The sequence below is a fragment of the Calonectris borealis genome, chromosome 1, assembly GCF_964195595.1.
Source record: "Calonectris borealis chromosome 1, bCalBor7.hap1.2, whole genome shotgun sequence".
Lineage (NCBI taxonomy): Eukaryota > Metazoa > Chordata > Aves > Procellariiformes > Procellariidae > Calonectris > Calonectris borealis.
The window spans coordinates 138,647,588-138,769,483 of NC_134312.1; the positions used below are offsets into that span (position 1 = coordinate 138,647,588).

Sequence of the window (121,896 nt, forward strand, 5' to 3'; positions counted from 1 at the left end):
ACCACACGTGCTCATGGGGTGAGCACAGAGGAGGTAACAGGGCTGGCCGGGAGCGCAGGCAAAGGGAGGCACGGGGGGACATGGGGCGCATCCCGGGAGCTGATAACCAACCATCAGGGCTTCCCCACCCTTCGGCGACAGCCTGACTCCCTCTTCTCCTTTTCTCCTCCCGGGAGGCCCCGGCCCCTGGGTCACCACGCTTCTCTTCCCCCCCGGGGCGAACCCACCGAGGGAGCGCACTTCGTCCCGGCGTCCCGCTCCCCGCTCCTTCCCGGGACGACTCTCCCTTTTGAAGCCAGTTCCTTTCGGTATGAAATATTGTGTGTCTGGTCTCCATTCGAGTTTTCTTGGAAAGTCTGAGCAAACTTAGTTCAGCTGCTGAGTTATGTCAGAAAGGGAAGGGGAAAAAAAAAAATCCCAGCTCTTTCCCCGCGAGCTCCAAGTGGAATTTTTACACTCACATAACTCAAAATCGGCTCGGTATAAAAAAATGCTAAACTCACTTCTCTGTTTCCAGCAAGTCTTAAAGGTCCCTCCAATAAATTCAGTTGTTAGTGTTGATGCTGGGGCTGTGGAAAAAGCAGGAGGGAAGCATCGCTGGCTCTGGAACATCCATCTACATTTTTCAAACTGAGCTGAAACATCTTTATTAAAGGACGTCCCTCTGCTAACAGCCCATCAGCTTGGGCAGATGAGTCCCGTGGGCCTGCATCAATCCCGCACACCCTTGCTTCGCAAAGGAAACAAGATTTGATTAGATAAAATTCAGAAACGCTTTAGCATCTGGGGTAAGAAACTGAACTTCAGAAGACAGGACAGACTGGAAATCAGGCTACCAGTGTAGCAGCATGTATAGTTTCTATTCTTGATTTCCCTCTAGTCCCCTTCCTCACAAAAAAGAGGGGGAATTTCCCTCTGGAGCAGCTGTTTTTACTGCCACAGAGCTCGAAGCCGGGGCTGAAGGATCAGGGGTGCTGTACAGTTTTCCTCTCTGTGCCATACACGGTCGAGCTTTGCAGCACCAGGTTTGGGTTTCCAGCGCTGCTCTTTGTCTCCTCACTCAGAAAATGATAGGATTAAGGGGGGGGGAAATACGGTTCTTGGACTGCAAAAAAGACAAATAAATTCAGAGAGAACAGAGTTGCACTGTCAGAAGGGAAATGGTACATAGTTACTCCTAAAAAGCTCTCCCCTTAAATGGGGTGGTCAATGGCATTAAACGCACCTCTCGCTGAAAATCTTTTTAAGCCTTCAGCTTGAAATAAAGCTGATAAACCTGCAGCAGAAAAGCCATTCATCTGTTCTACTGTGTCACTTCTCGTGATTTGAGTGGAGGCAGTGAGTCATTTTCACGCAGACGGAGGGTAATGCTTTCCTGTTCACAGGGCACCGGTCGTTACTGCTGCCTTTGATGCCGACGGGCTGCGCAGTTACAGACGAGTCACTTCATACCACCGAGAGGAAGCTCCCCCACCTGCAAGACGGGGAAACCTTTTCCTTGGGGTGATGTTTGAGAGCAACATGCTAAAGTGTTTTAGGAATAGCAGCCTACCATAACCCTGCTAGAGTTTCTCTTTTGGCATTAACAATCGTGTGTGATTTTTTTGGTTCTGCAGGACTAGAGATGAAGAAAACTGAGAAAACGTGATACTTAGTGTGCATGTATGCACACACACACACACAAATTAGACTCCTACTCTACAACCTGATTCCGTTTCACTAAATGGAAAAATCAACACACACACCCCCCCTTGGGCACCCTGCAAGCTGCAGCCTGATGGCAAAAGCAAACAGGAAAAGGACTGGTACCTACGGGCACTACATCGCTGTTTGAGGGTCGTGCACCATGCCGAGCTGAGAGCCGGTCAGTCCTGAGAGAGGCTCACGCGACGCAACGCTGACCACCAACACGCACGAGATGGTCCTGAACCGCGGGTGAGGTGGGGGGATGGGAGCCTCCCCCTTCCCCCTGCACGAGCGCTGGGCTACAGTCATGATCCCGCACGCTTTCCCCTCCAGCCCAACAAACAACAGCTTCATGAAGAAGCAGCTCCCAGACCGGGGAGGTTTGTGGCGCTCCAGAGAGCCCATTCACCCCAGGCAGACAGGAGGGACCCAATCCCAGGGCAAACGCTCCTCCCCAACACCATCCCCTTCTCCTCCTCCAGTCCTTCTTTAAAAGCCACCAGCCACTACCTTGGAAAAGGTACTACCTTTACAAGGCAGGCCCCAATGTGTGCAGGGGCCGGGCACCCGTGCAGCCACGTGTTGGAACCAGGGTACGGCACCCCAGTGCTGCCGGGCAGAGAGCCCTTCAGCTGGGGGTGTTTCCAGGGTCCACCCTTTTATACTAAATAACTGTTAAAGGACTTCAGTCCTTAATTTCTGAGTTGCTCCAGCATACATTTAAGGCTGGCACCTTGTCTTTTGTTGCACGAAAGACGCCTGTATCAAACTGGGAGACCAGGAGAACCACCGCCCCGCACATATTTCTGTAGGGCATTCAAGTATGATCCGGGGAGAGGGGGAAACCCATTGCGCTTGTGAAACCCGCGTCTGGCAGCCCTGCTGCGCACTTCGGGTGGGCAAAGAGCCAAGCCTCGCTGCGCCTGCTGAGCCAGAGCACGGCTCGACTCGCGCCCAGTGCTGGGGAGAATCGACCCAGCCTCAGCTTCAGAAGGAGTCAAGAGAACAATCCCAGCACGGGCGCCGTCAGGATGCAACCCCCCTGCCACCTCATACGGTGCCAGGTTTGTATTTCTGTCGCTTTTGAGGCTCAGTCTCGGGGGGGGGAAAAAAAAACAACAGAGGTTCTGTTGGAGAAAAATAAAATTGAATTTATTTTTCTTTTCAGTTTTGAAGAACCATTGTCCTTTCTTCCTTCATTTCAATAATTCATTCTATACCTTCCCTCCCCCTGCCTTATTTTCTGATGCCGACACTGCTGCATACCTGATCGCTGGAAAGCAGAATTCATATTTTACTAGGACGTACAACCTCCCTCAGCACAGGACATCCAAAATCTCCCCCAGGAGTGTATGGGTGAGCACACAGAGACCCTAGGCCTGCCAAATTTTCAGATTTTTCCAATAGTGGGAAAAATTTATTTGAACAAAGAACGGGATTTTCAAGAATAAGAAAACTTCCTGCAGACTAGGAGTGAAAAGCCACCTGACCCTCTGCCTGATGAAGCTGCGGCTGAGTCATTCTCTGTTCTCTGGCAAAGGCACAGAATTATTCATCAGAATTCTTAAAAAGACAAAAAAAGAGAAGGTATACTTTTATTTTTCTGACTAGTATAAGCTCAAAAATTAATTTAGCTTCTTGCATTCTAACATCTGTATTAGAATAACTTCAAAAAGTAATAAAATATTTTTAAAACCCTAAAATGTATTAAAAAAGCAATACAGAAAAAACCCACCAGAGAAGAGTCACCATTTTTTCTCCACAAATATATGTCTTCATATATTTGTATGGAGTGCATAATTAAACACCCACACCGGGAAAAGAAAACAGACTCTGGACTTTGCTTATGTAAATACCAACAGTCCAAAAAAGCAGTAGCGTGGATTTTTCAGCCTTTCGGTGATTGGCATTTTGTGTAAGAAGTAGAAATCTGCTTGTCATCTTGTATGTGCATTCTGGAAAATAATTTTTTATGCTTATGTTGGGCGACAAGCAAAACCTACCTTACACTACAGCAAATTACACAGGAAACCTGCCAGACTAGGTACTTTCAAACCACGTCAACAAAAATTAACAAGAAAGGAAAAGCCTCTTTCCCCAAATGCATCTGCTAACCCCCTAAGCAAGCTAATCCTCATTCCTTTATAAGCTCAGACACATCTAGCTGTACAACAACAACTTCCTTTAGGCATCCAGGAAAAAAAAAGGCAGGGAATGCAAGCAACACAGTATTGCTGCTCTCTCTCCGCACGACTGGATGATGATGGCTGCTCACGTAAATACAGAATTCAGCAGACACCCGAAGGAGCCATAGGAAAATACAGGGACAAAGGGCCTTCTTCAGCTTTAAAGCTCCATCTGGCAGCATTTCTACTGGAGATGGCAGCCGGGAGATCAGCGCAGAGCCAGCAGGCAGCCTCTGCACCTGCAAACCCTCTGCTTGCAGGGAAACTGCGCCGCTTTATTTTCCAGCAGAAACTCTGCCCGACAGAGCTGGAGCTCTAGGACGGCAGCACGAGAGCAACTGGCAAATCAATTTTTCGAAGAATTACGTTGCTTACCTGCAATGCAACATCATTTAGCCCAGTCCCAAAGATTTTAATAGCATCCTTTCCTGGGTGGTATGGCTGCAAAAGCAGTGATGTCATGGGGAGGAAGCAGTAACAATCATGTGACTGCATCCTCCTTCTATAGGATATCTGATAGGAGACGGAGCCAGAGGGAGACGGACCAGTCTGTAATCCCACAGGATTAAACTGCAAGCCTCTTTACCCTGCCCTACCGATTCGGTCACCATTAGAACATGTGCTGCTTTCCGCCCCCCCTAACCTAAGCTAATTATTTTTAAAAGGGTTTGTGGATTTTTTTACAACAGCAACAACGATCACATTTTTCACGAGGAAAAAGCGTAGTTAAGTATGCTGCGTGCAAACCACGAAGTATTCCTGTTGACTCTGCAGCAACGCCCAGGTGTCATATTTTCTTTCATCTCTATGAAATATGTAATCACAGCAGCTTGGAAATGAGACAAACCACACAAGTTCACCATCCCTTGCATTTTTCCTTCTCCCGGTGCTCCATTTCAAGCTTATCCAGACTGACTTCCCTCCACCTTCTGTGTCATATTCAAGCTTTGCAAAGCTTACCTCAAAGGTTTCATCCCTGTTACCTTCGTTTCTTCGTTCTCCCCACCATCCATCCATCCATCCACCACTCCACTTGCAGCCTTCTGCCTTTTCTTCAGTGCAACTGTCACTGCTTGAAAGATCCTCTCCTATACACCAGCCCACTTTTCCTTTTCAAAACTTCTGCTTAAGTTTTCCCATCAAATATTTAAAAACCAGAACATCCTAAAATGTTTTTGGTTTTTTTTTTTTAAAAAAAAAAAAAAGCCATTAGCCTGACTTTCACATTTTGGTTAGCTGAGTATTACATCTCAGAACCATATTTTTGGGGGATTTTAGGGGAGTTTTGGTTTTCTCTTTTCTTTTTTTTTTTTTTTTTTTTTTTTTTTTTAAAGAATTTTATTATACTCTACAATGTATTTGAGTTCCACAACAAAATAATGATTTCCAAAGTTCTGATTCTACAAATTTTGTACAAACCACTAGGATCACGTTCCGCAAGGCAGAGGTTGTAACTGTTCTTTGTGACGATCGCGTACGTGTTTGTACATGTGCAATGCGTTTTATTTCAGGACATTCACCTTACTGCTCATTTTCTCGTATTTGAATATTGTGCAGACTGGTTTTACCCCTAAGGGTATCCAGGCATGTGCTTTGTATTACACCAAGCAGATGCAACCGCTAGGTAGAGGGAGATCTTGCACACGCACACACGAAAACATCCGCGGTGACTTCCACTCACTTCAAAGGCTAAGGAACGCAGTTCTGGAAGACCTTTTGTCCCAGTGTGTTCGAGCAGGTATTTAAGGATGCACTAAGCAGGCAGCCCAGCCCAGCAAAGCAAGCCAGTTGATACAGGGTGTACAAAACCTTTTCTCAGAATGGCTCCACAACTCCTCCAAATCGTCTGTAAGCTGAAGAAAGTTCCTGTACTCCTTATTTCTGATATGGACTCCCCATACAGAAGCCACAGATTTTGTATTTTATTATGAAATTTGAACACTTAGCTGGCTTCACCTGAAGTTCCCACACCTTTCTGGAGCGAGAAGCATGCCTTTAGAGAAGAGATTTGATTATGCCTTTCATTACACAGCCCTGCAGATGACAGTTCTCCACCATTCATAGATCAGCAACAGCCCCAGGCCTACTATAATCATGTCAATGAAGTGTGGAAAAGTGACGGAAGTCCTAACTTCCTGCCAGTGTCTGCTCTTTGCGCCCACTAAAATCAGTATTAATAGGCCAGGTGAATTCTGTGGAGGAAGTTAACACTGAGCACTTAATTTATTTTCTTGATAACATTATCTGCAATGTTCCTTAATCGGTTTATGAGAGGGAAATATGGAAAACAGCAAGCAGCATTCAGTTGGTCAGACACAAACATCTATATCTGGGAACTTCTGTGCCACAAGCCACACTCTGTAACACAAACACAATGTCCTGGACACAGAACAGTCATTTTGTGCACTAACTAAATGAGCGCAAGGGTCTCAATCTCCCATTTTTTCCTGAACAGATTTTCCTAAATTCAGTTCCTAATTTTCTCTTCTCTATTATCACGGCTGAACTCATCGAGTCTCTGCTGAACATGTATTTTTAGTTGGATGGTCTAACTGCAAACAAACTAAAGGAACAGAATACCTAATTCTCAATAGAAAATGTGATCTATAACCTAGATATGTATGTACAAATTTAAGAGATTATTAGAAATCATAAGAAGGCAGAAACAGCTCCTAAGAAGCTTTTCACTCCAAGAATACTGAGGTTTTCCAAAGTACAAGCAAATCACTTAATTGACATTTACAGATTCCAGCAAGAAATCAACTTTACTCTTTGGTATTTTCTTCCAGTGATACTTAGTCAATTGAGTGATCGCAGGAAAAAGAAAATACTCTTCACATCATGTTTTGGAAAACATTGTTCTTGCTTTTGCTAGCCTGCAATTTCTCAAGTCTCTCTGCAAATACATTTTTCCTCCTCTCAAAGATATATGACTCTATAGTTAAAAAGGAGACTGGATGCAAAACAAGCTGTAAAGTGCCCTCTTCCCTAAAAATTCAAACTTCAGTTTTACATCTGCTGACAGCAAGACACATAACTCATCTAATTCCTAAAAAAAAAATATTTGCTTTTTTTATACAGCACTTACCTTTAAGTCTTGCAAAGTCCTTACAAGAACTGCAGCAAGAAATACATATAAGACTTCATTCTTATAAGAGAAAACCCATACCGACATACCCATTATAGCTTTTGTTGTTGATCCTGATAGCAGTGAGACAGAGACGGTTGGTATTCCAAATGACTATTTCTAGCGGACTGTTTAAAAATAGCCTAAACTTTGTCATACCCTTAACGCCTTACAAATACCGGATAGAGACAGGAGTCATATGTCAGTACCATGATTTTGCCTGTGCTCCTGCAGCTTAGGGTTGCAGAGGGAAACTGAGAAATGGCCTTTCTGCAATTATGCAGGTTTAACGTTTCCTTTGTGAAAGCAGCAGTAAAGTTCAGCCTAAAAAAGTTAACTCGTATTCTTTTGAGTGGCTTCCACCTTGGAATTAGTCATAAGTAAGATATTACAGAACTAATGATGTCAACTTACTTCCAGTACAAATCTACAAAGTACAAACTTATGTTAAAAAAAAGGCTGTTCAATGTGTTGTAAGTGGAGCTACCCATGAATTCCGGGAATATTCAACTATGAGCCTCCAATACAGCTGTCAGCTTATCGTGAGCAATAAGCACATGGGAGAACATACCTGCCATTCCTCACACTCTGCACCCCTTTCAAGTCTTCAGTGTAACCCCTCTAGGATCTCTGATTTCACAGATTTCGTCTCTTACTTTTATTTGAAAATCCGTTACATTCACCTAAATGACAGTATTATTCAAAATACAAAATTTCTTTAGGAAAGCATCATGAACGTGGCAAATATAAACCATTCAAAAAATGTCTTATACATGGACATACAAGAAAACTCTATTTCTGTTTATGGCAAATTATTTTATTTTGTAGAAGAAATACTTTCAAATAATACAAAAATGACAAAATCATACAGAACTGTGACAAAAACAAGAGAGATGAATACTGAATATGATAACTCATTACCACATCAAGACAGAACTCATTACAGCCGTCAGAATCACAGACCCACAAGATACGCCGACAATGTCTCACAGCGGTCACTATTTAAAAACACCAGCTGAACAGAGAAGCCACCAGACATTGCCCATTTGTTATACAGTCACAGAACAATTTAGGGTGGAAGGGAGGTCCCTACGCCAACCCCTGCTCAAAGCAGGCCTAATGTGACCAGGATGCTCCGGGCTACGTCCAGTCAAGTCCTCAACCCCTCCATGGAGAGAGAGCTCCACCTCTCTGGGCAACCTCTTCCAGGATCTGACCACCCTCATGGGAACATGGTGTTGTCTGGTCTTACTATACTGCAAGTGGTGTCACTGCATGGTAACTTTTGATAAACACTACTACGTAAGGGCCTCCACTGAAAATGAAACGTGAAATTCTGACTAACTGGTCTTTTCAAGTAATGAGCACTGAAGAGCTTGCTGTCCCTAGACTTTCACCCAAACACTAAAAATTTCTCACGTGATTTGGTTTTTATCTGCACAGTTTCTGAATATGTCTAGTTGCGCACAAGGAACCCAATATACACCCCCCAAAGCTTACTGGCAAAACCAGACTTCAGGGTGGTTAGCATGATAAATGCTAAACATACTTTAATTTCACATACATTGCTATACGATCGAATCACTTGATGCCTGTAATGATTATAGGCCATACTAGGAAACAGGGAATACTACTTTAAAATTAAATGTCTGCATTAATCATCCTCATTGATCAATCATTTAGGTTTACAATCTTTTTTCCCATTACTTTTTGCCTCAGCTTGGACAAGTAAAAGCAATTCAGTTTCACTTCCAGGTTTTCCTGATCTTTGACAAGGTAACAGAGTATAAGCTCTTGAAACTCACATAGAACACTTACTTACAAAATATTTTAAAATATTCTGATTGGTTCTGATAAGTCCGTTTAGTTTTTGGCTGTTGTTTTGATTTCCTGACACATAAAAATCTGGAACCAATTTGACCTTTACTTTAATTAAGAGACAGCATGATCTTCCTTCTAGGAGATTCCAGCAATTTTTGAAGTCAGTCTTGTGTTGGGCACCTCTCTTTGTAGGTAATGTATAATTAGAAAAATACGAGAAACTCTATTATAGTAGCTTAGTAAAGAAGTATTTTTACATACTTGCAGGATGCAAGGACACAAAACTGGCATTCTCGGGAATTTAGGGTGACAGTCTTTCATGAAAACGAATGGTCACAAGTAAAATTATTTCTTACCAGATTTTGGCTGGTCCAACTAGCAATCAAGTGAGCTGTACCTTCCAGAATTATACACCTTCCTCCTGGAAAGTGTCACTGTTGAACAGAACTTGCATGCAGTAACCTCAAAGCACATCCTTTAGGATGAACATGTGTTTAAGCACCCTTACTTAACGCAGCTGCTTTCCAAAATCAGCACATATGTACTTTCCTGAATCAGATCAGAATCTTTAAAACTGTAGAAATTACTATAATACTGCGATCTTCCCACACAACTAGCTCACATTGCTCTTTTAACTCCCTTTTCATCAAACAGCAAAATAAAGACCTGTCACCCTTTTCCTTCCTCCGTTTAAACTGAGAATCTAGTTAGGAATATAAAGATACTTTAGACACAACTGAAATGAAAACAATCTATTAGTGCACAGTAAGAACATGCAAATGAATTCTGCAATGTTTAACATACTTCTAATGAGTGTTAAACACATTGCAGGTGATAATATTTTGCTATAACACAGACAGTGCTAAAGGATACAATGTACATATTAAGCTACAGATAATAAAGCTGAAAAAAGTGACAATTTTAGAACATAGTATTTTCATTTCAGGTATCAGAAACAAAACCAGCTCAATGGTTCCATTCTACTGTATGACAAATACTGAAGAACAAAATTTCAGTCTTAAAATACATCTTAAAGTAGGTATTTTCCTTCAAGGAAAAAAGGCACTATAAATAAATTACACTACAGTGAATTTGCCTGAACTCACTTTGTTTCTGTCTTCCAGCCTTTAAGTCAAATAAAACAGCATAAAAACTGTACACGCTCTTAACAGGATAGTCGATCTTTTATAAAATAAGTTGTCTTCAGAGATGTCAGTTTCACAACAAGGAAAAACCAAGCCTTGTTGCAGTCGCTATTATAAAATATATATGTATATATATTTATATATATGTTTTTGTTTACTTTTACTTTTTTTACTTTTTTTATTTTTTACAAAACGTGTATATTAGCTTTTGCACAATTTTTTTTAAAGAAACTTGGCTAATCTAATAACTTCGTTAAAATAAAAGCGATAAATACTTCATGTTTACAATGCAACAAGTCATACATCATCAGCTGGCAGAGGAGGTATGTTAATCCTTGGTCTTGTAAAAAAAGCTATCTTCTCTCTGTGATCAAAACAAGATAAAAAGGAAGTCAAATATATGCCTGCTTTTTTTTTTTCCCCCAAGAACACGGTTCCTTTACTCTGGTTAGTGGTTAGTATTTGTTACTTACATACTGAACTGATGGTTTATTTGAGTACAAGAAACTTACAAAAACTATTAAACCTCAGGGTATACTTTTGGCAACATTCCATTGAACACAATAACTATTTTTGAAAATTTAGGTGGAAGCTTTATACAACTCATTGAACATCAGTCATAGTTGACTGTAAAAAGGTTTCACAGGACAAGCCCTGCATAAGCCCCTTCTGCAATGCAAAGTTCACCCTTGTACATTTTGCAATAATACCTACAAAAAAAAGGAAAAAAAAAGATGGCAGAGTCATCTTTTTGCTGCTTTATTGAACAAACAGTACATGCTGTAAAGTAAGTGTCGTAAGAAATGAATGTGCGCATAAAAAGGGCAAGAATTTAAACAAGACAGCTTTTGCTTCATTTTCTACATCTCATTTTATTCAATTCCCTATATCTTTTTATATCTCAGTAGACAAAGCATAAAAACCCCTCTCTCATTACCAGAAAGACAAGATGTAAAACCACCCTAAAATTTCTACTCCTCTTACTTCCTCCCCACCTTTATGAGAAAGACCTTTCCAATATAATTCAAGCAAAAAAATTACATTAAAGGACAGACAGCTTTTCTATTTCACTTAAGTATTCCCTGCAAAAAAGTTCTAAAAATCTAAACACTGGACGAAATAGCATAACGAAACATTGTAGCTGAGCTGTCCTCCACATCTATGCTGCACTAGCATTTTCTTACTCTTGCTGTTACTCTCCCAATAAAAATTATAAAAACTTTAATGCTGAAGTAATAGAGTCCTCCTGTGAAATGCACACTGTTTATCAAATGCCACTTGTACACAACATAAACTGTCAGGAAAAAAATAAAGCTAAGCGAGGATACATGCCATGTGAACACAGATGAAATAGGAAAAAAAGTCCAAAGAAAAGGCTTCTTGAGAGAAAGCTGGAACATTATTGAGTAATTTTTAGGGAGAGAGTGTTACTAGTAATGTATATGTATTACATTAAACAAACTATTTATGCTCACAGGCTTGCACTGAAGAACTGACAAATCATTTGAACTTGATAGTGACTAGGCTAAGTTGAAAGAATCACCTAAGCTATGTTTGCACTTGAAGACTTTTTGTTTTGTTTTGTTTTTTTAAATTTCATATGTTTTAGAATTGTAACACTGCAATTTTACCTTAGCTTTGGCTCTTTGCACTACAAGTAATTCAAAGGAAACTCGTGTCCAAATCAATATACAGTTAAAAATTACTAGCTATATAGAAGACACACAGAATTTAAGCTCAATGCTTCAGAGAGCTTTAACTTCTCTAATGAACTGTTGCTATGCTTTTTCAGTACACATTACTACTTACCTGAAAGTCTGCACCTGAATAGGCTCCTTCTGATTTTGCCCACGCAACTGGTATATTTCTTTTGATGCTTTCTTTAGCATCTTTTCAGCTGCTTGCTCTTGGTGATGTTCAAATTTGGTCTGTCTGGTCTGAAAACAAGAATATAATGCTTAAAACGGTCATGTGAATAAATAAAACAGAAGAATACCCAGGTTAAAATAATGGATTTTTTCCCCACTCATCACAGTAAAAGCATGCAAGTACACTGTCTGAAATAGCTCATCATTTAAGAACTATAAAATTCGAAAGACTGATAGTGTTGTTTCATTTCTTAATGCTCTTCAGACAGATATATATTAAATTAATGAAATTTACTGCACATAGATCTGTCAAACAAGACCTTAAAATAAATTTAGGCTCACTCTTCGTCTCTGATAGTCCAATGACAATTTTGTTTGTAGCGCAGTTTTTGCCACTTTTTGCCTATAACTTCCTTCTCCAAGAAAAAGGAAAAGATCACATACTTAGGGAACATTCCAAACACTTGTAAAAATTGAAATATCAAATCAGCAAAATTTCTTTCAAAGATCAGAAGTAAGGAAATTATTAAAGTTCCAATAATAAATATCCAAAACAAAAAAACCCCAAACCAAAACAAAAAAGTGCCATTGGCAAATAGTGCCATTCTCCAGTAATTGTCCTCAAATAAACAGGCAGTTTAGTAATAATCAATGCAATAATTTTTATTGTGCTAACTTCAAGAATATAGAAGCAACATTCATTGTTTTAAGTTCTGTAAAAACAGCCCTTCAGACATCTTGTCACGATCAAGAAATTTTGAAACCAGAAGTTCCTGAACATGTTGAGTGCTCATCTCATGTTCCGTACCTGCCTTTCTGCTTCCTTCAACAAGTTTCGGAATCGCTCATCCCGAAGGACCCAGTGGGGTAGATCTGTCTGACCTCTGAGTTGGGCATCTTCCAGACGCTGTCTCAACTCTCTTAAAACACATATCTCCTCGTTCAGCTGTCTCTGTCTAGTTCTGGATGCCTGGAGATCCAGCTCCAGGTCTAAGGACGTCCTTGCCATAAGCTCAGCCAAAGATGATCTGCAGGACTGCTGAGTTATTAGGATTCAAATAAAATGCACAATATATTACTCTCAACATGGTATACTGGTCTATCTTTAGCTATATAGAGCATACATTTTCTGTACTTACTTCACACACACAGTCTTTCTGACAAAAAGTTTTGGAAAGATTATTTATATCCCACAGTGAAAGGCTAACTAGCTGTAGGGGTTTTTTGTACCATACACAAACTTTTTCAATTAATGCTTTCTAATACCTCCTTTTACAGTCTCCTTTTGGCTTATAAATATTTAATTAATTTAAGTTAATGGACTAAACTTTCACGTTATGATGATAATAAAAGGGATGCAACATGAAAAACTGAGCCATGACGTCAGAAAATATGGTACTGAGCAAGATTCCCCTTAAAGGGCTTTATACAATACTGGTTTTAAGATACATTCTGAATCAAAATGGTAGGCGTGACTGTCTACTTGCCTACACCAGCAAGAAATTGACTTCTGTTGACCAGGCTAACTGTATGCAATTTATATACAAGGCATTAACGCCATACCTGCCCTTCTCTGCCCACTTGTTCGGCAGTGCGTGGGGTGGCATGGGGGCGAAAGGAGAGCTTAGCCTATTCGTTCCTGAATACTTGGGCCTCAAATACTACGGTTTGCTAGGCTGCACGGGAGGGGAGCTGGATGATTTACTGTCATATTCACACACACTTCTCTGGGCCTGCACCCTGCATCATAAACCAGATTTTAAAGATTTACCAAAGTTTACATCTAAATCAATACAAATTCAGTCCCCATTAAAGTAATTTTTGTCTGCCACACTTCTTTTTTTCTCCTCAATAATTGTTCACAACTATATTTCACTTCTCTACGTCTACCTTTTAGCTTAAAAAAACCAAACCAAGCCCAGAACACGCACCCCTCTCCCAATGACATTACAGAAGCTTTATACATTTCCTAAAAACATCAGAATGTACCTGTAGACATCTAAAGCTTAGGTGTAAAAGTACCAGTGTTCTAGCAACTTAGTGAAACGTAAAAACCAGTTTCCTAGGTATACCTGCTTATACCGTAGAGTACGCCTCTCCAATGTATTCCGGACAAAAGGGGACTTTCTTGGCAGAGTTGAACTGTCACTGTCACTGCGATACAGCTGATTAGAAAAGATATTGAAAATACAGGTTGCTTATAAGGTCGTCTACATTAAGAAATCTGGATTTTTTTTTTTTTTGCTTTTGAGATTTACTTTTAAAAATGCACTGAACCTGTATTGTTCTAAGCAACTGATTTTTTTCAGCTTTAGTTAGTTATAAAAATTTATACATTATAGTGCTTATACTGTATAGTTACAATAATTCAAGAAAACTTCAAAACCATCAATGTTTTACAGCTAAGTTTCATCAAGCATTCCACTAAATATCCAACACAATGTAACCTAAAAAAAGGGGGAGGGGAGAGTTAAAGGCAATAACATGTCTTCCTAAAGCATTTACTGTCATGGGCACAAACAATACAGTCTCCCGCTTTTTTCCCCTCTATTTTTTTTAAGAAAATGCAGATTAAGAGAGGGTATTTAACAATAGTTTCCTTTTTGCACTATCTTTGTTCTGGTGGGTGAGGGTGTTTTACTCACATTCCCTATATCATAAACAGGTACAGAATTAAGAAATCAAACTGAAGAATTTGAAGGGGGTCTATAGCTGCACTGCATGCAATGTAAACAAGAGAGCAAAAACCAGGAGATCCTTGGTTTAGGAAAAAGCATAAAAGTTAAAAATCATCACTGCATTTTCAAACTCAAACTCTCAAAAGCTTGTGAAAGAGTACAATTAAAGCTATGTGCATCCCACCAATATTGCAAAATCAATACCCATGTATTGATCTACGATACTGTAAGCCAACTGCTTATAAGCCTTTGCCATTGAACATTGCAACCAGCTAACATGAGCTTGAAAACGGTTGTGCCGATCCTCAATTGCTTGCACCAGTGCACTCAGGAATCCTAGGTCCCACTGTAACAGGCATCCTATGACTGACATTCATGAGAGCAACCAGAGTCGTAGGGTTATTGCATAAATATTCTTAAGATTATGCATTCAGCCCCCTTTCCCAAACTTTTAGGTACCTGAAAGTTAAACATGGCTTCTAACTAACTGGTTATAGACCTCATTGGACAGCATGGTACCTCTGTAAAATCAATCACCCCAGCCTAACATCTAAGGTTGCCAGGGAAAAGAGCTTAACATCTAATTTGTCATAGATTCTTAAATTTTAAATGAAATAAATTCAGGGTTAACTCTTAAAAAGAACCAGGGGACCAATTCCCCACTGCAATGTTTAAATTCAATGAAAGATTATTAATTAGTATTAAAAAGTAGCATATGTTTCTTATAAATGTAATTAAGTCTTAAGAAGAAATTATCAAAAACGTACAAAATACTTGTGTGGAGGCCCTTCCTCCCCCCCTTCTTTTTAAGCCTTACTCACTCTGCAAACATATTGACTTCGTGCTCCAGGCGAGAAGGTCTGGGAACGAACAATAGTGCTACTGCGAACAAAAGCAGAACCCCGTGGCCTGCGGCTAGTTCTCTCTTTTGGAAGAATAGCAACTTCTTCAGGAAACAGATCCTCAGTGTTAGTTTCCTTATCCACCTACAATTTCAATGAGGGAAATTTTTTTTTTTCTCATTTTCTCTCTCTCACAGAAAACAATCAGACATTTCAACAATATCAAAAGTAAACAATTTGCCCTGCTAGCTAGGTTCAAGTTTTAATGAACACTGAGAGCAGAGGATGAATCACCTCATTTTTTTAAAAAAGTTTCAAAACTAGGTCATTCGAAATTATAAGATTACCTTTCAGAAGCCTCTGCTGGAACAGTAACAATTATGAGATGCAGTTATAACGTGAATCATAGCTGCAGAGCACACAGACGGCATTCAGCATTGGCAACTGGGCATTAACCAAGCTACCACCTGAACTCCAGCCTCAACAGAAGAAAACTGAAATAAGCAAGGTGACTCTGAAGCAAGCAACCACCTTAAAACTGGAGGAAGTCAAATGAAGAGAAGAAACTCAACAAAAGGGAACTGAAAGACTTGAAACAATGATACAAGAACACTAAAATATTCAGAAATACAGAAAACATGCTACTCTAGCAAAGCTTCCAAACTTTAAGATAACTCACTCCTCAATAGGAGGTATGATCTTCCCTAAAGGCAACACAAACGGCTTATGTTCCTCTACTTCAATGGAAGTGTGCTGATTTCAGCTTGTTCAGGATTATTTTCAATGTCTCATATCTTGAATACAAAAGATTTTAAATATATCAGTTTCAGCACAATTGTTCTGAAAATTTCAGCTGTATTTATTGTAACACTGAACCAGCAATGCAAGTCTTAAAACATTAAGCTTCTTTCTTCACAATCCCTTCAAAAATTCTTATTTCTAAGAGCACTGGGATTTGGTGATGATCTTTGCTGTTACAATTTCAGGTCAACACAGACATTGATATGAGTGCGTATTTACAGAGTAGATAAAGGCCACAGTAAAAATAGCTTGCCTTTTGATGTAAAAAACGAATTCTGTCCAGAAATAACCAGCAAGCAAGCAAAAAACCCAGCCCTAAAGAAGGCATTTTTAACAACCCAAAAGGCACACCGCTGTCATGAAGGCAGTGCTCATAAAGGGTTGTTAATGTCATTTCTGACTCTTTTCTCTCCTGATCAATTCAGACTCAAACTCAAGGAGCAGCAGTAACACACTCCGTGTGCACCAGGCAGCATGGCAGTTTCCATACTGCAGTGTCTTCTCTCCTTACCTTTAGTGGTGGAGGCTGCATTTTTCCAGAACTGTACTGGCCTGCTTGAGTTGCAAACATGTGTCCAGCTAACGAATCCCCGCAAAATGGCTCTGGATAAGGAGGACTAGTCTGGGTGCAATTACTGCATCCACTGTCAACAGATTCTGCTTGCCAACTCCTAAAGTCAGAACATCACAAGAATTTTGTAGGTATTAAAAGAACTCATGCAATTATGCGTCACAGTTATATATTTCATTATCCAGGTCAGTTTGTCATTTTAGACTATTAATTCTCCAATAAAAATACAGAATTTTCAAAGGGAGAACATATCCCGCTTGCATTTCTGCAGATGCACAGACAAACACACACATTTCACGCTGAAAAAAAATACCACGTTCCCTAATTTTCTTAAAGCATATGTTCTGGTCTTTAGAACAATACTAAGAAAACAATAACAAAAAGAAAAATGCAACTCATGTAACAAACTAGGAGTATTATTAATGATGAAATAGGATTGTAATAAGCCCTGAAATAGTAAGAGCTGCGTTGCATGTTCACACCATAAGCATTGCAATGCATATCTATCTTTGACAATTTCCCATGTCACCACAAAAATTTTTCTTTTTTAATATACTGCTGTTGCAAACCCATTACAGTTGCCTCCCTAGCAAAGTTTCTGTTTGATATAATGTTTTCCCACTCCCCAAATTCCAAGTCCTCTAAACTCAGCCAGCTATTCAAATACGGTTTTCTCCTGTTTGCATCATCACATAATAACAGAATTTTATACTCGTAACACTAACAGGGAGCAGATCTCAGAATAAGAACCTGCTGTTTCTCCTGCTGTATTTCAGACTATTCCCATAGTATAAATACCACTCGGCTGTTTGACGAGGTATTTAAACTACTATTTGTACCTTTCTGATATGGCTTCTGCCTGATCTTCCTTTCTTTCCATCTCCAGGATTTCCTCTTCCGTGTACTCCAGTTTCACTCTCTCTTCTGCCAGCTCTCTCTCCACTGCTTCCAGCTGGGCGGTTGTCCTAGCTAACAGGGCTGTCACTGCATCCTGAAAGGTAAACTAGACTTCAAATAAAACCATTTGAACAAGCCATTGCGTTTAATGTATATTATTCAGAGAAAATAAAATAAAAACATAGCCATTGTATGTTCCTTAAGAAAAAACACAAAACAAGCAAACAAACGCCCAGAAAAAACCCACAAATCCAAAACATCTGTCCTGAATCTTAATGATCAAAAAGTACGTGGTGTTCCATGAATGCAACTTCTCACAGAAACCGGGCAGACTTTACCTCACTGTGGAGCATCATCCAGCAAGTTATGTCCAAAGAGACCCCTGGAGGTCACCTAGTCTGATGTCCTGCCCAAAGTAAGGACAGCTTCATCAGGTTACCCAGGGCCCAATCCAGGGCTGAAAAATCTCCAAGGATGGAAATCGTACGTTTCTTGACAACCTCTTGAAGTGCAATGGCAGAAATTTTTAATGAGTTTTAGTTAATTGGACTGGAAGTGTGCGTACAAACATATACAAAGTACTATTTCAAGCATCTGTCCAGACATGATCTACTTTTAATTAATCTTTTAAAACCCAGCTCTTGCCACAAGAGCTAAATCAAGGTATCGCCTTCTGTGCACCTGGAAAACAAACTGCACCCGAGATAAGATCACAACCACCCACCCAGCAGGTCAAATAAAGTAAACAAAACACTTTTTCAGAGCCATACCGTTTTAACTATAGTTACATTTCCAGAAGACCGGGGAATACTTTCTTCACACTGGTTTTTATTCTTTGCTCTCTGGGGGTCTGAACCAGTGAAGATCTGAACAGAATACCAGTGAAGCTGCATCTCACCAGAATTCTCTGCATCAGTCAGGTTTATCTGAGCAATGCCCTGTAAACAACAAAAAGCATTGACCACAGTAAGATAAACATACACTGCAAGATAGACACCTTCTCATTTAAAGAGTATTTTACTTATAATGTAAAAACCCCACTTTATCAAATACTAACAGTGTCTCTTAAAAAGAGACAGTTTTTTTCTGTTGTGTTATGATGTCTAAGATACTGAATTTCTTGCCTCTCGCTTACCACCAGAAAGGATCAGAGTAGATATTCAATTTCTTTAAGTTGAAAAATAAAATGTAGATGAGTGATGTTAGTATGATTGTTACAGCTGACAACTCTTAATATTTTATTCAAAAAACCTCTCAATTACATATCTGATTTCTGCATTTGCTTAAATTAATATTACTTTAACAGTATTACTTTAATCTGTTTTCTTTTGAGAGAACTATGTTCTGAGATACCCTTCTGTTCTCTGATCCTCAGAGACATCTTCCAAAGGGGAAAAAATGTCGTAGAAAACAATTTTTTTTTCTTCCTATTTATATCATAAGGTAGTCAAATGGGTCATGAAGCCATTTTTCCACTTTCCAAGAATCCACTCCCAGAATCAGGTGAAAACAGGTTTAACGGAGGCTTCCAACTAAAAGTATTCCCAACTTTAAAGTAGCTCTACTCCAACAGACAGTGCTCATGTAAGAAATTTCTGAATATGTGTTGACCTAAATGAAAGAGAGTTGTGAGCAAATCCATACCTTTTTTTTTTTTTAAAAAAAAAAAAAAAATCAGTTCACTAGCTGGACCTAGTGATGACTTTATATTAGCTAGCCTTAATTACTGCTTTTGGCTTTAACTGGCTATCTCTACAACCTGTTCATTTCCATGCTAATGGACCACATGCTAAGAATGTTTTCATTTATACCACTGGAAAAATCATGTAAAAATTGTTTTCATCTCTCACAAAACAAATAGCTGGATGCAATGATTCTAATTGTAAAGGCAGTAGGAAACGTTACAGAAACTGCATTCAACTTTAAGCAGGTAAAGAAAGAGTTAATTAGAAAATAATTATTTAAAAAAAATTCATTGTATTGTTTTTCTAAGATTAATGTTCCCTGGGGCTCTGTTTAAACAGGTGTATAAAGGACAATGGAGAAAAGTTTTTGAGACTAACAAAAGAATGTCATATCGGGATACAACATGTTACTGAGAATGTCATTTTACGTCATTATATTGGATGCTACAAACAGAGATGCCTTTTCTTTTATATATAAAATAGAGATGCCTTCTAATTATCTACTTGTTCTGACACAGTGTAAGAAAGAAACATGTATCGAATACTCACACTTTTGCATCAGAGTTGGAAAATGCTTAAGACATGGTGGGCTTGGTTTTAGGGGTAGAGGGGAAAGCTGTTTTCCTATCACCGATATTGGAAAAAACGTATGACTCTTAAGATGTCTGACGCTCCCCGACACACCACATTTACTGAGCAGCTAAGAAAGCATGCCAAAGAAGCTGTTACTACAAAGTGAATGACTAATTGGGTAGAACATCACCATCAAACCCAATTAATAATTATCAGTACTGAAAGGACTAATTAATATTTCACCTCCACCTCAAGATTTGGAGCTCGCTCAAAAGGATGAAGAAACCAAGGTGGATCTGCTAGCGGTCTGTCATATGCCTGCTCTGATGCACTTGTTAACAACTTGGATGGCAGAATAGTAAAAGCATTTATGAATCTCTCAGTGATGTCAAACAAAGGAATTGTAAAATTTATGAGAAAAGCATCAGAATTTAAAAATGATGTTAAAAAATCGGACGGATGTTCTGAAATAAAAACACGAAATGCAAAACGACAAGTGTTACACTCAAGAAGAACAATTCAAATAAATTAAGACATGGAGAATAATTTATTGGTCAGGGCTGTAAAAGATCAGAAACTGGGAGTGAAACAGTAATGCCATGTGATTACAAGAAAGGCAATCGCATTTCTTTGATGTTTTAGCATGATCTATATATGCTAACCGTGGAAAATAACAACTCCCTTATCTCAACATTGATGAGGCCACCGCGGAAGAAATAAGCCAACTTAAGGAAGCACAGTTTCAGAAAGATGTAGGAAAACAGAAAAAGATCTTTCAGCAAGGCAGGGCATATGAGTAAAAGGTTGAGGGAATGGAAAGACCATCCCACAAATTTAGTAGATTTACTTCTCTATGTAAGTGAAGCTTAGAACTATTTGCCTGAATATTTATTTCTTTTTTTTTTTCCCTTCCCTGTTATGTACAAAAATGTGTTTAACTTAGGATAAACTCCAGCCTGGCTTCTGCATTTAGGAAAGCATTTAACTGGCATAATCTAACTGAAAAGAAAACAGTCATCAAAAATTTAAAAATATATGGAATGATCAAATCGATGGAAAAAACTGTAATCTCAGTGGGTAAGATTTTGAAAGACAATTACAGAGGCCATCACAGCAATTCCAGAGAGAGGTAGCAAATGATTTCTCAGCTTGAGAAAATGCTTATTTTCAATTTACAGCAAAAAAGGGCAATGATCATAATGTTTAAATACATACTTCAATGCACCCACCTTAAGAAACCATGGCATTGTTTCTCTCTTTTTGAGTGGCACTGTTAACTTACCCTAAAGTATGTTACCAACTACTGTAGACAAATATTTCTGACAAAACTACATTAAGACTATGAAAGAGTAAAATTCCTACCAACATAACCTGAAGGCCTATCATTTTTTGCTAATTCAGTAACAGCAGTTAAAATAAAAGCACCCTAAACTTAGATGCACTTGTGTCAATATAAAGACGCTTTACACTGAAATAGCTATTTAGCTTCCTACAGGAACAGGCTATACCAGTATAAAGCATTTTACACCAATATATCCAGCCCGTTCTCGAGCTGCTTTCTCTTTCATTAGGTTCTAGTGCAAAAATGACAAAACTTCCCACTGCGGACAAGACCTTGGGTCCGCTTCTGTCAACATTAAGACCACTGTTTATATAAGATGCTACCTGGTTTTAAAGGTGGATTAACAAACATGCATTCTTGATCAGATTTGCACAAATAAACACCTCTTATCCATAGGCCAGCATGACAGTGAAATGCCTGTACCTCTTAACTACTTTGATAGGCTTAAAAAAAATTTCACTAACCTATTCAAACCCCGCACTGAAATGCGAGCCCACTGACTTCAAAATAGCCAGGACATCAGCCCCAAGGCAGATTTATTTAAGTATATTGACATTTGAAAATAGCTAAATGAAGTTAACATTTAACGCATCTAAAGTTAACACATGTAACCTATTTAAACAACTGCTACATTTATTTGAATGGATCTACATCAGATGTCTCAATCCATTTAAAGTAAAAGGTGTAACAGAAACCTGCCTGGACCACTATTATCCTGCAGCAAAGTTAAGATTGATGTAACAATTGTCTTCTTGGACCACTGTTACATAGCAACAAGGGGTTTGTATTTGTTATCTTTTTATTAGGAAACTATTTTACTGATACTGATTCATCATGCACACGTTACAGGGCTACGCAGAAACAGAAGTCTCGAGCACAGCGTAGTCTAAAAGCTGTCAGATAGAAGTCTTTGGGGAAAAGTTTAATTTTTACACAATGCTTTCCCTCTTGCACCAAAATTTAGCAACGGCAGATTTTTCAACTTTCCCCAAAGCAGACATTTGTAAAAAATGTATTAAATAAAAAAAGAATTAACTCCTTATCTACTAAATCCCGTATCAATGAATGTAAATGTTATATCAATTTTCAATATGCCTCTGCAATGTAACAGTTAAATAACAGTACACATAACATTACTTTCAACACCGCTTAAAATGCTCCAATTCTCAATCTCTGCTAATGTTGCTAATTATTTCCGTGACTCTATGTAACCTAAAATGCACATATTTCAACTTTTTTAAAATCCCACTTTCACAGATACTTATGTATTTTTTATTAACACAACCATAATTATGTATGCGAACAGACAAATTAACATACAACTCTATCGGCACTTCTTATGGAAAAATAAAGTCTTCACTTTCTTGTTTCAATCTTAAAAATTGTTCCTGAAGTAACTTTAGTTTCCCATAGCAGAGAGCTTTTAAGAAAAAGGACCACTTACCAACAGTTCTTCTTGTTGCTGATGGTCAACTGAACAGATATACAGCTGCAGTGATTTTAATTTCAAAACACTTGAATGCACGGGGATTCGGAAAACTTCATTAAATATTAACGGAGTTTGGAATTCCAAAGCTCTAGAGCAGTAAGTGGTTGGTGTGCCTGACTCAAGTGGTGGCAAATAAACTCTCACATGACTGGGAACAGCAAAATAGACAAATAGTACAGTTGAGATAAAGAAAGCTATTTTGCATTTCTCAAAATCAAGCTAAGCAAAAACATTAGTGTAACTACTACATTAATAATCTGCTCTGGAATCTCTTCATTACAGGAATTTACTTTGTATTCTTAACACAGAAGAACTGCAAAGCTGATTTGGAAACCCTACCTTTTTCTAATTAAAACTAGTTTTTTTTTTCAACTTGGTGCTTAAGTAGAGTCACCAAGTGGCACTTGAGATATCTGAGGCATCTACATGGGGCTAGCAAGTATGACATAGGATCTATGGGAGAGCTACAGCCTTCCTGAGCAGCAGCAGCTGGAGGCCAGGTGCTCTGCTATGATATTTCAAATGGAAACACATGCCTATGTTTAGGCAACTGAATTGCCCCGTGTCACTGATCCATTTCTTCCTTCCACCCACTAAGCACACCTCCCTTCAGAAATTCAGCACAAAAGAACAGCAAAAGAAGCCTACAATCATTGCATCCACCTGCCATCTTAAAAAACAAATTTAAATATCTGATACCAGACTTTAAGTCTCAAATCAAAATCCACAACCGTTTTAATCTGACAGAAGGCAGCAGAGCTACTTAGAGAAGTGTTTCTGTGTTCTCCCTGTCCTCACTGCTTGTCCAGCCCCTGCAATATCCTATTTTTTGCCATACTTTCCCCTATGCCAGCAAACAGCTTCATACAACTGTATTGTGAACCAGATTAGAAAACTTATCTGGGTTAAAAAGCTAACCTAGCAAAAATAAAGCTTAAGGATTAAAAAACTCCAGCTCAGAAGCTCACTCAAGTTTACTACACAGCTGCATGAACTCTTATACACCACCGGAGAGGGGTTGACACTGACAGACAAGTAAATAATTAGAGGACAACTGGAAGAGCTCTTTATGGTGGAACTGCAGTGCTGCAGTGTGGAGCATCAGTTAGCTAAACAGCTTTACCTGCCGTAAAAAGAGAGCAATCCAACTCCTCCATTCATCAGCTGCTGCAGGTAACCTCGCCCCCTCTGCCCCCAGTAACTCTGATTCAATGAATGTACAGTCGCATGGAGGAATTCATTAAACCGGCTAAAAGCTTTTTCTGGTTTTCGTAAGATAAACTTCTTTTTTGACCAGTCAAATCAATTGATTTACCATGCAGCCATGCAACTGATTGATTCCAGCACAAGCGGTTAACAAAGAAGGATGGGGAACAAAACTGCCTTTTTGAGAGCCACTTAGATGCCTGATTGCCTTGATGACAATGTCCAACAAACCCTCTGGAGTCTTTTTTTTACCTTGCGGACTGTACTTGACTTTCTTCAGCTGACACTTAGTTATTTTTCTAATTACAAGGCAACATGGCTGAGTACTACTCAATACTCACATTTTCTCCCTACAGCATGCCCTTGCACTCACACTGAAAACAAAGCAAAAGACTGACACTGATGCACTCACCAATATGAAGAATTTCCACCAGAGGTTTGCAGAGTTAGCAAGATCAAGTGTTCTCAACAAAGATCAACTCATTCAGTGAGATGTATGTCAACTTAACAACTCCCTCAGAATGACTTATATTACAGTACAGCAATGTTATCACACCTCCATTTTCCACAGTTTTCAAACAACCTCTCCCAGAGATCAAGATCAACAATTTTCACAGGTCATATTTGTTTAAAATACGTTAAGATACATATCAGTAGATAAGGCTGTGTTTTATGGCAACATTGCCATTATTAAGAAACATTTATTAGAATAAACTAAGCAACGTTCTATGTAATGCGATACGGAATTTGAAAAAGTAGCACAGGCCGACAAGAGGTTAAAAAATTCAATTGTTTGTACTGATTCTCAGCTAGTATTTCTGTTAAAATTATCTTTGAAAGGTGTTTCTCATATATTCAAGGAGAGCTGTCATGGCCACAAAAGTCTGCAGATGTCCTGTTTATTTATTTATTTATTTATTTTTGGTTAAGATAAAGGGCAATCTCTCTGATTAATATAGATGTTTTTTGAGAAAATTACATTAAGCTTATTCTGGGATACATCACAGATAAGCTGTAGAGAAGTTGTACAGGAAATAATATTTCTGGAATACTGCAAATAATGTAGACAGCTTTTGGACCAGAAGGCATGGGGCGATGGAAGCATGACTTTGATGTTTTTGAACAAACTTTCCTGTGCATAATAAACACGTAAGAACATGGGTCATTAGAGACTACGCTTGTTACCTGACCATTGTGGCAAAAGTTCTATAAAAGGGATACTTTGTGTCCATAAAATTAACACTATCCTCATGTAAACTAAGACATACCACCTTCTCCAGAAATGGCTTAATTTTGCATGAAAGCAAACAAATTTATGGTATTTACAATTGTGGTACAAAACAAGCAATGATCAGACTTTGAGTGAAATTTAAGCTTACATTTTGCAGTTTTCTTTAACAACTAGACTAGTAAAGTTCTTCAGCTGTAATACATGGACTAACAGACATTCACTTCCACTGTCATGCCTGGAAAATAAATTTCCTGTGTTAGTCACCAAGCATCAATACTTTACTTAAGAGATAGAGATGAAAGACTAAAAAGATTTTAAGAATGTAAAAGAACCTTTTGCTGTTAAACAAATCTCTTAAATCAGTTTGAATCAAAAGCAATTACAGATATCACACTCTGATAACAGCACATTATTAATGATATTAGCTACAATAACAAAGTTATTGGAACTAAGAGAATTAAACATTATTCAGTTTGAAAAGAATAATATTCCCTACTGTGACTCTGGATAGTGAACAGGTTTTATAAAATGTATTCCTTGGTTTAAACAGTTACACCACATGCATATATGTGTGTGTGTGCGTGTGCATATGTAACGCATCAGTTACATTAGACAAATCAGTCTGCATTATTTTCATGGGTTAATGAAAATAAATTTAAAAATTCTACTCTTTCACATCAGCATGAATTTTGAAATGGAACTAACAAACCTGGTTGAAATTTGAAAACTCCCAATCTTTGGAATCAGTTTTCCAAGGGGTGGAGACAATTCTGGAGGATTAAGACACGACATCCTGCCTTGCACTGCTATAATCTGCCCTTCCCCATGCTACTCCCACTATAACAATAGCATGCTCTAAGCACCGGACTTCAAAGCTATATTTGGGAGCTGTATTTGTATCTCTTCACCTGTGACTTTCTTAAGGTAATCCTCCTTTATCTGGCATAAAAAAATCAGATCTCGCATACAGAGACGTATCCCTATATCCATACACTCATTAATGGCCCAGACAATGAAAATGCTATTGAAAGAAGTGACGAAGGCCCTTTTACCAGCCAGCATTGAAAGGACACTGAATGAACCGTGGTTAAGGCACATCCCCAGCAGAAAGTAGCATGTGATGACTAATCTGTATATCCACTAAACTTTGGCTTTCAATTCAGAAACTTCTTAAAACTATCCACTGCATTTAAGTTTATTAAAAAGTTAAAAACCAAACCCAAGAAAAGAAGTGAGCAATTCCTGCTGAGTTAACAGGGAGAAAGAACAGTAACACCACTTACAGAAAACCAACATGTATTTGCGGTTCTTCACTACTGACAGCATCACCATAAACAGGCTCTTCCAGATCTTCATTCCTGCAGGAACAGAAAGTACTGTAAACTACATACTGACCCAAGCTGTTAAAATATAATGAAACGAACATTTATTTTGTGATTTATGAATATAAGCAATTGTTCGGTAATACAGGAGGGACTGGTAATACAGAAGGGATTAAGAAGGGATTACGGTTGGACTTGATGATTTTACGGTTGGACTCGATGATCTTAAAGATCTTTTTCAACCTAAATGATTCTATGATTCTATAAGGTATCTATTTAAAAACACACAGTAGTAGTAATTCAAAGTTTTTAAAAAAATGAGTTTTTAGAATACCTCCTTCAAGATATTTAGGGTAGTTTATTTAGTCTGTCTTCTATTTCTCTTTAGCATCCTCAAAATCTTATCTTCTTCCCAGTTACTGTTTATTGTGTTAAAACAGTGTATAAAATAACACATCTTTACCCATCCTTCAATCACTTGGTCAACCTACACATTTTTAGATTTTCAGCAGTTCATGTATTTCTTCCTTGCTTTTATCGTATGCTACTCAGAATTGTAAGTCACGCTCTGTATAATTTTATTTTGTTACAGATGGTTGAAATAAAATTACTGATTTATGACTAATAAGCTGAGAAAACTATCTTTCAAGTAAGAAGTATATGGTGTTAAAATGTTAGAGACAATAAAGTGAAAGGGACTTGGCACTTGTGAAGATGACAGTGGAACTGGATGTAAAAAGCTTCTTTCCTTTAAACCTTGCAACCTAATATTCTTACATTACTAAGAATTAGCAATTTTGAAAGCATATTCAGAAATTTACAACGAATTCTTTCAGACCATGTGGTAGAACAGGAATATTTCCAGTTTACTATGCATTTATACACCTGACCTTTTGCTTAAAGCTTCAAACACGCCACTGTCACTAGCCAGTGAATGATCTGAGAGACATGCTGAAACTCGCCTGGCTCTCCTCTCCGATCTTCTACCACTGTCTCCTCGCAGAGTTACAGCTGTCATGGAGAAAAAGTAAAGACAACATAAGCTCAAGGCAATCTCTTAAAAATTAAACAAGAAACGTGTATTCTATCAAAACTAGTGGCAAAACAGTTGGCACACACACAGTTCATTGCTTTTTCATCTAACTTTAAGTTAAAAACCTAGAATACAATTGACCGGAGATTTTCTGTGGGAGAATTAAGGAAGGAAGTTTGTGGCTAATTTCTCTCTGACAAGACTAAGTATAAACCAATTGCATTGTTATTAAATGCTTTTCTGGTAGAGTAATCCCTCCTGGAGGAAGACTTACATTAATTCAACATATGTACACATGATATCCTAAACTTTAAGATTTACCTACTGAATATACAATAGGCTGAAAACAAACACGGAGACTAATTCTTTTAAGAAGTTATCTGATAACACAATGTGAGGTTTTGTTCTCATTTGTTTCCTAATACAAAGTCTCAAAGCATACTGTTTATACCATCGCATAATAGCAGCTTTTATTTACAGTCTGAGAGGCTTTATCAAAAAGGACCAGCGCTTTCCAACTCACTCAGACCACTGTTGTTTCAAATTCTTGGTGAATGACTTTGAAAACTGAGTGGGGGAGGAGGAAGCAATATTCAACCCCCTCTTTCACCCTTCCCCGAATCACCAGTAACACCATAAATAGTAACTCAGCAATCATCTTCATGTTGTAAGCCTATCAACAAAAATGATATTATACATCAGGTTTTGCACAGGCAAGTAGGTATAGCAGCTACTAATCCTTTTAAGGCACGCGCAGAAGTGGTAATGCTCAGGAATTGTATAGGTAAGGTTTCGACACTTCAACGACAGCCCCTAACTTGAGGTTGTTTTCTTTTGCGTCCTAGAGAGAACCATTAAACAGACTTGTAGAAGTGCAGTTTCTTCACTGTGCAGTGAAGAATTTTAGCCAACTTTCCCCTCATTTTCTTAAGGCGCAATGACTGTCCTCAAAGCAGAAAAGCAACGGCAAAGAGGTGCCACTTCAGAGGCAGGGAAAGCATCTTATTTGCTTCTACCCATGCTCAGAAACTTAAAACGGACAGCATGGAAGAATTCTCAGTTTTCGCAGACGGCATTTGGAGTGACAGTGCACATCACACTCCAAGGCAAGCACCAGCTGACGTTTACTGCTTACTACCCCCGACTAAGGATGAAACGTGCCTTACTCAAAGTAACAACTTGTTAAGTATCTCTGTTACATGTTATCTTAAGGCATCAAAAATAAAAGACTGGTACCTAATCAGTAAGTGTCCTTCAGCAGAGCGCCAGCCAACGGCCTCAGCTCACCTGTAGAGCCCAGCTGAGGTACAGACAACTGAGCCACCCCTCTGCGTGGGACCCCCATCTCACCTCCCACCCAAGCACCACCAGGACAGGACATCAGGACCTGAAGCTCGATTAAAAATCCCCCAGATTAATACAACCACGTCGTTGTTGTCAACAGAAGCGTCTGGCTAAGGTTAGCTTTAGCCCACTGTGGGTCTGGCAGACAGGATGCACTGAGCCCGGCAGTCCTGCGCCAGCCCAAGGTACGTTCCTTTTATCAGGACACCAACAGCACAAAATCCCAGAAGATATTCCAAAAACCACAGGGTCCTGTTTGGAGCTAAAATTCCCTGGTTCTGTCCCAGAATGTCCCAAAAACCAAAAAAGATGTCCCATAAACGGGACAGAGCCAGTTCTCTGTCCTTTTGGATCCATAAGTAGTCCTATGGACCCCTCCTCTCCAAATTCAATGAAGGATTTGGCCATCTTCAGCTATGCAGCGAATTTATTTGCTGACCAGGGACATCCCAATCTGCACTTGTCTCTGTGCTTGGCGAACGAAGCACCCTTTCCTCCCCACCCCCAATTACAGCATCCCACCCTTATTGTATATCACATATCGTGCGGAGTTACTCATTTCATCCTCACCACAAATGAGAGCCAAGTTCAGGCTAGCTCACAGAAAGTAAAGAACCACGCTCTCCTCCATATCACTTGGACAAAGTGCTGGGTTTGGTTTTTTGGGGGGTTGGGTTTTTTTTTTTCCCTCTTTTTTTCAAGAACTTTTATTTTGGTGAGCCCACCTCTGAGTTCTGTCACTGGTATTTTTGCAGAATCAAAACCAGCACTCTGTAGAGACATCTTTTAATATGAAAGTTTCCCAATAATTTTACATCACTGGAAAGAGGCTGAACTTCACAAAAGTGTATAAATTTTGTGTGAAAGTGCTTCTGTAATTTCTGTACTAATTTTAACAAGTTATACTAGGATGACTTCCTTTTGTAGGAGCCTTTGGCTCACCCCTCTATGTGAACACTTTGTATAGATGTAGCAGACAAAAGACCTCTTGGGCTCTCTCCTTGGAGGTTCATGTTCCCAATTTGTCTGGAAGGAAAAATTGGTCTGAAGCACTAATATAATATCATGAAAAACTGACATGTTACAACTGTTGTAACTTGACAATGATTTGCCTGCTGCCTGAGGGCCATGGAAGCATTCGATAACATCTGGACAATCCCAGCAAATTTGGGAGAGATGCAAACACCAAAACATGCCCTTGACTAGGGAAAAAAAAAAAGTCAGCAGGAAAAATTGGTCAAGAAGAAAGAAATATCAGATTTTGGTTTAAACAGAATAAGATTTAGCACAGGTTACAGGCCTTCCAATGCTGGAAGCTAAAGAATTGTTTAAAAATAAGGTTTCTAAGATAGACAATTACTTTTCATTTTCTTATTTAAGTAACAAAATCAGTGAATAATATATATGAATTTCCAGAACTACTGGGTGCCAAAGCTTGATAAACATAAGACAGCCCTGATTAAAAGAATATTCTCAGGTGTCATTAGTTGAAAAAGTAAACTTCAAAGGAAATTTTGGTGTCCAAGATTTCATTAGCTAAAAAAACATAAATAAATCAAAAGCATGTTTCACAAGCTTAGGAGACTACAAATACTGCACGTCAGCTCAAAATGCACTAATAACATAGTCAAACACTCTTATAAAAACTTAATCAGAGACACAAACAGACCTTACCTACCATGATGCTGTCAGGCATTACTATGGTATAATAAAGCTGAAGCTCACAGAACACTTTTTCCAGGAATTTAATTACAGCCATGAATATGTTGTTTAGTTGACATAGCAAAAAATTAAGTATGCCATAATGATTAAAGAGATATAGCACAATATCAAACAAAACCAAATACAGCAAAATCTCCTGCTTCTTCACATGCAACTCAAAAAAAAAAAAACCAAAACCAAAACAAAACCAACCAACACTTCACACAGAAAAACACACTGGGAATTACAGGCAAAACCAGCACAGTAAGTAATTTCAGGTTCACTTACAGTGAATTATTCTGTTGTGCCGCATGAGAAACAAGACAAAATGAAAAGCACACAATGATAAATCATCTTTTAGATCTATGACAATATTTTGCAAACAAGAGATTATTTAGACATTAAAGGAAACTTAGCACTTGAAAGATTATTTTAGGATAGAGAGGAAGAGATACTGAAGCTATTAAAGCCCAATATTTTATAACATGTTTCCTCCCGCTCCCAGCTTTATAAATACGATGGATTTAACCTCTCAGCCATATTCCCTCCATTCACACATGCTAACATATTTCACAGTACATCCCCGCGACAGATGCAGAACAGTAAAACAGCAGATCAGCAACTGAACATCAAAACTGCAGTTCCTGAAGAACTCCTTGAACTTGCTCAAGTGCTGCTTCAGTGCAAAGTACGTGCAGTTTATTCAGTGCTAACCCTCCCAGCCCCCAGAATTTGCAAAAATTACCTCATGTTTTGTCTAGTGAAGGAACAGGCAAAAGATTTGTCTGAGCTAAGACTTACTGGTTTTCCAGCGGCGCATTATGCTACGAGTCCATTGGGTGGCAGCAGCAAAGCACACTGCATAGTACCTTAGTGAAAACCAAAACCCCCCAACATCTGGGGGTTCCCAAACTGTGATATGAGAGCTTGATGCTCCATCAAATTCTTCAAGAAAAGAGTACAAAACCAAAATAATTTCGAAACTTCCAACTGCTACTTGCAAACAACTGCATTACAATTGCAAACCCACCAGCTAGTGAGTGTAGAGCTCAAAGTAGTCATGGCTCCAGCCAAAAATCAGAGAGGTTAAACAATTTTTTCTTAAGCAATTGTTTTCAAATTCAAATCTTTACCCAAAAAAAAAAAAAGTCTCAAAAAAAGACAGCCAGGCTACCTTTTAACCATACATTCTTCCTCAAAAAGCAACACAAAGCACTCTGTTGTACACAGAGAGAAGTTGTAACCCCTGGACTAGGAACTGGGCACTGCAGCAGTGACAGCAGGTAGCACAGGCATGTTCTGCCAGAGATTTTCAGAGAAACGTGAAATGTGTAGAAACGTGACACAGAAGGGAGAAAAGGAAAACCAAAGCAGGAACTTGACCCTCATCCTATTGCTCCCTAGGCCCTCAGACCAGGCCTTCACTTCTAGGAAACATGTACGAGCTATAAATGAACTACTAACATAGTTTCACTTACCACAATGGGTGAAGACATGCTGTGGTCTGATCTGAGGTTTAAAGAAAGCCTCAGGAAGCCTCTTCATGGCACTAATTTAAGCACAAGCTTACATGCTGGTCTCTGGAATTCTGTTTATTTTGGTCTGAAAGCTGCAATATGGGCACTAGAAATGTTTACATCTAGTAAATGTAAATTCTGCAGCAGTATCTTCTGGCAATGCTAGTTGTGTTAAGGAAAGTAGGTGAGTCTAGACTCAAATGCTGTTTGAGCAATATAGGCTTTTTAGCACAGTGGTGTCATCTTCTTTTTTAAAAATAGAAAGTTGAAAGCTTTTCCTTAGATACTGTTGATGTTCCTTCTCATTATCACTTGACAAATAAGATCTTGGTAGGATAATATGATACATTCTCTGGTTATATTTCACATTATTCCTGATGTCCTAAGTCCTGAATGCAACATTCTACGCAACTGCTAACACAGAATTCTGGATATAGAAATGGGATGGGAATTACAAACTTTAATATCAAAAATACTCTCTAAAAGCCCATCTCTACTGGTATGGTTCTATTAGAAATACCAGCAAGCCAACACACAAAAACATCATCATGAAGGAATACTCTCTTTCATTTTAACAGCAGTTCTTAATTTGATTGATTAAAACAGGAAAAGAAATTTCTCACATGCCTGCATGCTCAGCTTTTTAAATTTGTTTGTTTTGTTTTTAAAAAAGATTTCTGTTTCCTCTTTCGATCTCTCTAATTTATGCTTCTCAACTGTAGTGCCGCAGAAGCTTCCGCCAATGCAAGCTAAAGCAAGTCCATCAACCTCCCAGTCAAGCAGGAAAAGAAAACTCAACAGTATGTGCGCCGTGGTAAGTGCACACGTCGCTCCCCTGTGATCACAGAGCACAGGTTCTCTGAGACAACCACTCAAGCGGATGCTTAACTTCTCACACACCCCCTACAAAAGATGCTCCTTTTGTAGCACTCTACCCATGAGCACAGTGCACCATGCACTCATGACCTCCATGCACTGCGGCTTCTGCTCCATCGCAGTACTCAGACATGGGAACCTGGTCTGGGGTGTGCACGAATTCAGCATGGCGTCAGCCAGCCTTCAAGCACCGTCGGCAGCATCACCTCGTGCCTGGTTTTGTGTTTGGTTTTTTTTTTTTTGGGGGGGGGGGTGGGGGGGGTGGGCGGGGGGGGGCGGGTTGGGTTTTGGTTTTTTCTCCGTATCTCCCCTGGGTTTGTATTGCTTTATATTATCAGAATAATGGCAACATGGGCACAACTGGGGGCCTCGAAGTAACTAAACCATGCTTTTTTTTTTTTTACTAATTCCCAATCCAAGACCAAAATACTTAATCCTCGATGCACTACATTCCAAAGAAAGTCCATATTCTATTCCCTTTCTTCCGCCCAATTCACCACTATTTTAAAATCTATTTACAAGGATTTCTCTACTCTTTCACGTCTTTGCCTTAAATCTAAAGTTTAGGGGTTTGGGTTTTTTTCCTGGTTGGTTGGTTGTTTTTTTTAACAGCTAACATCTACCATGTAATTTTTAACTGATGGAAGTAAAATAAGCCAAACTGAGGAACAATCTCTACTGTGCTAGTATGCTTAGGTCTGTGTGACATTTTCTATGATAATATGACAAAATAATAATGTCCAGAAACTCACCTCCACCAGTTTGGACAGCAGTCAGCTGTGGTCCCATTTCTCGCGGCCCTTCATTGTCCACAGGGTAAGTGGATGTCTGAGATGAGCTCGTTCCTTGTGTATCATCGTCACCCAACACTGTGGTATGAGCCCTGAGCATTTCCAGGGCTCCTATGCTTGCCATCTCCTCAAAACCTTCCGACATCTGAGCTAAGGGAGAATCTCGAGACGCAGAGAGAAACGGGGTGTCCAGAGGCGAGCTTGGAGGGGACAACGATGACAAGGAGGACCGCGATGACAGGGACGCCAGGGACTGTGGGGTATCCAGAGACCTCCGCTGCTTATTGAAATTCGAGTGTCCCATGGGATCAGCGTATGGCACATCTTTTGTGAGAGACTCGAAAGGAATTATGTCAAAGCGTAAATGCTGCCCGTAGTCTGTTACGCTGTCAGATTTGTCGTACTGTGGAAGGCCATAGATGTCCGTAAAGCTGACCGAGCTGAGGGAGCCTCTGCTGGAGGCCAAGGATCCTCGACTGGAGGCCAGGGATCCCCTGCTGCTGCCAGAAGACATTGTGAGGGTGCTAGCCGACAGACTATGGCAGGCGAAGAAAGAGAAAACAAAAAAGGCCCTTTCAAATATAATCAGAAACACCAGCGCAGACATAAAAACATCAATCCAGATTACACACGCACTTTTACATGTATTCAGTAGAGTGACACGGAGAGATGATTTGGCATTTTAAGGTCTAGCTCGTGTCTCTTGCCCTGGTCTCAAGCACAATCATGACTGGAACAGCATAAGTGATAACCAAATCAGGACCAAGTGCCTGAAGACAAACGGTCCAACAGGACGAGCCTACTCTTTCCTCCAATGTGTAAGCAGTCATAATTTGGCAGAAAAGAGGCCGGAGCAGGATCTGGATCAGTGTACTCAATGTAAAGCCAGAAAGGGTAGATTACCATGATCCAGCTTGAATTTACGTTGATGATGGGTCATAAACACATCAGGGAGAAGTGCAAAGGGATTTGGAAAGTCCTAACGAACTGCTGTGTAAGCCTCACCCTCACAGGTTTTTCCAGTGCAAAATAAAAAAGACTTTAGGATGAATCCTATTCTAGTTCCTCTTACCACTCTCAGACAGGCAGAGAAGAATATAACTGATGGAGAGAGAAGAAGTGAGATGCAGCAGGAACTGAGCTTTTGATGTTGGTGTGGTATTGAGCTAAGGAATCCCCAAGAGCTGCATCTAAAAAGGCAGCTGCGTGTGTGAATATGCAAAATATTCTGGGCTTCTCTGTGAGTCTTGGCACATTCTCATATTTAAATGGAAAAATTTTGTCGTCTCACCAGGGATCAAAAACCCCTCCTTAAGAGGAGGTATCAGAAGATTAAAACCTCACAGAACTTAAAAGAATGTTATCTTCATATTAGTAAAACTGTAATAATATTACAACGGGTTTTAAATACATATCTTCTTTTCAGAAAATAAGATAACATATAAAATTCCCAAATACACATAATAATCTAGCCCAAACAGCCATCACTAATACTATTCATAAAAGTCCATCCAAATCATCACATTCCATAGACCAAACTGTATAAGTTTAGTAAAAAATTAATTTACTTGGCACACATACATGAAGAATTAAAAGGTAAACTTTATAGATTATTAATATTCTTCTCTGCTGCAGTTAAACTTCAAAACCTGCTGGTTTTACATAACTCACCTTTTTAACTGGGAGTGTAAATATGAGGTTAAACGTGTAGCTTCTTCTAGTTGCATAAGCAAACAATTTCTCTTTTCCTGTAACAGTATCCTGTAATTAAACAGATACATATTACTGTTTTTCTTCATTACAGTAGTGCTCAAGAAGTGCTAGGAGCTTTCCAATTACAGAAAAATATCATTGCATTGCAATTTGGAATATAAAAAGAAGTTTCACTGTTTAATGAAAAGTTTTAATTTACGCAGCTCATATGCAGTGATGGTAATTCCAGCAAGAACACAAGAACCAAGACTCCAGTAGAATTCCCAGACAAGAAAAGTTAATTGAGGCACAATGTAAGAGTCACGATGTTGAAAATACATTACAGCAATTAGCAAAGTCATAAAAAGTCCCAGGTAAAAACATCAGACTCTACAAGATCTTTTTTTCCCTTGCATCAATCTGATTGTGCCAGTAAAATACAGAGAACTACGATGACTTTTGTCGCCTTGGCAGGAAAAAAAAATTCCAAATAGCTCTATTACCCAAGCTGATTAGTGTCAAATTTCAAAGATAAAAAGAAAATTCTTGGAATACTTCTGTTAAGCCCTAACCATAAAACTCAACTTTAAGCTCTAATTCTAGGTGTTTCAAGTACATTTATATATCGTTATATTTAAGCAGGTGATACAGCATTTTGAATACTAAGCTATGACAAAAATGTCTTGCCGCAACTTATTTTTGCCCATTCTAATAACAAGCAGCTGAATTACTCAGTACCACTGGCACAACACAAATGGAATGTACCTATAACGCTCATGCACCTATAAGATATTTTAAATTCTGTATTTTGAGATCATGAAAACTTTGAAGAATAGATTTTATCTATTGATATCACATTTATTCTTTTCCTGAATAACAAATATTTTGTTTTCCCAAGCCCAATCACTGAACTTCAAAATAAAATCAGGGTGGTAATCTGTTGTGTGTTGTACATTTGTATGTCCAGGAAAGTTACTGCTCCAGCTCTGCATTCACAAGTTGGCTGGAAATTGGGATTCTGACAGACAGTTTGGAGAAAGCAGATGAAACTTATTTGAGTGCTTCAGACCTTCCTCAATTGCAAAGACAACTGATAGAAATCAACATGTTAATGGGCAGGATTAAAAAAAAAAAAAACAACACAACACACCAACAAAAAGGGAGTCCATCTAGATAAAACAAAATGGCAGCATTACTTTCAATAAACTTTGGATGGTTAAGATATGAAAAAAGTATGTCTTTGTTAGCAGTAAAAACATAAATTTCTCAACTTCTTTGGCCTTCAACTTCATCAATTCAGAAGCTGGCCAGGAGCTGTAGCGCTGCGCTCCAGCAACCCCACTGCCCTCCGGGGAGGCTCCCTTCATTGCAACCACACGGCAGAAGCTGCACACCCGAGCATGTGCAACGCTGAAGCTCTTCTCCTGCTTCTGTGGACCCCAGGCCAGCTGCAAGGAAGGCTGCAGCTCAGCCATGTAAACTTAACTGATAAAGGGACTGCACGCAGGCACCAAAAGAAAAAGACAAATGGATGCAAGAAACTTAACTGATTCAAAAGCTTGCAGCGGAAAGAAGGGGTATCCGCATCATCTACTTTAAAAAACAAACTTAGGAACCTACACTCCACAGTTATCAATGCTGTAAGATAGGTACCTGTGCTACAGGGTAATAGATGCCTCCAACTAACGCTGCCAGCCAATCTTAAAAAAACAAAACAAAACAAAAAAAACACCAACAAAAAACCAAACACCAACAAAAAAAACCCAAACAAAAAACAAACAAAACCTAAAAAAACCCAAACAAACACAAACAAACAGTCAAAAAAAAAAAAAACACCAACCAAAAAGCCCCCATCTCTGTCATACAGATTTTAAGTTAGTTCTGATCTGCATATAATTCAGTGCCTTTAAAACTCAGTAACAGAACTGAACTGGTACTTATTGAAAGAGGAAATCTCTTTGTATTTCCCGATTAGGAGAAAGTGGAAATAGAAAAGCAAAACTAGCAATGGTTTTGGTTACTCCTGAGCCTAAAACAAACAAACAAATAAATTAGGGCTACTAATAGTTAAGCTTTCCTCTAGTTTGCTATACAAAAATAGAGTGCCCTTCAATATTATTCTAACTTCTACTCAACTTTTGCTAGCATTTGAAATATCAAGTATCACAGTGGAACGCTAGTTTCCACAGCATGAACTACATGGAAAAATAGCTTGGCCTTCTTGCCAACGTAGTATGCACTACCTAACATGAGAGCCCAAAACCAACAAATAAAACTTACTACACTGCAGTATAAAGTGAACTCCCTTTTCTGTCAGTTTAAGCTGCAAAGCCAATGTAACGATATTGCAAAAATCGCAAAATATATAACACTAAACTGTAGCTTGGCTGTTAAATTTCTATTTATTGCCTGCATTTACTGTCTGAAGTAAGCCTTTTCAAAGGAATTGAAGTTCTCAAAATTTGTATGTGGAAGGCACTTCCAAATATTTTAAATATTTTAAAAGTGTCTTAATTATGTAAATATTAACCTTTACACAGATCACATTAAAGCTGGTTCACGTAGTTCTCCTCAAGTGTCAAACCTGGGTTTTTACCACTATTTAAGAGAAGCAAGTCTGGGAGACAAGAACAAGTACTTTCTTGCTTTCACTGGAAGCAGTCTATGGTAACAAGAAGAGGTTAAGAGGTTTTGTCCATTTTTTTGGCTACAGGAAAAACTGGGCAGCTTTGAAATAAACACAGTGTTTCCATTAATATATTTCAGGGGTGGTTTGTTTTTACATATAACTTGATATTTAATTTAAGTTTTCAAGAATGACTCTGTTTACTATGTTCTCTGAATGTCAGAGTTGGGATTTGCTCCCACTGCCGAGACTGCAAATTAAAAGGAAAAATTGTATACAAAAAGCAATAAAAACTTAATCATTTAACTTTCCTGTTATAAGTCAGAAACCAAATATAGGAAAGGATCTTTGTTCTGATGCTTTTGGAGATTAATATTACTCCACTGCAAAATAGCAGAAAAATCTTTCACTATCCAGGTACTGTTATTCAGGTCTCTATTATCAGACAATATTATTCAGACTTTTTCCAAGCATTTTTTGTGACTCTAGTCTGATCTCTCCTTCCTATTCAGACTTTTTAGATGAATGACAGGAGAACTAAATAGTCAACATCACTCTAACTCTCCGTCAGAAAACTTCAAGACAGACAGAATTAAATAATGGCACTCAGGAGTAGTCTCTTCCTTTTTTGAAAGCAAATTACTCTAGTAACATTCTTATTTTGTTTCTTCGACACAGTGAAATTCCCTACTCTTCCTTTTGAAACTACCTATATGGATCTTACAATAGATAAGAAAACGATTTAAGTTCCCAAACCTTTCAGTGGCTCCGTGAGCAGACGTTGCTCGAGCCCGTTGAATTTCATCCTCCAAGCGTCTTTTTTCTTCCTCCAAACGTGCAATGTCTTCTGGGGATCGTCTCTGCTGACTGATAAGCTGCAACTCCTGAAGAAGAGCCTCCTTCTCTTTGATCAGCTGAAGACGGTCCCTGTCCGCTTCAGCCATTCCTGGCCAGGATTCATTGTCTAGCAAGGCCAGCTGCTGTTGTATATTCGAAACTCTTTAAAAGAGGATAAATATACTTCAAAATGCAGAAGAGATGAAGATTAAGACAATTAAGAGGAAAAATACCAAAAAGTGAAGTCTGTTGACTTCTGTGACTTTTTTCTTCTAAATTTCGAAACACAAAAATGTAGAGGAGTATGGAAGCATTATTTGTTTCTGGTTTTTGTGATGGGTTTTGTTTTGTTTTGTGTATTTTTAAAACACTAAAGAACTGCAAGTGCTCCTAAGTGTGTAGCTGTATAAGAACTACAATGCATTTATCTATCGCATGGACAATATCTGTCTTCACAGCTTTCTCATTTTGTAATAAATCAATTCATATTTTAGAGCTCTTGAGTTTGCTGCCTGTACAGCTGATGAAGTTGAACATTCTTTCATTCCTCATTCTTCCACTATCAGATCTTAACTTGGGATTTCAGAAGTGCAGTGAGAAGTTGAAGGGCATGAAGGGGGGATGCTTATCTAGTGACAATAGGTCCATGTATTTATGTCCCACCTAGTAGAGGAATGGTTCAAGGGGCTGAAAATATTAGGCAGTCCTGACTGACAACAAAATCTTTAAAATAAATAAGCTGTCAGTAAAACAAAAACATAGGTCTGGAAAAAAGATTTACCGGTTACAAAATACAGGTGGCTTCAGATGGATCCATCATCAAATCGAGCAATTAAATAAGCTAACTTGATTTTTTTTGTAGGAGGCTTTATAGCCAGAAGTAGTTTCCTGTATCTCAATATGCTGAACCACTACGTGAAACAACAGTTGTAAGAATAATTTCACAGTTGACATTTTAAGAAAATGTTCTGCTAAAACCAAATTTTGAACTCTTATAAATATTAAAAAGAACCCTAAAGCTAGAAATTTCACAAATGTTTCCTTTGGCAAAATCAAAAGGTATATAAGCATAACAGGGAGAACACACTTTTACTGCTACGTATTTATGCTTGTCTTAAATGGGCAATTTAGACACTTTAGAATGTTAAAATAAAAAGTAAATAAGAGAAAATCTAGCTTTCTGATTTTTAAACATTTGAAACTAAAGAACTGTACAACAGTTACGCAGTTGTACACCTCAGTTTCACCTTCACTTTGAAATGGTAGCATTCAAAGTTCAGTGCACCATAAAAGATTATAACCCTTTAAATAAATAAATAAAAGCACATTTAAAGCCAGCCATAAAAGTGGGATATGCTTTTGTTCTTTTGTTAAGTTAGTTTAAGTAATCTTTTTTCCCAAAATATCTGGTAAGAAAGAAAAGATAATAACAAACAAAGCAAAGTAAAAGCACATAACAAGCAAACAGGAAATCCACAGAAGATCCACAGTGTGATAACGTGTTTAAGAATAAAAGAAAAGGCATAGACATGACAAAGGTAAGGTTTTCCCCATCTAACAACAAAACCTCATGCAATGTTTATTTCATACTGACATCTGGAAAGCATTTGGCCATCTTATCACCAGGGGAAGGGAGATAAAGTATCAATATAAGTCATTTCGCAATGACTGCATTCATATATGAATAGGAATTTCACTGTGAGTTTTGTCAAACAAGATTCCTCACCCCCCCCCTTAGATTTCATTTACAGCAAGTAAAGAACTTGGGTGTTATGTTACATTTTAGTCTAAAGCAGAATACTTTATCAAGCCCTTCAATACCATTTCCTCCTCCTTGCATTAATAACCAACCTCCTGCCAATAGCTACCAAAAGCACCATTGTGAATCGATACGTATAGTCTACACATTTCATGCCTCAGCTATTGTGCATGAATTCCAGATGCAGCTTTCTGAAGACCACCTTGCCCCATCGACCAAACATCAGGGCCAGGAAGAGCAAGCAGATTCAGAACCTTCCCCTCCCCTACCCAGGCTGCTACGCTGTTCAAGATTCAGTAAACACTCCTGACGGTGTATACAGCTTGATTTTCAAGTGTTCAGTGCCAAATGAAACAAATGGGGACTCAAGGTCCTTTCAACAGAATTACTGAATTCAGGTACAATTGGGTTATCATAGCTTGGCAAGCGAGTGTGAATCAGATGAGCCCTGGCAATGTATTTGAGTGACCATGTTCACAAGCTCTTACACAGCTTATGGATGAAAGAAGATGAGATGTATCTGGTGAAGTCTCTGGGTTGTTTTATCAGGTAGCTGAAGGACTGACCCTCTCTTTCATTTTAACACTCACAGTTGTTTTGCTAGCTATTTTTCTCATGTGGGGTGAGTTGGTTAAAAAGCTGACCATTGGAGCAAATAAATGCTAATGCAGGCAACAAGGAAGAGAGAAGTACCAGCAGGCAAGAGGGGAAGGTGGGATCCCCCCTTTCAGCGCTAGTTAACCACTGAATCCGCTCGGCTGTAGAGTAAAACACCACCATCAATACAAGAGGTTTTAATTTAGACTCTTGAGCTTGCTGAGAGCACGTAACTCCCTTTGTGTATGACATTCCAGTTTAAAGTTTGTTTTTTCCCCTCAATTTCTGTTATGATGATGCTTTGAAAGTAGGAAGTTGTCATACAGTAACTTAATTATACTGTTATTAAAGGGAAAAGTACTGCTGTGGACAAGATTTGTATCACTGAAGAGTTCCAAAATCTGATTAGGTTATTTACTTTGATTCCCTTGACACTCTTTGCATTTCAGCTAGCTCTTCTTGGCTCTACGTTTTCCCTTTAAGCAAAGAAAAAGCACTCGCAGAACACTACATAATGCAGGAATCTGTTGGGAGGGGAACTTCAGCACCAGTAAGCCAGTTTTCTGCAACCTGTATTTCCTGCAAATGAACCGAAGTTTTTAGGGAATTTTGTTGCTTGTTTTCCACTGAGGATTCTCTCTGTGTGGTAAGTTGTTCCAAAAAGCTACCAGTGATAAACTTTTTAAAATTTATCTCCTTGGCTAGAAAACATCCCTAAAGCTTTTATGGTCTCGCTCACTCAAACCTAAGAAAAATATCTGAGCAGTCATGTTCAGTTCTGCTAAAAACATAATAAAAAATCCTCTTAAGCATGTTCCATAATTGCAATGTCTTCTCCCAACACAAGCTTTTCTCCCCAAACACAATAAATGCATAAATAAGCAATTTCACTGTGCTTGTCCATGCCAGATTTTATACCTATACTACACCAGCCATTCTCACCGCTGGTATGTTACAAAAAAGTGGCTGTTTTGCATTTTCAGACTCAGTGCCTTATTCTACCTACCTCAGTGCCTCATTCACCTACCTTAAAAACCCACTTAAATAAAGCAATGACTGGACATGGATTGCAATTTAAAGGGGGGGGGGGAGGGGGAAAAAAAGATTTAGGATCCTTTATGAAGTCTCTGTTTTTCAAACACATTTTTCCTTCCTACCGGGTATTTTTTAAGATACTACTTCTTAAGGGTGGTCACTGTAAAAGAGTACTTTTATCTGGCCTAATGCCAGATACCGAGGTCCCTACTGATATAGCCATTTAACATATTCCTGGGGAAAAAACAGTTAATTTTGAGCCATCAACATTCCAGGCATTTTGCCCATTCCCATCCTTGCATAACAAGTGCTGAGGAGCTTGCATTCCACGCTTGAGTAGGTGGTATCAAATGACTGGTTTCCTAGGTAGGCAGACCGACTTGCTGCTTATTTCAGTATTTAAAAATTTCAAATGGAGATGAATATAACAGCTCCTGTTAAGCAGAAAAGCAGGAGGGGCACAGATGGGATGACAAAGGTTTAACCTGGTGATCTTAAGTAAACACTGACTCGAAATGGCAAACTTGCCCTGAAACAGTCATACTAATGTAGCTAGAATGATGCCTAGCCCAAGATAATGTAGACATAGCATGAGGGTGGAGATCAGTACAGCCAGTAGCTTACTACTCAAACTACATCATGGGGGGCAAAAAAGCATGTATTTTCAGGATTTACAGCATGTCTGAATCGTTACATATCTACACAGACCCCCCGCCCAGACAAAATAGGGCAACCCTTCTGTCACTGGAAATACCAGGGGAACCTAAAAGATTTTGTTAATGTCTAGAATCTCATTTTCAAGGCTGCTATCTGAACCCAGCACTAATGAAATTATACTGCTGAGCTCGAGAACATTTCCGTTTAGAAGCGGTTATTTATTAAAATAAAGCATGAGAAGTGAGATTAAAGTAAAAATCACTTTTTGTGAGATGAAAGAGTCTGATTTACAATTACAATTAACCCCATGTTTAGACCATTACTCAGATTATGAACAAGACAGGTGCCTTGAGGAGGGAAATACTCTGAAGCAATACAAAGGTCTAACTCATGCTCGTACAAGGGACAAATTATGGCTATCCAACAGCTGGCACTTCCTAACCTACAAGCTCTGGCCTTTCTAGCTTAAAGAAGTTCTTCGAACTTACTTTGTCTGAATTTTCCAAAGAAAAAACCAATACCCCCCTACATTTAAATGCCTAGAGTTTCGGGTGACATATGAAGTCCACTCTACAGCTGAGGCCTTTGTTACCTGTGGAATGGGAAGACCGGTGGGGATAAAATAAAGCAAAAAATGCACAGGTATGATTTGGAGGAGAACGATGGCTAACATCACACAAATATGCAGAGACGATCAATATAAATCAGCCCAGCTTATTCTTTTCCTTAGGCTTATAATTGGACCCCGTTCTCTGCCACTTCAGGTAACAGGGAACTTCTCCCACGGGCGATACCCAGAGGAGGTAGCTGTGGGACTGAAGACACATAATGAAGGGTGTAAGAACTCGGTAATCCCTGGTATTTACGGACCCTCTTGAGAGTGAGTTATGATTTACATCCAAAGAGGGGAAGGCTGGAGAAAGGGGAAGAAAGAAATGGAAAGAACAAGAAGCTGGGGAACTCAGCCAAATGCTCACAAAATTTCTCCACTGTGTCTACTTTGGCTGTTCCTGCAAGTATGTGCCACTGTGGCTTTGGCGGACAACATGAGTACGCTCTGTAGAATATCCAGCCTTTCTGGCAGCCCAATTCAATAGCAAGGAGGTCTTAAATTGGCTTAAGACACTCACGAAACCTTTAGAGTCCACTGGCATTTTGCAGATAAAATTAGGTATTCACCTTTAGGAAAACTGCAACGCCTCCTAAAACCAAGGGCAGAGAGGAGTTAGTATTTTCCCCAATTCACAGGTAAACTGGTATAATGAGAACTTTAAAGACGATTCAAGAACATGGCTCAGCTCCCTTTAGAACCCAAAGAAAAAGTTGTATGTTTAAAAACCGACACTGGGAGATTTAGGTTTAGCTGACATGTCTGAGCCAGATTTATGTGATACCAGACAAATTACTTCATCCCTAAATCAAATTTTCAGATTAGTTTAGCAGAATAAAGCATAGAAATTAGGCAATTGCATCTTGAAACCTGCCTACACAAGATGAATTTTAACAGGAAAATAGTTGACTATGTTATTGTATCAGTATTGGAACGTTGCTATCAATGACCAACCGACAAGTATTTCGTCAGTATAAGCACAAATTGCACTGACACACTTCTGCTTGTACTAGTGCTTTTAAAAACCCAACTAAAAATTAAGACAAGTTTGCAACACAAGAACTATTCAGCAACTATACTGAAAAGAAAGAAGTAACATTCTTAAAGGCAATGTGGAAATATTAAGCATAGCTGAGGAGGAGGCTTTTTCAAGGCTGAAATAAATCTGTTGACAGCCACCGTATGATTTAAACAATTGCACTGAAAAATAACATCTTTGAATTCAAATTTACAGAAGGCATAAATAAATTACTGCTTTTGCACCCAAATTAGATAAGCTGGTTGAAAATGCTTGGATGTATTAGTTGATTAAAGTTAGCTACCATCAGACTGGATTATTTAAAAAAAAAAAAAAAATCACAGTTAAAAATTTTGGTGCTTCTTATTGGCAGGATCATTTTTCATCTAGTGATGAATACAATTCAGGATATGAGGCACTGCAGCAATGACATTTCATGATCATTTGCTAATATACTTCATGTAGCCATTACACTGAACTGCACAACTTAAGAGTTATCAAAGAAAAACAATTTGCTTTTGATTTCTCTTTCTATGAAACAGTCTATTCAGAAAAGTGCTCGAGGGGCACGCTTTCCAGTGTGCAAATGCTTTCATGAGAGGTGGTCTCACTGAAATAGCAACTGAAACTAAAAACGGTATTTATCCAGGCAGCTTGGGGCTGTCTGTTCAAAAAGACCATCCTCCCTCCTGCTTCTCTGGAGGGCCACACTGACAGATCTGAGAGAAGAAATTTCATGGAAATAAGGTACAGTTTATTTAAAAATAAAGGGGGGAGAGAAGAGTAAAGAGCAGAAGAAAAGTGACTGAGCCTCTCTTCAGCATGACTGGCGCATTAAGAAGCAGAATTTACACGTTCCTCCCAGAGCCTGGATCAGACACAGGAGAGAAGACCTCTTCCCCAGCGTGCTGAAGATGTCAGAACCCACGGCTCACATCATCTGAAATACCCATGGGAAAAATTAAACTGCAAATTATCCTACTTCCTTCCAGTGGGAAACTGAAGGGGAAAAAAAAGCTATGTGAATGTCTTAATTTATGCAAAGGACAAACCACTCAGTAGCTAGAGAGATTTCTGAAGGAGGAATTAAAATCAAATTATCTTTTATGAGGGAGGAGAGATATTTTGGGAGCATAAGCCAACTTCTCTACTATCACTGGGTCTCATCTCCTGAATTCTTCAAGACAGTTCATTCAGAAATCTAACACTGCATTTCCTTGCTAAGACACTATATACAGAGAACATACTTTTATTTTCAAAAACTTCTTTACTACATACGGCAAATATTCTGCTTGTATCTAGAGCTGTTTGATGTTCTGGCTAGATTCACAAGAGTGACTAAATTACAACACACTGCCCTTCAGTTTGGGGGGCTTTTTTCCTGCTTTCAAGGGAAAAGACATACTTTTCTCCTACGGTGTATTTTAAAAGTCTCCCATTAAAACCTGGAAATAAGACAGTTTGTCTGTTGTACTTATTTGCTATATGTTTCCACACCCATTTGACAAGCAAGTAGTCATAACATACTGCTTTACAGCTGTGACATACTGTAGCATTTTAATTTTCTACTTTGTAGATTTTAATCCATCGCAGCACATTCTGTCACCCACACTATGCAGTAACAGTAGATATTTCACCAGCCAAGGGAGAAGGAACACAAAGATATTTAGTAGAGACAAAAGCCCTACAGAAATGCCAGCAAGCTAAGGGGAAAGAATGCATGATAAATGAAGAATGCAACCACAGAGATAACTGGTAGGGGCAATGAGCTTTGTGCAGTTCCACTCAAAAGCTGAAAGCTGATTACTTCCGTACAACGTACTGGGCAGAATAAGGCTACTATTTTAAAGCAACTAACATGCTTTTGCTAAATAGCAGACCATTGTCAGAGCTGCTATCCCGGGACAGCAAAACTACCCTTACTGCAATTACTATTCTCTAGTCGGAAGATTAGTTACCCAGAGTTTCTACACTTAATGAACATCAAACCCCAGCTCACTTCTGAGGTTCAGAAATACTGCATTCCACACATAAACAAGTGTTCAGCATTTCCAGCTGAGAAATGCTTCTGTTACTAAAAAAAAAAAAAAAAAAAACCACCCAAAAAAACCAAAAACCACCAAATAAAACCCCCCCCCCACTCTACCCTTTCCCTGCAATAACATAAAAGAAGAGAATTGTTTTGAAAAACACACAGAGCAAGTATGTCAGAAAACTGAACTAAAAACACTTAATACAATCTTCACAGCACCAGTGGCTCTCCTAAACTAAACAGTATAAAACTAAATTCTATTCTTTCTCTTTCAGTAACTGTCATGAACCCCTACATTATCACTGGACTATTAAGTGCTAAGGGTTGAACCTGTGACCAAAGAGGACACTGATGGGTTTTTGTTTTGCCCTTTTTTTTGCCCAATTATTTAACCCTTATTAGGTAACAGTCACTGGTATTCACATGCAGTATTTTACAATGCAGACTTTCATTCCTGTTACAAATCCTGTGTCTCTCTAACATGCTTGCACCAATTTAATCTTTTTTTTAAGTCTGTATTGCATCCAAATGTGGGTAAATTTTCCAAAAACAACGAAATAGCGGATTGCCTATACAGCTTCCAATCCCTGCCAAGACACAGGACAGCATTACAGTCACCATAATATGAAAAAAATGAGGCAAAAGTATTGAACTTTTTTTTAATCCTTGTTCTGAGAGATGTAAAAAACTGGCAAAATAGATAAATTTGAAAAGAAAAAAGAAAAATCCTAACTTAAAAAAAATTTACAAACTAAGGTTTTCAAAGTTAACGCTACAGAATCTTTTAAGTGTCAGTCAATTTTAGTAAGAGAATGTTCTATCAGCACTAATTAAAATAATCATAAGTGCATAAAATTACTGTGTTCAAGTCATCATCTATACCTACACTATTGTCCTGAATATGTGGCAAATAGTTTGAAAACAATGAGGTTAAATGAGGACCCACTAAACTATACTAGTCGATAGTATTTTTAAAATGGTACTAAATAAGAATAGATTACTTTTACAAAGCCATGAAAAAACACTGCAAGACTGACTTTCACAAAAGAAATACTTATGATAAGCAATTCAATTGAAGGACTTAGTGTAGAACTAATCTATTTCAAGTAATTTTTTTTTTTTTTTAATTTTTATCAGATTTTTTTTCAATCACAACATTCATTTTTATGTACCCTTTTGTTCAGCTCTGAACATCTTCATTTATCTCACAGGAAGTTCTGCATTCTTTCTTCACACTTAGTTCACGACTTCAGTACACTGAACTTAGAACACAGGTATGCAAAGCTCCGAATGTACTGACAGACAAAGCTGATAAGTGTAAATGTAAAGACTGTTTATACTGAGGTTTGAGAAAAAGGGGGAAAAAAGTAAAATAGTTCAATTAAACTGCTGCAATTTTGTGTTTATACAAGTGTAGAACAGGGCTGACATTTAGCTTAATCTCTGCAAACAAATACAATAATCTTATGATAAAGTCTTATGTTTACCTAAGCTTTTACTATCTGTGAAGTACCCAATAGTAAGCAAATTAGTCTTCCTAAAGATATTTCAGCTAGGAGGCTGGTTCCAGTTCTACTTTGAAAACTTTAATCACAAGAGTGAAAATAAAAGCCAACAGATTTATCTTAATTACCTTTTCTTGGCCTCTTCATATTGCCAGTTCAGTCTTACTTTGTCTACAAGTCTTGTTTTGTCATCAAACCCAAACTTTTGCAGTTGAAGAGCAAGGAGAGCGGGGAAAAAAGAGAGGGAGAAATGAGATTTTAAAAACACTCTCACAATAAAAAAATGGATTAATTAGTCTCACTTAGTGGACTCACTAGAAAATCTCAACGCTTTAAGTAATAACATAATAAAAATGAATTATGCTTTAGAAATACAAAACTGATTTATTGCTAAAAATACAGAAGATAAATGAGCCCTTTCAATAAATTATTATCCTGGAAATCAAGGGTTAGCAAATAGAATCACTGATGAATGGTCAAAGCTTTTCAACTTTATCCAAGCCTAAAACACACAGAGCATTTTTAATTGAAATATTTTACTGCTTGATACAGCTATTTTATGGATAGTTTAATTAGAATTAATTCAGATTACATTCCCTGTACTGTGTTACCCAGCACTTAGATCATTAGTGTATTTTAAACACTATTACAAAAACATCACCTGATCCTTGAACCAGTTGTAGAACGCACATTTAAGCTACAACTCCTACTGTATACAGTCCAGCTTCTATAGCAACTTTTTTCCACCTTAGGGCATCAGCAGTTCCCCTCTTCAGAAGTCTGCGTACGGTCTAAAAGTTAAAACCCAAGTCCCTATTTAAGTGCATTGCTACACCTCTGGATTTCTCATCTAACTGCTGCTTTTGCTCCTTTCATCATCACACATGTAAAAAAAACCCACCTCTTTTTTACTCACATTCCACCACTAATAATTCAGGAAAACAATTAACATCATTATGTATTTTATCTTCCTAACAAAAAATCTATACCTGATAAACACCATTTTCAGACTATATTTGGCTTGTCTTGGATGGCACTCGATAGGTTTTGTGAATGGGAAAATGCTGCTGTTTTCCTTTTGGTGATTCACTTTGGAATTCAATAATCACATCCACCACCAGTCTGAAAAATGACATCCCAAAGGCACCATCTACCTAACACACTGAAAGACAGCCTGGTGTTAGCTAAGTTTTCTTAGATGCTTTAGGAGTATATCTTCTTAAAAACACAGATTTCCTTTTCTGTAGAGGCCCTCTGGAAACATCCAACTTGGCAACTAGTCATCAGTGGAAGACAACAATAGAGGAGAAATGGGATGATAAAAGCCTACGATTAAGAAGTTATACAGTTCAATAAAAATTTCTAACCGAATGTGGAGTAACATCCAAACTATAGTACTACCAAACTACAAACCGATTGTCTTCTTGCTTTGCTGTCAATCTCATCCAGACGCAAATGTTTTATTGCTCAAGAACAGCTGGGCAAGCCAAACTTTTATTATTTGGAACACACAATTTCATTCACACAGAACTATTTCCAAGGAATGATAATATGTTCCTCTCAAATACCACATTTAAAGGCACGTTGGAGCATAAAGGTATGACAGACTAGATCAGAAGTTTTGTTAGTTTTTAAGACACATACTTTGGGACTCTAACAAACAGTTCCCTTGTCTCAGACAGGAAAAAGGAACAGAGGCCTACCCCACATCTTTGATATTCATGAAAGATGATGACAAGCATGATGAAAACAAGATTTAAAAAAAAACCAAACAAAAAACCAAAAACACATCCATCACTACTACCAAAATACTAACACAGCACACTATTGCACAATCAGGTCTCTACTGCAACTTGAAGCTGGCCAAAGCATTTTCTTCCCTCCTGCATCATTACAAGCATCAGTAAGTCTGAGCTGGTGAAAAGCAGAAAAGTCATCCATGGACACCTCAGCAAGAGCTGTTACTCAGAGATGAACCTGCTGTCACCAAAGTGATGACACGAGAAGTGCTCTGCCAGGCTGGGTGAGTCCAGGAGCTGATTTCACCTGTCACTGCGAGCACGTCGCTACGCCCCTGTGCCACACTCAAGTAGCAGAACCGCAAAGCCCACCACTCATGAGCGCTGCTCACACGCTCTGGAAACAAGAAGCAAATGCAACTCCCTCGCCACCAACATTGCTTTGCATTTTTCATTCTGCTACAGCCAACACTTCTTAAATTAAAACAGGAAATAACGATGTATCACTATAGTACAAAAGCAGCCTATTTTCTCCAGCAAACATCTCGCGTAGGAACGCATACCTCTCCGGTGATGTCAGTCTGAGAACAAGCATCGCAGTGTTGTTGAGGTAAACAGGAGTCGCTGAGTGAACTAGAATTGTGCTGGAGATCCTGCAGGGAATCTGTAATACAACAGCTATTCCTGAATCCATCTGTTAACTTGGCCAGGCTCTACAGGAGAAGAGATTTAAAAAAATAAATAATAATAAGAAAAACCGATTTTTGTAATTCTTTTATTAATACAAAAAATTCTATTTAAAAATATGACAGGTAGCTTGCCTATAAAGAGCTATTTACAGAATGTAAAATTCATCATAATGTTACTAACATGCAGAAGCTTTGCTTTGAAATAAACTTCTCCTTTTAAAAGATGCATCTAACAGTAATTTTTTTTTTAATTATTTGTTTTAGATCTATGAATGTTTTAGCTTTCGTATGGCTTATAGTTCTTTCAGTGTAGCAGCTGTCAACTTTCAGGTTAGCTGACAGGGAAGACAAATGTGATTCACCTGCCCTTTTGCTATCTTCCACACAGGTTACATTCCTTAGCCACTACTGCTATCACATCCAACTTGATGAATACCTTGTATTGATTGTATTTTCATGACAGCTGATTTCACCCTTGTGCTCACTTACCCAAGGTTCACATAGTTAGAGATATTTTACACCTTGGGTTAAGCAAGGGACATCTCTGAGATGTCTAGACAATGACAACAAACTGTGAGGGTAAAGCAGAGACCTCAAGCCATCTGCAAGGGGAAAATAAGACAGAATCACACAAAATAATAACAAGAACTTGTTTGACAATAAGAGCTTGGTTGACAGCCTCTTATAATTCCTTTAAAAAAAAAGATAAAATTGTTAATATGGCTTTTATTTTCTGATTGTGCATTCTCTACTTTTCAAAAATTAGAGATAATGTAGTGTTAATAACAAAACCATGGTGTAGGCTGTCATTTATGACTGAGATCCTGAGCATTCTGCATCAAAAGAAAAAAAAAATATTAATTCTGCCCCTTCACCAGAAGATAAAGGACAATCAAATGATGTGAAAATAACTTATCAAAAATTTGAAGAGCTGTCTCAATTTATAAATCATAACATCCAAACCATTTGGTTCTAAAAAAACCCATAAAAACTCTCAAAACTGCTTACTCCAGTGTCTGAACTACAGAATCAGAGACGAATCTGAAGCGCTGCAATGGGAAAAGGCTGGCCCTCAGGAATCTCAGTGGCTCTGACAACTGGTGATTTGCAACAAGCCTTAGTTATTGTGCATATCCAATTACCAGGAGATTTCTCAGTCTTCAAAGTGCAGTTTAAAATGGGTAAGACAGCAACACTGCCTTTTCTTACAACAAATTCAGCTAATGGAGTCAAGATGAACCTGTGTAACAGCAACTGGTTGCTGCTCACAGAATGGCAAGACCACCTTGAACATGAAGGCGTCCAGATTTGGAGCCTGGGAAGCATCCATAGGAATTGCAGCAGTCCTGAAACTAGCCAGAAAAAGCAGCTTTTTCTGGTGGCCTCCATTTCTATAATACAAGGTCTGTCTCTTCGTTCTCATTATATATTGTTGTCTCCCTCATGCCTGCCTCCACTAGAGATGAGAAAGAGGGAAAATACCCAGCCTGGTGCAAGACGAAGGAACAGGCAGGCTCCCTAGACACAAGAGTGGGGGGCCTCTGCTCCTCCCTGTCACCCCCCTGAACACACACACTTTGTCTTCTTCCTTTACTGGGGAAAGGCAGGGAGAGATGTAGGTACCCAGTATGTCCTTCCTAGTATGAAGGACAAACAAAACAGTTTCTTCTCAGTCCTGAGAAAGCAACATTCAATTTCAAGTTATGTTGCTGAGGTGTCCCTAACTAGTGTCTCTTTATCCCCCAAGACTTGCTGCAAAATGAACTGCTCCACAATGTGGCAAAAATAAAACCAGAGTGTCTTCCACTTTATGAAAATTGAAAATTGCAGAGTCCCATCCAACACTCTTCTTCAAAACTCCCTGGAAATCATTCAGTCCTGTCAGTCTCCTGCTGTATGGAGAATCAAGATGGATCCCTAATGGGTTTATGACATGGAAATAATTTCAAATCATAGCTACACAAACACCAAACATCTAACTTGTCCTCTTCCCAGTAAAGCTGAGCCAGTGACATGAAGGATACAGAAAGCCTGAGGTTTCTCCTAAATAAGCTATGTCCCATCTGGCACCTTTGGCTAACATGTATTATGTCACAGGCATATGTAACACCAAAGGTCCTGATGCCAGAACTTAAATCTAAACTTCTTCCCATATTTCAGCTACTTTGTGCACTCCTGCTGTGTGCCTGATACCCTCCCAGCATCTCCCTGGCAGGTAATGAGGGGCTGCTTAGGCTGCTGGCCAGGCTTCCTATCGGGGCACAGTTGCTGAACCCTCGATACTACTTAAAAATTACATAGCATTTGGCAGGTGGCAATCACCAAGTAGCATTGACCTTAACCAACATCTAATGTGCATAGCTGACTATGCTCTAGGATAAACATACATGCTTTGAGTCCTTCTAGCTGGATGACTGAAAGCACAGCCTCCAGCAATCCTAACATGGAAAATTATAACCTGAGTTAGCATACTTTTAGATAGAAACAATTTACATGAATTGCTAGGAGTAGTATCCTCCCCAGCTATATGGGGTTTATGGATTGTTTATGGCAATCCCACAGAAACTGCCAGACTAGCCTATCGTATGGATGTGAAGCTCTAGGCACACCAGCCCAAACCTACGCCAAAAGAGAGAAATAAGCACTTTAATTTCATCATTGATCTGTTGCTATCTGATTTGGGAGCTCTCTGCCACATACAGTTTCAGTGCAGTTCCTATCTAACCTATTTAACTGGTAAAGAAAAGAAAGGAAAAGAAAAAATAAAGAAAAAAACCGCAGAGAAAACCAAACTTCAATGCTTCCTAAGGATAAAAGACAATGTTTCAAAAGCATATGCACATCCTGGAACAGAAACAAAAGTATAAAAGGCATGGGGCAGGGAGAGAGACGTACACACTGCTTTCAGGAATCCAACCACGCACCTTGATTACTCAATCTTATATAAAATGTTCGCCCACTTTTTTGGAGCAGTGACACTGCATATTTGGCTTTATTTGTAACCACAGCACCCAGTTTAAATCTGGTCTCCCTTTCCTTCCCCCGTCAGCCTTCTCTCCCACACAACTCAATCCAATTATCATATTTATATGACAGCTACAGTTTTCCAAGCACCTACACAAGACTGAGTCACTTCTACTATGTTTAGTTCTGTTGCTTACACTGGCCAGATTTAAATTAAGAAATAGTAAGAAAATGTCTGCTTCCTTTCTCTGAAACAAATCCTCAGCTGTTTACACAATACTTCGAACTCCTCTATAAACAGCTTTAAAAACAAAAAGTTCTTCATAAGAAAGCTTGTCTTGCCAACAATAGCTTTAAAATGTAGCATTTTAGAGGACAAATCAATTTCAAAATTGATAGGAAATTAAACATCAAATTCTGAACTCATTAGGAAGATACTTAAAATAGACTTGCACTTGTTTGACAAAGCTAAATAAATCCGTAACAATAATCTTCAACTAATTATAAAAAGGCAAAGCACAGAAATGTTTGGTGACAACAAAAATAACTTAATTTTTTTGGTCACAATTTAAAAAAAGTATCAGGCAGAAAGCTGGATATTTTTGCAGAGCACAATAAATTGGCAGAAATACACATTTTTTACAGCTGTAGATCTTGTAAACTATGGCATTTAATCCCTTATTACAATTGCAACAAAACATGCAAAACCGTTTTGCATGCTAGGCCTATGTGGATCAACTATTTTCTAGATTCTCCTGGACTATGTGTCTATTATTGGATGCTATCACAACAGATTGTCATTAATTACAAAAATGATACCTCCTAGACGGCTATTTCCTGTATGTCACGTAGACCCATGAAGAAGGATGGCAACACTTTTCATTTTCGCTTCTGTCTTGTGCAACCTCTATGTTCTGGCGCTGCCAGCATTGCCCAATCCTTGATGCTAAGCTTGATCCTAGACTTCTAACTGCCTCAACAGTTAGAAGAGACTGCAAGTGCACTTAAAGTTGGTTTAACAGATATGCTTTTCAAGGAATCTCAATGTTTACAGCTGGATTTAGTGCCACTGGGGACTGAAAATGTAAGGAAAAGCAGGGAAAAAAAAAATCGAGTGGGGGAGTCAGAACAAGGCCAGCACTTAAGCTGCTCCAAGATCTCACACACAAGACTTTAAATTACCAGTTAGTTTCCTAAAATGTGCGTCACTGCCTCCATGAAGAACTGCCTTTCTAATCATTTCTTGCTAGCCAGGCATGTGGAAGATTGAGAATCATTTTACAACTTGGCCAACACAAAATATCAAATATGTTAAAAGTTGCCAAGGCAGAAACTTTTCATAGTGACTTAAGTGTCCTGTCTACTTGAACAAGGATTTGTGGTCCATCAGCTGACCTTTCGGTAATGCTTTAGAGACTGAATAATTGTATAACTATGAAAATTCATTATATGTAGATTTCAAGCTACCCATATCATTTAACAATAAAAAAAAATACCAGTGAAACACTACTGCAGAGAAAACTGAAAGAAAATGTTTGAATGGCAACATTAATTTAGTACAGTCCCAAAAATTTAGGTAATAAAGGTGCCTTTTTCCATATAGCAGCTTGAAGACTGGGTGAAGAGAATTGTCCTTGTCACCCCTCTATATCTGCAGCATATTGGGCAAGTCTATACTGAAGTCCCTGTGGTGGCAGAGGCTCACGGCTCTTTGAGCAAGCTCCCATCACATTGATAACGCAGACACAGCAACCGAGAGCTTGGAGCAGGATGCAGAATCCATTCAAAAGTTAGATCACTACTCAGGCATGTATCTCCCTCAATCCTCATGCTCCAATTCATAAAATAATCTAAAAGTTGCAGGATGGTTTCTGTATACATTGTATTTAATCATACTCTTTGAGGGTTTTGTGAGAACATTCGAAATTAACATGTGTCTTGATATGGGTACTTAAGAGGAAAGTTTGGGGTAAGAAAAGGAGAACTGCCAGACGGTGGCAGTGACATAAAGACCTAGTTTTGTGAAATGCTTGTAAAAGGAAAAACATGGTAGACAAAGTGGTAAACATTTTAGCACATGAATTCTCAGTCCTACTTCATTATAGGTAATATAAGAAGACATTAAACAAAATGAAAAACAAATACCATAAAACTTAAAGATTTTTTTTTCTAAATGCAGCATAATTACTCCATAGCAGTCTTTGATATAGTCAGCAGCAATGGAAAGCTATATTCAATAAAGACATTGATCTAAATGTAAGGATAGTACATTATCTAAGTCAAAAATATGAAACACATATGAAGTCTTATATTCACAGCATAGACAATGACTGCTTACCTCTTTCAAGCTGCCTGCTATCGGCAATTATCAAATCAGAAAAATCACTTCCTTATTTAAACGTGGTAACCCCAATGCAATCACAAACAAGAAAACAGAGGTAGGTTATTCCTTTTTAGCAGCTATTTGTTCAGTAGCATATTTTTTACCTGCATAAGGTCCTGCCTTTCTTTTTCACCTGTGCATATAGCTTTCTTTATGGTTCGAAGCTCACTCATTATAGCCTGTGCTTCATCCAGTCTATAATTTGTATGAGCACTTGACATTTTACGATCAATCCTGTTGAAAAGATTAAGACAAATTCAGGAATTTTCACATAATTAGAAAGAGCACAGAAGTTTTAAGACCTCTTGTTTATTCATGTACCGCTTTATTTCCAGGAATAAAATGATACTCCACTTGGAATTAACACAGCACTCAGTGCCTAGTACACTCTAAAGACAAAGGAATGCAATTATCTACCCAGGTTCTGCAGAATCAACACATTTCCTGTTTTTAATGTCCTAATACAGAGCAAATTTACAGGCGATGTCTGTGGGCTATTTCATGCAAGAACAGTAAAATCAACCTAAAACTAACCTACACGGTAATAACTCAAAAGATAAAGATATTAGCAGTCTAGCCGTCACATTTCCCATGCAGTGCTACACATTGCAACATCTCTTTCAGGACTTCTATCTGATCTTGGTTTAGAAGTTTTTACAAAGGCATTTCATTTTCTTGGGAAGAAATTTTTAATTCCTAATGCTTTCCTGCCATTATGAGCATCTTTGAGTATCTTTTCTAGAAGACATCTAGACGTCCCGCCCTAAGGAACTACACATGGGACCATCCCAGAAGATTTCAAATGCAAACTCAGCAAGGAGCAAGAACGCTACCCACTACATCCAGTTTAGTACTACTAACCATAACTACTTCCATCTTGACATAAAAATCTCTCATCTTCTCTTAAGAGGGACATCCACTGTCTGAGTTTGCAACTTTTTTCCCAACAGTTCGCAATAGTAACGCACAACAAATCAGGACACAGAAGCCTAGTCCACCGTATCACCTTGATAATTTGCTTTGACTTATAAGAACAAGACCAGAGACTCTGAAGAACTTACTAGAAGAATCATTTGGTCTTGGATTTATAACAAACAGCTATGGAATTTTAACAGGCTACTCACAGCAATTAGTGAAAATTGTGTTAAATTCCTATTAAAATATGAAACCCTCAATTTGCCTGTTAATCTGGCATAGAAAGTGTGTATATAGAAAAAACGGTGGTATGTGTAATGGCCCCTACACCAATGTCAAGAACGAACATCTCCAGGAGAAGGTGTCTCTGGTTAACAGAATTAAAGATAAAACATACATCAGTCTTTACATAGGACATCAGTTTATAAAAAGATGTAGTAAGAGAGGAAATGCTATACATATATGACACATTCAAACTCTATTTAAAATATACAGAATGCCTAAAAGTTTCAAGAGAGGTATTATATTAAGCCAAGAGTGTCAACAACACTCACTCAGCATGTTCTGCCAGTTAAACAAAATCAGTGAAGTTCTACTTGCAGCAGATTACTTGCTTTAAAATTAAAATATTAAAACGCAAAATCAAAAGGCTTCAATGAAAATCCTGTGGTTTTATTGTGCAGCTCACAATATTCAGGAAAAAAACACAGGTTGGGTTTCTACACTTTTGGTTTGTTTGGTTTTTTCCTGACAGTTCCTGCTTTTGGAGACAACACAAAATAAGTCTGAATCTCCGCCTTCTACTTAAACACAATCTGCCCCATGTTGCATAAGAAAATATATCAGCCTTTATGATTTTTGGTTCAAGAACCAGAAAGGACTTAAATGTCATGTGGATTAAAGTTGGGTTTTTTGTTTGGTTGGTTTTCCTTTTAAGATGTTTACTTGAGTCTTCACTAATTTTTAGCTAAAATCCTGAAAAGATTAGATAAATCCATGGTAAAACAACTAATGCAATTCACTGGAAGTTTCATGAAAAAGATAACATGTGGTTTTATCTGAAGGTTACATTAATGCTAAGAACATAGATTCCATGCAAATATTAGACCAGAAAATGCCTCCTACACAACTGCTCATTATACTGTTTGCCAGGTCCAAGGTGGCATTTCAGGAAAAGGAAATTATTTAATTTCAACCAGATTTTTGTCCAGTTATCCACATATTCATGTTCCTGGACGTCACTTTGGAGCCCAACTTATGAATTGATATTTGTTTAAGGAAAAAATCAGAAAAGTTTCTAGTGCCAGAAATATTTGAGCTTAAATCATTATTGCTGTCAACCCAAACTGATTTAAGCATTTTACAAAATTACTAGTTATTTACTGTCTGTTAGGGTTTTTTCCCCCCCTCCTTTCATAAAGCTGTAGTTTTGAAAGCCACAAAGTTAACAGAAATCTTCCATTTTATTAATGGAAAATAGCGAGCACGATACAAATACAGATGAGACCTTTGTATGAATAAAAAGAACATTCAAATAATACACAAAACTATGAATAAAGTATACATTTTCTGAGGAAGATGCTTCCAGGATACACAGACTATTAATACACTTGCAATAGTTTCAGTCCTACAGGGCAGTTTCCGTGCTCCTCTATTTTCCTCCACGTGCTTTCAAATACGGAAAACTCCCCCATCCTCACCAAACCACAGATCTGTAGTTGAGTTAAAATCTAATTTTAAAGCTTTTGTCAGGTCTCATATCCTCTGAACTAGTCTGTAGCTACAAATTGTTTAGTCAGTCCTAAACTCCCCATCTCTCCCAACTTCTCTCAGCGTTCCCTCCCCTCTCACAGCCAACTGGCTGAGTTTTCATTTCCTTTGCTGCTAAACGCCTTCTTCCTCCAAAATTCCTGCCGGCGAGCAGAAAAGTCACTGAAAACACAGGGGAGGAGGAACTGGTCCTCGCTCTCATTCCCTGCTGCCCGCCGGGTCAGAGGAAGGGACTCATTCCAGAAAAGGCTCATCTTTAACCCTGTAACTCTGGACTGCGACAGGATCAGCCGCACCTCGGGGCAAAGGCGCCTGTGGAGGCTGAGGAACACCGTCGCGCAGGGTGGGATCTTTGCACGCTTGAACAGTGAGCTCTAGAGAGTCTCCAGTGGGCCAAGGCAGACTGATGTCCAAAGACTTATCACAACATTGCCAAATTTGGACGAAACTGTAGAAAATACAGCCCTAACAAAAAAACTGCAGCATTACAAAATTTGAAATTATGACTATGTTGGAGTTGTAGAGCTATTAAAAAAAACCCTCAATCCTCTCTCCCCCCCAAAACCCCACTTTTCTCTGGTTGTTTTGTGGTTTTGCTTTTTTTTTTCCTTTCATTCTCCTCAAAGATGGCTAAGCCATTTTACTAAAATTAAAAGGAACAGAAAACAAAACACAGTCCAAGGCAGACACTGTACGTGGAAAATGTCAATGCAAGAGATTTGCATTTAACAAAGGCATCTGAATCAGACAGCAACATAAAATGATGGAAATACTGAGCAACCTAACCACCCACACCATAAAATTTGTCTCTTCTCTGAGAGCTATACCCAGCAGAGGTGGCACAGCAAGTTGCATGGCAGCAGGTTCTGATACCTGCTCATAATGCCATTCTGGTCAGACTTTCAAAGCAAACATTCAGTCAGATGTAAAGCCCAAAGTGTGACAGCTCCTAATGTTGTTCTTGGCTTGTACATGAAATAAAGCAAAGAACATGGCTTTAAAACAGCTGAACAGAATGCATGCCATTCTAGTTGGCAGTTACTTGAAGATTTGACCTACCACAAGAAGGAAAAAAATTTATGCAGACCAAAAATTTAGAAAAGGTAACAAAAAGGGGAACGTCTGAGATGTAAGAAACTTTAAAAAAAAGAAAAAAGCAGGGCGGGGGGGAGGGAACCCAGACTTTTTGTTTTAAAGAAGGAGCAATGAGTTTCTTTTCAGACAGTACACTTACTTTGTGGATATGCAAAAAGTAAAATACTTTAGCTTTGGTACTTGACTTGAGTGGCCCTCTTCTCCCAACAAATACAAGGAGTAGGTGACAGATCGCCCAGGGACAACCCAGAGCACAGTTAGGCTTTTAGCTTTTAGCCCGATTTAGCCCTAGCTCCCTACAGGAGAAGGCTAGAGAAACTTCTCTCTTCAGGTATTAGACTGTGCAAGTACTCTCCAAATTGGCTCACTTCATACTAGAAGCAAAATACTCGAAAGAAAGCATGTATCTTACCAGAAAGGCAATTAAAAAATTACTTTAGAACACAAAACAAAACCAAACCCACAAGCCTCTGGTTCACAAGTGAAGAATTCACTCTGCAGAGAGCAGAGCTCAGTAAGGCACACACACTGACAAAAATTCACTGCAATCCCAGATAACACATAGGCAAAACGTTCTCCCCACCTTCAGCAAGCAACAACAAATGCCACCCAGTGCACTAATGGGACAGAGAGTGACTGTAGCAACAGCAGCAATGAGCAGCACCGAAGCACTGAGTTGGCACACTTGAACTTTTAAACAAGATGCTTAGAGTGTCCTCTCACTAATCAGATATGTTTTAAAATAATTCCTCTCTTGAATGTCTCTCCTATACCCCCATCCTGGATTATGGGCAACTTCACTTGGGCTAAAATCCAAGACTAACATTTGTATTCTTAATCATTCACAGACTTTACTTTTCAAAAAGTTGCACTACTTTGCTGGACTATCTTAAATGAATTATACTAATTAAAACAATCTTGAGCTTCAAATGGCCTTCAAATACTTTCATCATCCTAGTCAAGTGGTTAGTCCTTTTAGAAAACAATTGAACCTGTACCCTTAAAATAACCCAATAACGAGGAGAAGGAAAACAAATAATGTAGAAAAGACAACGCAATTCTTACTCACTTAAAGAAAATACGATTAAGAATCTTAAGACAAAATTGCTTTTGTTCTGTTACTGCTTATGTATCTAGGCCACCATCCTAAAACATTGACTATACTTAAAATATTACTTAAAGTATTTGCTGTTTCAATATACTGAGTGCTTTATTTTACTAATTTTCAGTTAATATCATACATTAACAATTCCCCTAACTACCTGTAAATGCTTCGTGTAGTCAATAACAATATGTTTCTGCCTGAAAATTATTACATTATATCTGCCAATGAAGGATTTTGGTTGAACAAGTTTTCTTCTCTGAAGATTTTAAAATGCTTTACAAAACAAAAGAACCTCGTAAGCTAAAAAAAAAAACACAACTCCAAAAACCAATATGAGGTGCATGGGCTACTCCCTCTCCTTTAAAAGTAAAATCTGAGTATCTCCCTTTATACCATTTTGTTAACATAATACCAATCAAAATCAAAGTTGGAAAATAAGTAACCTAATTGCTCCAGGATCCCTGGAACTTTGCCAGGATTCCTGAAGCACAAGTGTGCGCCCATGCTTTGCAGCACCAATACCATAAATCCAAAGCTTCAAAACATTTCCACAGATACTGTACTTATGCTGCAAAATGCATTATGCTGCATGCAACAGTTCCAACGTTTTCAGGAAGTGCCTGCATTAGGCAGTTCGTTCACATGCATGCTGGAAAAATGGCCAAGATTTCTAAATGCACAGCCACGTGTCCAAGGCAAATCCAAGAGTTGTTCAACATATGGGCTAGCCTCTGGCCTTGTTGAACAGATCTGGAAGTCGCAACAACCTGTGTTTACCTGCCATCTTTTCCATGGCCCGGCAATCTCTCTCCCTATCCCACTGGGCATCCTGCGTATGTGCTACGTGTGTAGGTGACTAAGCAGCGCACAGATGGAAGTCACTCAGTTCCCATCTGATGGCCTGCAGGAAGAGTGGCAGGGAGAGGGTCACCCCAACAGTTCACAACCTTTGCCACCACTGAGCACAAAGGGAACAGACCACAGGCTGCCTAACACCCCTGGGAGGAACGGCAAACTGCCCCGAGCTACCTTTCCTTACAGGGAGGAGACACGGAGTCACATTCACATGCACTCCTTCTGCACACAGGCAAAAAATCCAAGGTCTCACAGACCATCAGATTTACAGCGCACAAATCTACTATACTGGGCAGAACGAGACAGTCTGACCATCGGGGGAAAGGAAGAAGCAGTGTTGTGCTGTACAGCCTCCCCCCCAGAAGAAGTACTGTGCCCAGCCAGAAAGCCTCAGTACTGTTCACAGGAAAACTTCTCCACTGCATGATGCTTCTGGCCGTGCTCCAGGCGGTAGGTATCTCCAGAAAATGTTTGGAAAATATTTTAAAAAGCTGATTCCACCTCGACAACATTTTCCGGAAGAGTTAAAGAACAGGGCCTATAAAACTGTTTTTGCATGTGGAGCTATGAAATCACCATTCCAATCAATTCTGTCCAACCCTTCTTCCATCATTTCACACTGTTCTCACTCCGCATCACTATAATAGCAGAAACTCTGAAGCAAAGCCATTAAGAGGTTTCAACCTTTTTTTTTTGGCAATGGTTTTCTAAGAGATTCATTCCAAGGCGAATAAAGTAAAGTAAAAAAATATCCTCCCACAAACTCTTAACTTACTCTTGCAGAGTTTCCACTCCTTTTTCCTTATATTGCAGCTCCTGCTTCATCTGTGCCAATTCTCGTTTTAGCCTAGAAAGCTGAATATAACAAAATAATTTAAAGGAATAATATGTAACAGAAACTTTCATAATAAAAATAATTGTTCTTCAAATACAAGATCTTAAGTTACTTTAAAAAATTGGAAGTGATAATCTAAGTTCTCTTCTCTTTTTGCTTTAAAATTTACATTAAAATAACGGGAGAGTTTCTGAAATATCATAAGACCCAATCAAACAGCAGTCACAACATTCAGCTTTCAAAGTATCAGTTTTCCTCATCTATTCTATTGGTTTTCTGTCTCCAGTAGCTTATGCTAACAGCTAGCAAGTTTCAATCCATATGATTTTTCTTCTCCCCTTGTAGCAGATAGACACCTCTCAACTGTCTTCAACTCTTTAGTCAACTTAAAAAAAAGACTGAACATTCAATGCTGTTAATTTTTCATCTGGGAAAACAAAATCACTGGCAACAGAACTGGCTCCTCTCCCAGAAATGGCAGCATGATTTTCTACAGTTATTTTCATATTGTCCTGCCCTCTCAATCCCCCCGCCAATTACCGTGATGCAACTAGCGAGCATAAATCAGAAGTGACAAAGCAGCGATGTCTCCATAAACATATTTTTGATGTTTTATGAAAACATTTACCTAATAGGTTAGGCACACCTTAGAAGAGCGCTATCAGCACCAAGAATGATCTGCAAATAAATAGCTTCTTGGCCGCCAAAGCTGACAGATACCTGAGGGCAATGGGGGGAGGAAGTTGCAAGGGACTACAAACAAATGGGGGGAATGGAGGTGTTTCAGCGTGTGGTGGTGAGGCGTAAGACTGAACTGAAAGGCCAAAGAGGGGCAGGGACGGAAGAAAAAAGCTCTCTTCTGAAGCTATCAAACTTGGTACTTTTTCTAAAATTTACCCAGAGCGCTCTTGATTTTCACATGTGCGTCAACAAGTGACAAATAAAATAAATGACAGAACTGTGACTATAAAAGAGTAAAAAAGAGTAAAAGAAAATTCCTACATACCCAGGCACAGATTAATTTTGTCAGCTCTACTCCAAGAGTGAGGGGCTTCACAGCAGTTCCGGGGATGCAAACCAGGACTGCCAGAGTCCCACCATCCTGCGTGGCCCTCCCTTCCCTATGTGTTCTGGCCCCTTCCTCAAAACTCATCACACCAGCCCCCAAAAAACTCCTGTTCCCTCACCAACTCTTCCAACACTCACCAGAAGTAAAAATGAAAAATGCATCACGTACACAAACACTTTATAGTGCATATTTTATTCTACTACCTGAAACAACTCAATGCCTACGCACACATTCAGTTAAACAGGTTATCCTATGCACTTAAGAGATCATTTTGTTTTGACATGCAGGACCAGAGAAAAATAGTCGTATAAGTGAAGACCTTATTTATTTTTTTAAAATATTATTTATTTAAATAAGGCTTATTTTCTTGTTTAGAATATGCTGACATTTAGAGTATGTAAAACAAGCAAACACTAGTCAGCATGCAGTAAACATATACAGACAGAATAAATGCCTCTGAAGGGTGGTGAACAGGATTTATTTTCAGAGGCACTCATGTGAAAAGTGGTCACTACAACAAAAATGGAACACTATCGTGCAAAGATAAGTATTTTTCATTTATTTTGTGAGCCGAGTGCCTGGCATGCTAAATCCTATTTTATCCATTAATAAAAAGAAACATACAATTTAGAAATAGATTCTAGAGCTTAATACTATAAACCGCTTTTTATAATTGTTTATGACTGCTGTATCAATTTGCCTGAAACCAATGTGCAGACTTTAACTCTTTGCTAAAGCAGCATGGGAGAAATTCAAGAAGTCAACTCTTCTCCCTTTAGCAAAGACGGTACCAAAAGCATGATTCTAGTTTTTTTTTTTTTTAAAAAAAAAAAAGAAAAACAAAAATGGAGCATTTTTATTACAGAACTGCCTATCACTGTCAGAATGCTTGAACTCCCCTCCCCTCATAGAGGAGCTCTGGCCAAATCAGCTAAAAAGTTCTATTTGGCCAACACGTCTACTGAATTGTGAACAGATTTCCAAATAAATGGCTAAATCTAGAGTTCAGTGACATCCATGGAACCCCACTGAAAATGGGTAAATGGGAAAATATGAAGACAGTGGGTTTGAACTACACTTAATCAAGAAAGAATTTGGCTGCAGAGTATTTACTACTTGTGGCAGTTCGCACAGAGAAAGCCATTTCTGAAAGCCTGGCTGAGTTTGCCTCTGACATCCACGACAAAAATCTTTATGCTTGTGACATGGAAAAAGCATTACTTTGCAAGTCACTCACAACATAGACTCATTTGAATAGAACAATAGGTCAGAATAGGAAAGCATTTTTTAATATTGTATTTCCAAAAATGCATGCAACAGCCAGTGTAAATGCTAAGGTAAAAGAAAAACACATAGTCCCCCTTCCCTTTTCCATGCCTAATTCATATTTTTACAAAATGAAAAAAGATTACTCACTCTGTCACGACGGCTGGCTATTTCTGCTTTAATCTGATATGGGTCATACTTGGTATTAGTTGAAAATCCAGAGAATGCTAAACAGATGGAAAACAGTATTTTACATTATTTTTTTCTTCTTCAATACACTTGTTCAGATGTGGCACCATTTAATAGACCATTGCATTCATTCTTTGTGTTACAAGTCACTAGGTTTTAAAATAATCCTCTGTGCTAAACTACAGCTGAAGAATTATCTTTGGTCTGCCTGAATTTTCTTTTGTCCTGAAAACAACAACAATTGTATATAGCAGCACTGCATGCCTAAAAGCAACTAGCTTCCATGACAGGATGGTGGCATTTACTGATGCAAGCAATCTGTGTAACCCTAACAATTGCTAATTGCTTCCTAGGTATGTTGACGTAACAGTATGATAGGGACTAAAGTAACAAAACTGTTGTCAGAAGAAAATTCAATCAGCTATGAAAAAAGTTGCCTCCTAAAGCAACAGTGTAGGGAACCAACACACAGATCAACCTCTGGCAACTGAGCTCTTAACACAGCGTAGAGTCAGGCAATGATTTCAAGCTGTGGCATTATAAGCTAAATCCTAGTCAGATGAAGTAAAGGTCCTAGAGGATAGGCTGGGCAAGACCAACCATGATTTGTTGAGTGAGCCATTCATGGCAGCACTGGCCCACTGAAAAATGCCTGGTATGCGAGTGGATGGGGTTGTGCTGTTAGACCTACCATCCTTCTGTGGAGCTGAAGGCTGCTGCTTTGAAACCCACATCCATGTCTGTGTTGCACCGAGCCTTTAGACTCTCCAAAGAATACTGCAACGCCAAGGTCATGTCAAGCGTGCAGGAACTTGCCAAAATGAGTAGTCATGCCTGGACTAATTCTCTAAATCCAGGATTTTCTATGGAGTTTTTTTTTTTTTTGAACAGTGCTGATCACAACTGAGTCACAAAACTGCTGCATGGGCACCTCCCTGCCAACCCACAACCACTGAGCTCACACCACCTCCCACTCATGAGCACACGACACTGAGTCAATGGCAGCACCCACAAGCAAAGACCAGGAAAACAGTTTGTGGAGTTTTAATTCTTTTAACGCAACAAGCAGTGGTGGAGGCAGGAATATTCACAATATAAGCACCCAACTTCGGCTATTTAATTGCCCTTGAATTAGGAGCCTAAGATTTCTGTACAATAAATGGAGAAGCAAGCATCCCAGAGTGGAGTGGAGGAGCCGAATTAAGAAAAACAAGTGGAAAAGCCTTGAAAAATCTTGAGTTGACAGCATGATTAATCCCCAAGGGGATTTTTTTTTTTTAAATGTACCATCTGACTAATCAGCCCATCCCATTTTCTCAAAACAGATGTATATGACCTCAAACCAATATAAAATATATTAAAACATCTGTAGAAAATGAAAATAATTTTTCACCCCAAAAAGGTTTTATTTAAATGATTTTACAGTATTCATTATCAATTCTACAGATATACCTAAAAAAAAAAACCTATCAGAAGATTGAGAAACATAAAAGTCAATTGACATTAGCATTTGCATTCATGCTACAGATAACCTCCAATTTTGTCATTTTCAGTCATACTTTGTTGCCGTTTCAAGCAACTTGTTTTTCCAAGAGCTTTAAAAGTATGAAAAACAGGTTATATTTTTCTAGTATGTTATCTTCAACAGAAGTTTCTTTCTGTATATTCACCTGAAGTAATTCAACAAAATATCCCACAGAACTATTGCAAATTTTCAAAAAAAAAAGCCCAAGCTCCTAGAAAAGGATTGTAATAAATGTATATTTAGATTTTATAATCTAAAAAAATACTGATGACACTATCTTTTACCGTATTCCAAATCTTTAAACATTAGTTAAACACACTTTAAACAGTAATTTCTTCTTTAAAATTTCTTTCTTAATAAGAAAAAAAAAAAATCAATCTTTCTTAATAATTCTTAAGAAACTTGAACATAACAGGGAGAATTAAGGCTAGTTACAACTATTCAGTTATGTCACAAACTAAATCACAGAATATATATATTTAAAACTGAACAAAAAGATGAGATAATCCCAGTTCAACAGCAGAAGAACACTTGGTCAAAGACCATCTGGGATACTTCAGCCCTAGAAAACATCTTTTATTCAGGATTTTGGCATACATATGAATTACCTTGGATTAATAAATACCACTGGATCAGTACCTAAACACTTCTATCCAGATGCCTGCTTTAACCTCCCCCTCCATGGTCAGGTTTCTTGGATATTTTCAGAAAGGGCTAAGCAGAGCTTCCCATACTTATCAAGTACTTGGCATTTACCAGCAAATCCTGCAGTTAAACAATGGCTGTACATGTGGTGACCACTGAAAAGCGTTTCCACGTGGCTGGTGGGTATATCCATTTTATACACTTCTTTGAACTAGACCGTTTTGACTCTTCAGCAAAGACACCTTTTCCTGTTGCACCAGCCGACAGCCATGACAGTGGTGCAACAACATCAGATTTCAGAAAAAGTGTATCATCTACTGCAAGCTACCGGAGACATCTGAAGAATGAAAAGGGCAGGAAATCAAGGCTCTACGACCTACACCATCAGCATTAGGATCAGAGGCTGGCATTCAAGAATGAGGTGCGCTAATGAAACACCGCTTCCTACTTCGGGGGCAGAGGTACTCTTGACCACAACACCTTGTCCCTAACTCTTTATAAAGTCAATAAACCAACCACAGATCCGCAGAAGGCTTCCCCTAAGCTGATGGTTCCTCTGCCATGTTGAGAGTGGAATAACGTATGAATTTAGGAGTGCAAGTAGGTGGCTGGTCCAGCAACATTCAGTCTCGTCTTTGTTGCCTTGCATGAAGCACCACTATGGCTGGCTCCGAGATGGCTAGAGATGCTAGCTGGGATATATCCCTGTTTAATGGTAAAAAGGCATATTCTAACAGACCTAACAGGAAATGGAAGTCCCTGAATAGCAAAGTCAAAGGATAGCGCCTCACTTCTGTAGTCAGGATCTTCATTCAGAGAAGAACCGAGTGATGGAAACACTTCACCCTATTTCTTACACCACATGCTGTGAGGGGTAGGTAGGTAAATCAAGAAAAGACTAGCAAACTCACAGCTGGCGTAAGAACGGCTGTCATCCTCACACATTTTGTGCAATTGTTGATATTCTTCTTGGGCTAGTTCAAAACGCTGCTGCTTTATTTGGTAAATCTCCTTCTTGGCATTGAGTGCCTCCTGGGCAACTATTAAATATTCCTTTAGCATGCGTTCCTGCTCCCTTCTCCATTGCTCCCTTGGGTCCTCAATTTGTGTGAGCTCTATGGAGAAAAGCATAAAAAAAGAAATTTGTAAGACACTTTATCCCACAAAGTACAAATCATTTTGTTAAGGTCTGTTTTCAAACAGCACTTAACACTACAGTGCTCAAAATCACTCCAGCCTGGACAAGAAGAAAGGAAGGATGCAGACTGGAAGAACAGGAAAATAAAAAAGGCATTTAGATTTGATTCTTTTCTTTACAAACTAGAGCAAGCCCAAAGAAAACAGTGTTTTGGCTCCAACCTTCCCTTGTAGTCAACCTGAAAATTCTGAGAACTACCTAAAAACCCAGAACCACATAGGAGAGTGAAAGGTATCTCAATGCTTAACCCGTAACTCTATAAATGGTTGGAACAATCTTAAGATACTACATACAACTTCACAAGTATAACATCCTGAAAGGTCAGTGACTACACCTGTGTAATTAAGAAGAATAAGGTCATTCAACAGAAAAGTTAGCATTTTAATCAAAAATCCATAAAAGCATTTAAATTGCTTCTTTTTTTGTCTTAAGAAATAGCACTCTCATGCTTTCCCTTTCCAGGGTTTAAAACAGTTCGTATTCAAACACAAATCAAAAACAGGTTTCCAGTACAAAATCTTTCCCTTATATACTGATTTTCAAAGTTATTACTGTACAGCAATCTCCTTGCAGTTGCAAAGACATTTGAGGAGGACACATGCATTAAAATCCTAAAAAATTATCAGTTCATTTGTTTTCTTTTTGAGGTGATGCTCAAGCTAGCAAACATGTTTTACATGAGGATGTCCATATAAAGTCTTGTGTTTTAGTGAATATTAACTTCTGATGATTGAGGCTTTACCGGTAAGAAGCTGCTGCAGATGCCATGTCAGTGTTCAAAGCAGTGGCAGAACCTGCAGCACGGTCAGGAGGTAAGCACCCAGTCATTTTTTCCAAACTTTGTTTCCCATGAGAGATGAAAGCCAGTTACGTTTTGTATTAATCTTGTGTAAATAATTCAGTATATCGGTGTCAGTGATGAAATAAGAAACTATAAAAGACTGAGCCCAACACATTAAGAACTCTAATGGTGTCAAGGTCACGCTAGCAGCTCCACCATTTGAGAGCCATCTGAAAAAGTACATAAACAAAAACACGAAGCTCATCTATGAACAGTACTTCCAACAGATTTGTGTATTAGGTTCCTAATAACCTTTTCTCTCAACAGCTGTAGCTTTCCTTTCCCCACAACTCCTCACATTGCAACACTATAAAGATTGTGTCTATAGTTCTGCAATTTCTCCCCAATCCCAGGGACGCTCTATTCCTGCAGCACCTCCTGGCTCCAATGCCCCCACACCACCTCTGCAGTCCAGGACAGGATGTGCTGTGGCTTGTTCCAGTCTCCATAAATCCTTCTCTGCATACAGGGCAAGCAGAAGAAAACAGAGTTCACACTGTAGCCCATCCTTTACTGAAGGCATGATAATTTGCAATGCTATCTCATCTGTCCATAAGTATTCCTGAAATCTGTGCAAATTTGATATTCCTAAAACTGCTAATCCCCTATGGAAACTATGCAGAAATTAATAAATATTTACCAGACAGAAAAGCTGGATCCTAGTAAGTGTCTCTTTTTGAATAGGAAATTAATAGTTCTAATCTCAATGAACAGCTTAGGCTAAAATGTTATGTTGTATCACACATTAAGCTTCTGAGGTCCTATACTACAACAGGGCACTGCATCTCTTATCAAGTTATTTCAGAAGCCTTCTCAAAAGCTCGCAGCGTTCTTCTGAGGCAGAAAACTTCTTCAGTACAGTAGTGACTTTCTCTTCTGTTTTACAAAGTATAGAGGCTTCACTTTGCCCTGGATTTCTACACAAGCTTGCCCTGTAACAACAAAACTAAAGCTACGTTGTATGATAAAATTCACTTACTTCATTTCTTTATAACCAATTTAAAAAAAAAAAATACTATAGTAATTCAAGAACAGCCCCAGACAAATGCAGAGAATATATTATTCCCTCACTGGGGAATGCCCAACTGGTTAAAGGAGACTTCAAAGGCTCCCAAGACTCTGAGGAGGAGGGAAAGGAATTCTGCGGCTGGCAGCCGCCAAGGTTTTTAAGCAATGGTTGGACAAGAGCCAAGAGCAGCTTAGTAAGGGTGTCAACAAAGTACTGAATTTACAGAACAAGATGGAGATCAGGGTTGGAAGCACCATTGAGATTTATAGAAGATTCCTCTGTTCCTGGGGTTTTTCAATATAAATGGAAAGTTATTGCCTAGAAATCTTTTTATTACTTTCTGGGTAAACAAACATAGCAAGAGGCTTGGAAAAATCAGATGTATTACTGTTTTCTTTTAAAAGGTGCAAGGGCAAAAAGCTTCAGACAGTGCACAAAGCGTGAGAGGTCCCTGGTAAGCATAAGTTTAGAAAGACTCTCTTTGAATTATCCCTTGCATTTTCTCACAGTATTTCTTGAAACCAAAGCACTTCTGTTTTGTCAATTAACACAGAACTCCAATGCTGTATAAAGCCACAAAAGGCAGTCCGAATGTTTTCACATGGAAGTTGCTGTTCCAAGTATTTTAGACATAGTTCAGAATACAATGTAAGGGACTCATTTCAGAAAAACATTTCTTCAGTTCCTACACCATCTCTGCCACTTGCCTAACACCATCTCATGACGCACGTGATTGTCTACTCATTAGTTCTCACTTCTACAAAGGAGGTTAATGCAGTCTTGATTGGTACCTTTGTTGTCCACAGTTTAAAATTGGACCAAGTATCCTACTAATTTTTGAATAATGATTATCCAGCTATAATATCAACTCTGATCCCTCTGAATATAAATCTTGCTTGTATATGCAAGCACTGTATTAGCCTAAGGGTGACAAACCCATTTTGCAGTGACGGTTGAATTACCATTTAGGATAATATCTGTGGGCTGCAAGTAATTAGTTATCATGAAAGAAACAAATTTTGCAACCTTGTTAATTGCAGAATGATTCCTTTCACTCAGTTCGGCACTGGGCCTATGAAGTTGCTATCCCTCTGTTCATATATTAGCTTTATTTAATTCCTAATATGATTAGCTTTACCTTCCCAGACCCATTTATATTAATCTTCTCTTTCTGTGCCTTCTCACTGAGCATTTGGGAATTCAATTTCTCTCTGCAAAGACTCTCTTCTACAGTTTTTGCTCTCTATTGCACAGAAAAAAAATGCAAGCCAGATCTGACATGCCTACAATGATTAATATCCTTTCTGTAAGTTCAAACTTGACGTCCGTGGTAAGGCAGCTAATAACAAAGAATGAAAAGCAAAAGGGACTGATTTCTCTTGCATGTGATGGTGATTGTTACTCCTATCAAAGATGCCTATCGGTAGGATGCTTTAGTAGTTTTTTTAGTCACAGCGTTGCAATGGGAGTTCATGTTCTACTCATTATCTATAGGGACTCCTAAAGCCTTTTACAAAGTTCAAGAAAAAAAAGAGGAGTTGCCAATATACTTGTTTGTATTTTTTTTGATATGGGCATTCACGCACATGTACATATGTTGGTGCAAGTGCATTCCATTACCATACTCCGATGTAAACCTCACTTTTTATTAAACTTCAACATTAACTACAGTTACCATGACAGTTTACATAGCAATCATTAAGCTACTACTTCTTTTAAACAGAGTTATTTTAAGAATTACCTAACAGTCTCTATTTATTGCCTTTCAATTGTCTTGGCTATCTATCCTTGTGATCAGTGCATTAACAGCTCTTTAAAGTTTATTATTTAATTTGTGATCTTTGTTAATTTCACAACAAGTAAGTGCCTGTGTGGGTCAAACAATATCATGGGAACATCTATTATTCTGTTGTTTTTTTTTTTAAATAAGAAGTTGTGAAACCACAATACACAAGTAATTCCAATCATGGCAGGAAGCCAAAACCTATTTCTACACTTTCATTTTTTAATTGACTAGATTTCAAGAAGATAGTATTGAGGTTGTTTTTGCAGATTATACTATTTACCATTGCTGTGATAGCCCATATAACTACTTTCTTCTTTTCTCCCTCCCCGTCAACTGCCAATTCCCACAACATTGAAAGCATTTACTCATTAGTGATAAGAAGCTTAATGATAGCAGCACAACAGTAACAGCAGCAGTAGTACAAAGCTGTAAAGATAAGACCTTTTTTTTAAAAGTAGAACTGGCAAATGTGCCAGACAGTGGCGATACAAAGCTCAGCAATACTCCAAAATGCTGGAAGTTTCTCCCTTAGTTTCCAAAACAGACATCCGTTGTCTTTTTGATAGCACTTTGTACTGTATTAAAGCATAAAACACACATTGCTTAAGAGAGGATGAGATTATTGTATTTCATAGTGCTTCTAAGTAAAAATCAGCACTTTTCTCTCAGAATGTATTTTGTTTTTCAATATAGAAGAGTGAACTATGGATTACTAGAAAAACAGGAAATATAAGAGTATAGCACAAAAATCTTCTTAACTGACATATGACAAAAAGCAACAACAAAATTACTGATACTGCATAGTATGACAAAGCAAAACAAAACAGTTTGGTACACTATAACTCAATCATAGGTTGTAAAATTCTTTACAAATGGGAGAAGGATTGTGCCCCCATTTGAAAGATGAGAAAACAGATACTGCAAGAAACTACTTGCATACATTTTCTCAATGTAGCATGAGGTACATAAATGGTATCGGAAACAAAGTTAGTGCCATCAGTTAACATCAGCTTGCTAGGATTCCTAAAAATAATCATGCATCTACTCACGATTTATGTGGTCCATATAATAAACTCCAATCTGTTGATCATAAACAGTTTCCCATCCTAAAGGAAGCTCATCACCGACACAGTCAGCAAACGTCAATGGCTTTGTAATCCTGTAAAAATAAAAATAACACAAATAAATACAAAAGGTGCAGAGTTTATAGTGCAATGAATGTTATTACATGTTTTGAAGATACCTCCACCATTTGATCACAAACTAGTTATGCTGCTTAGGAATGTGCTAATAATTACAAACATACAGTTTCAAAATAAAATTTCATTTAAATATGCTGACAGATACTCCCCGAACAGGTAAGACAAGCTTCTCCCTTGAAGCTTCTATGTTTAACAGTTTAATTACAATGGCATGCAGTCCTGCCAGTTTTCCTCCCATATTACAGAGAACACAAACATTTAGCACCGCTGCTAAAAATTACTAGAAGCTTTATAGGCTTTAACTTCTTTAAGGTGTCAAAGCAGTATAATTGTTTGTCCCTAAAAAAAGAAATAGAATTTAAGAAAGCACTATATAATAGATTTCTTCTCTTTTCAATTACATATTTCCAACTATTAATGATATTCTCTTGGTCCAATCCCATCCAAATTACTTCCTCTCCCTCAAAAAGAAGAGACAAACAAATGTCTCTAAAGAATTCTGAAGCCATTAGAGCAGAAATAGTAACTAGTAAGTTACAGCATTACCATCTAGCAGCTTAAAATACCACACCCCTTGCTAGGCAAACTCTTCATAGACCAGGGGGTAACAGTAAACCAAAACAGCAATTTCAGTATTGACAGGAATGTTGAAAATACTGGGTTACAAATTCTACAGAAAGACTTTAAACCAACACTGTTCTAGAATATCAAGACATATAAAAAAAACTAGGAAGAACAAATGATGCAAATAAAAAAATCCATAACGTTTAGTTGAATCATGTCTATTTCCCAAATCATTTTAATCGTTACTTAACCCCTATGATAATGTTTTCCCCTAAAAGCTGCCATAAAATTCCTTTGCAGAAAAGCTATTAATATAGTCCTTTCAATTATACATGGGATATAGATCCAACACCTTCAATATTCATTTGTTGAGACATTTCTAATATCTTGAATGATGACAGCTTTGCAAAGATTAAATACATGCATTAATTCAGGGACTGACTTAAGTTCAACATAACCTATGGCATAATACTGTTTGGCGTAAAATGGAAATTCTGTTTGTATGTTATAATACCCAATTAAGGCTTCCTGACAACAGATTTGGTCTATGCTTACAAATACACTGCAGAATACAGAGATGATTGGGACTGATAATTGCACTTCGTCTGATAACACCTGTCTAAAACAGTAACTTTGTCTGAACTAAAACATGTCTGTCTTGAACCAGAAGTCCTTCCCCACCCCAAAACAAAACCAACCAGAAGAATCCAATGGCAAAGACTTCAAATGATGGAAATACTATTGCGGCTACATTCTAGCTATTGCAATGGTCCAGTAAGCACACCATCCACTAACAAAAAGCATGTAACTTCACACACAGCAAACAGAAAAACTGCATTTACCTGCCTCCTAAAACTATTTTAGTATTCTTGAGATTAAAGTGTTTGAAATCAACTGTAGTAGAATAACAAAAAAAAAAAAAAAATCCTTGCTAGCTTAAATGTAACATTTTAACAGCTCTGTACAACAGTACAAAGAGCAAGATATTTAGGTCAAATAATAAAGAGCTCGATCATATGCTATGGATTCTCACACATGTCTAAACAGTTTAATAAGATGAAGCTGTATATAAACTTGTGCACCACTATTTAAAGTAAAAATTTTCCATTACTGACAAATACATAGTTTACATCATGTAATCATGCAAATCCAAAGCTGCTGTATTCAAGAAAGAAGATGTTACTATGGACTGGCATTCTTTCAGTAATTCATCTAGCAGTCAGGCAAAATACTGCCAAAATACTTCTGATCTCCCTGGAATTCAGTCAAATATTAAAAATATAACGTGCAGCATTTTTTCTTAAACTCTCATGGTTTTGTTCTGAAGACATCATGTTTACAATTTCTCAAAGTAGTCTAGACATCAGCTCCTAAATTACCACACTATAGACAAGATTTTCTTTGGAATGAGTTATGAGACATGCTTGCCTGTTATACAAACACACCCTCACCCTTTATTCGCAAATAAAACCTGCACATGATATTTTAACCTTTCACACTACAAGAACTTTAATTCAATGCTCTCCGTGATCCCACCAGGGCTCAGGCTTCCAGGACAAGGACAACGCTGACTTTCTGGAAAAGGGAGACTGAAGAAAGCCAATGCCTCTGGTCTAACCAGTTTTCATTCCAATGTTATAAAGCATGCATGAACAGTTTAATTAATGGTTTTGAAGGAAACCTTGTAAGAAAAAGGACACATATAAAGCTGTCTTCCAGATATTCAGACCATTATTAACTTGATGTTGCTCATTTTAAACTATATTCAAAGTTGCTCCAAATTGGATTCCCTTCAAACAAAGCATAACGTCACATTGATTCTTAATTCAGTCACATTTATATCTACAGCTTGAACCTCCTTCATTCAATTCATCTAGGTCAAAACATGCAAAGCCTGAACTAAGAATTGGAAGTTTCTCCCTGTGTTTTGCACTGGTTTAACTAAGTCATCTGAAAAAATACATTTCTAGTTTAACCAGCACAACTCTTGAGGACAAGATTTTTTTTTTTTGCAGTTAAGGAAACTAAGGGTTTCCAGAATAACAAAGACAAAATGGAACAGATATGGATATTGGAGGTCAGCCACAAATTACAGCAGTAGACTGCTGAAATTAAGTATCTTCTGGAAATACTGCTTTACCCTGTTTTTTTTTTAAGTAGCTTAAGCACTGTAAAATAGGACAGGTCTTTTCTGCTTCTATATAAAGAATTGTACAAGGTACAAGTACATCTGTTAAAACATTTCAAAGCATTAAAATAAAGACAAAAAACTTTTTGAAGCATTATAAAGACAAAGACAGAATAAAAACGCCACCATCTTTAATTAAATAAAAAACAGGGCAGCCCTGAACTATGCTATTCACAGTAGTAAAGAATAACTAAGGCATTTTATCTGTCACCAGTGATCATCTCCTGTCCCCTCCACGAGAACTGGTAGACACTAGTAAGAAGGTTCTGAACTTCCAGGTGAAGACAGAGTTCCTCTGGGACCAGTTTACAACATTAACTGGTTGTGGCCATTGGATCTATAGCCCAGGTACAAGTGACAGTTGTCCATGCAGGCCAATTTTGCATGTATCAAACAGCCAACCATAACTTCAGATTAACTGATTTGCTGATTCTTCATTATCTTGAAACGTTTACCCTTTCCAAAAGTAATGATGCTCTTCAGTCATTAGGCACCCAATCTTTTCTGCTCTGAAACCCTTCAAAAGCAAATACAGAAACACTGTAAGAAAGCTTCCATAACCCAAATCCTGCACACCAAGCTGAGAGAAAAATCTTTGAGCGTTATCATGCGCCTTGGGTCTGTCACCTCTAACTCTGCCGAAATTAAACGTTTTCATTAAGAAGAAATGGAATTGTGGTATTTGCATGCAGTAAAACAGACATATCTGAAAACCCAAGTTTTATTAATATTTTCTCTGCATCAATTATCAACCCAAACAGTTAGAATACTGAAACTACAAAATAAAACTGAATAGTTGAATAAAACTGTTTCTGACTAAGTGGTGTTTTTCCTCCTCCTTGCATACTTATTTCATATCTTTATCCATTACCCATACATGGAAGGATTCCAGAATACATTACTACAGCTTTCTGAATATGCATCAGCAACAGATTTTTCTTGAATGCATCAGTTCATGGTGGGGAGTGGGTGGGAAGGAAAGAAGACAGCAAAAGGCAATGGCTAAATACCATTTTAGATAAATTACTGCAAAACTGCTCTCAGCTTTAGTATAACTTTGTTAACAGAATCTAATTTTAACCCCCAAAAAACCCACAGAAAACCTCAACCCTTAAATAATAAAGGAACACTTCTGGGTTCAAAGAAAAGGCATACTTCAACTCTCCAAAACACCGACAGCAACAATTTCATTGTCGTGGATTTTCAAAACCAGAACCAGATCACTGAAAACACAAGGCATCAGAAAATACTAGATCAGATCCTCAGTCTTCCCATGGCCCTGATGCCACATCAGAGGGCCCTGGCTGCTTGAAATCCCTAGGTCTAATTGAGCAAAACTTCCCCTGGGAGGAACCAAATTAAGACAAACAGAGCCTGTTTTTGCAAGCTCTTGAACAGGAAATCGAAAAGGTGTTTCCAAAGTAGAAACGCCGCTGCAAACTAGCTGCTGTCTCTTTGACAACGTATAGATGTCTAAATTACATCCAGGGTCACCTTATCTTCCAAAGTGGGCCTGGATTAAGAGGAAAGCACTAACCATGAGGATTAATTATGAAAAAGAACCACCAAGGTCTGAAGAAAAGCCACCATTTGTAGAGGAGACAGAGGGAAGGATGCAAGAACAGCAACTGCCAACAGTGCTTTTATTTTTGTTCCTGATTTTGGTCAGGTCCAACAGCAGAGGCAGAAAATGTCTAATAAAATTTGATACTCCTCAACAGACAACTAGGAAAAACATTCTCTTAAATCTGATCTCATTCTGAATAGCTGTTTAATGGGATAGATGGTTTTGCCTGACAAATGCAAATTACAGGCTAGGAAACTGTATTAATTCACATTACGGATCTGAAAAATACCAGGCAATTTAAAAATGAGTAACAGTATAACTAGAAAAGAATTAAACATTCTGATAAATCTAGCAATAGTTTATCCAGAGTAAAGTATTACGCTGAGTATATTACTTAAGTATCACAAGGCAAGAAAGAGAAGGCAAAATGAGAAATCATGCACACACTTAAAAGCCTTCAGCCAGACATTTTCTTCTTACCTCCCTTCAAACATGAATTTAAGTTACAGCCATTGTTATAAAATTCAACTAATCCTCTTGTCTTGTATCATAGCTCTTATTCCCTCCAATCGCACAGCAAAAAAACCCCCAAGAAACTGAGCAGGAACGGAGGATGATTTTTTTTGTTGTTTCACAGACACGGGCAAGAAGAGCCATTTACACTGAGGGGGAGAACAGCGTGGTTGCTGTTACTTCGTTTTTAAAGTCACACTGCAGTCCTGGAGGCACTTCATGGACATCCTCCACCACCGTAGCTCGGGCGTGGGCAGCTCCGGGCCTGCAAGACCTTCTCTGTGAGACACAGAGAGGGTCTGTGGCCACCCAGCTGTGCCATGACCCCCCCCAGCAGCCCCCACCCACCCAGCTCCTCCAAGCAGGCTGCCCTGAAGAGACCACCCCCCTTCGCAGCGGCCACTGCCTCCCGCCCCACCAAGCGGGACAGGGACACGTCCCGCACACGCTGCCTGACTGCTGAAGCAAGGAGCTTCCTACACGCTTCAGAAAGAGCCGGGCACCAGACCCACGCAGCCTCACCTCGCAGCAGCACGCACCAGCCAGGCGTGGGCCGTTTGCAGCAAATGCCGCCATCAACTCCAGACCCCCTCTTACCGCACTCTGGAGTACGCCATGCTTTTCCTCACTGTCCGTCCTCTATTACGGACTCAGCTCTTCTCAAGCAGCCAAGTCATAAAAACGAGCTGGATTTTGAAATAACGTTTGGCAAATTACATACTGACTGCTTAGTCAGAAGTACAACAAAGTTCATCAAACTATATGTATATTTTCAAGATAAAAATCCCTTTGAACTTTTTTCTTAATCCAAATGTTATATCTTCATTTTACTGCATAATTTAACCTTGAGTTCTGAATAAAATAACTCACTGAACATCTACTCAATCCTTCATTAAAATAAATCCGCAATACAGATGGCCAGACAGAAACTTGCACAAATGAGATTTGTGCTCAGGACAAAGACTTTAAGAAGGTAACTTGTATTCAAAGGCATCGCTGGGATACATTTCCCTTAGAAATAAAATGCTACCCTACAGCAAGGAAATAACAACACCAGCTCTTCTAAAGGTCACTTGCAATTCAGTCTTTTTAAGATCACACTGTATTTTGCAGTAATTTTCATTCTTTTTGAAAAACAACTGCAAATAAGCACATGAAAGAGTGCTAATAGTGTCAAATCAGTGTATTTGATTCAATTAACTTTACAGTACCATAAGCCAACACAGCATACATCAATGTGCAAAACAGAAGGCACAGGATGACATTAGCCAGCTACAGTAATGAATCAACACCTTTAAGTGTGGAGAAAAATGTGTGTTCATTATTAGATGATTTTTTAAATTTTTTTTTGTTTAAAAGGAAACAACTGCCTTTAACACATGGTATTACAAACCTGGACAATCTATGCTGAGACAGCTGACAAGCATGTCACTCCCACAAATATTGGAGTTATTTGTTGATCACCACCTCCTGAGCCATGGTTTGCCACTGTTTACAGTGTGGCAAACAAGCTGGTGGCAGTTCCTTTTAACCTCACTCTGTAAGCTACAGTGCTTCAGGAGCTGGGCAGAAAGCAGCTCTAACATCTGTGCAACCGGGCAGCATAGGTGGTAACTTCATCAGCCATCCTATTCCTCAGGCCCTTGCTTTACAGCCACCTTAGCTTATGTGGACGAAGTAAGTGGTATCAGCGATCTACCTTTTTTGTGACCTTGTGATGAAGAAAACCATTCAGGAAAAATGGAAATAATGAGCACGAGTACTCTATTTTGGCGCCCTAAACCTGAATGAAATTATTTTATTTCATACAGCATTTCAGATCATCACATCTTGTGTTGTGCACTACATTGAATCATTTGACTCCAAAACAGAAAGAATTCACTTTTTCATGCTAGGCAGTCCCTTTACTTTTTTTTAAAATCTCACTAACACTTTTCTGATGGACAGGGTATTTTACACATATTAGATGAAAACTGTTCATCATACATAACATATTTTCTGCTACATACAATGCTAAATAGGACAGGTGGCCATGAAAACCCTGAACGTTAGATTTCATGATGCAAAGGCACCTACTGTATGAATAGGAGATAGCCTATATGATTTGTTAACTTAAAAGAAGTAACAGAAGTTTATATTGCCTACTTCAAACACCTACATAAATGTACCTGAGGACTCCCTCTAACCTCCTTCTGTTCACTATTAGAGAAACAGTAAGCATTAACTAACAAACAACGACGGAGGAATAATATACTTCTGTTTTTATTCCTTACCATACTCCCAAAACAGCTAAGAAATACTGGCTTAATATGTTGAAACATAAAATAAAATGCTACGTCCAATTGCAGCTCTCGCATGACTTGTCTGGCTGCTCAGAAACTCCTGAAACAGTTCCACACAAGCAGCCAAGTCTTCCAAGCAGCTATCCATTTCTTAACAGCAGCTATGATCCATATCCAAATTCAGGACACAAGTATTATGGGAAATTCTTACTGAAAATATACGCGCATTTCATCAAGACGACTGAAATTCCTCCTTCAAAAATCACAGCCGGGTTAAAAGCCAGTGCTTTTAAGAAAATTGCTTTTGTTTCTATACTTATTTTTTTACAGAGAATAAACAATTAAAAAATGGGGGCAGAGGGGTTAAGTAAGACTGTCCATAAGCGCTTTAAAACGTGTTTTGTTTATGTATGCACAGATAGCCCAAAGTTACAGGCAACTGTAGAAAACCGCCAGCCAGAACCTAAGATTAGCATCAGAGCAGAGGCAATCGCTGGAGGGGCTGGCTGAAGAAAGGCAGTCTGGGCAGCAGGTGACTTGACATCTAGACCAGAAAACAGACAAAATTGCATATGGCAGCTGGGAATAAGCCGTAAGAGGAGGACAAAAGCAATTAGGAAACTACAGTTCTACTAAACTGATGTCAAATTGGACCTTCATATTGAATATGTTCGTAGCTGGAAACAGTAACAATCAAGATACTTATGACTTTTCTTTTGCCAATCCTAATAAAGCTGCCTTTGTTACTCAAAATCTATAAATATTTACAAGATCTTCTTAAGGACTTGGATATTGGGAGAGACTTCAAAAAAAAAAAAAAAAAAAAGAAAAACCAAACAGATAACAATCAAAAGCCTAAATTGAAAGATAAGGAAAACTTAATGGGGAACTTCAGAATCTGAGAAGCAAGCTGAATTCTTCCACCTGTGTAAGAAGCCTAACATGACATTACACCTGTCCAGACATAGCACAGCTTTATAGTGGGCAAGTAAAGCAATGTTCTAGCTTTCTAGTTTCACTGATTCTAAATCAACATCTATAACTTTTTCACCAATTTCTGTGAATAACAGTGTTTTCGAACTACATGCTATTGGTAATTGAGGTCCTAGCTAGTACAGGCCAGCCCTGCAGATTACCTCTTTATTTCTTCCATCCTGCAAACCGCAACTCTGCAACTTTCTGCTGGAGAAGAGCAAGTCACACAGCTCCCGGATTTCTATGTCCTCAGTACATACTAAAGCCTATTTCTAGGTTCAGTTCAGTCTAACAAACTGCTTGGCAGTTGTACCCTTAGTTTTAAAACAACTCTTCTCATTTGAGAACTCAAATTTCTGACTAGCTTACTTGGGCACAGTCCTGCCCACCAGTTAACTAAACCATTGTAGAAGAGTCCCTGGGAGAGGTGATGAACTGCTACACCCTTACACAGAGGACTGTGTAAGTGCTTGTGTGTAAGTGTATGCATACACACACAAAACTGTTCTCTTCTGACTGCTGGTCACAACCTCTGCCTGCAGCTACCAGATGAAGAGGAAACACCTGTACTTTCCTAATGGAAGTCAGCTGAGCAAGGGTGAAAAGGTGCATCTGTGAGACCTTACAAGCAAGTTCTTGGCAATAAGGCCTTTGCACATGAACAAGAATAACGGGAAGAGTTCAAAGTAGGAAGAAAATGAAGCAGACAGAAAAAGGGAGGTCCCCAGCAGACTAGGAGGAACAAATGGGCCATAAAACTTCAAATTCAAGCCCATGAAGTTCCACGTGTTAGAAGAGAAGGATGCATCAAAAGAAGCTTTACGTCTCAATAACAAGTAACTAAAATGGTCTTAAATGCTGCAAGACACTATCATGCAGTGGAATACTTCCCGCAGATCTTGCAGGATCACTTCAAGTTTATATCAAAAAAGATTAGCACATCCTCACTATTGCATTGCTTCCTTCATTTCTAGTTTATTAAGGTATCTCGGCTATCTCTCGAATAGTACAGACGCAAAAGGGTAAAGTTCTTCAAAACTGTCTTCCCATCTGCTGTGTTCTCTCAGTAACCTCTCATGTCCTATATCCAGAAAGATTATGTCAGCATTTGCAGACTAGCTTGTTACTGTTAAGTCTGACCTTGCTAGACTAAACCTTTCTTCAAAATTTTAAGTCTATGTGATTATCCCAGACAGTATGGCAGAGATTGTTCTAAAATGTTCCAACAACTATTGGTAATTCAAGTTTCTGTACATTTGTAATGGTTGGGTCTGCACTGCTGAAGGCCTCCCCCCCGCTAAATTTATCATTCTTCTTTGCCAACTAGCCAGATTGGAAATAACTAAAGATATATATGTGTATGTATGTGTGTGTATATACATACACACACACATACACACATGCGCGATTTATTGATTTGTCCAAATACCATTAAAGTGTCAAATGACAGAGGCTTAACTTAAACGTTCTTCAATAAAGCACTGTAAAACACATCTGTGAGCAGATTATAGCTTTGAATCACTTTAGACAAGTTTCAGTCAGCAAAACTGAGAACCTTAGGTTAACTGGTAATCTTTGGGCCAACTAGAAGGCAAGTAGTTGAAGACACACAGAGGTTAACACCAGAATCTTGAGGTATATATGCAATTACATCCTGATGTGGTCTACAATTGCTTATTAACCAAAGAAAACCCTTCTCATACACTGAGAAGGCCCATCATGCTAGAATACATGCCAACTAACATGATACTAAAGGGATTTTATGCTTCTGTAGTCTGGGAGAAACAATGTTTTAAAATAGGCAATAGCCAAACTATACTTAACTACTAGTGTTCCCCTAGAGGTAAACTGAAGTTTAATGAGATTAGAAACAGACATCTGTCATGTCTATGTGCACAAACAAGCTCAGCACTACTATCAGTGAAAATTTAAGTAATTTGATGTTTTAAAATATTTTAAGCCCCAATCCTGCAAAAACTTACTATACTTGGAGTATATTCAATTAAATTCTACTGAAATTAATTTCATGAAACTATTTCGACCAATAAGTATTACTCAATGATACTAACAAAAGAGAAAACACATGTTAAAAGTTACCAGAAACCGCTTCTAGAGAAATGAAGCAGCAAGTGACAAACAATGGGAGGAAAAAGTAAATGCAACTGGACTGAGTACAAAACAATGGCTGGAAAAATATATATTCAAGAGACCATTCTTTTCAAGTCTCAGAACAAAGTGATGTGTAGATAAGTGCCAAAAGAATATGCATACCATGACTTCACATACATCCTATTAAAAACAAATTGTGAGGTAAAACAGTAAACAAATGCCTCACACTCAGAAAAGTCTACACTGCCAGCTAATATTAGAAATTCAAGAAAAGAGTTTCTCATTTAACCTTTCAGAACAGCTTTGCTCCTCCTTCTCCTCCTCCAGCCCACTTGACAACAGTGTTATACTTGTCCTGTATTTTTCCTAAAAGTACCACATATGGAATTTCTCAAACATGTTCAATTACCACATTCCTGGAAGGAATTTATGGACTCTTGTACCATTTCTGTGCAATGTCATCTAACGTGCTACTGCGCTGTCATGCACCAACTCTGCCTGTACAGCGGAGAAATTTTGCCTTGTAAAAGGCCACAGCCCTGGCCCCAAGCACCCCCTTAGTGGAGTGGGTGCACAGAGGGAAACCTGGGACCAGAGAGGGCATTACACTTTATTCCAGCAGACCGCTGCCCAAACTATGCCACAGATTTGGAAGCCAGGCTTTCCAGACTGCTTCTCTTCTTAAGTTTCTGAACTACATTAATAAAGCAGTACTTTACGTGGGAGTGAAAGACTGCAACTGATGTGACACACACACACGATCCAAGGGCACCATTTCAATCACTGGCCTGAAGAGCTACTAAGCTCGACTTAGCTCTAAGCAACTGAAGTGGAAATATGTTGACAGGATCTTTGATGCTTTTGGTTTCAGACTCCATTTCTTGCAAGCGGTGATCTATGGCAGTCACCTCATTATTTAAGGTTTTTCCGCTCTTCCAGGAGTTAGAGACCCTTAGTCAAGCACATATAAGCGCATGTTTCAGCTGCCTAGAAGTGGCGATGGACAAGTCATTAGTGAATGTTGACATTAGCATACACAGACAGACAGATAGACATCCTCAATCTACCTGCTTATTTAAAAGCTCTATATTTTAACTGGTATTACAAAAACAGTTAATGGTTACCTTTAAGGTATTAAAAGTGGTCTAAAAATAAACCCATTAAAGAAAACTGTGCTTAAAATGTGTCTTTTATTTTCCAAACATATCAGGAGATCTAACAAAAGAAACTGTATCTCCCTAAAATCTTTGCTTCTTTTATACCACTGGAGCAACAACCCCCCTGCTAAGTAAAATAATTTCTTTAAAGCCCAGTAACTACCTAAGGAAAAAAGCCATGGTTCTGCAATGTTTTGCTACATTTTCTTCGCCGCAGCTCACTCTTTGCCTTTACTTTAAAGTTACAGATATAGCTGCCAAACTATTTACATTTTGTAACATGCTAGTTTATATCATTTCTAAGCTTTTGATTCTCAACATTCTCAACCTACCAGTCACAAATACAAATTCATGTAAGCTACAAATATGTAATGCTAAGGCAGGTGTTGGGGAGAAGATTCCCTAAAATATGTACTTAAAATCTTACAACTGCTTCCACACTCCAGGTTGACCCCCTTGTCAGCCAGTAATTTTCAAGCTTTTAGTAAAACTTAGCCCCTGTTTTCCCAATATTTAATTATCCCAGCATTATTAACATTCCCCAAATACACTTGCCTCCTACGGTCCTCCTTAATGCTGACCCTGCAAACTAATGCAGTGTATTCCCCAATCACTATTAGTAATTTAGTAATATATCCTAAAGAAAAAGACAGTTCTACAGATTTATGTTCATCTGAAATTTTTTAAGAGGTAGAAGTTATGAAGTTTGATGCTATTACTTCTATGGTTGCCAGCAGTTGTGCAATATATCATATTTAAGCTTCAAGCTAGATCAATAAAGTATTTCCAAGTAAGTAATATGAGGAATTACTCATAATTTCACTGTCATGCTTTTGCCAAAATACAGGAATAAAAAATATTTTGTGAAAAATGCAGAGAAATCCAGCCAGATAATGTATTTTTTATGAATAATAATAGTACAATAAGGAAAAAAAAAATCTTAAGACAACCTGCTCAAACCCAATACAAAAAATATTTAGAACTATTAGAAAAATTAATTTTCAGAATAAGAAATTAAATCAAAGAGTGAGACAACAGAAGTAATGTGTTGGGTTTTTTGGGTTTGTTTTGTTTTGTTTTTTTTAACAGTATAAAATTTCAGATCTACCAAAAAAAAAGGGAAAGTAAAAAACAATCAACAGGAGATAACGCACAATTATAGAAGATACACCATGCCATCAAACCTACACTGATGTTAATTTGAACATAACTGAACATCCACAAGTAACAAGTACCTCTTGTACTAAAACAGTAGTGGAAATTAGATTAAGTTTATACAGTAACATACTAAAGAGACTTCAACAGTAGATGGCCTCCTCTTCTTCCTCCCCATCTCCCCTGACCGAGAAGGTTAAAAATAGAGGCTTCCGTTTCCTTAGATTATTTTGCTTTAAACTTTTCTAGAGCACTGAAATTAGCTACTTTGCCAGCTTCCTACATTTGTGTTAGAAAAGGAGGAGTGTTAAAAACACGCTTCCATTTACAGCAACTCAGGAAACCAACTTCTGTGGTTTGCATTATTATCATCATCTGTAAATGACAAGTCCCTCTAGAAGTTGTAGGTGTCTCTTCCAAAGTTTCCCTTTAGATATTGCTAACCCGAAGGCCCCCTGCACCACATAGTAACATATTTTGGGAGTAATCTTCTGTACTTGCATGTTTTTCTATATTTATGCATTCCTTTGCAGTTAGTAAACACAGATATTTTCAGTGCACAGCGTTCAATTCCCCATATGCAAGAGCAGCACCAGTACTAGGAAGGAGAGCTTAAGAGCCACAGAAAGTCAGCTCCAGATCCCTCCCTCCCAGCCCTGAGCCTTCGAGGAAGTCGGAGCCACAGGAAGCCTCTAACTTCTACCATGGCAGCACAGAGCAGCCCCAGCTGTCCAGGTCCATATTTCAAGGTCAGAAGGAACCACTGTCATCATCTAATTGACCTCCTGCATAATACAGGCCACAAAACTTTAGCTGGTAATTCTTGCATCTAGCCCAACATCTCGTGGTTGACCTAGAACATATTTTCCATATTGGTAAGAGCAGTGTTTGTTTATATTGAAAAAGATGTACATTGCAGAGTAAGTATCTGAACTGTTTATCTGGAAGTATTGCATATCAACAAACAAAAAGTAGCAGGTATCCAAATAGTGCTCTAGTATAAAGTTGTATCACCTACACATTACTATAATGCAGTGCCACCCATTCATCAGGAAGCCTGGTATGCTGTGTTAGGCATTGCCTCGTTAGGCAATTTTTTGATTGCTTCTAATTTTGCTAGACTGAAATCGTTCTGGCTGAAGTTTGTCCTCCTCAGGGTGTGCCTCATCCTCATCTCTTGTGAGAAGTTTCAATTAAAACAGCTCAGACATTTGAAACAATAAAGCCGAGGGAAAAAAAAATTATGTCCCTCCCCACCCCCATGCTAGAATTCTTACAGCAGCCTCCCAGATAATCTCAGTGCTACTAACACCAGGACCTGAATTTTTTAGGTCTCCTACTACCCCCACGGAAAAACATTCAAGTTTGATCAAGGCACAGGGGAGTGGAAGAGGGGGAATATTGTTGCACATGCTCAACGTAACTCTGTGAAGTACAGAAGCCTTTGCAGATTTAATCTCCACTGAACATGTGCCAGCTTCTCAGGACCTCTTCTGGCTATACACTCACGCAACCCCAGTGTGCCAGGACATCGCAAGGCTTGCTCCAGCTGCACGGAGCAGCTCCAGAAAAACACTTCCAGTACAATCCTGCTCCTTGTATTCCGGGAACAGAGACTAGGAAGCCAGTTTCTTCTTCCAGTCTCAACGCAATCCCTGTTAGCACCTGAACACCATGGAGGAAAAGAAGGAAGCAGGCACACCGTAATACAGAAGGACAAGGAGAACAGGAACCAGGTGCTGGAAGAGGAGGTGGCAATCTGAAAGCAAGAAGTGGCACAGAGAAGGAGGAGAAGCACAGGGAGAAGGACTAACAGCAGAGCTGGAGCAGATGGCAACGGCTGGGAGCAGTGTGAACAGACCACAGCCTAAACAGCAGGATGGGGAAACATGGGACTACCCAATGTATCAGGTGCTGCCCTCTACATCCCTCTGCTCTGAGACTCTGAAAACCCAAAGCAGAACATGGCTCTATTCTCCCCTGTGCACTCCACTCAAGGTAGTTACCCACCTCCAACTACACCATAAACTCCACCTGCAGTTTTGTGTGAAAGCTGGATTAACAGCTTGGTACCATCGAACTGGAAAGATCCCTGTTGTCTTCAAATGCGACCCCCTCTGCTGCCCTAAACGGCACAATCCCATCATTGCATAGCACTACTACTTCTGACACTCATCTGTTCATACAGTAAGCTACTAGGAGGTATGCTTCAACTCATCAGAACTGCAAAAAAAGTAATGGGGAAGAGGGAAAGCAGTGATTTGGAGTTTCTCCCACGGTTACTGAATGGAATCAGTTTACTTTGCTATCAGATGAGCAAAAAAGGCAATGTAGAGGAGGTGGGAGGTGAGCAAGATCTCCTACCATTCATAAAAAGCTGTTAATCCAACTTGCAGTGTCCTAAGAGTACACTAAGCCTCACTTGGGGGGGGGGGGGGGGAGGACACGACACGAACCAAAAAAACCCACCCAAACAAAACCAGAATGCAGCCACATAAATAAAGACGATTTCATAATAATGACAATGCAGACCTTAATTCTGGGATTTTAGAATGCGTCTAGGTTTGGGTATGCAACTTGAATAAACATGGAAAAACCTTACACATTACATATGCATCACAGAAGTATCTGTTAGGAAAAGTACATTTAGGCACCAGGATCCATATCTTAAAGAGCCTTCTAAAGTCTGGGGGAAGAACAAAGCCTATTTAAAAAGTCTGATTCTTTTCTGAGAAAGTCAAGTATACAGCAAATCAAAAATCAAAACCTCAAAAGCACCTTTGAATATCCACTGCTAGGCAATGGTACTGTTGCCCCCAGGAACAGTAATCCCCAGTACAAACACTTCCATCATTGCTCATGAAAGGTTAAGACCTAACAACATAGGAACTTGACATGGATAACATGTTTGGAAACCACCTAATTAATCCATTTATCTGTTAAGATTGGTTAAAAAAAAAAAACACACACTGGGAGCTACTCAGGAAATAATTAGATATTCATGAAGGAAATGAACTACTAAAACACATGTAATGATTGATTGACCAAACAACCGTTAAAAGAAAGGTGTGCAAAGAGAGACAGCTACTGTATTTTGAGACATATCCTCAACAATATGCTCACTGAAAACTACTTTTTCATAGTAACTGCAATTAAATTCTCCACCCAGCTTCTCTTCTTTTTCTCAAATAAGATCAAGTCTATCTTTAATGCAGAGAGCACTTACATGCAACACCACAGACATCAGAAATGCAGATTGAATGAACTGCAGGAGGAGAAGTGGAGGAAGAACATTTGCATTTCCAAGAGGCCTGTCTGGTACTGAGTAACAAGCAGGCTGGACAGATGCATTCAGAAGAGAAGTGTGGGTTTAGGTCTGACATATTAGGAATCTAAGCTCTTCTCAGTGCTAGCAGAAGGGACATAATGTTTCCTTTACTTAAACTACAGAAAATTACCTGCCCACAGAAATTATATGAAGCCTTGTCAGAGTAACTGTTCCCTGCATTTCACAGCCCTTTATGTTACTAGTAGAGGAAGCATCTAAACTTTTAGTTTCTTTAACTCCAATTTAGCTACATTCTTCAAAATTATTTATGGGCAAGACCTAACCATCAATGCGACACTCGGTCTTTGAAGTGAGGATGGTAGGTAGAACTGTCTCCTGGACTTAGAAGTTGATCAGCAAAATTTGAGACAGGTGGCAAACTTCTCCCAACAATACCAGCTATTTCCGATTACTGAAAGATCTACTGATTCAATCTCTGAGTAGCTTGAAGAGAAAAAATCCCCGGTTTTCAGAAGTGTTGTAAGCCTGCTTGCTTAGTTGGGTTGATGAGCAATGCTTCAGGAGATCCAGTAAAAGGAGGGCATGAAGCAGACTGAACCACGATTACTGTTCCAGACAACAGATGCCTAATGTGTGCTGAAAAGTCTGTGACTAAAGTCTGTTTAAGAGACCAGGACTCCAAAAACTTACCAGCAACTCCTCAAAGGCTATTAGGAAACCCGAGTGAACTGAAAGGGAAACGATGGCGCATGGGAAGGCAGGAGAGCGTATAAGCATGACAGGAAATTCCCAGAAAAATGTGGTAATGACTCTTGTGCACTTACGCTGCTCCACACATTTTCATGTTGTATCGTTTTCTAAAAACCTTTTACTATTACCCATTAAGCAAGACGACAGCCTCTTGTAAGACAGCTGTGGAAAAAGAAACAGGAGTACTCCCTCTTTCCTCCCCCATCTTGTACTTATGCCACAACTGAACAACTAATTTGAAGAACTGATTTTCTCACCATTTCCTAGACCGCTGCTTCTGCCAGGAAAGCCTGTCTTCTGCCATCATCCTTCACCTAGCTTCCTTTTGCAGGTCTTACTTCCCCATAAGTGAACTCAGATGTTTACATACATCACCACTCTTGGCTCTTCCCAGCGTTAAATCCACAGGATTCTTATTCACAGCATTTGGATTTTCTGATTTCATACTGCCACAAGGAGTTACTGAAGATGGAAGCTGTTAAGAAGAGCAAAGGTCTTCAGTCCATCCCTTCCATACTCATCATCATAGTTGAAAGTCTGATCCTAAATTTTTAACGTCCTCGAGAAGTTAACTTCCTTGACAATTTTGCTCTCAAATTCTAACCAGAGTACAATGAAGATACCACCGGTTAAATAAATTGTTATCATATTGCATTAAATCTATCTCCCCCAAATTAACAAGGTATTTTTAATCACCATTCAGCAGCACTGCTTTTCAGCCTATCTGATCATCTTCAATCTCTTTTCAGAACAGCTTTCTGACACAAGGACCCTCACTGCATGCCCATTTAAACCCTGTTGCTGTGCTACATTTTAATGGAAGCCTAAGTTTTACAGATATGACTGGTCTAGACCCCCTCCTTCCCTCTGGCTATATATTGAGCAATGCATCTTACTCACAATGAGTTAATGCTTCTAATTCCTGCAAAAGTTAGTTTTATGGAGACGATTAATTTTCCCTAACTCCTCTCAACAAAGAAGCAGAAATAAATACACTAATTTAAGACACCAGTCAAGTCTCCAAATGGAATGCTGATTTGGCGAAGAACACCGATCCCACCCCACTCAAAAAAAACCAAAAAACAAACCCCAAACTCTCTAAAACAGGGAGCAACATGCAAGGCAGCATATCAACTATCCAAGACATCTCTAAACCACACTGCTTTCTGAGGTGGCACTACAGCGATGCTAAGGGCGGACATTCATGGACGTAAGCACATTTCTACTGACTGAATGATCTGTACTTCTCAAAATTGCAGCAAACACATAAAAGGGGCACTATTTACTTCTTCCCAGAAAATAAATGCTGACAGAAGCAAAGGATGGGATGGCATCGTTGTTGCCATAATATAAATCCAGAATACTTAAAAGGATAACACACAATTTACTGACAACTAAGCCAAAACGATTTCACAATGTAACATTTTATGCGATCCAAGAACAGTATAAAAGTAAACAAAAATGTTTAAAGAGCTCTTGTATATGGACTCTAATTGCTTTTAAAAGGAAAACAAATTACACAAATGCCATTTTCAATAGCAGCTTGTCTAGCACATGGTTTAATTTAACAGGTATTAAAGATTTTGAAAGATACTGTAAGCACAGACAAGTTCTTCTGACAACTTTTAACATCCATCAAACTTCAATGTTGAGAAGGAAAAAAAAAACATTGTCTTCAGAGATCCAATATTAATTTTATTTCTTGCTTCCTTCAAAAGTAGCCATGAAAATGAACTCACCTTGTTCTCAGTAAACAGCTCATCCTCATGTATTTTGTACAATTAAGCCCAGCATATTCCTCCATTGTTTTGAACCTACACTGCTTTGATTTCCAATTTCCAAAACAAGAGAACTACAAAAGCATTCTCAAACACACCTTCCAGATCAGACATGCACTTCCCCATACACACACACATTAACGGCACAAATTACTCTGTTCCCTTTAGATTGCTGTTAATCACAAGCTTTTTAAGTGTAAATTTTGACTGTACAAAATACGTAGCTATCCGAACAACAACAAAAATACTCCTTTCTTAGCACTGTCTCCATCTTTCTTTCCTGGAACCGCACAAATGCCTTCTCGCAGCACTGGGAGCCACCCCAGCCCTCCAGAGCTGAGGGCAACCAGTTCCTACGCAAGGACGGCCAGCTCCAGCGGTGCCTCTGCGAGCACCACGCCAGCGTCACCGCGCTGCCTCATGGCACGTGCTCCTCAAGCTCATTTCAGCGCGCAGGAGCGGGATGCAGCTCCCATCCCGGGGCTGGCAGAGGAGCAGCACGTGCTGACCATGCTTCACAATGCAGTGTTTCGGCGGAGAAACTGGAGGGGTACTTGACACTCATTTATAAATATAATTTTTCCTATTGCATGCTGTCAATAGTCACATGCATCTTACTAACTTCCAAAGTATTCTGATGACCTTATGGCTACTGCTTTCCCCAAATCAAACCACTACAGGCTAAGCTGCCAACCATTCTGTACTGTGGCGGACACCCATTACTCACCCCCATCAACCTAATACACAAAGAAAATTTTTCTTTTAACTCAAGCTAAAAGACACAGCTTAACACATGAGAGAAAGTCCACTTGCAGAAAATGCGAAACACCTATGTTTCTTGTACTGTGCTTGGCAAGCACAATTGTAATATGAATATGAAGATCAACAAACCCCAACAACTTTTAATGCTCCTTAAAAAGCATTACACCTACTGCCTTTGATAGCAAGGTAGAAAGGAGGCAGGGGTAAGAGGGAGAGAGAGACCATTCCATCCTCAAGTCAAGCTTGCTCACCGCTACCTGGTGTCATCAGCAAAACATTATTTCAAGTATCTGCGCAAAATAATACAAGATTCAGGAACTGAGGTCTTCTGCCTTTGGAAGGCTGTAACTGAAAGCGTTGAAGTATCACTGATTTTAGGAAGTGCTTTACAAAGAAAAAGCATGAACGTTAGCAAACAAAGTCAAAAAGAAGATAATCAAATCTTTACATTACACTTGTTTTATTTGTATTCATACAATCACACCATTCATTTATAATCAGAACACCACCGTAAAGTTAAGAAATACCATAATTAGTACCCACCTGAACACCAGATACAAGGAGTTTAAAAACAACAGTACAGAAAAAAGCATGTGGCAGGGCAGGGAACTGAACCCCAATCTCCCAAATCCCAAACCAGTACCACTGAACCATACTCTCTCTTGGTTTGGAGAGGCATGATTGAAATAGGCAAACAACATTTTAGCACTGGTATTTCACAACAAGTAGAAGAGGAGGTCAGAAAAGACATTGCAGTAACACAGCTGGGAGATAGGGCAATGAATCTAAAGCAGGATTTTGGAAGACTGGGAAGAAAAAGGCGCTTTTCTGTTTCTATCAAGTATTTGAGAAGAGGAATTTAATTGTCTACTTTGAAGATTCAACTTATCTTTCCAAATAGCTATTGGATTTTATTAGACATCTTCCTGAAATCATGGCTTTATTTCAAAGATCTTTGCTTAAGACAACTTGATTATATTCAAAATGCTACACTACTGCAAATCAACAGATAAGAAAGTTATGAATCCATTTAACTAACACTGGTGATACATCCTATGATAATACACATTTTACGTACGCTTTATAAATACAACCCTATGAGAAATAAGTAGCGCCTACAACTTGCACAAAAAGAACATTAACTGATCTCTGTAAAGAAAGTAACATTACAGTAAAGGTACTGTAAATTCATATAGTAAATTAATCACTCCACACAAACACTTCTAGAGTTTGTCTACACAGGATTCTTCCAGCAGACCCAAAGCATCTCTGGCCTAGCTCCCATGCATACACAGAGCTCCAGCTAATATAACCTAGCCTACACAGGGCTTGTTAGCTCAGGTTCGGTGATGAACTAACCACAGCCATCTGGCACCCGACCAGCTCAAAGCACGAGCCGAATTTGCAACATAGCATTTAGACACAACTGAGAGCGTCTCATAATGAAATTGCTTACTCACCTTATTCACCTCACTTACTTCATCTAGTGGAATAAACTACTCACCCGTATTGCTACACAAAAAGCATTCACATGGAAGATGTGTTTATTCACACCCAAGCTTACTGAACTCCAGCTTTTCCAGGTAGAAAAATACGTACTTAATGAAGGTCAAAACCAAAGTGAACAATCTTTGCTGACAGTGAAACCAATGGCACCCACTAGCCTCGACAGTATTTCTCACAATACATCTCTGATCCTTATGAGCAAAAAACAACTGCTAACAGCTCCAGGAGGTACATTAATAGCAGGTATTTCACCAATAAACCTTCTGCAGGACTCTGGATCTCTACTCAAGATTGCACTGTTTGTGCAGGAAAACAAACCTAAAAGCCAGGCAGCGTACCACAGGCAACGCAGCCTAACAGCTACACTGGGAAGCTAAATCTGTCTAATGTTTTCTTTCATTTGTGGGGGAATAGTGCATCAATTGCATACACACCACAGAACGATTATAGTCCAAGCCTGTACCACAAAACCTGGCACAACAATCTCAACATGTATTTCTATTACTTACTAGGTAAAAACATCACTTGGTTTTTAGGAATTGGCTTCTGTTTCAATGAACTGGCTACTAGAAGCTAGCAGACAACAGGGGCATAAAAAAAATGAAGGGCTTGTAGTCCCACCTCATATGAAAATACGGACATGTGATTTTTATTAATAACAATATTAATTAATAGACCTAAGTCTATTTGGTTTTTATTCCACTGATGAGTTTCAAATTTTAGGGAAACCCCCTAGATAATTCAAATGCCAATGACAGTTCATGAAAGTAGGAGGCCTAGTAGAAAGCGAGAAGCCCACGTTTACACCTAATCAGGCATCAGAAAATCTGCTCAGGAGCAAGTGAAGGCAAATACCCCAAATGCAAGGCAAAAAGCATCCGCCAGAACGTTCACCTTCCCAGACACGGAAGTCAATCAGCTGTAAGACACAGACCCACAGGAAACCAGGCTTCATTAGTTCCGGTACTCACGGAAATACCTGATTTCTATAAATGGTAACATTTTCCACATAACATCTACTGCGAGCTGCTTTAGCACATCAAGCTCGGTACCGTGCAAGGCATCTCCCTGCCCTACCCTAGACATTCACGTGCAAGCTACCCAAATATTTTCCCTTCCAAATGCTATTTTCTTTAAAAATACATTAAATATTTCCTTTAAAAATCCACAGCTAGTCCTATTTATGTGACTATTTGCTGGGTGGAACAAAGTTAGATGCTAAGCTGGAAATACCGTAACAGCTGAGTATTTTAACTGGCAACACCCTTGTAATGACATGCCTGTGTGTCATATCAGCTATAGACTCCACAACCTTACAAATCTGACATCTCCCAGCTTGAAAAATTAATTTAGCAGGTTTATCAGAATTTCACATGCACATTTTCACAGACATTCTTCCATTAAAAATACCCAAGAGCATTGTGTAGTGTATATTCACAAGTTTGACACTTGTCAGTAAAGATCTCAGTAGCCAACTCAGGCAAGTCAATGCACCATCCCTCCAAAACTGGATAAAACTTTTGTGCCACACCATAATACAATTTACGTTACAGTAAAAAAACCCAAAGCGGAGGTCATATAGCGTTTTTAAACACTCAAATTTTATCTCTTTCCAGATAAAAATCAATAGCCTCATTACCTGTACTGTTCCGTCAATACAGGTGTGCACTATTTACATAGGTTAGCAGTGTTATACAAGAAACTTGTCCTAAATAAACATAAATTGTATAATAAGGATGCTGCAATTCCTTGTGCATCTAACACTGCTGGGCTTGGGAGATTTTTTCCCCCAAATTTGAAAGTAAATGTCTGGCAATACATAAGAAGACTATGCTACTTTTTTCTTAACACAAGCACCAGATGTATTGAGAAAAGACAGGTTTATTCCCAATTTGAGTACCTCCTAACAGTTTGTTGCCACATTTTATAACTTGAACTTTGCTGTGGTTTCTTTTGTTGCACTTTGTACATGTAACAACGGGGGGAGAATGGAGAACTGAGGCAATGCTGGTTTCGGTAATCCAGTAGATATCGAAGTCTTGATTAAAAATATTTCTCCTGATTAAAAGCAACCCACCCATGAGAATCAAAGAGAGAGGAATTTGGAGACATGCCAGTTCATACAATAACTATGTTTATTTGTCGTAATAAATATTTAAGAAACATGACTTGTGGTATTTGATATAACTGAGCCCGTGGTTAAAAGGCCTCTCTCCATGACATAAGCAAATAGAGTCTATCCTTTTTATTTGTCCGACTTCTCTTCGACATTCAAGGCTAATCTAGTTTTAGGTCAGGAAAAAGACTGCGGTCTATCATTTTAAACAAACCATTGTAGTAAAACGTGAACAGGAAATTCCTAACTACACTGTTCAAAGAACAATGATTAGAAAAACAACGCTAGCTCACAAAGTACAAGGAGCCTACGAACTATCACAGGACAGTCTGGGTGGAAAATAAAAATAAAAATCAAAACCACGCATACATAGTTACCTTGCCCATTTTTTCTCTCCCCCCACCACCCCCCACTCCCCAACCCGTCCTCCCCACTGGGGCCAGGGGTCCTTCAGACCTTGCCGAGAGAGAAGCCTTTGGATCTGAAGGGGAAAGAGGGCAGCATATACAGCTCTGTCTGATACCTTGGAAATATCCGGCCTGCGGGAGTTAGCGCAGGCATGCCATTCATTCCACAACATATAAATGCCCTCTTTAGAGCCTCATCTAAGCAGCAGTTTCATTTGGATTTTGAGGCACAGGTCTGCCTTGTTTTTCAATAAGCTGTAAGCTATTTTTACCATGAAAAAAAAAAAACAACTCAACATTTTAAAAGCGTGCCTGCTAGCATACAGAGTATATAAAATGGGTAAAATGTGGGCTCGAGGAAAACCTCCTCTATTAGCATTCTATTCATAGCACAGATTTCCCCCTCCAAAAAAACCAAAACACAAAAAACACCCCAACAAACCACTAACCCCCAAAAACCCCACGAAAATTATGTATTTTAAATTCTACCAAGCGTACGATCTTAAAACATTCAGGAATTCTTTAACCAAAGTGCTCTTACAACTATTTGGAATTTATTCTCGTAAAAGTCTGGACATCTGACCATCTTCATTAATGGGGAGGGGAAAAAAAATGATGTATTCCTAATTTGAGACAGAAATCACAGTAAAGGGGAACTATTTCATTTTTAACAATGTACTAACATTACATTAAGAGCTTATTAATCTGTATAACACCTCAGGAACACTTTTTTCTTTACAGGAGACGTATCCTAAAAATATCTGGATACAGGTATTAGTATTAAAATCTTCATCCACTTTGAAAAATAAGCTTCAGAGCACATACATAAAAGGCCAAAGGCAGAAAAATGAACATATGATCTCAAAAGACTTGCATTTTAAAGAACGCCATTCATGGACTGGAGGGCAGGGAGAAAACTTCCACAGCCAGGACACTATCCACAGTTTTGGGGTGTTCCTAATGGAATCAGAGTTTTGGACATAGTGTAATTTATTTTTTAAAGAGGACAGAAAAGCCTTTTATAAGTGTTCCATAGATTCTAAATGTAATGAAAAGAAACTTATGGTTGTGATTAAGGTAAGAAATAAACATTATTTTCTTTATCAATTGACTTCAGAAAGAATAAAACAAATATCTGAAGAACAGTGTGGGCAAACAGTCATGTGCAAAACTTCAAAAACCCCAGATGTTCACATACCGTACATAATTACACAAAGGAGATATTCCAGAAATTTATTACAGTCAGTTTTAATGATAAAATGATGCAGCTGTATTTTAAAACAAGAACGACAAAACTTTTTAAAAATTTTGAACCCCTTACACGTAAGGCATTAGAAGAAAAAAAACATTACCAATATCCTCTTTCAGATACTATTTCCAAAATAATTGGATAATGGCCAAAAAGCTTCATACAAGTCAGAAACCAGCGAAAGAGAGAAAGTCTTCAACTCAAGGATCCAAGCCGAGTCCTGGTCAATAGTAACGAAAGCGTATTACCGCCTTAGAGTTGTTTGGCAGATATTGTGAAACAGAACATCTCCTAGCAGGCAGATGTCCAGAGAACAAGATCAGCTACACCATCCTGTTACCAAACATAAGCCCTGAGCAGGTACAGACAGATCTACAAGATTACTCCCAGAAGTAGTTTACCTAACACAATATTACAGCATATTCTGGTACAAGAGAGTTCACTCTCTACCTGTAACAAGGTCTACATACAAGGCACTTGATATTTCAGTGGAAGGGAGAAGTTTACAAAAATGGACTATTTTCCATAATCACTGGAGCTTTATCTACTCTGTCAGATTTCCAGAATATTATGACAAATTTTATGAACGTTTGTTTAAAATCTCCCTCTCTCTCTCTTCATCCATATGAACCATGTGGTGTTTTGCCTTTTATTAAGTCATAGAAAGACATCCTATGACCTGGTTTTCATGTAAACCATGAAAACAGCTTTACATCTAAGCTCAATTAAGTGTTCAACTATTTTTTAGATGCCTTTCTGGGAAAACCTAAGACTTTTTTTCCTAAGCATGCTCCTAGAAGACAAAAAGTTGAGATATCAAAATTTGTGCCAAAATTCCCACAAGCTGTTTCTGAAAATGCACTAAAAATGAAGGTAATTGGTAATTCCCTAAAACGCCCTTGAATCCCTAAGAACAGATTCAGTACAAAGAGGCAGGAGGTTCTGAGTGCCATTCACAGCCAATGATAGAAAACACTACTGTGCTTTTTCTTCAAAAAACCCCAAACAAACAAACAAACAAACCCTGATCGTGGCTCAGCAAATCTTCCACAGATCATTTCCCACAAACATTTCTCAACTCCAACTTCCCAAATTGTAAAGTCAGAATAATGTTTACCAACAGAAGCATTGAGGCTATAGCTGTAAGAAATCTCATAGATGGTAAGTTGCCTGAAATTTCAAATGATTAAATGACATTGCGCAAAACATCCACATATCCTTCTTACATACTTGTGTTTGGATACCTGCTCATGGACTAAAAGGGCATTTTGCTCTGAAAGCCTTCTATCATGTTTAACTGAAGAAATGTGTAACACTTCTCCAAAATTTCATATAAGCGCATACAGAAAACTATTAAAAAAGACAACCAGGAATTTGCAAAGCAGCTTACTTTACAATAGGAAAATAATTCCTGGAACTGGAAATACAGTATCTTCATAGTACCATCAATCAATCACAATCCAAGAGTCAACCTCATCATAAACATCTTGACATTCTACTCCAAAAACAGGCTAAAGGGAAAGATATTTTTTTAAAGCAAAAATTAAAGGGTTTATTTCACAATTTCTTGGAAAAACATTTGTAGCTATACCCTATTAAAAAAAAAACCCAAAACAACCCAAACAAACAAAAAAATCCCAATCTTCCGCTCTAACACTGCTTAAGAGAAGTATGCAGGGTTCAGCAGTTAAATTTTTCCCTCATCATCTTCCTGAATAGAAGGCACACACTAACACACTTCCAGAACGGTAATCATGCTCCACACTGCAGATCAATTTGAAGGGACTTACCTGAAACTAGCCACTCATTAAGATTAAAAAAAAAAGTTTCTTAAATTCAGTGCATTACACTGTGTTATGAGAAATCAAGAAGTTTAGCTGAATTAGTACAGAAGACTCTCAAAGTGCAGAGAACTATTAAATACAAACAACATGAAAGGAAGGATCAGGCCAAGCCCTAGGATATCTCGTTCAGTCTCTGCGTATGCTCCCCTTGACTAAGGCAAAAGGCTTAAGAAATACGTTATTTCTTGGACTCCTACATAAGTATATTGTAGCTACTTTTGATTAATACAGGTGACTGGAGAGTTACTTCTTTCTGAAGTTCTGGCTATAAACAAGTACATTAAAATATTGGACCATGTGTGCATTAAGCTGCAGTTTCCAAGGGTTGAGAACTGAATGAAGTCAAAAAGAAGTTTTCATAACAGTTGTTTTTCTTGATGACATGAGATTTACTCCCAAAGTTCCCCTAGAGGCAACACAAATTTATGGCTAACGAGTCCAGATGCAAAATAAAGCTGATCCAAAAATACCTGACCATTTTTAATTAAAATGCTGTTGCTTTCCTTTTGAGGAAAGTAATTTTTTAAAACCTCTGTGAAACATGGAGTTTTAGTGAAAACTATGTCTTTTGCCATACAGACAAGACAGAAGCATCAAAATCAAACTGCAATTAAAAAATAGGCTACAATGGATTACCAAAGTACTTCTAAAAGAAGAATTCACTGTCTGATGTATTATCAAATGAAGAAACTGGAAGCTCAGGCGTGTAGGTATATTTAAGGAAAGTCTGTATTTGATTACTCAGAGGAATCTCCAGATACATGAGAAATTAGACTATCATTTCAAAAGACAGCATTTTTAACCATCTGTTCTGCAAGCTAGTACTAGCAAACATTTTTCTAAACAAATAATTCAAATAATTCTATAATTTAGTTGGCCCAACTGAGTAGCTACATTAAACACAGAAGTGGAATTCAAATGCCCATGCAGAGTCTTGAGCACATGGTGCCTATTTATCACAAATCTCAGTACACCCATAACCACAAGAGCACCGCTAGGTTTTTCCTTGAATAAACTATGAGCTGGCAGAAAAGCAAAGATAAGACAACTCAAACCAACACAGAGTAGCATACACTTTTTTTTTTAATGTCATCACGCAGTACACTGCATACAGTTGGAAATATGCATATGAACATGCAATATGAATATACATGTTCTTTAATTGAATTTTGACAAATTATCTATCGCATTTCCAGTCTTTACATGCATTTCCAATTATTTTTTTAATTATATAAGGGAGAGGTTGGTTACGCTTTCTCTAGCTTATAACCTGATGATTATCATTAATTTACGTTAGTCATCAATTATAGTGGTAGAAACTATTTAGATACTACTAAAATTGATCTATGATCCAACAGCCATGATGGTCATTAAATTAATTTTTCTTGGGTTTTGAGGTTAACTTATTCTGAAGTTTAGGGTTCAGGGATTTTTACGTATGTGCCGTATTGTATCTTTCATACTGCAAGTCTTAGTCTTATCCAAAAGTTGTAATCTGGGGGAAGCAGAAGACATAAAAGTGTTTAAACAGTAATTTCCGAACACATGCAATACTTTCTCCATCTAATAATTATCCCTACATTGCCCCAAAAAAAAAAACCCCCACACCCACAATGGTAGTTTACTTTTTATTCCAAAATTCCCTTTTAAAATGTGTGGAATTGCTCTTCAAGTCAAGTAACTTTGGACTGTACCCTCCTTTGAGGAGCATGTCACAATTTGTTTATGGTATAGAATTAATTATGCAGGACTTCAGCTGCCTTCCCAATCATGGATAAGCCACTCTTTCTAAGAATGCGTTGTGTATTAAGGTTTTCTAAAAGTCTTATTTTTAGCTGTTTTACTGTAATCCAAGATTAAATAAATCAATTTTGAAGTATTATGCATTTTCAACTTTGATACCAAACTTCACATTTTGCCATAAAGACTCATAATCACCGTGTGTGTGAAACAACTTCAGCCTAAGTACAATATAAATCAAAATAGTTTCAACAAGATTCTCCATAGATATTTCATCCTGAAAATAACTCTTTCAGAAAGCTATGAAAGATAGCCTTTGATTCTCCATTGCTGGTTCAAGGGTGTTGATATCACTGTACTTTATTTTTGTCCCATTGCCAATTAAATATACTGAAATAGAAAAGTCTTTGAAAACAAAAATAAAAAAACTAGTCGCTTCAGTTTTTGATATTCACTAATTCAGCCCTTGATGGCAATCAGCTCCTTCAGCCAAGAGAGCTAACGGTACAGCACAGAATAACCTCCATCCTGCAAACCACAGGGAAACCACCAAGCTCATCACTGGGCACAAGAGCCTTTCATACTCTAGCAAACACCCACAAAAAAGACAGGCAGAGAAACAAACTGAGAAATATTCCAGCTTATTTGATCATGCAACATACGTCTAGGCTAGTTGTATTAAATGGCAGACTCAAACGATTCCATGGGCCATTAAAAGTGACAGATCATGTCTCGCCATGCCTTTAGCACACCCTAATTATACTAAGTCCAAATTAATTTTCCTATCTGGAACAGAATCAAGAAACGATCAAGATCTTTGTAGCACGGCAGAACAAAGCCTACATCCCTGTTCCCTTGCCATCGATGACTAGTTAAGAACTGAGGGATTTATCTCCATGAAATAGGCTTGGGATTGGTAGCAAGTCAAAAATACGACATCAAAGTCCCTGCTCCTCTCCATAAGCAGAGACAAAAATCTTGTTCATCTAATTCAAATATTACAACCTCCTCCTCTACAACCTGGGAATTTCAACCTCGACCCATTCGAGTACCTTAAAAAATTCCCCAGTCACACTGTCACAATCTTTTCATGAGTTATAGCTCCAAACACTGGTGACAAAGTCACCTTCCAAGTCCTCCCAATAGCTGCTCTGTGGTTTTTGTTAGTACCTCGACATGCCTTTTCACGTTCCACCCTTCTCCAGTAACACCCTATGCTTCTACACCAAACCGAGATCCTCCTTGGAGGTGCTCCACTGTCAAGATCCTCCCCCACATTTAGCCGATCTTATACCCAATTCCCTCTCACACACATCTCCAAGGTACCGCACTGCTGATATCCTCCCCAGACACCCGTCTGGTCCTACATTCAATTCTCTCGGGCACCAACTTTGGCCCCTGCCAGCAATGGCAACACTCACCACTGACTTCACCAAACCCTTCATGAGTGTTTCCAAGCTGCTGCTGATACCCCAAACTCAGTCCCCAAATTGGTTCTGCTGCTTGTAGCCCTCTCACTTACTTGCCACTTCAATGCTGCTACTCAACTGAAAAACTGACCCTGACACCTATTTAATCAACTTCTGTTGGCTTTTATACATCCGTCTTAAGTCTGAAAAGTGAATCCTTCCTTTTAAACATAACTTGAAGCTTATTTAGAGATGTGTTGTTTTACTATGTGGGTATTTTAAAAATCAGTAGTCAGGACTGCCATTCAGAAAAAGGATTTACTCAAAGAAGGTTTTAAACTGACTCATCACTTTTGCCTAAGCCAATTCCTTACTGAATTAAACTTAATTGACATAAGCCACTTAAATACCCATCTGCCCTGAAGGTAAGTCAGCTTAGGGAACTAAACCGGCTGAAAACTACCTTCCTCCCAAAAAGACAAATGAAATACTGCGTAGATTTTTTTTTGCTAATTCATCTTACCGGGTCGCATAAGTACCGGTACCAGTGCAAGAGAGGGGCGAGACCATCTGGCTGGCAGGGAGGACACTGCTGCTTTTGGCAGCAGCTAACCAGTAGCTCAAGGGTGCTGTATTGCGAAACCTTGCTGAGCATGCACGCTGCTCTGCCACGGCAGGCAGAGAGGTAGGAAAAATACCTAGAGTGTGTTTTCTTTAGCTAGCTTCTTTCAACCAGAAACAAGTTGAAGATTATTTAAAAGCTGCGATACTGGCTGGCTTTGCTGGTGAATGTGAACTGTCACATCTGCAGCAGATAAGATATTCAGGAAGTTCTATTTTTAACTGTAGGCAGAAAAGTATTAGTTTCATTTTTTTTCACCAAAATATCAACTAAATACTTCTGTTCGGCCTCACATGCAACTTCACAAAGCTCCTCCTTCTGGTAAAAAAACCACAAAATTATAAACCAACATTACATTTAACAGACACCTCTATGAAGCCTGTTAACAGGACTTTGCTATAGATAAGTTTCTAATTTTTTTTTTATTGCCTACAAGTCATTTGTTTTTATGTTTGCACAGTGCTGTCACTGTATTTACATTCACTAAAACCACTAAGTTGTTATCTCTCAAACTAAACTTATCACTAGAATCCAAGCCTAACAGGGAATTTTTTCTCCAGATAATAGAACTTAAAACCCAGCCCTAGCCTTGTGACATTTCAAATCTCGCATTCTCACATGTGCAGACTATAGATTCTGAAAAGCAGACACTTCCCCCCTACACCCTTTAGAAGATATGTTAATGCAAATACCCAATTTTCTTTTAACAATGCTTAGTGCTGTTTAATGACAATAAATACAACCATTATGCCTATACTGACTCAGATATACGTTGATTTATACATACAAGAAATAGGAAAGTACCTTCTCCAACAGTTTTGAGCACTGACAACATCTGACAGACCAGTTTCTCAGTTTGTAAGATCCAACCCATAGGTGAGGGAGTCAATACCATCTCACAGAACCCTTCAAGAAAAAGCCCTCATAACATGTGCCATCCCATTGCTGTAACACACTGAAGTCACAAGTGCTAATTTAGTCCTTTCTAGCATGCACACAAATACAATAAGGCAGGTGTCTGCATTCTTTATCTAATTGCTGAAAATACTTCCATTTAGAGGTAAAAACTACACACGCACACAAAAAACCTTCACCTTTAACAAAACTTTAAGAAGCTTAACAGCGTTTTTTTTGTTAATGAGGTTACCATGGCTCAAGAGCTGTTTTGATGCTTTAGCACACATGCATTAGGTCCTGCAGTTTTATACTACCTAAGCTAGATTTTCGAAGTATATGTATTTTAACCAGTAAAAACCAATTTAAAAAACCATAATTCGCTACTATTGTACTATAAGGAAAACCCTTCACCTTTAGGAAGAAAGAGTGGATGCCTCCCACATCTACTTTCTGAGACACTGAAAAACTACTAAAAATATTTATAATCCTCAATGATTGGAGATGTAGCACTCATTTTTAACAACGTTGAATTACAAGAAAACGTGAATGCTCACTTCATACAAGCATTGCTTTTTCCCAAGCAACATAAATCTGGCAAGAAATTAAAAGCTACTTTTTAAAAACATTTAAATCAGAGAGCTGAGATTGGGGGGGAAGCAATAATTTAAAATTATTTACCATGAATTAGCTGGTTAACATTTACTTTTTATCAGAATCTATCAATCAAACGAAAGACTCAGCTTGAAAGACATACCTAATACCAACTAACATTAATTCTAGGACACTTGCACCTAATTTAATTTTTAATCATAAGCATTTTCAGGGACTTCGCTCACAATATAAAGTTAAATATCTGCCTGTCTGAAGACCCACCAGCCAGAATGAAGAAAAAAAAAAAAGAATGTATCTCCCTCCTGAAAGGCAGAGAAGTAATTTATCATGGCTTATATAGATGTGAAACTTTCAAAACAAATGACAGCTACAGCATGCCTTTAAAACATTACTGAATTCTTCTGAACAAGTACTAAAGTACAAATATGTGCAGATTGCCCAGGGAGGCTTAGGGCACCACAGCCCTTTCTTAACACCATGTGCTGCAGCATGTATTCCCAGTCACATGCCAGGAGAGCAGTCACACAGCTGCATAGCTTTCCCATCCATGCTGTGGCTGCATCCAGGCTTGACATTTGCACAGAAAATTCAAAACATCTGGATCTCAAGTACTACTTTATATGCAATGCTTTTAATATAAATTCTATCAAGTCCATTGTATTTACTGCTAACTTGAGGTAATCAAATGATGCAACTGCAGTCACCCAGATGCCTCAAGTGACGGAGATAAATTGGATTTCTTCCTTGCTGTGTTAAGAGAAACAACCAGATAGAGAAGCTCTCCACTTTCTAGTGAAAGGATGGCTGCTCTGCCAATCCTTATGAGATATATTTAGCTATATATATTATATGTAGGTCAAATGATATATCATGCAATGGAGGCAGTAAAAATAGATGGTCATAGACAATGGGACTTCAAGCGATAGCTGACTTAAATCAGGCAAAAAAAATTGAACTAGATAATTTCATCTAGAGAGCTAAAGGAGTGGAAAAACTACTTTGACATTTAATATATCTTACTATTAAAAACATATCATATTTCTGGTTTCAACTTCTGACTATCAGATATTATTATAAATCTACTAAACAAAAGAGCTCTAAAGTCTCCGGTATCATCTCTTTTTATGAACAGTACTCAAACCACTTCTTAAACACCTCTTCAACTGAATAAATTCAGCTCTTTTGCTCTCATGAGAGAGCGTATTTTCCAGATCCATATTCATTCAATTTTTTTTTTCCTTTACAACCATCTCCATCTCTTGTGAGCTTGGCACTGACAGCCTAGAGAGCCAATTTATAAAATCACAACCAAATTAGTATTTCAGTAGTTTTTCTCCCCTTTAAACATTTTCAAAGCATCACTTCCAAAAATACATTTCTGTGCCCTATAGGTTACATTTTATGTTTTACATTAACAGTCTACATCACAGTCAGATAAAGCATGGGATTCAAATCTGTCCAGTCATCATAATATTTTCAGAGGGAATATTAAAATAACGATCAATAATCACTTTGTTTTCCTCCCATTCCACAAATACTATTAGTTCCAAAAAAAATTGTGAGTTAACACAGTTGATAATCAAAACACAACGAAAAGGAAGTAGACATGAGAAGTCTGAAAACACACACAAACTTGAAGCAAACTTTCAAAAATGGCAGTGGTACTATTCTGTTGCCTTCATCTTTCTGATGCTTTGGAATAGAAGTATTTGAATTCTAATACTGAATGACACTAATTGCGACTCTTAGTGCAGGGGTTTAAGCCAGGCCCAGAAAAATGCTATTTGTGAGAAATCTTTATTTAAATGCTTCTTCTGATTGTCTTTGGGTTGCTGAGTAATGTCAATTGGAGGGAGACATTCCAATACTCTAGCAGATAGTCTTTTGCCTTGACAAAGAGGCCCCCGCCTTTCTAACCATACCACATGCTGGTGTGCCAAAAGATCCTTCGCCTCACTAGTGAGAGGCACATCTTCCAATTTTGGCAAAAAACTTCAGAAGCGATTCTCATCTACTTCACAGCCCTCTGATCTGGCCTCAGAGTTGCTCCTCTCCACGCATCAAATAAGGCAAGAAAATACATGAAAAAGTAGATTGTCACTAAAAATGCTCTCTTAGGACAAAACAAGAAGTAGTTAAGCAATTTAAGTCTGGAATTTTCTAGCTTTGAGTCCTTGACATGACTATTCTCTTGATTTAAGCTTCTTACTTGCAGTCTCCTATTCCTTTAGAAAACCAAACTGGGGAAATCGCATCATGTAGCATCACAGTGGCACGCGAGTTTAACACTTCGCTTTGCCACTTGCCGTAACAGAGGAAACAATAGTAGTAATGGACTGTGTTTGTCCTACCCTACAGAGAGAAGAGGCAAACTGGGCAATACAGACATTTGCTAAAAGCAAATAAATAATGAGAATGAGGAACCCCGAAATAGTTCAGCAAAAAACAGCCACCACTTCTGGACTTTTCTGCCCATTACTCACTTGAGCATTTCTACTCTGCACCCCTAGTAACATAGATACCTGCCTAGTGACTTTCTCAAGCTGACTCCTTGTTTCAAGCCCATTAGCCTTTACTGCTTATTTCCAATCGCTACAATTCTAATTTTTCATCAGTCAGTCTCCTTGTCCAGCACATTTTACACTTCCTGACCCCCGTCCTCACATTTCACACATAGTTCTTATATTTCACCTTCCAACTATCTTCCCTTCTTCACCTAGACTTTGCAAGCTGCATGCTTCGGACTCTGAAGATTCCTCATCCAAACTCAGTGCTCCTTCTTTTCCCTCGGGGTTCCCTGTACAGCCAAGAAAACAGCTGACACCCTCACACCCTGAACCCTCACCAGACCGGTTTCTTCTTACCTGTTTTTCCCTGCCCTACTGGTTTTCAGTCCAGTTCCTCTACTTTTTTCTTCCCAGGCTTCAGATGCCATCCTCCTTCTCCCCACCCCCAACTCCTGATTGCTTTTCTTTCCACAACCTACCGAAATTTCCCCCGCTCTGTCAAATTTCAAGGCTAATCCCACTTGCTCCCATACACCTTGTTCCAACCCACCTCCTCTTCAAGGCCAGGGTTTTTCTCCTGTGCTCAAATTAAGCAGCTTTTAGGTCTCAGAATTAAGATACTGATGAGGACACAGGACAGAAAAACCCCCTGATTTCAGTTAACCTACCAGCAGTCCAGCTTGCAGGAAGTTTCTGCAAACACAGCTGCTAAAATCTAAGTCTTTACTCAGCCCATACTGATTTTTCAATGCCTCCCAAACTGGCCCAAATGGATGATTTCTTCATGTAAAAACACTGCTACACCTTATAAGTTTAAAATCCTCCAAAACAAGATGATTTAAATCTTCAAACAAACAAGACAACTCACATTAAGGAGCCGAAAGAAACACTCCCTCTCCCCTAGCGTTGTTCCAAAAAAACAACACTGCATTTTAGCTGAAGTTTCCACATACAACAAATCTAACAAAACTCACCAGCTTGGAAAGCTTTTGCCAAACTCCAACAGTTTTTGCTAAGCTCTGATCACTTGAAAACAGGCTAGTAACAAACAGCAACAGTAATAAGATCCTTGGTGCCACAAGGATCATCAATATCAACCACAAACATAGTCAGTCTTTTATAAGATCATTTACAATCCCCAGTTATTGACCAGAATCTCAATATAACAAGTACTGTGCAAACACAAGATAAAAAGGCAGTTCGCTTCCTTGAAGAACTTACAATCTATTAAGATAAAAGACGACTACTACCGAGAGATGAAAACATGCACTGAATGGCTCCATTCTAAGATCTAGAGGATCTGCTAAACAACCGTCCGCAATCTATTCATTACACACAGTCCACACAGATCAACACAGTATCTTTCCCAACCTAACCACTGATTTGATACCAAAGGATGCTTCTCAAATCTGCTCATTTTATCTCTCTTCTACTATTCTCCCTCTTTTTGCTTCATTTATTCCACTTTTTCTTACCATAGAAAATCATAAGGTATCCACTTCTGAGTCCTTTATCCGCTCTCACTCTGTATTATTTTCACTTACCTCCCTTGCCCTCATCACCTTCTCTTTCCCAGACTCCAAAATCCTTTACAGAGCATGTTTCTCCTTCCTCAACTTCTCCAGTTAGTATTTCCTTCTCTTCTTGGCTTCAATGGGAAAAACATTGGGAGGGCGGGGGCAGAAGATTTTTGGTCTGGGTTTTTTTTTTATCAAATAACTGCTTCAAATAAAATTCACTAACCAAACTATACAACAGGCTGAGAAATCTCAGAGGGAATGCTGAAAAGAAAAACAAACTACTAAGTGCCAGCTACAGGGAACAGGAGCCTATGGGGATGCTTATGAGACTACTGCCCATAGGAAAGCTTGGAGGTGCTGATTCTCAGAGCCCTGATCAAGCGCAGCACAGCCTGAGGTCCCAGAGTTTCGTCCAATTCCTCCTGGATAGAAATGAAACCACTCAAACACAGAAATGTAGGGCTGATCTCTGTCACTCTACGCCAACCTCAAAATGCTGAGGTACGTATGATACAAGCAGGTTATTTTGCCCTCCACTTTTTCAACTTCTTTTTGCAAAAATACAGCTTCAGTACCATCTCCCAGCTGTTCTGATCATTCTTTCCCAAACTTTTGCAGAACACAACTAACCTGATCCTTTCCTACTTTGCTGCTGCCCACGGGAATCTGAATAGCTGCAATGAAAACCAAAAAGACTGGTCACTGTCCGCTATGCAGAAGAACAGACATCTCACTAAAGTAACAACAGTAGTCTATTCTCAACCAGAGATTAACTCTGCAATCATAAAACTAGCTCCTGGTACTTGAATTCTATAGAAACTACTGATACCTGCTCATGAAAACATCATGTATTTTCTATCTGCCCCAATGTAAATGTCTCAATCGCTGCTCTACAGCCTGTTCTTACCCAATGTGAAAAATAAATCTAAGTTTAAACATTACTGTCAAATATTTAGACAAATTTTCAAGCATTGTGTGGCATTTCAATTATTTCTTCAAAACATAAAGTCATAATTTTAGCAATACCATTTAAGTTGAATGGTAACTCGATTTAAACACTGTAGTAAACGGCTAATCTTTTTCATTATTGTCTGTATCCAAGATATCCCAGAAGAAGAAACCGCATACCCTCTGAAATTTAATGGAAAGGATGACATGCAGAGAAGCCACAGACACGTTGTTATGTCACCAGTTATCTTTAAAACAGCATATTACAAGTAAGCTAACATTAAAATGCATATACATGTTGTAGAAAAATGTGCTCTCTAAAGCATACTAAAAAATATTTAATGCCTCAGCAAAAAAAATATGTGCATGCATAAGTACATCTAAATAACGAGACAAAAGATCTTGATCTGGTAGGTAAACATTTAGGCTATTTAAACAGTTATGTATCACTGTGCAAGACGGCAGGAATCGCTCAAATTACTGCAGTCTTTAACCCAGACTGTGCTTAAATGTTTCTGTGGCCTGCTTAACATTCCAGGCATACTTCTGGCAAGGTAGCTCTGGCTGAGGTTCAAACTGTCCTTGTCCAACTTTCACTTACTATAAAAACATTGTTTAATATAGAAAAGTATACACAGAGACATGTGTTTCTTATTTCACAGACACCTAGAATACTGACACTTGTGTTCACTAACTCTGCGTGGAAATTTTTAGGCGAACGCTTTCAAGCGAGGTTGTATTTACCGGGCAGGACCCGCTACAGAGAGTCCACGCTTCCACCAGTTTTAAGCTATGACGCTTAAATATTGCTTATAATCCAATTCTACTAAAAAACATAAAACCTGTCCGTATTTACTCACCCTAATTAAAATGAAAAGGCCTAACCCCATCTTACCATGCACCGCCAGGCCCGACAGACGTGAAAACGCTATCCCGAAACAACGCAGCAGACGGGTAATTTGTAGCAGACCGCGTATTTGTCAAATTAACTGCAGGAATTTACCGGTTTGCTTACCTCCACGCAGCGTTATCTTTTATGAGGAGGTAATCTACCAAATTACTTCAGCATGCCTCCAGCCTGCTGCTGCCAATTAGTTCAGCCCGGCTAATAAATCAGGATGGCCAAGCCATTCGGTTACAGTGGGGCTAGTCCAGGATTTGAGGAGTATAAACAGAGGCAGTACGTTCCTCCCCGCCCCATCTCCCCACACGCAGACACAACGCTCGGTCTGAGCACCCACCACGGGCAGAAGAGCCTTAATTCCCTTTTTTTTTTTTTTTGATCTAATTTAACACTAACGCTGGTGGCAAACTCGTCCGCCGCTGGGGCAGCGGCTGCCCCTCAGGTCTCCACACGCATCGGCCGAGGAGGGCCGGTGTGACAGGGCCTCCCTACCCCGGCCCGGCTTCCCGCCTCGGGGCGAAGTGAGGCGAGGCGGAGCGCCCCGCCGACAGCGGCACCGGCAGCCCCGCCGCCCACACCCTCCCCGCGGCCACGGCCGCGGGAAGGAAAATGTCGCCGACGGGCCCGGCCCCGCCGCCAAGGGGGAGAGGGCGCGGAGAGAGGGGGACGGGGAGGCCTCGAGGCCTCTCCGCGCCCTCTCCCCCTCGGCGTCGGGGCCGGCGCCCGGCGGGGTGAACCGGGCTCGGGCCCTCCTTCCCCCGGGATCTCCCTCGTCCGCCGGCGGCTGCCGCCCCTTACCTGTCCCGGGGATCGATCCACGAGGTCTGCCGGGTGTTATGGTCGATGTAAAAGACTCGCCCGTCGAAGTCCCTCGCTTCCTCCCAGCCGGCGGGCAGCGGTAGCTCCGAGCTCTCCCGGCCCCGCTGCCCGCCCGCCGGCGGTCCGCCGCCCTGTCCCGCCGCCACTTGCTGCTGCCGCCGCCGCCGCCCGCCGCTCAACCACGGCATGGCCGCTCCGCCGCCGGGCCGCCGCCGCCCAGCTCCGGTCGAAACCCGCTCCCCGCCCGCCGCCGGGGCAGCTCCCGTCCCGCCCGGGCCGCGGCCGCCCGCCGCCGCCTCCTCCTCTTCCTCCTCCTCCTCCTCCAGCACTAACAGGCGGCCCCGCAGGGAGCGGGACTCGGGCGGCTCCGGCTGCGCCGCGCCGGGCTCATCCTCCCCCGCGCCAGCCCCGCTCCGCGCCGGGACCAGCCCCGCCGCGCTTCCTAACCCCGCCCGGGACCTGCCCCGCGCCGCCGCGGCTCCCAGCCCCCGAGCTCGGCCCGCCGGCCCGAGCGCCCCCGCCCCGCCGCTCAGCAGCGCCCCGCCGTCGCCTCCCCCCGCTCCCGCCCGGCGCCTGCCCCGGCCATCTTCCCTCCCTCCCTCCGCCAGGGCCCGGCCCCCGCCTCCGCCCCGCCCGGCTGTTCCCACGCCGCGGAGGGCCGGGCCGGACCGGGGGAAGGGGCCGGGGCGGGAGGGTCCTCCCGCCCCGGCCCCTTCCCCCGGTCCGGCCCGACCCGCGGGGGAGGAGGGAAGCGGCGGGGCCCGGCCGGGCGGCCGCACCCCGCGCCGCGGAAGCCGGGGCCAAACCCAGACGCGTCGGCTACGGAGAGAGGGCGGCAGCCCTCCGGCCTGGCCCCGGGCCGGGGGAAGGTGGCTGTGGCCCCGCCGGGGCCCGACCTGTCCCGCCCCGGGGCTTGTGCTCAGCCACGGCCCGTTGGGGACCGGAGGGGACGAAGGAAAAGGGGAGCCGTGCCTGGCCCTCCCTGGGTCATGCATCCCGCGGTGCCCACCCGAAAAGCCTCGGGTGTGCTGAGCAAACTGGATGTGTGTAGGGATGTGGGGAAGGGACAGAGGTCCACTGCAGAGCCAGGAAAGATGATGGAGGAGAGGTGACGAAGACCACACGAGTCACAGCGATCATGCTGTATTGAGCTTGTGGTGGAATGTATGGTGGAAAAATATACATCTGACTCGCCTGACATCTCAGCCTGGTCCCTTCACCTCATCCTGTCGAGCAGAAAGCAGCTGTGTCTGATTTGACCTGAGCCTGCTAGCCTGCAGGAGACCACAATGCAGAGTTCCAGCTACCACCTAGAATTGAATTTGCCAAAACTTCGTTAGAACAGAGTTAAAGTTGACCTGTGGTACTCCGTGCCTTTCCAGGATGCTGACTTCAGCTAAACCTTTGAAAATCTGGAAATAAAGAGTTAAGGTAATGCAGGCTAAGCTTCTGAAAACTAGGAAAGGAGTTAACAATATATTCTCAACCAACCTTAACTCAGCCCCCTAAAATTGGCAATATCTTGCCAGGGATTATATTGCAATTCCAATTATGTTCCACTTGCATTCACCGTTTTAAGTTACAGCTCTATGAACATTAATTGCTGCAGTGTGGTTACAAATGCAGGAAATTAGAGGACTTTTGCTCCTGACTTCTTAGGCCTTTCTCTCTCTCTCTTTCATCCCTCCCCCCCACGCCCGACCATTAGTTATCAAAGAACAGCAGTGCATGAGAGAGGCAGTATAGATAATAGGACAGATCAGGTGTTTTACCTATGTTTCATAGGTTATTTCAACAGTAGTAGACCGGAGTCTTCTTACCAGGACTATTGTCAGCAGTGATAGGAGAGTAATATGTGGGTTTAGTGGTGAAAGCAAACCAGTGTATGAAGCTCCAAGGGCAATGGTGAAGTAGATTAAAAATGTAGTAAAGGTGTAAAATTTAGCAAATGTGAGGTTGTAGATCTGATCTTCAAAAGCACAACAGCTTATGTTTGGATCAGCTCATCTCAACAGAGGTTTTGCTTTAGCAAACACTGGGTGTTAGGCTGTCTCGTGTGGTCCTGAGAGTTCAGCAGTATCTCCAGGGCCAGGTGCTTGTTGTGTGTTACGGATGTTTTTGAGGCATATTTCAAAGAGGGCAGAATTAAGGCATGGTACAAACTCTCTATTTTTCAGTGGTTGCAGTTTCTATTATTTTAAGTACGTCTCCCAGATTTTCAGAGGCTTTATTTAGCAGAGGTAGGCATTCTCAAATGGCCCAGGTCTATATTAACAACGTTTTGGGACATTGGATTTTCTCGTTTAAAAAATAAAACCTGTCCTCTGTGCACCACAGCTCAACTCTCCCTTCATTGCTTTTAATGTCCTTGCAGCAATCACCTTAGCACAATGTCTGCACAGCACAGCACCATGCCAAGACACTGGACTAGTTTATAATACCTGGAAGCAGTAGAGCCAGGTTGCTATAATAATCCACCAAGACTAATTAGCCCTGCTGAGGATACGTGCAGCATCGCCCTCCAACATGGGCCGGTTCTTCCTCATCGGTCCCCAGAGTCCCAAGAGAGGGTCAAGCTTCAGTGAAGAACCTGTAGATGGAGGTTGGAGAAACAGTGTGGAACTGACCATGGAGGCAGCTAAAGGACTCCAAATGGGGGTGGGGAGCTCAACACAGCAGTGGGCAAGAGGGGAAATGACAGGACTGAGCATGGAACATTTCGTTCAGCTCATAGCCCTTTGACTAAATTCTTGCCGTAACTTTGGCAAATTGCTCCTGGTTAGAGCCAGAAAAGGACTTGGCTGAGCTGTGGTTTCTCGGGCAGAATTATGATGCACATGTTCCGTGTAAAACATGAGCTGTATGTCCAGTGGGGCCTGGATCTCATGGATTCATTATAAATGCAATCGAGGATGCATATGCTGCTATGTAAAGGACAGGTGCAAGATTTTCAGGTGCACTGTAGCTGCTTCTGCAACTGATAGGTTACATCTCCCTAAATCTTGAACAAACATGAAAAAAATCCTTAGATTCTGCCTGGGCAAAGCTTGCAGGCTAAACACGAGAACATGTCCTAAAAACCTCAGATTTAAAATTGACTGCAGATTTAACTTTTAGGCTCCCTGTGTTTAGAAAAATCATTAGCTTCAGTTAGGAGCTGAAGCTTCTTAAATGCTCATGAATAAAGGCGTTGAAAAACCTGATTCCAAGAATCCAGCCAACTGTGCACAGAGCTGCCTACAGTAACCAGTAGGAAATGATAGGGCTAGCGGTTGCCTCACGAGAATAGAAATTCCCTCTGTCTGCAACATGCTCATGCCAAGATGCCAGGCAGGAACTCTCAATTATTTTTCAGGCCAGAATGGTACCCTTCCTCGGATGTTACCTCATCCTTCTGCCTGTTCCTTGGGAGGAAATGAACAAAGCCTTCAGGAGCCAAGGATTATTTTTGAGTAACATGAAAAGGCAAGAAGAGAAGAACCTGAAAAAGTCACTGTAGTTTTCATGCCAAAGCACTAATTTGCAATGCGTTCTTTGCCATCACCCTACAATGAAACCCTCCTGAGCCTGTCTCCCTGCTCCCTCCCTTTTCAAATGGGAGCAGCTGTCTGTCAGACTTCATTAGGGTAAAGGGAAAGAGAGGGATGGAGAACTTGCTGCAACACAGCATCTCTCTGTTTTGGGTTGCAGAAAGAAACCTCTCTGCCAAACAAAGACAACCTGCATAGTATGGAACAGGTAATAACATGGAAGACTTAGAACAGACTGAAGGCTGCCACAGGAAATCAAATGCTTGCAGTGCATATATTTTAATATATACCAATATATTATATTTCATATAAAGGTATATCTATGTAAATTTACATCAGTCCCTTGTCTCACTTATATCTTTTCCATATATACATAACACAGATCTCAATTCTCATGTACTTCACACACCTTCATTCCACACCTGTTTTCCTTTCCTTCCATTTTTTTCCACCCACAAACATTGCTCACACATTCACTCATTCCTCAGGCACACCTATTCCCATTAACTCAAAATTACATAAGTAGCTTTTCTTCATGTGCCCTCCCTTGCCATCTTCAGTGTTCGTAACCACAGATTCTACCTACACATCTTCTCAGTTATACCCTGGTCCGTGATTGATATCACATCATTTTCCACAGAAAATGTAGATAACATTTCCCGCTGTAGGTTGTAGATAACAAGTTTCAACTTTCCTACTGTCCACAGGAAAGGCCTTCAATTCTGCATAAAAATCCCAACCTCATTTTGGCACTCCACTTCTTTCTCACAATTGCTGGAAAATGGCAGCCAGTCAGAACTGTTATCTCGTTGTTTATAATAACAACTCCATCCTCATCTTCTAGTTGTGAGCGCTTATTTGCGATTTATTTCCCATTTCCCATATCTTCCAGCCTGTGTGGGTCCTTTGTACTGCCCTCACATCTAACTAAAAATTGTCACTTCTCTGCGATCATAGATGTCTTCTGGGATGGCAAAGCAAAGGCTCCTTCATCATAATTGTCCTTCTGATGGCTAGCTATCACACTCATCCTGCAAGCTGGGACTTGCTACTTTTCCCATATCCAACAGAATAAAAGGTTCATAAGAGACTGGGACATACTAGCTCTGTCCCTCTAGGTCTCTTCTGTTCACCACACGCACACGTATGTAAAAATATAAATATAAAGATAAAGATAAATTAGAGAAAGATGCACACACATATACATGTACACATATCTCTCAAACAAATAAATATACATGCTGCATATGACAACCTATTAGCTGGTTGAATTGCTTTACTGCTGAGAAATCTGTCTCGGGGAAAGGCTCTCCTTGGGTTGCCATACAGAGATTCAAGCATCCTCCAGCGTGGTGGAAACCAGGCTGGCTCTCCCGATTTTGCAGCCACAAGCTGGTGCGGTGTCTGAAGTTCCTTCAGAGGGTAAAGGAGACATCTGACACTTGGGTTTAAGTATGTGGAACAAGGTGGGACATTGGCCCTTGTGTAGGGGTAGCAACTGAGATGGCATGGAAGGGGAACTAGACAAGCACCAGTCCCCGTGGATTACATAGGGGTTCAGGCATGGCATAATAGATGACACAGAGAGATACGGTGTGTACTAGGAAGCGTGATCAAGAGTCATCCACTTCAGAGGAATGAAGAGTAGCAAACCCTCAACCCTCCCTTGCTGTCAGCAGCCAAGAGCAGGGCTCTGGGAATAGAGGGTCTGTTGATGATCATTCTCTGGCTCAGCTACAGGTGTGAAGGGTGCCGAGATGGAAAGCAGAAATGTAAAATCCCTGAGGGCTTTCAGGGTGGGAGACAGAGAAGGGAGTTGTGTCTGTGTACACGTAAAGGAAGCAAGTCTTTCCCTCTACACACTGAGCAGGTCTGGTAAGATACTCTTCTTGAGGTAGGGTATTTCCACATAGAAAATAGACTGAAAATCCCAAATCAATGGGAAAAAAACAGAGGAGAAGTCTGAATCTAAAATGAAGTGTAACTGAAAGTTTTCATAAACAAGAGTGTTTTATCAAGAGGCATGTATATAGGGGAAGATGTATTCATTCTGCAGCAAGAAGTCCATCTGACAAAAAGGAGTAGTCCTACAAGGCTTTTGTAGTCATTGGTATTTTTCCCCCTGCTTCTTTTCTTCATAGTAATTCCAATTAAATGGACCATGGAAGGTCTGTAGTCACAGTCTTTGGGTCAGTAGTCCACATCCAGCCAAGGAAATAACAACAAGCTGTTGTTTGGTGCTTCACTTCCTGGTAGGGAAATAGCATAAAGAGTTGCATTGCCATAGTGCATAGCATGCATAGATGACACGTGAGGTAGATGACAAATAGGACAGTGCATCTGGGCACATGAAGAGAATAGTGCCTTACAGTATTTTCAGTTCAAGTGTTAAGGGTGTGGTTAGCCTTTGAATGAATGCGAATCAAACGCTTAGATACTCACTGCAATGAAATGTATATACAACTATTTGTTCTCATATAATTATTCCCATAAAACATTGAAATATGAATATAATGTGCTTTTATAATGCACATTTGAAATTCCATGGCATGCCAAAATTCTTTGCTTATAACATTGATTTAATACACAGTATATGGGTGGAATTATTGAACAGAAAATTTTAAAGAAACCAAATTATGTAGAAACAGCAAGTGAAGCTCCTCTAGGCTTCGCAGCTTAATAAGACTATATTAGCTGCAAACAGAAAAGTTATGACATATACAGAAGTTAGATATTAAATAACTGTAGCAATAGATTTAAATACAGATCAATTCTTCTGAGTGTGCAGGCCTGCTTATGTCCAGCTTGCATATCCCTTTCTAATCCTCCATTTCATGGCACCTATTCATTTGTCTCTAAAAGGCCTGGGATAAAGGCAATGTGAATTTCTCTTTATCATTCCTAATATGACGTTTCACTTGACTTATTTATCAGCTGTCAGTAGTATTTGCTTTGAACAGTGTCAGTGCTCGTACTCAGGAAATCCCACTGACCACGTTCCCCTGGACAAATCCCATTCTTCATGCCGCACCCCAGCTTGCCAACCATTTAAATGCCCTGATTCAGCGTTTTATCTATCAAAACATTTAGGATGTTTATAATTATGAAAAGTTTTAAATTTTTTTTCTCATGGAGACACAAGAAATTTTTCATGTGCCTTCCTGTGGTACGTTCTGTCCCAGTCAACTTTCAAGTCTGAAGCTCATCATGAAGTGCTGTGCATAAATTGCACAACATTTAAACTTTTAGGTTTCTAAAATTCTCTGTAGGGATCTGATGAGTCATCAAGCTAGTTCGGTCAATATAAAACTCCTGCTCTAACATCCCACCACAGGGCTTGAGAGGGTAGGGGGTAGTTACTCCACAGTCGCCTCTCATCTGTCTTCACTGTGAATACTCACCCACTTAATTCTATTTGCAAACTTAAGCCTATTTCACTTAAGTGCTTTCCCAGACAACTATAAATAGGCTCTTGGAAGTGGTAATTAAGTCAGGACCACATTCACTCACAGGAATTTAACAGCTTCTCCTGGCAGAATACGATTGTTTTTTCCTCCTCCATCCAGGTCTTTGCAATTGGCCACAGAGGACCTGGAACACTTTAATGGTTCAAACCATTTGCAGTGTGATTGTATACGGGCACGTTATTATTCCTTCTGCCTCATTATTCATCCTGCTATTAATTTTTATTAAAAAAATAACGTTGAGAAACAGATTCAGTCTGAGCTCAGACTTGTCATGTGCCCAAAATAAAACGGGGTTTGTGGAAGAGAGGGTGGAGCTGACCTAGAGGACCCAAAAGCTGGAGGACGAGATGGTGGGTGCTAGGGAGAACCTGTGGAGATGTGAGCAGAGAAATTTGTGAACTCCAGTGTACAAAAATATATATCAACTGACTGAGATTATAATTTAAGGCTTATTGTACTATATTTACCCGATATTATACTAACTTCAGTGACTGCAATGACAATTTTGTGTTACTTGTGTCATCATGTACAAGAAGGACATGGAGGTGCTGGAGCGCGTCCAGAGGAGGGCAACGAAGCTGGTGAAGGGCCTGGAGCACACGTCTTATGAGGAGCGGCTGAGGGAACTGGGGTTGTTTAGCCTGGAGAAGAGGAGGCTGAGGGGAGACCTCATCGCGCTCTACAACTACCTGAAGGGAGGTTGTAGTGAGGTGGGTGTTGGTCTCTTCTCCCAAGTAACTAGCGATAGGACAAGAGGAAATGGCCTCAAGTTGCACCAAGGGAGGTTTAGATTGAACATTAGGAAAAATTTCTTTACTGAAAGAGTGGTCAGGCCTTGGAACAGGCTGCCCAGGGAAGTGGTGGAGTCACCATCCCTGGAGGTATTTAAAAGACGTGTAGATGAGGCCCTTAGGGACATGGTGTAGTGGGCATGGTGGTGTTGGGTTGACGGTTGGACACGATGATCTTAGAGGTCTTTTCCAACCTGTATGATTCTATGATTCTATGATCATAACAAGTTGCTGTGAGGCAACTTGTCAAAAAAAATTTGTTGACGTTAGCTTGATTTTTTTCAAATGTTGGTTAATTTAAACTTGGAGGAGAAAAGTTATCTCCGGAGTTTCGTTTCACTTTATACTTAAAGTAAGGGAGAGTTATTTGTCCTGTTGGATTTTACAAAGAAACCTCTCATGCCAGCGTGCTTTTATACACCCGGTGACCACCGCCCACCGCATTTCAGCCCCAACAGGACACGTTTTTTTGGCTCCTGGCCTCAGAGCCAGCGCGTGTGCTGTGCCACCCCTCGGCGAGGAGGCCCCCTCCCTGCTGCTGGTGCTGCTTACTGCTCGGACAGGGTGCTCCGCGGAAGGCCTGAAGACTGGTATGTGTCTTGTGTCGATCTGAAAGACGGTAAATGTGTTCACTCTCCTGCATAAAGCTTTTAAAAAACAGAAATAGAGAACTTTCCAGATAAATTGCCATATATAGGCTTTCTGCAGGATTCCCCAGCACATTCGCTCAGTGAATCCCAATTACTTCAACAACACTGTAGTGCTTGTTCTCACATTGACATCACCGGAGAGATATTTATTCCAACACAAGATGTTTGCTGTGCAGAATATGCCTGATTTTGTTTTACAAAAGCACATTATTACAGTTCATTTTTCATTTTCATCCAAAGATGTATTGTCTGTGGTATTGCATACTTTTAGGGAAAGAAACAACACAAAACAACCCCCTGCAACCTCCTTTTTTTTTCCATCTAAAGAAACATGCCAGTTCACATGTGTTCCAGTAAGTATACATTCCAGTCCAGCAATACGAGAATAACACTGGCAATGTGTATCGTGATTCAGATACTGGAAACATGCTATAAAACCTCTGTAACGTAAGAATGATTCTATCAAGTCGAACCAAAGTCCATCCAGCCCAGTACTGTGTTTCTAACAGTAGCCACTACCAGCTGCCCAGAGGAGTATACGAACAAATCGGACATACAGTGCCATTTTTCAAGAACCGTCTTCCAATCTCCAGCAAACTCCAGCTCAGGATGTTCTGTCCCAGAGCTGCTATCCTTGTATTCTACAGCTCCCAAGGGATTTTCTTTGGAATTCATCCAATTGTTTTAGCATCCCCAATATATACGGTAAAGGCGTTTATCTATACGCTCTATATCGGTCACGAGCGGTGTTCCCCAGGGCTCAGTATTGGGGCCGGTCCTGTTCAATATCTTCATCAATGATCTGGACGAGGGGATCGAGTGCTCCCTCAGTAAGTTTGCAGACGACACCAAGTTGGGCGGGAGTGTTGATCTGCTGGAGGGTAGGAAGGCTCTGCAGAGGGACCTGGACAGGCTGGATCCATGGGCCGAGGCCAACTGTATGAGATTCAACAAGGCCAAGTGCCGGGTCCTGCACTTGGGCCACAACAACCCCAGGCAACGCTACAGGCTTGGGGAAGAGTGGCTGGAAAGCTGCCCAGAGGAAAAGGACCTGGGGGTACTGGTTGACAGCCGGCTGAACATGAGCCGGCAGTGTGCTCAGGTGGCCAAGAAGGCCAACAGCATCCTGGCCTGTATCAGAAATAGTGTGGCCAGCAGGAGCAGGGAGGTGATCGTGCCCCTGTACTCGGCACTGGTGAGGCCGCACCTTGAATACTGTGTTCAGTTCTGGGCCCCTCACTACAAGAAGGACATGGAGGTGCTGGAGCGCGTCCAGAGGAGGGCAACGAAGCTGGTGAAGGGCCTGGAGCACAAGTCTTATGAGGAGCGGCTGAGGGAACTGGGGTTGTTTAGCCTGGAGAAGAGGAGGCTGAGGGGAGACCTCATCGCGCTCTACAACTACCTGAAAGGAGGTTGTAGCGAGGTGGGTGTTGGTCTCTTCTCCCAAGGAACGAGCGATAGGACAAGAGGAAATGGCCTCAAGTTGCACCAAGGGAGGTTTGGATTGAACATTAGGAAAAATTTCTTTACTGAAAGAGTGGTCAGGCCTTGGAACAGGCTGCCCAGGGAAGTGGTGGAGTCACCATCCCTGGAGGTATTTAAAAGACGTGTAGATGAGGCCCTTAGGGACATGGTGTAGTGGGCATGGTGGTGTTGGGTTGACGGTTGGACACGATGATCTTAGAGGTCTTTTCCAACCTGTATGATTCTATGATTCTATGATTCTATGATTTGAGAAGTATTACCTTTTGTTTTGAACCTTCGTGCTATTACCAGTTGATGCCTCCTATCTGTTGTGCTAAAGGAAACTGATTATTCTCTGTCTTCTCCATGCAGATGCATCATATCCCCCCTCCATCCTTGCCGTGATGTGTTTTTTGTGATCTTCCCAGCCTTATGGAGGAAGAAATCTCTCCTTTATTTCACTCAACTTGGACTGAAGTGATCATTGCCCCTCGTTCACCATGATGACTGACCAACAAATTAGAAAACAGGGTTAGATAATAGTCCCCACTAGTCTGTCCTTTCTGAAATGAAGGCAAAAATACAATTCAATGGTTTATTTTGGCCTTCGGTGCATGTTTCACGT

At 39.5% G+C, this 121,896-nt stretch overlaps 1 protein-coding gene across 2 annotated transcripts; it reads right to left on the reverse strand.

The window, feature by feature from the left end:
- Positions 1–10,121: 10,121 nt before the first annotated feature.
- WWC3 (WWC family member 3) lies at positions 10,122–111,602 on the reverse strand. 2 transcript variants are annotated; one of them, XM_075133375.1, is made up of 23 exons: positions 111,349–111,602; positions 73,028–73,137; positions 68,056–68,259; positions 64,936–65,012; positions 62,391–62,470; positions 55,980–56,109; positions 50,403–50,552; positions 48,229–48,302; positions 38,807–39,049; positions 35,404–35,493; positions 33,694–34,268; positions 27,361–27,481; positions 26,432–26,506; positions 25,297–25,383; positions 22,667–22,859; positions 18,393–18,560; positions 17,565–17,716; positions 16,666–16,825; positions 15,333–15,497; positions 13,906–13,998; positions 12,642–12,872; positions 11,775–11,902; positions 10,122–10,329 (listed from the first exon to the last, which is right to left on the reverse strand). In XM_075133375.1, exons 1-23 carry the CDS (start codon positions 111,555–111,557, stop codon positions 10,263–10,265), a joined length of 3,582 nt encoding a protein of 1,193 aa, XP_074989476.1. In that variant the 5' UTR covers positions 111,558–111,602; the 3' UTR covers positions 10,122–10,262. The 2 variants fall into 2 exon arrangements, with proteins under 2 accessions (XP_074989476.1, XP_074989484.1); XM_075133383.1 differs by having other exon boundaries at positions 12,642–12,869; positions 111,349–111,584.
- Positions 111,603–121,896: the final 10,294 nt, after the last annotated feature.

Excerpts from the sequence above, each read along its gene's own strand:
- WWC3 (XM_075133375.1), bottom strand. The coding sequence starts at position 111,557 with ATGCCGTGGTTGAGCGGCGGGCGGCGGCGGCGGCAGCAGCAAGTGGCG. Across the intron at positions 17,717-18,392 it reads ATGTAACTATAGTTAAAACG|GATGCAGTGACAGCCCTGTT; the intron begins GTATGGCTCTGA and ends TTTACCTTTCAG. Across the intron at positions 10,330-11,774 it reads ATTCAGGTGCAGACTTTCAG|AGAGAAGATAGCTTTTTTTA; the intron begins GTAAGTAGTAAT and ends TTTTGATCACAG.